Raw genomic sequence first — 110,030 nt, 5'->3', positions numbered from 1 at the left:
GCCAAGCCCATTTATCACTATCAAGACCAATATGTAATTTAGCCTCCTAAACACTTTCAATTTCTCTTTTCACATAATAGTACTTTTTTTTTTTTTTAAAAAAAGAGTCAGCTGTGTCCAAAAGTGCATTCAATACATTTCCCCAGACAACAAACATTTCAGAGTTTTAACTTATTTATTTCTGGTATAACTGGGAGGCAAGAAAAAAAATACCCAAATAGTTCTAGTTGCATAACAAAATCTGTATGCCAGGATCTGTTGGAGTCACAATTCCAAATGCAGCCCTCCAAATGTGTGTGTTTCCATTATCCAGACAGTGCTTGTGTGGTTTGGCATGTCCTTGCTAGAAAAGCCTTCTTTACATTGAATAATCTTGATGGCAAAGAATTCTGCCAAAAACATTCTGCAGCATGGTTATAAGGCTTGCCTGATGCACAGAACTCAAGGGACCCTATAGTCACTTGGTTCAGATTGGAATTTACATTTAATCACAACATTAAATTTCCCTTGTGATATCCTCCATCTGTGACAACGGACAGAAATGTAACACTCCTACGGATTTTCCTTAGCTTGGTCAGTAATAAGACAGATACTGAAGAACAGACTAACTGCGACAATCCTAAAACATGACTGAAAATTCTCTGACACTCTTTGCACTAAGAGATGCCTTCAACGCCTCTTGCCCCACCCCCCCGACCTTGCCAAGCTTAGACTACAAGAGATCATAAAAGGTCACACAGATTCTGCCTTGTTTGTTGGAACATTCTTGGCTAAAGCTAATATTGAGAACTGTGTGTGCTTCTCTCATACATCATCTTTTCATGTTGCTCATAAAATTTTCAATCTAGGATCTTTAAGATAATTAAGTCTGCTGACTTTCAAATTGTGTCTTCTGAAGTTCCAACAAAGGTGACTTGAGACTGACTTTGTGAAAGGAAGCAGTGTGGGAAGGATAGCCCAAGCAAAGGGTGGCTTTGGGGGAGTGGTCCTGCTCCAAATAAAATTTGTTTGTCTTTTAGAAGTTTTATAAAGAATGTTGATCTTCAAAAATCTTCCATCTGACACAGTTGTCCCACTTCTGGGAATATATTCAAAGGAAATAAAGTCATCATATGGAAGAGACACTGCACTGTCATGTTTATTGCAGCACTATCTACAAGAGTGAAGATATGAAATCAACCTAGGTGTCTGTCAATGGATGATCAGATAAAGAAAATATGGCTTACAGACATATAGAATATTAAGAATGGATTTCTGACATTTTCAACAAAATGGATGGAATTGGGAGATCATCATGCTAAGAGAAATAAGCCAGATTTAGAAAGACAAATGCCATGTTTTCTCTCATGTGTGGAAGTTAACATGCACACATTAATTTATATGCCTTATTATTTGGTATGCAGATACTTATAATTGTTGTCTTCACTAAATTATATCCCTTGCATAATAATATACCTAACTTTCCTCATTTTATGTTTGTCATTAATTCCATGTTATATGCAATTAATATAACTACTCCTACTTTTCAAATATAATATTTGTGTGTATATATGTATAATTGGGTATAATATACGTATAACAAGAATTATTGAATTTATGTGTGCTCATTGAACTCTTCTTTGTACTTTTCCTGTATCCCTTGAAATATCTGAACTAAAAATAAAAAAATTTTAAAAGCAAATTCATTATTCCTCATTCCAAATGTTTCACTGAAAAACAACTTGCATATTTGAAACAAAAACTACCAAACAAAAATTTCAAAGTACTGAACTAATCCATGTTCCTCATTATAAAATTAAAAAGCCATGTTTTAATAAACAAAGTATCTTGCTCAGTGTTGTATCTATTTATTGGCCAATCTGGTGCCATGATTCCTATTCCAGTGATTTTGCCATGTTTATACAAGCCTGCATCATGCACATCACCAAGACCCAGGACTGAGATAAGTTAGTTTGTCCAACTGATACTGAACACGTCTCGGGAGCCATCCTTACAGCCAGTCCTGAAGATATGGTACTGAACATGGTGGCATGGCCACTGCTCTCATCAGGATAATTAAGTCAACAGGCAATAATTATCTGCCAACAACTCATTGTTTAGCCACTCACAGTTTCCTTTCTATAAGTGGCTTCAGCTTCTTTCCCCATCCTATTCCTAACAAGAACTAGCAACAGAGATAATGTCCAAAGTCATGCAGCTTAGTCTCTTGCTGAGGACAGAAGTCAAATAGTAATAAGGGAAAAATGAATGGAGCAGACAACTATAATAATCCTGAAACATAAGTAGTTTAGTCCCAGTTAAGCAGACCAGAGCCATTCTTACAAGAGTACCCAGCAATACAGTTTTTAATTTGCTATAAAATTGCTAAAATGAATTTTAAAGACAATTACTCACTTCTGTGTGTTTCTTCAATTTTGTTTGAGAATATTGCCTTAGTTATTTCAGAAAAATTTTTCAAGTATCACACTTTTCAGGTAGCATTTTATACGGCATTCTGTATAAAGATCAAACTTAACACAAGTAGGCACCAGAGATTAATTTTGAAAAATAGGCCACTGGGGAGGGCAAGTGGATATGGGTGATTTCTGAGCATGAATGGGTATGGAGATAACAAATCAGAATAGCTCATCAATTCAGTCATAAAAATTCAATCCCTTCAGGCAAGTCAATTGTAGAACTTGTGAACCAAATAACTCTTAATGACTGAGCTAGCACAGTGGAGCCTTTATTTTTAAGGGTGCAAAAGGGATATTTTAAACTTTCTATTTTCATTTTAATTTAAATAGATAAGGCTCTACTTCAACTCTTCAGAAATTCTAGCTTTAGAAATAATATTTGCAAACCATTCCTTTTTTTAAAACACTCCAATTTTGACAAAATCATCTTCAGTTCATCCACAAACTCTCCATTTCATGATCCATAATTTAAAATAAAAGTGTTTTTCTTTTTTAATAGGGAAAGCTCATTTGTCTGACATTGCCATTATGGAATAATATATGATGGTGAACTGAAATTCTAGAGTGATAATTTTATTATATATGAATTACTGGTTTTCTTTAAATTACAAACAAATGTTATCTCACAGGATGTATATTAATGATTATTTAATCTTTGCTGATTCAAGTGAAAAAAAGCATCACTAATACAAACATTTATTCTCATTATCTGAAAAACCAGATATAAAGGATGATAAATATTTGGCTGTGTCTCTACTAATGTAAGAATAAAATGTTATAAAAGCTTTGAAAATCAATCTTTTATGTGAGTTTTTTACTTCCATTTGTCTAAAGTGTATCTTGAAAAAGAAAAAAAAGGTAATATAAACACAGTGTTACATATATTTGTCTGTCTCCTCTAATGAGATATGAATTCTTTGTGGATATAGCCTGTAGCTTTATATCTTGAAGTCTTATATATCAAGCTCCTGGCACAGGCACCCAACCCAAAGACAGTACTTGTTCTTTGAAAGAATAAATAATAAGTAGTACTTTATAGATTTCACTTAAGATTAGTTATTTATTTATTTATTTATTTTTATAGGCAGAGTTAGACAGTGAGAGAGAGAGACAGAGAGAAAGGTCTTCCTTCTGTTCACCACCCAAATGGCTGCTACAGCCAGTGCGCTGCGCCGATCTGAAGCCAGGAGCCAGGTGCCTCCTCCTGGTCTCCCATGCGGGTGCAGGGCCCAAGCACTTGGGCCATCCTCCACTGCTTTCCCAGGCCACAGCAGAGAGCTGGATTGGAAGAGGAGCAACCAGGAGAGAATCTGGCGCCCCAATCGGGACTAGAACTCAGGGTGCCGGTGCCGCAGGTGGAGGATTAGCCAAGTGCGCCACGGTGCTGGCCTAGTTTTTCATTTTTATATCAACCTTATGAATGAAGAAGTCATCTAAAATATTGAAGCTTAGAAAATTTACCACTTATGCAGCCATAATATTGTTATGATATGGTGGAACTAGATTTTGACTATTCTAATATTATTCTGTCTTCTTTCTACTCCTGGATTCTAGCTCCCCTTACAGAAGGAGAAAATGAAAGCTTGAAAGCCTTTTGTTATTATTCTGACAAAATGAATGTGTACTGTAAGTGTGAGTGTGTTCATTCATTTATTTGATCTGTAGCTTTTTCCTTTGCTCTAATACTCATTACTGTTTGTGATTCCATACACATGTGTGCATTGATTTATTGTCTGTCTTTCCCATTAGACTGGAAGTCCACAGAAGCCATTCATTAGTCAGATTTTCATCACTATAATGAAATATCTAAGGTAACTCACTTTGTAAAAAGATTTATTTAGCTCACAGTTTTGCAAGTTCAAGTCTAAGATCAGGTGGCCCTGTTGGTTTGACTTCTGAGGAGGACAGTGAATAAGCAGGAGCAGAGCGTGTGCAGAAGAAGGAACACACAGCAAGCCAGGAAGTGGAGAGGTTGGGCCCTGCTCAGTCTTTTGTAAGAACCTTTTCTTGAGAGAACTACTTTCCAAAGGCATGCTGCTAATGATCTGAGGACCTCCCATTAGGTTCACCTACTAACAGCACCACTCTGGTTAAAACTCCTTTAACATGGGAGCTTTTGAAGGACATTCAGTGCCCAGACTAATATCCGGCTATAGAAGGCAAGAAGTAGTTGTTTCACTACCCACATGTATTATCCAGGGACCAACCCAGTACCTCCTGCATAGTGGGCATTCAGTTAACATCTGCTGAGTATTTGATGCACATTACAGATTGTTTCCATTCTGTCTTCACTCTCTAAGCTGTAATAATTCCAGGTGGCTTACCTTGGGGAAGAGATGTCACTGAGTAGCATAGCCAGCATAGCTAGTAGTGATACATAGGAGCCTACCCTAGTGTGCTGACCACAGCCTCAGATCCATGTAACTGACATTTAGTCTCAAATATTAGCTTTTTATCCCATTTGGATGTTGTTTCTGTTATAACTTGACATTTTCTTCCACAATTCACTTTCTTCAAAGGAAAAATAAAGTTTGGAATCCTTATTACTTGGTAAATGCTTCCTTCAATTGGTTACTTCTTTTTAAAGTTTTGAAAGTAAAACATATACTTGATACAAAACTCAATCAAATAATAAATAATAGATAACTCTTCCTCAAACCTGGCCCTATTTCCATTTGGAAGTTCTTTTCCGTTCTTGCATATCCTTTCAGAAAGCAAGTATTCATTTACATGTCTATGTGTATGTGTGTGTTTTTGAGGTAATTGCTTTTAAAGTGAAGCATGAGTATGTATTTTTTATCAGTTTTCAGAATACAGCTACAAAATATGAGAGGAAACCTAAGAGGCTATTATTAGAAACCATCTCCAAGCTTTTTCCTCAGTGACTTCAGAAAAAGAACTTCACCACCCCTCGCAAACCAAACAAAAGCTTCCATTGTCTGAAGATCAAAAAATCCTAAATCATTAGCATAATAAAATTTTGTTTTGGTTTATCTTGTAATTACCTTCCCTTCATTTCAATTTGTTCCACTCACTTGAACAAAACATTTTCCAAAACACCTATAAACTTGTAAAAGCCTGTGATGATGGGGAAGAAAGTGGAGGTAGAGACCCAATAGCTTATCTCATATCAGGTTTAATAAATATCTCTATGAAATGAGGATAGGAATTTCTTTTCTGCATAGCTCAGGAGATATTGTGGGAATAAAATCAAATAATATAGCATCTGAGCTAAAAATTATATAATAGGTATTCAAAAAATTTGCAAGATATGGGGGCCAGCACTGTGGCATAGTTGGCTAAGCCTCCGCCTGCAAGGCCGGCATCCCATGTGGGCACTGGTTCATGTCGCAGCTGCTCCTCTTCTCATCCAGCTCTCTGCTGTGGCCTGGAAAGGGAGTGGAAGATGACCCAAATCCTTGGGCCCCTGCACCAGCGTGGGAGATCCAGAAGAAGCTCCTGGCTTCAGGTCTGCCCAGTTCCGGCCATTGCAGCCATCTAGGGAGTGAACCAGTGGATGGAAGACTTTCTCTCTCTCTCTCTCTCTCTCTCTCTCTCTCTCTCCCTTTCCATCTCCCTCTCTCTCTCTCTATCTCTCTCTGCTTCTGCCTCTCTGTAACTCTGCCTTTCAAATAAATAAATCTTTAAAAAGAATGAAAGCAAGAACAAACATCAAACTGATGGTGAAGCTTGAGTAAAACAATGGTGAAATTATCGATGCTTTACAAAACATTTATGGAGAACAACATCCCGGAGAACTTGGCAGTTCATAAATAGATAACTTATTTTAAGAAGGGATGAGATGATGTTAAAATAAAGTCCACAGTGGCAGATCATCCACATTAATTTACAGGGAAAAACTGAATCTTGTGCCTAATTGAAAAGGATTGACAATGAATAGGATAAACAATAGCTAACACCATAGACATCACAACTGGTTCAGCTTAAACAATTCTGAATGAAAAATTAAAGTGGAGCAAACTTTCTGCTTGATGGGTACCAAAACTGTTGGCCCCAATCAGCTTCAGACAACAGAAGAGCCTTCAATGAAAATTTTGATGCAAATCCTCAGAGAATTTTAAAGAAGATGAAACATGGCTTTTCCAGTACAATCCTGAAGCAGAGCACAATCAAAGCAATGACCACCAGGAGGTAGAAGTTGTCCAATCAAAGCAAAAGAAGAGCAGTAGAGAGCAAAGGTCATGGTAATAGTTTTTGGGGGATGCTCAAGGCATTTTGCTGTTGAGTTTTCAGAAGGCCAAGTAACAATAATACCTACTTTATTCTGAAAGCGTTTTGAGAAAGTTAGCCAAAGCTTTAACAGAAAAACATTTAGGAAAACATCCCCAGAGCTTTCTCCACCATGACAATGCTGCTTGCTTATTTCTGTCATTAACCACTGGTAATTGTATGAGTATTTTGTTAATAAATTGTTAGGTATCCACCTTATAGTCCTGATTTGGCTTCTTCGAACCTTCAAAACATCTCTACAAGGCATCCATTCTTCTTCAGCTAATAATGTAAAAAAGACTCCATTGGCATGGCTTATTTCCCAGGGCCCTCAGTTCCTTACATTTGGACTAAATGACTGGAATCATCACTTATAGACGTGTATTGAACTTGAGGGAGCTTATATTGAGAAATATATTTTTATTTTTACATTTTAATTCCATTTTGCACAAACTTTCTGAAGCCTTCTCAAATATTTAGTTATTATTTGTCTCTTCCCACTAGGATAAAGAACTTCTTGAGAACAGGAACATTGTCTGTTTTATTCACTATTGCTATCCCCAATGCTGAGAACTATGCCCGATATACAGCAGATACTCAATGAAAAAGCATTGAATTAATGAATGAATTACAGCACTGGTCTAAACTCTCCTTATTCACCCTTAGGCATAAAGTGGAGGTCTATCCTTTTGGAGATCAAGGATTTCGCCTCTGTAGCTGATCAAGCATGGCCATTATCAGGGAAAAAGGGAAAGAACTGGCTACTGAATAGGCAACAGGTATCTGCAACATTGTTCTTATGTGGGAAAATGAAATATTAGAAACCTTCTCTTGGCTCTACCCAATTTATAAAGAACAAAACCTAAAATTATGGTTATCTAGAAACTTCCCTTGTCACCAACATCATTGCCTGTCTTTTCATCTTTGTCTTAGCCTGTCAACAGAGCTGAACACCCTTCTGCTCTTTCCCTCTGTGTCATATGGCCGTCCCAAGTGTACAATCACTTCTTAGTTGTCAGCCTTCTCTGTGTTTACTGAGAGCCTCTGCTTCCCAGGGCCACACCATGAGCAGCTCCTTATCCACACCACAATCCTCCTACTGTGGAAAACAGGCCCCAAACAAGGAAAACACCCTCCTATAGATCTTAAACATAAGTTCCTAAGAAGCAAACCATTAATAAACCCGAATGAGTATATCAGGCCTTTAAAACAAAATGTACTAGAAGATACACATAAGGAAATACTTGAGTAGCTAAATATAAAAATTTCAAAGTTGAGCAGAATACCTGAAAAACAGTCTCACTCTATTTACTGATTAGAATCAAGATTTTAATCCTTAGTCAGCAATGGCCATCAAAAATGTAAATTCTAAATTTGTCTTTCAATCCTCACAAGTTGTTTTTGGCTTCTTAACTTTATATCTCACCCCCCTTCCTCCTCCTGGGTTATTGCAAACTTGTGTGAGGAGTTCACCTCTTCTATTAATCTGAAATTGTGTTTTGTTTTGGTTTTAGTTTTTTGCAAGATGTTAAATGTTAAATCGAATGGCAGGATGTTGGTAGACTTCTGCCTGTTTCTGTGTTGCACAATTTGGAAAGTAGACGTACCCACAATGTGGAAAACAATCTGTGGGTTGTGGGTGAGAGACAAGAGAAAGGAGGACAGCTTCCCCTGTTGCTAGCATGCCTGGGACATCTGTTCCTTTATATTAAATGGGAAACCAGTCTCACTACAGCATGAAAAATCAACTTCTCAGGTATAATTCGGTAATTAGTGTTCAAAAGAAGTGGTATGCTCTGCAAAAACAAACCATTTTCTCTTGGTAGTGGGATGTTAACTTTGAAGTTTTATGTAAGATTAAATAACCTCTTACCACCATTTCAACATCAAATTTCAAAACAAGTCTAAAGTGGTTTTGTACTCATTAGATATCAAGATAATAAACAAGGAAATGGCAGTCCCCTGCTCTGTTTGCTGGGTACACATATGTATGTAGGGACACGTGGAGTGGACATACAATTATTAAATCAGTAGGAGTTGAGCACCTTTCTGTAGATGAAGATGATGCTGTACAAGACCAACAAGGTACCTGCTTTTTGGAAGCTTGCATTCTAGTTAAAAGCAACAATAAATAACCATCACACAATACATGAATAAGGATAAAAACACCAGACATTGATGAATGCTATGTACCTGGCAGAATATTAACACAGGTTGATCTCTTAGCCACCTTATACTGGATAGTCAAGGAAGCAATCTCTGAAGAGAGGTCATTTAAGAAGAGAACTAAATGACAAGAAGTAGCCACTCACAGAAAGGTAAGGGAATTCTTCATTTTTTTTCAAGATGGCACACCTAGATTGAAGTCGCTAAGACAGAATACAGCATGTATTTGAAGAACAGAAAGGTCAGGTGGCTATAGCAAAATGGAAGAGGGAAATGACAGTGGAGAGGAGAGCAAGGGCAGGATTTAGCACAGGGTAATGCGTCTGGACTTTATTTGTTGCTATATAGGATTCACTCTAGGATTATCCTTTCATTTTATTTTCAATTTCATTGTTGATGAGCACACAGTTGTTTCCAGTGCTATAATGATGGGTTTAAAATGAAGCAATGTGTGTGTATACCTCCCTAACTACCCCCTCCCAACTTCTTTTGAAAGGCAGAGTTACAGGGAGAAAGAGAGAGAGAGAGAGAATGAATGAATGAATGAATGAATTGATTTTCCGTCTGCTGGTTCATTCCCCAAATGGTCGAAATGTCTAGGGCTAGGCTTGGCCAAAGTCAGGAGCCAGGAGTTTCTTCTGAGTCTCCCACATCGGTTCAGAGGCCCAAGCAGGAGCTAGATCAGAAGTGTTACAGCTGGGACACAAACTGGAGCCCTCATGGGATGCCAGCATTACAGGTTGCGGCTCATCCTTCTGTACCACCATGCCAGACCCCGCCGGCCACAATATATGCTATGTTTAGACATTAAGAAAATATGTGTAGCATTTGATAACAATGTTTTTTCATTTTAAAAGTAATGCATGTTGGGGCTAGTGATGTAGTGTAGCAGGTAAAGCCACTGCCTGCTACACTGCCATTTCTTATGGGAGCTGACTCGTGTCCCAGTTGTTCTACATCCGATCCAACTCCCTGCTAATGTTCCTGAGAAAGCAGTGGAAGGTGGACAATATTTGGGCCCCTTCCAAACACATGGGAGACCTGGATGAAGTTCTTGGCCTATGGCTTCATCCTTGCCCAGTTCTGGCCATTGTGGCCATTTGGGGAGTGAATTAGTAGATTGAAGATCTCCCTCTCTCTGTCTCTCCCTCTCTATCTCTGCCTTTCAAATAATTAACATAAAACTTTTTTAAAAAGGAAACTATTATGAAGTACTTTTGAAAAAAAAAAAGGGGGAATGAATGTTCTTTCCTGAAATTTGGAGGAATAAACCTATAAAGAAAAAAATCATCATCACTCATAATAACCCTATTACCCAATTCCTCTACAAATCTGCTCTTCTCCCCTTCTGATCCTGCCCTGTATCCTGGGAGCTTGATCTGTCTGGGCTGCATTAACCAGGTCCCTTGCCTTGTGACTTTGTTAGGTTTGGGCAATAGGGAGCACCAGCAAGATACTGGAGGGGTGAAGGAGGATGCTGGTGTATTTATTCTCCTTGTTTACTCCCTGTTGCATCTCTCTGTTAAAGGTTCCTGTCAGATAGCCCTCTCTATACAGCCGCCTTCTCTGGATTGTGTCAATCACTCTCTTCAAATCCCTCTCACACCTTTGTAAATTGTCCCTTTATAAAATGCTCCTCAAAGTACCTGGTCTGAGAATGCTAATTATACACTGTCAGGAACCTGACTGATAGACCAGAAATCATATTTTGTATATTTTTCCTGTAGATTCCTAGTAACATAAATTTACAGTTTAGATCACAGTTTTTTTTTTTTTCTTTCTTTTTTTTTAAATTTTATTTAATGAATATAAATTTCCAGTGTACAGCTCATGGATTACAATGGCTTCCCCCTCCCACAACTTCCCTCCCACCCACAACCCTCCCCTCTCCCGATCCCTCTCCCCTTCCATTCACATCAAGATTCATTTTCAATTCTCTTTATATACAGAAGATCAATTTAGTATAAAGATTGCAACAGTTTGCACCCACATAGAAACACAAAGTGAAACATACTGTTTGAGTACTAGTTAGAGCATTAAATCAAAATGTACAGCACATTGACAGAGATCCCACATGAGGAGCAAGTGCACAGTGGCTCCTGTTGTTGACCCAACAAATTGACACTCTAGTTTATGGTGCCAGTAACCACCCTAGGCTGTCGTCATGAGTTGCCAAGGCTATGGCAGCCTTCCAAGTTTGCCGACTCTGATCATATTTAGACAAGGTCATAAAAGACAGGGTGAGGATAGTAACCAATGATCCTAAGAGTGGCATTAACCAGGTTTGAACAATTATACAGCATTAAGTGGGGAAGAGGACCATCAGTACACACAGGTTGGGAGTAGAGCCATTGGTGGTAGAGTAGAGGTTATGATTACAAAGGAATGAGGCCCAAGTGCGCTAGACAAGGTCTAGAACAAAGGACAGAGTCATTATTAGAGGAGCTAAGAAAGGTGCTGTCTAAGCTACAATTAAGTTTTCTGATTGAGAGGCAAATAGAACCTGACAGAAGGGGCTTAATAATAATCTGTTGGGCTTTAGGCCTTGTAAATTAAGAGGCCCAGACCTATCTATCTCTTCACATGGGGTATATCCTAAGGGAGGTGTGAACCTCCTAGGGGAAGGCACTCTGTTGACTTTCATTACTTGGCTGGGCTGGGAGGAGAGCTGGCCAGGTAAAGGCAGGTGGCATCTCTAACAAGAAATTTACAGTTCTGCCTGCAATGTTGCTGACCCTACTTGGCCATACCCTCAGCTGCAGTGGTCACTTTGGAAGTTGGGCTGAGTGAAGGGCTTTTCAGCTTAGAGCCAATAAGATCTGTGGCTCTGACCTGGGCATCCTTCGACTCCAGGGCAGGTCCATTTCCAGTGATCCAACTCTTGGCAGAGCTGCCAGGGCTCTTCACAAGCTGACTTCTGCTGAAGCCCAGGCTTACCACATTGAAAGCCACTGCAGTGGACTGGCCTGTTGGGTCTCCTTGAGGGCAGATCACTGTACAGATCAGCCATTAATAGGCCTGCCACCCATTGCTTCGGATGCCTAGCTTTCTTTTCCTCGTGGTTTCTGTTAAAGCAGACCAGAGGATGCAAGTCAAGGGAGTGCCTGTGTCCCATCTCTAATCTTCAGTGGCCTGAACTACAAGTCTATAGTCACAGGCATGTTCTGTAGTAGTTTTTCTAAGGTAGACAATGCCCATGAGGAAAATTATATTCTCACTTTAAAACTTTCTTTCCCTTTGGTCTGAAAGGGAGGTTTTTTCTACTTACTGTATACTTCGCTGATGGCGAAGTGAAAGATCACAGTTTTATCACTTAACATTACATGGTAAATATTTTCCAATATTATTTAAAAGGCAGAGTGACAGAGCAGGAGAGACAGAAACATATCTTCCATCTGCTAGGCCAGGCTAAAGCCAGGTGTGGAACTTTAACCTGGTTTCCCATGGATGGCATGGACCAAGGTGCTTAGGTCATCACCCACTACCCTCCAAGGTATATTGGCAAGAAGCTGGATCAGAAGCAGAGCACCAGTGACTGGAACCTGCATTCCATATGGGACACCAATGTCATAAGCAAGTGACTTAACCTGCTGTACCACAAGGTTGGCCCCAAACCTTCTTGTTATACATTGGATACAAGTCTCTTTTTGTAAGATACATGAATTGAAAATGTTATTCCATTCTGTCATTTCTTTTTTCACTCTTTTAGGTATTCCACTCAGAGCAAAAGTTTAACTTTGATGAAGATAATTTATGAAATTTTTCTTTATGGATCAGGCTTTTGGTATTATATCTATAAATTTTTGCCTAATCCCAGGTCATGAATATCTTTTCTTATGTTTTCTTCTAAAAGTTTTATAACATATGTTTTACATTTAAGTAAAATGTAGTAAGTAATCCACTTTGAATTCATTTTTAAATAAGTGTGAAGTTTACATCAAAACTTTTTTTGTCCATGTTTTTGTTTTCACTTATGAATGCCCAATTGCTCCAGCTCCTTTTGTTGAAAAGTATACTGTTTTACTAGTAAATTTGTTTTACACTTTTGTCAAAAATAGTATCCATCTACATATACATCAACAGGAGACTATTAAATTATAGTGCTACTACAAAATAGAATATTGTGGAGTCACTATAAGGAGAGGAAGATGAGGAAAAGGAGCAAGAGGAGGGGAAGGATGAGTAGGGAAAGGAAGACAAAAGGACAAAGACACAAGATTATTCACGTAAAATACCTGTGAAAGAACAAGTTGATTTTCTCTGGAAGGGAGCTAACTGGGGAATGAGTGGGAGGAAGATTTTCTCTGCATAATTCTTGGTGTCTTTTGAATTTTGAATCATGTGCAAGTTGTCACTATTTGGAAAAGTGAATTAATAATTTAAAAATGTTACAGTGGCCTTCATTTTATAATCATAGGCTATGGAAGCCTGCTCATGATGTTACTCCCTTCTATATCTTGCTTTTTTGATTCTCAGAGCAAGAAGATAGTATGCTGAGTCTTCAAGAAAGATAATATTTTTTGAATTGCTGCTGCCTTTTTCTCAAAAACACAGAAGCATGAGGGAGGTTTTGAGCCACCCCAGAGAGAACCTTGATGCTGTGGTGCTGTTCAAGATGACCACAGCAATGGTCAGGACCAAAGCTCCAGAAGTTCCTTGGGGTCTCAGAGGTCAGTGGTGGCAGAGGTGGTGGCAGGGCCAGCAGAGGGAAGCCTGTGTGATGAGAGGTCCTCCTAAAGGTCTTCCCCCTCAAATGCAGCCCAAGCCCATCAACAGCAAACAGTAGCAGTGAGGCGGTCTATGAAGATCTGATTGGACCAATGTGGTCAGGGTGACAACTCTTAACCAAACTGCCCTTACTAGTGCAAAATTCAGACAAGGAGATGATCCCTTTTGTTCAGAGTGGTGGGTTCTTTTATCCCAACATGTATTAACTTTCAGCATTTTCTCTTCATCCAGTTCTTGGGGTTCCACCTCACTGACTGCAGCAAACTGAATAAAACAGTGCAACCTAAGAACATTCTGCCTTCCTGAAGAAATGCATTGGCTCATCTACAACATGTTGAAACTTTCCAACAAAAGCAAACACAAAGACACATATTAAATAAGCTGTGTGTGCCCTCTCATGGTTTCCTATGTCAGATTCCCAGAGAAAGCCCATTACTCCTCTAAATGAGTTTTTCAATCACTTAAATAAATAGAGCGTTCTGTTCCTCTCATTACTTCTCATAATGAATATTTTCAAATTAATGTCTCACACAGTTAATATGCATGACATTGTTGTTTTCTTATAAATTTGCTGTCAAATTTTGAAATAAACAGGCCCACAGTAGCAGAATAGATCTATGTAGTTTCAAATATTTTTAAAGCTCATTCTGTTCCTTCCATTCTAATTTCTGAAAGAATAACAGAAACATAATAAATGCCTCCTTTCTTGAGTGTAATTTGTTGAATCTAATGAGAAATACAGACCACAAAAAATGCTAAGCCTCAAAACTTAAATCTTTCATTGTTTATCCAACAAATATTAGCTACTCTTTCATGTTTAATCGACTTCAGAGTTTTCCATAGCTGTTGATGTTGTTTCACGGGAATTAAAACAGGAGGGCAAGGAGAATGTCAGAATTTTCTTATTTTGTATAAAAGAAGATGCTTTTCAGGATGAATCAAGAGATTGTCTATTAGGATTCTTTTTTCAAGTTAACCTGGACATTTGGACAAATTTTAAAATAATATAAGTTTAGAGAGGTGATTATTTTGCAAAAGTACCTTGATTTCCTGGCCAAAGTCAAAAGTCATGATGAAGACCAAATCATGATTTACTAAACAAAATATATTAAGGAAAAATGTGGTGCAACCTTTTTAAAAAAAAATTAATAAATAGGTGCCATGTTCAGGATGAACAATAATCTGGTAAATGTTAAGTTAGTTTCTCACCACAGGATCCATCCCAGGGAAAGTGTTCTCTTATCAACTTTAACTTCTCTGGGCAATTTTTGTTTCCTTACTCCCTCCTTTTCACTTTCTGAACTTCATTAGACTGTTTACTGGGGTGCAATGAAGACTGAGTAATTAAGATTTTTACATTAATTACAGAAAAAATATTCCAGCATGTGGGTCAACCAATGAGTCCTCACAGTCTGAAATGTCCAAGCCTGAAGCAAAGATAATTTTAGCTTTACAATGATTTGAGTATTATCAAAATATATCTCAGCAAACAAAACAACTCAGAAAGCACCACTTCGATCTTTTAACAACAGAGCTTCCTGGTGAACTTATTGAGAGGAAAATGGTAAAATGCTATTGCTAAAAAATGGGTTGTTATTTTTAGGGAACATTTTCCAAACATGATGACTTCAATCAGTGGCTGAAGTTTTTTGTTTTTCTGGCAATCATCAGAAAACTAAGTAAATTGTCAATTTCATGATTGATCGAAACTAAAGACTGTTTAAAGGCCTTTGTCACATCAATTGGAGATATTTGTACCAAAAGTTGTAACAGAATAATAATATTCTGAATCTGTAAATATGTTGCAGACATTTGTCCTAGCAGTTATGACATGTTAGAATAAGACATAATAATAGAATAAGACATAATATTAAGGTAAGAAGACATAATAATAACATAAGACAGCCACAAGGAAGTGGAGTAGTTGGGACTCAAATGGGCACTCTGATATGAGGTGCAGTTGTCATAAGCAGCAGCTTAACCCACTGCGCCATGGTGCTCCTTTATCTGTTTTTTAGTCTTTGAGATAAAAATAATTTTAGAGTTGAATATTAATATGTTCTTTTATCTATTACACATTCTCTAAATGCAAGTCATTCCATTGCTCACTGTAATTTTTTTAAAGGTACTTTATAGAGGAAGAACAAAGGCATAAAAACTGCATTTGGTTGACTGGCAGAATGGGGACTCAGAAATTTTCTTCTCTTTAACCAAAGGCAGAAAAAAGAAAGGCAACAAAAGAAAACTGGGCAACTCCTAGTAAAAATTATATATTTTTTAAATGCATTTTTAGTGACTTTTAAAGTCTTGAACCATTTGCAAATTATTCTTTCCATTTTTTCTACATAATGTTGCTTTACTTTTTCAAAAACCAGGACAGATGGTTTTTTATTTTCAAATTTAATTATAGCTGTACATATGAGAAGCACACTTATCATTGCCTTTGGCATGAGTTTACTCAAAATTTTGCAGATAATTTATAAACACTAAATTTTCTCAACTTTCATAATAGACTCAAAAAATAGATATCAACAAGGCAGCTGGACTAGTCTGCAATGAATGTCACTAAAATGAGCCTAGCACCCTGATCAGAATTACATTGCAAATATCAAATTTTCTGAATGTAAATTATAGTTTAGAGAATAAAACCATAACCTGATAAGGGAGGTAAAGTGAATGCTAATCCTAACTGCAGTTTTGAGCTTTCTCTGAAGTTATGGAAATGCTTTTAACCTATACTATATCTCAAATCATATATTTGGAAGAATTAAAATTAATTTCATGCAATGTTTGCCTGAAATGTGAAGAGGATAAAGATATTTGGACAAAATATGAAAAAGTTGGGGAAGAAAAATCAAACTCAATCTGGCCATGCCTCTAGGGTTTTTGAGTTTTGGTACTGTTGATACTTTGAGCCTAATAATTCTTCATTGTGGGGTCTGTCCTGTGCATCACGGGGCCTCTCCTGTGCACTGTGTGATGTTAGGAGCCTCCAGGGCTTCTTCACTAGAAGTTGGTAGCATCTCCCTCCACTGTGACTACCAAAAATATTTCCAAGCATTGACAAATCTCCCTTGGGAGCAAAATGCCCTCACGTGAGAATACCTACTCTAGGTTCAACCACCAATTGTAGAAAAAATTCAGCCAACAAAGGTACTAGAGCTACAATCAACAAAATCAAGACTATGGGAACTTCTATTGATAAAATGCTCTGTTTATTTCTGTAAGTAAATTGCAAGAAAGAGGGGAAAAAAAAACAGCTAAAAGATATTTAAGAGGCATTTTAACCAATCGCACTATCAAACCAATTCTGACCTTGGTACATACAAACAAAGCATAAAAAAATTTATACAATGTAAGAAGACTACGAAAACGTTGGATATCTGGTGACAGCAAAGAACTGAAATTGTGGTACTGTGGTTATGTTCTTAAAAAAATTTTTTTTTATCTTTTGGGATACATAGTGAAAAACTTTCAGAAGCAGCATGATGCTGTTTGGTATTTGCTGCAAACTGATCCAGGATTGGGGCTGAAAGGAAGGTGACAACTTAAATAAATAAGTCTGGTTATGAGTTGATAGTGCTGAAGCCAGATGATCAGTATATAAGAATTCATTGAATTATTCCATTTTCCATTATGTTTAATATTTACCCTAATGAAGAATTTTTAAATCTTTAGCTGTAGCTTTCTTGATAATTTTAGGCTCATACATTGTCCCTATATCAACAGCTTAATTTTTCATTTCATTTAATTGCATATTTGATACAAAAATCTATGGGGTATCAAGTGATGCTTCTATACCTGTATACATTATGTAATGTTCAAATTGGGTAAACATATCTGTCTCCTCAAGCATTTACATTTATCATTTCTTTATGGTAAAAATGTTCAAAATTCCTTCCTCTAGTTTTTTTTTTCATTATTAGAAAAAATATACAGTAAAATATTATCCACACTCACCCTATGTGCATTAGAACACCAGAAATTTGTCCTCCTATCTAACTGTAAACTTACAACCCATTAATCAATCTTTCCCCTTCCCTTTTTCTCCCCTGCTCTCCCCAACCTTTGCCAACCACCATTCTTTTTTCAATTTCTATAAGATCAACTTTTTTAGATTCTACATATGAGTGAGGCTATGCAGTACTCATTTTTCTGTTTCTGGTTTATTTCACTTAACATAATGACCTTCAGTTCCATCTATTTAACAACTTAACTTTTTAGAAAAAAATTAATTACTAAGTTAATTGTCCAGAGAAGAACACAATGAATTTGCTGTAATCTAAATTGGCTGGCTCTATTGATCAACTTATGAAAGTATGCCTAAATCACTATCTGGTATGAAGTAGAGCAAAATCTGGCACGATGCCCAGTGCAATAGTTTTCAAGTAGTGTTACCACCGACACTTCAATTCCACAGAAATGCTTCCAAAACAATTTGATTCTATTTTTTTTTTTTTTTTGACAGGCAGAGTGGACAGTGAGAGAGAGAGACAGAGAGAAAGGTCTTCCTTTTTTCCGTTGGTTCACCCCACAATGGCCGCTGCAGCCGGCGCGCTGTGCCCGGCGCACCGCGCTGATCCGAAGCCAGGAGCCAGGTGCTTCTCCTGGTCTCCCATGCGGGTGCAGGACCCAAGGACTTGGGCCATCCTCCACTGCACTCCCGGGCCACAGCAGAGAGCTGGACAGGAAGAGGAGCAACCAGGACAGAATCTGGCGCCCCGACTGGGACTAGAACCAGATGTGCCGACGCCACAGGCGGAAGATTAGCCTACTGAGCCGCGGCGCCGGCCCAATTTGATTCTATTTTAATCTGTTTAATATTTTCCAAATATTATTTAATACTGTGATTTGAAAAATCCAATTTAGAGACCTATCAACCATTAATAATGTATGCAATTTTTAAAAAAGATTTATTTACTTGAAAGTCAAAGTTATAGAAAGAGAGGGAGAGACAGAGAGACAGAGATCTTCCATCTGCTGGTTCACCTCCCAGATGGTTGCAATAGCCCGGGCTGAGCCAGGCTGAGGCCAGGCAGGTCTCTCGTGAGAGTGGCAAGGCCCGTAGCACTTGGGCCATTTTCCATTACTTTTCCGAGGCCATTAACAATGAGTTGGATCAGACATGGAGCAGCCAGGACTTAAACTGGTGCCCATAAAGGATGCTGGCATTGCAGGTGGTAGCCTTACTTGCTATGCCACAGTGCTGGTCCCAACAATGTGTGTAATTTAACTCAATTTTCCTAAGACTATGGAGTGAAGTTACTTCTGCCATCAATATTTTACTGAATGAAGAATATACTGAGATTGCAAAGTAAGTAGATTGCAAAGTAGAATTTTCTCAATAATTACATTTCTCCAACATGAATGTTTTAGAGTGTTTTATGACTGCAACTTGCAAGAATAATGTCCAAATATTTTTTACTGTTACCTTTGATCAAACTAATTGGTATCATTTGAAAGTTAGTATCCCCCCCAAAATTCATATGTTGGAACCTAACAGTCAGTGTCATAGAATTAAGCGGTGGAGTCCTCTGGGAAACGATTAAATCATGAGGGCTCCACTTTTCTGAATGGAGTCAGTGAACTTATACAAGAATTTAAAGGGAGCTGCCTTGCCCGTTCTGCCATGCAGGACACAAAAGGTGCCATCTCAGAGAAACAGGCTCTGATCAGACAGCACATTGGTCACCTTGATCTTGGACTTCCCAACCTCCAGAATTGTGGGCAATAAATTTCTGTTGTTTATAGGTTACCCACTCTAAGATATTATGTTATAGAAACCTGAACAGACTCAGACAGACACTAGTTCCAAGAAGTGGGGTGTCAAGAAGTGGGGTATTGCTGAAACAAATACCTAAAAATGAAGAAATAGTTTTGGAAATGAGTAAATGGGCAGAGGCTAGAATAGTTTTCAGGTGCATTCTGGAAAATGTCTGTATTGCTATGAACAGATCTTAAAGGGTAATGCTAATGAAGGCCCAGACATAGGAGAAACGTGTGGAGAAAGCCTCACTGGTGTTCTAAGTGGTCATGAACAGAATGTAGATAGACATAGGGCAGTACCGCAGTAAAGGCATCCTGCTGATGTCTCAGATGGAAGGGAGGAACATGTCATTGGAAACTGGAAGAAAGCCTACCCTTGTTACACAGTGGCAACGAACTTTGCAGAATTATATTCGTACTCTAACGTTTTGTGGAATGTAGAACTTGCCACTGATGTAGCTGGATATTTGGCAAAGGAAATCTATTTTATTCTATTTGGAAAGGTAGTACCGTAAATTCTGGAAGTGAACAGATCTAGGTTAAGTGCCAGCCAGATTGTCACTTGTAGCTGTGTGAATTGAGAAAGTATTTTAACTTCTTAGTCTTTGTAGATTCATTGTTTCTATTGTCTGTCTCAGCATTGTGAGTATTAAATGAGATAGAACATGTAAAGCCGGAAACATCATGACACCAAAACAAAATTATTGAGTTAATATTAAATGGCTTTGCCATTGTTACTAATGCAGTGTTAACAGGGCTACTGTACAGACTGTTATTATCTAAGCAGACTCTCATTTCATTTTTAAAGGGTGAGAATATTTAAAACGTGAAGAAAACATTAAGGAAGATGGCATACTTTAAGTTTATTTGTACTAAGGTCCACAGAAATAATTTAAGAGTAAGTGCATATGTTTTGAAATCAAAACATTAGGAAAAAAACACAATATTCACAACTTTTGAGTAATGCCAGTGAAATAGGAATTGACCTCAATTAAGTTAAATGATAAACTTTACATTAAGAATAATTGGTTGGTAGAATTTTCTTTCTTTCTTTTTTTTTTTTTGACAGGCAGAGTGGACAGTGAGAGAGAGACAGAGAGAAAGGTCTTCCTTTTGCCGTTGGTTCACCCTCCAATGGCCACTGCGGCAGGAGCGCTGCGGCCGGCGCACCGCGCTGATCCGATGGCAGGAGCCAGGTGCTTCTCCTGGTCTCCCATGCGGGTGCAGGGCCCAAGCACTTGGGCCATCCTCCACTGCACTCCCTGGCCACAGCAGAGAGCTGGCCTGGAAGAGGGGCAACCGGGACAGGATCGGTGCCCCGACCGGGACTAGAACCCGGTGTGCCGACGCCACAAGGTGGAGGATTAGCCTAGTGAGCCGCGGCGCCGGCTGGTTGGTAGAATTTTTAAAACTGAATCATGTTTTGGGATTATGATTCTGCTTATCTATGTTCTGCAGTTATTTTTACTTTTTTCCATTTTAACATTCATCTATAGCTTAGCAATTGCTAAATGAAATAATAAACTCTATAAATACATAAACAGAATGATCTTTCTTAAATGTTGTAACATGGAAGAAGCTTAACCCTTTTTCAACAACTCAGCATCTTATCGACATGCCTAAGATTCAAAGGTCTAATTCTTACTTGACATTTCAAATCTATATTCTTTAGTTTTCTAGAAGATATAATTCTTGCTAATGTAGTCTCTGCTAAGGAAAAATCAAGGAGTTTTGACTCAATCTCTTGGATTCTAGCTTAATTAAGAGGAGATTTGTGTACTAAATATTGGGTCACAAAAATCCAAATTAGGAAACCAAATAATAAAAAATATAACTGACCTTTTCTTAAACTTTTATATAAACATTTTGAAAATGAGTTTCCTCTAGCCAACAGTGTAATGAGAGGGATTTAGTACAACAAAGTCAAATATGATTAATTTTAAAATAAATCCATTTTTTACAAAATGTATTAGAAGTAGAACTAATAAAATTACAGTAGTACTATCATATTAATATACAATGATTAAAGAGAAAGTGAGCACATCAAATTTGATATGAAATATTATTGATAACATACACAGGATTAATAACTTATAAGAGAACTAATTTCTTTTAAACTGCTTTAGTTTGTTAAAAAAAATAGGAGTGTGAAATGATTAGGACTCATTTCATATTGAGACATTTTAGAAAAAAAAAGCAAGTTGATTATTTTGAAAACAAATGAGAGCCAAGAGGAATATAATCTATCCTAATTGATCATTAATTAATTTTGACTGGTTATTCTTGCTAGATATTTGTATGAGATTATTAATACTGAAAGTACTTCAATAATTTAGCCAAGTATTTGACATAAGTTATTTTAATGATACATGAAAGACATCTCGTTAGCATTCTAGAATGAATGACTTTATTCATACAGGCATAAATATGATCATAATAACAGATTCATATTTGTACTCTCATTTTTTAAATTGATTACAATGACATCAGACATTTTCTTTGATGTTGTTTAACCTTTCCACATTAATCTTGTTAATAGGAATGCTTGCAAAGCAATCATAGACATAAATAATTATGATCCTGAAAATTATTTAATTCAACATATAGATTTAGATGTCACAGATTGAATGTATCTGTTATCACACAGTCCCCCATTGTTATGCACAATTAAAGTGCAAAAATAAAATTTAGGGACTGGAGCTGTGGTACAGCTTAAATTGTCTCCTGTGAAGCCAGCATCCTATATGGATGCCGGTTCTTGTCCCAGATGCTCCACTTCTGATCCAGCTCCCTGCCAATGTGCCTGGAAAAGCAGCAGAGGATGGCCCAAGTGCTTGGGCTTCTGTACCCATGTGGGAGACCTGGATGAAGCTCCTGGCTTCTGGCCTCGGCCTAGCCCAGCCATGGCCATTGCAGTTATTTGGGGAGTGAACCAATGGATGGAATATCTCTTTCCTTTTCTCTCCCTCTCTCTGTAACTCTGCCTTTTAAATAAATAAATCTTTAAAAAATACAAAAATAAAGTTAAAAACAAACAAAAATATATAATTTTACAAAGGATGTGGGAGTATTGAGATAGAGACTGGGGATGGCAAGGTTTTCACTGTACTTTTCACCTGAAAAATTAGAGACTCAAAATTCAGCAGATAAAATCCTATGTGTGGTTATACTTTTAACAGAAACCTTTCTCCAGTCAAAGCTGAAAATGGATTCAGCAATGCTGAGGCTGATTCTTGGCTTTTGAAAAATAGATGTGACTGCTGTTCAACAACTCTATCTTAGTGGCAAAATTTTTGCTTTATTTTTGAAGAGAAAAATTGCTGCTGCTTTGAGGAAGGAAAAAAAAAAAGCAGCTTACTGTGGGGACAAATGAATGTATCTGTTCTGTGGCAGGTGCAATAGTACCATATTGCAGTCATGGTATCACTAAGAAAGCATTTCATTTAAAAGACACTGCAGCTGTGATGACCACTAAACCACTGGGTTATTAATGAAGCTCATGTGAACTATGAAACTGGGGATGGGTGGCAGGAAAACAAGTGGCACAGCAGGAGCTTCAGCACTGGGCATCTTTTCTTGGTCACTGTTTCTTCCCACAACTGTCTACACTTCCAACAGCATTTACAATATTTAGGCAGCTGGGAAGGCAAGTTGCAGCAAGAGCCTTCCATACATTGTCACTGTCGCTGAGAGATGAACATACCCAGATGGCCCTTGGGGAAATAATGTACTTGGGTGAAGCCTCTGCCAGTACTATAAGTAGTCCTCTTCAGGTGATGGAAAAATATTATGATAGCCACTATTAACTACTACTTAATGTCTTTTAGGAAGTGTTGTCATTGAAAAGGCCACATCAGAACACATTTTTGGGAGATACTATCTTACCAGATACAAGGATTGTACCTCAAGATGTCATATATACAAATGTGTACATGAATACAAAAAAAATGAAAGCTACTGATCTATCATGTTACTAAAATTTATGAAGAGACTGCCAATATGCCCCAGTAGCACATTAAAAGTACTCAAGAAGTGGTAAATTCTTTTATTATTTCTATAACATCTTTAGAATGATTACACTGTATTTGCCCTGTTCCAGAAAACTGTGGATGAGAACTAGATAAATAACTCTCTAAGGTTCATTCTGATTTCTAGAATTCTATGCTTGAATTCACTTTGCTTTGAAAGTCCTGTGAAACATTTTACCCAAGTTCTAAATATTCTAACCCAAGTAAGCCATAAAGAAATGGCATCAATCTATTTCTTTTTTGCTAAAACAGTTACATAGGAGATTTTATTTGTATCTTAGGAAAGCACAGCATAACATCATCATGGCACACTTAGTGATAATTACTAAGCCATGTTTATATTCACAATGGAAAAATCTTGTATTTAACAGATCTAACCAGGCATTATATTAAAATTAATTTACTAGAACAACCCAAATTTCTAATTTTTCATAACAATTGTTAAGGGAAATATTTTCGAATAATAAAATGTGAAAAACAAGTTCAGTTTCTGCTTTTGTTTCCCCTAGAGATGAATTATGAAATAGGAAAAAAGTCAGTAAGATACACTAAGTGCTATTAAGAATTTTTTATTCTTTTCTACAGACAGTTTCAACTTATAAACTTCATTTTTGTTAAAACTGCATTATGTTAAAAGCAATTTATGGTAATCATGATTTCCTTAACCATTTTCTCATTATTTTACTTTTTTCAGTATTTCTTTTTTTTTTAACTTTTATTTAGTAAATATAAATTTCCCAAGTAGAGTTTATGGATTACAATGCCTTTTTTCCTCCCATAACTTCCCTCCCACCCACAACTCTTCTATCTCCCACCCCCTCTCCCATTCCATTCACATCAAGATTCATTTTCAATTATCTTTATATACAGAAGATCAATTTAGTATATATTAAGTAAAGATTTCATCAGTTTGCACCCACACAGAACATAAAGTGTGAAATACTGTTTGAGTACTAGTTATAGCATTAATTCACATTGAATAACACATTAAGGACAGAGATCCTACATGAGGAGTAAGTACACAGTGACTCCTGTTGTTGACTTAACAATTTGACACTCCTGTTTATGGCATCAGTAATCTCCCTAGGCTCTTGTCATGAGTTGCCAAGGCTATGGAAGCCTTTTGAGTTCGCCGACTTCGATCTTATTTAGACAAAGTCATAGTTAAAGTGGAAGTTCTCTCCTCCCTTCAGAGAAAGGTACCTCCTTCTTTGATGGCCCGTTCTTTCTACAGGGATCTCAATTGCAGAGGTCTTTCATTTAGGTTTTTTTTTTTTTTTTTTTTTTTTTTGCCAAAGTGTCTTGGCTTTCCATGCCTATAATACTCTCATGGGCTCTTCAGCCAGATCCGAATGCCTTAAGGGCTGATTCTGAGGCCAGAGTGCTGTTTAGGACATCTGCCATTCTATGAGTCTGCTGTGTATCCCGCTTCCCATGTTGGATTGTTCTCTCCCTTTTTGATTCTATCAGTTAGTTTTAGCAGACACTAGTCTTGTTTATGTGATCCCTTTGACTCTTAGACCTATCAGTATGATCAATTGTGAACTGAAATTGAACACTTGGATTAGTGAGATGGCATTAGTACATGCAACCTTGATGGGATTGTACTGGAATCCCCTGGCACATTTTTTTTTTTTTTTTGACAGGCAGAGTGGACAGTGAGAGAGAGAGAGAGACAGAGAAAGGTCTTCCTTTGCCGTTGGTTCACCCTCCAATGGCCAGCGCGGCCGGCGCGCACTGTGCTGATCTGAAAGCAGGAGCCAGGTGCTTATCCTGGTCTCCCATGCGGGTGTAGGGCCCAAGCACTTGGCCCATCCTCCACTGCACTCCCTGGCCACAGCAGAGAGCTGGCCTGGAAGAGGGGCAACTGGGACAGAATCCGGCGCCCCGACCGGGACTAGAACCGGGTGTGCCAGCGCTGCAAGGCGGAGGATTAGCCTGTTGAGCCACGGCGCCAGCCCCCCTGGCACATTTCTAACTCCACCACTTGGAGCAAGTCCGAGTGAGCATGTCCCAAATTGTACATCTCCTCCCTCTCTTATTCCCACTCTTATATTTAACAGGGATGACTTTTCAGTTAAATTTAAACACCTGAGAATAATTGTGTGTTAATTACAGAGTTCAACCAATAGTATTAAGTAGAAGAAAAAAAATACTAAAAGGGATAAAGTATTAAATTGTACATCAACAGTCAGGACAAGGGCAGAAGCATGAAGCAAGACCCCTACCTTTCACCTTACACAAAAATCCACTCAACATGGATTAAAGACCTAAATCTATGACCAAACACCATCAAATTATTAGAGAGCATTGAAGAAACCCTGCAAGATATAGGTACCGGCAAAGACTTCTTGGAAAAGACCCCAGAAGCACAGGCAGTCAAAGCCAAAATCAACATTTGGGATTGCATCAAATTGAGAAGTTTCTGTATTGCAAAAGAAACAGTCAGGAAAGTGAAGAGGCAACCGACAGAATGGGAAAAAATATTTGCAAACTATGCAACAGATAAAGGGTTAATAACCAGAATCTACAAAGAAATCAAGAAACTCCACAACATCAAAACAAACAACCCACTTGAGAGATGGGCCAAAGACCTCAGTAGACATTTTCAAAAGAGGAAATCCAAATGGCCAAAAGACGCATGAAAAAATGTTCAGGATCACTAGCAATCAGGGAAATGCAAATCAAAACCACAATGAGGTTTCACCTCACCCTGTCAGAATGGCTCACATAGAGAAATCTCCCAACAACAGATGCTGGTGAGGATGTGGGGAAAAAGGGACACTAACCCACTGTTGGTGGGAATGCAAACTGGTAAAGCCACTGTGGAAGTCAGTCTGGAGATTCCTCAGAAACCTGAATATAACCCTACCATACAACCCAGCCATCCCACTCCTTGGGATTTACCCAAAAGAAATTAAATTGGCAAACAAAAAAGCTGTCTGCACCTCAGTGTTTATTGCAGCTCAGTTCACAATAGCTAAGACCTGGAACCAACCCAAATGCCCATCAACAGAAGACTGGATAAAGAAATTATGGGACATGTACTCTATAGAATACTATACAGCAGTCAAAAACAATAAAATCCGGTCATTTGCAACAAAATGGAGGAATCTGGAAAACATCATGCTGAGTGAATTAAGCCAGTCCCAAAGGGACAAATATCATATGTTCTCCCTGATGGGTGACAACTAACCGAGCACCAAAAAGAAACCTGTTGAAGTGAAATGGACACTATGAGAAACAGTGACTTGATCAGCCCTTGTCCTGACTGTCATTATTTTATGAATTTGAAACATCAGTAATTGAAGCAAATTTAATTTTAGTAAATAATATCAAAAAAGGGGAAACTAATTTTACCTTATATAATAAAATACACAGCATTTTCATAGTTTCTATAGTTAGCTTAAACACAAGAAATTATTAAGCAAAGAAGTGCCAAGTAGAATTCAGTTAAATAAAAACCATACAGAGGGCCAGCATTGAGGTATAGCAGGTGATGTTGCTGCCTGTGATACTGGCATCCCATATGGGTGCAGGTTTGAGCCCTGGCTGTTCCGCTTCTGATCCGGTTCTCTGCTAATGGGCTTGGGAAAGCAGTAGAGTACAGCCTGAGTATTTGGGTCCCTGCATCCATGTGGTTAACCTGGATGAAATTCCTGGCTCCCGGCTTTTACCTGGCCCTGTCCTGGGCATTGTGGCCATTTGGGTAGTAATCCAGCAGATGGAAGATGGATCTCTCTCTCTATCTCTCCCTTTCTCTCTGTAACTTTGCCTTATAAATAAATAAATAAATCTTTTAAAAAAAACTATATGGAAAAACAAAATACTGAACATTGGGAAGAGAAATTCTTTTAGCAGAGTGATTACCTGGTCTTCCTGTTTACTATTTACACAGTATTGTTTTGACGCCCAGCAACAATGTAAAAGCATGTTTTGGTTCAACACTCTTCTACCATGAATCAAGTGTATTAATATAGAGAATTCTTCCAACCATTTAGAGTTATACATTAAGAAACATACATTAAACCTGCAGGTAAAATCTGACCTTTTATCTAAACTACACTAAGGGAGAAAAAGAATGATATTGTGATACCAATTTACACAAAAAAATGAAATGCCAAAAACTGAAGATATTGTTAGAACACAAGAAATAATATTGTATATCTGATGATCACATTCTTTAAAATGCATTAATGTCCTTTCAAAAAGTCAGAGCTCCATTACTTGAGTTACAAGTGACAAAAAGTTCCCTATTGACATTATATGCTATTTTAACTTATTTCATCTAAAGAATTTGGCACTTGTTTTAGAAATGAATGATTACTTTTCTGTAGCAGAGAAATGATTTGGAGAAATTAAATTGTAGTCAAGGCAAAGATAAGAGAAAAAATCAGGAGAAAGTAGTTTTCAGTTAGTATTAAAAACTACTTAGCACCTACTGATTTGAGCATCACTAACCAGCAAAGCTTGCAGAGCTCAACATGAAACTTCAATCTTTCAGACTTCCCAATGCAAAGTCAGGAAGGACAGAGAACGTAAGTGATCCATTCCAGGTGTCTAACAAGAGCAGGAACTCGGAGTTTCATGTATAATTACTCATTACACATCATCATCATTACTGTGATAGCACAAGTCAACATAGCACTTTATAGAATTACCACAGGCTCTGTCCGTACCTGCCTGGACATCCATAACACAGCAAATGACAAGCCAAAAGCAACAATCCTGTAAGGTCCAGAGTTCTTTCTCACTGACAGCTTAAGTGGTCAGTTTATACTCTTTGTTAACCAACACAGAAAACTAGTAGAAAAGCTCATACTCTGGTCGATGGTACAGGATGCTGTCCTACCATAACAAGGGTAAATTATAAAACTCCTGGATTTGTTAATGATCTAACTGGAAGACAAGAATGAGTCCCAGAGTCTCGGAATTTAGGGGTGAGGGAAAGGCAGATGGAATTTGAAAATAAAATAGCTTAATAAGTTTCACTCTAATTTGGGGTAAGCAAGCCAACTGAATGTCCAATTTGATATCATAAGAAATAAAATATATTATTTTCTAACACCAAAATAAAGTTATTTTTTTCTTCTGAAATTATCTTGGGTTTTATTTTTGTTGGTCACAGCTCTTAACCTGTGGTGGAATTGCAAAAGCATCAAAGACTCCTTAAAGAAGTTTATGATTATAAAAGAGGGTGTGCGTGGTCATTGAGATGTTTTAGATGGCAGTATCTCTACTTCACACTAAATTATCAAGGCTTTCATTCCATTGTTATGATTTAAATCTTGGTCTCAAGATTGGAATTACTTACATGAGAATAAACCTATTTGATGTTGTGAATGGTACTACTGGTGCATATTTCCACATGTTTTACATTTTTCAAACACTTTCCCTTACCCTGGGTACCCAAAACAAGCCCAAAACAGATGAGGGAAGAATTACTAGTTCTATATTACAGAATAGGAAACTCAGGTATACAGATATCAGGAGACTGCCTAATGGATATTAGTTGGGGAACTAAGATTGTTCATTGAAATCTTCTGTGTCCCAGTTTGGTGCTTGCATCAATCAGGAGGGCTAGGTAATACAGTAGCAGCAAACAACCCCAGATGGAAAGGCTCAAAATAACAGTTGGGTTACTTTATCAATCACAACATGGTGGGGGCTTTCTTTAGTTCCCTGGCTCTGAAACCCACGATATGGTACCAAGCGGAATCTGGAAAAGTTGCCTGCCACTGGGACAGAGGGAAAGAAAATTATAGTAAATCACACACAGCGCTTCAAACTGCTGTACCCTTCTACTGGTGCTTCATCAGCCAAAGCATGTCTCATAACACAGGCTAACTTCAAATGGGTAAATCAAATTCAAGTGAGGAGGTGAACCAAACTGGAAATATTTTGTAAATGTCATTGATTATGACAGCCTAGCTAGGCACAAGATACTCAGTTCATTCCCTTCCTGTAGACCACAAGCACTCAACTTCTCACTGAAAGTCAAAACCGAAAAGTTCCATGCAGTGGACACAAAGAGCTCAAAGCACAGATCTTAGTGAAACATTGTAGTTCTGATATCAAGGAGATATGTGCCTTCTGTCTGGTAGTGGCTCCTCTCGAACCAAAAACCTATGAACTAAAAAGGCAAGTCCTATATGCAATATATGCTACCCATACATGCAATATACACTGGAGATGCATGTTTGGGATAATCTCAAGAAGTACTTCCATTTAAGAAAGAATGGTAGATATATAGCAGGCATTGGTATATACTAGCTGCTACATCTCAGGGGTCATAATATGAAATGCATTTCGTACATCTTTTGGTTTTAAAATGTCATTTCTTGTAGACATCTATGTTATCTGTATGGCAGACTTCACAAAAAAGGATTCTCTTATTAGTAAGTAATAAACTGAACAAAAACAATCTGAGTCAAAATTATAGCTAAGATCTACAAATGTACACAATGATGTGTAAACACATGAATGGCTTTGCTTTGTCAGTGGCAAGGGAAAGATTTGCACCTGGACTTATAACTGGCCTCAGGCACCTAGAGAGCCATAAGGCTCCCAGTAGAAACATGTGAATCCTCTCTGTAAGAAAATGCAGGTTAGTGAAATATGAAGATCCAGGCATTGACCACAAACCACAGGAAACAAATCGCTGTGAGTAAATGTCAAAGGAAGAAACATTCAATTAATATTCTCCAGAACTATACATATTAGATTAGATGCAGAATATAGAATAATTATAAAAGAGAATCATAGAAGTAAGCTGGCCATAAGAGATTATTCAAAATGACAAGGGAGATTTCTTTTTTTTTTTCATTTTTAATATATTTATTTTCATTTTATTTGAGAGACAGAGAGACAAAGAGAGATCATCCATCCCCAAATGTTGACACCAGAAGGTACTGGTCCAGGTAATGGCCAAAAGCCTGGAAGTCAATTGAGTCTCCCATGTGGGTGGCAGGGGCCCAAGCATTTGAGGCTTCATTTGCTGCCTCCCAGGGTGTGCATTAGCAGAAAGCTGGGTCAGAAACAGCCAGAACATGAAACCAGGTACTCCAAATCACTGCAATAAATGGCTCAGGAGATTTCAAAAATTAAAATAGACCTGTTTTAACTGAAAAACTTAACTATACAAATAAAAAAACAACCAGTGGGTAATGTAATTGTAGAAATTAAAAACATTCAGTGGGTAGAACTTAGAGGAAATAAGATACAAATAAAGAAAAGATAAGGAAATGGGAAGATGGAGAAAATATCCAGAATTAAGCACAAAGAGGCTTGAAAGTGAAGAATATAAAGGAGAGGTTAGGAGAAAAAGACAGTAGAAGATGTAACCTATGTTTAATTGGAGTCCCACAATAAGAGAAGAGAGAGAATAGAGGAGGGGCAATGTCCAAGGAGTTAAGAATGAAGGGCATAAATCCAAGCTACAAGATAAGCAATGCGTACTTAATAATAAGAAGAAATGGTTAAATAATTCTATAAAAATCAGGATGAGGGGGCCAGTGTTGTGGTGAAGTAAGTAAAGCCACTGCCTGCATCCCATATGGGTGCTGGCTGCTCCACTTCCTATCTAGCTCTCTGCTAATGTGCATGGGAACGCAGTTTAGGTCTGCCCCAGTGCTTGGGCCCCTGCACCTATGTGGGAAACCTGGATGAAACTCCTGCTTCCTGGTACTGGCCGGCCCAGCTCAGCTGTTGCGGCTATTTGGAAAGTGATCTAGAAGATGAAAGAAGTCTCTGTCTCTTCCTCTCTCAGACAGTAATTCTGCCTTTCAAATAAATAAAACAAAGCTTTAAAAAATAAAATAAAATCAGGAAGAAAACAAGAATTCCACACCCATTTCACATTGTATTGACTGAGCCAATGCAGCAAGTCCTTGGGTCCCTGCACCCACGTGGAAGACCGGAAGAACTCTTGGCTCCTGGCTTCAGATCAGCTCACCTCTGGCTGTTGGGGATATTTGGGGAGTGAACCAGCGCATGGAAGACCTCTCTCTCTCTCTCTCTCTCTCTCTCTCTCTCTCTCTCTCTGGCTTTTCCTCTCTCTGTGGGTTAAGTTGTCTCTTGGGACACTTACATCCCACATTTGAGTGCCAATTCAGGTCCTGGCTACTTCACTTTTGATCCACCTTCCTGCTGATGTGCCTGAGAAGGCAGCAGATGACAGCCCAACTATTTGGGTCCCTGCCACCCACATGGAAGACCCAGATGTCTTTCTTCGCTCCTGGCTTTGACCTAGCCCAAGTCTGCCTACTGTGGCCATTTACTCAGCAAAGGGAATATATCTCTTTACCTCTTACCTCTTCTCTCTGTCAAATAAATAATCTTTAAAATTTAAAAAACATATTTGTTAAGTGAACTCAATGGAATCTAAATTTTAAAGATTTGATGCTATCATCCATTGAAAAAATAAGTTATCAAGTTTACTTCTAAGCTAGAAATTTCTCACTGTTCTTTTTCCTACATCAATTTGTGTTTTTATTCCACTTCTATCACAGAATTTTATGCTAATATATAATATTTCCATGCGCAAGAGGTCTTTATTACTCACCTTATATTTCTCTGCAACAAACATATGCATGTAAATTGGAATTTTATATATTTTCACATTTCATGGGATTGATGAGTGCTTTTTCTTCCAATTACTTCATGTATCCATGAGTGAATATTATTTACAGTTAGAATGAAATCAAGTTTGACATTCATTCCACATCTGGTTTTCATTTTTATAAATATAAGCATTAAGCCTCTGGTTCATTGCTTATAACAACACCAACACAAGTAATTTTAATTGTCCTTTTGGCCCCCAGATGGTTTCTAAACCTAGAGTCATGTGGTAGGGATGAGTGCAAGTGTTGTTTTTCTTTTGTCAAAGAGAAGCGGTGACTGTGAAAGTGGAAACCAATGTGAGGCCTAAATACTGGGCAAGTTGTTAGGCAGATCAATTCCAGGACAGGGAAAATAAGCTGCAATCCTGACAGTAGGTTGCTTAAAACTGTCCAGGTCAAGGGGGCTTCAAAAAGTTGTGGACAGGGACAGCATTGTGGCATAGAGGGTAAGGCCACCACCTATGATGCTGTCATCCCTTATGGGCATGGGTTCATGTTCCGGTTGTTTCACTTCTGATCCAGCTCCCTGCTAATGGCCTGGGAAAGCAGTGGAAGATGGCCCAAGTGTTTGGGCCTCTCTACCCACACGCGAGACCCAAAAGAAGCTCTATGCTCCTAGCTTTGGTCTGGCCCAGCCCTGGCGGTTGCAGCCATATGGGGAGTGAACCAGTAGATGGAAGATCTCTTTGTCTTTCCCTTCCCTGCCCCCCTCTGTAACTCTTTCAAATAAATAATTTTTTTATATTTTTAAAATATTTTATTTACTTATTTGAGAAGTAGAATTAACAGACCGTGAGAGGGAGAGACACAGAGAAAGGTCTTCTATCTGCTGGTCCATTCCCCAAATGACCACAAAGGTAGGAGCTGGGCTCATCCAAAGCCAGGAGCCTGGAGCTTCTTCTGGGTCTTCCACATGGGTGCAGGGGCCCAAGGACTTGGCCATCTTCTACTGCCTTCCCAGATCATAGCAGAGAACTGGATTGGAAGAGCAGCCAGGACTACAAATGACTCCCATATGGGATGCCGGCATAGGTTAATCCTCCTGCAGGCAGAGGATTAACCTACTGCACCACAGTGCTGGCCCCTAAATAAATATTTTTTAATAAAGTCTATAGGGGGCCAGCACTGCGACAATGCCCAGCTCCAGCCATTGTGGACACTTGGGGCGTGAACCAAAGGATGAAGACCTCTCTCTCTCTGCCTCTCTGGGACACTGACTTTTAAATAAATAAATAAATCTTTAAAAAAAAAGTTTGTGGGAAATGGAATTTTTAAAAAAGATAAGTTCAGTTTAGTGCAAATAAATTTCTAAATCAACACATGTGAGCATACATTATGTCCATGCCTTGGGAAGTTATATGCCCCAGTTAAAGAAGCACTGCTTCAAGGCATACAAATAATTCTCTGACTGATCTGCTTGGTCAGGAAGGAGCATTCTGATTACAATGTTCCTTGAATCTGCTCAAGCCCGTGTGTAATATGAAGATCACATTAGCAATTATAACTTAAATTGCACCTAATTTTGTCTCCACCTACTAATAAGACTTCTCATCACTTGCAAATGTCCCAGACCCTTGCCTTCCTCTTTCCTAAACAGTGGTTCCTCAGTGTTCATAGATAAACCCACAGAGCTAATTCTTCAGCCCTCTTTCGGAGCCCAGCCCCACCGCATTGCAGCTGTTTGCTTCCCAGATTTCACATAGTAAAAATGTACTAGGAATGATCAAATGTCAGGTTGAATTTTGTAAGCTGAAGAACGTATTATGATTTTTCCAAGTAAATATTTTTCTAAAAATATCATACATGATCACTTTTAACTTTTAAAAAGATATTTTATATAATTAAAATTATTTATTATTGTGAAATGTTTGATGAATACAAGATAATACATGTGATATACATGTAAAGCTATCAGGTAAACATTAAAATGAGTATCTGTGAACTCATCACTCAACAATTAAAATACGACCAGTAAGTAGCTTTTTGTCTGCAGGCTCTGTCTCTGTCTCACATTCCTGCCTTCCTCTCATTCTGTTTCTTATTAAATATAAACTTTTATCACCTATCCTTCCCTAAAAAAGGTATTGTTTAGATTCCCTTGCTATTAAGATTTTTAGAAATTACATATTGCATTTATACTCTGCAACTAGCTTTCTTCACTCATTTATCTCAAAAGTTTAGCCATATTACTATGTATAAATATGATTTATTCATTTTTAAAGATATATGATCTTCCACTGGGTATGGTGCCACAGTTTATTTTTTCATGCTCCTGAAATGAACATTTAAATATTTTTGCTATTATATGCAACATTGCTGGTACAAATCTGCAGGAATTTCTCCAAGAGTATATATCACAAGTAGAACACTAGGTATACACATATTCACCTTACAAAATATTTCTAAATGTCTTTTCCAGAGTGAATGGACACATTTATATTCCTCTACCAGTATATAATAACCCTTGGACTAATATCCTTACCAATCCTTAGTATTACAAGACTTAATATTTATCAATCTGGTGACTATAAAATATTATCTCATTGTGATTTTAATGTACAACTCACAGAATAATAAGGTTGAGAAATCTTCAATATTTTTTTTTCACTTGAGTTTATTATCCTATAATACATCTACCATATCTTTTGGATTGGATTTTTATTGACTTATAGGAGCTCTTTATATATTGTCAAGATATTTGCTGCTGGTGATACCTATTATGTCTGGCTCATTATGCTTTTCTGATTCAGTTCTGAGTTCTATAGCTCTAGTACAGCTGTCTTTTGGTACTAATGTTTTCTTCCCTGGCTCATATTTTGGGGATAACCACTTTACAAAGCACTCTCATAAATCTTATCTCATCTGATTTACCCAATGAATTTTTAAAAACAGAATGGATATTATTTTTGTTTTATAGACAGGAAATTGAATGGCTTGCCCAAGATCAGAGGGCTAGTAAGTCCTCGGACTTCTCTTTCCATGTCCTTCTGATTATAAAATGCTTCAGCTCATTATAACCTGTTCATTTAAGAAAGTACTGCACCTCTGCTTAGTACCTTTACCCTTCTCTGTCGTATATAATTTAAAATATAGCTCTAATCTATGAAACTCATTTTAATCCATTATCTACAAGATGAATAGATTGTAAAAGAAGCAGTAGAGAATTTTTATAACTTTTTCTTGAGAGGCTAGGATACTGGAAGTCAGAAGAATTACATATTCTGCAGCAAACCACATTTTACAAAATAATGAGTATTATATAAGACAGACATTATTTCAAGCTAAGTATTTTCTTTTCCTTTAACCTCTGAGAAGAATTAAGAAGAGTAACACAGAATAAGGAGAAGAAAAATATACTTTACCACTTATTAGTATTGCCTAAATTGGCTGTTCTATGTCAAATACTATTTAATACTATCTGTTATATTAGGTATAGCTAATATCTACATAAGTATTATCATTAGCATTAAATAGTGACTTTATAATGGGAAGGAATATTGGTAGGACTGTAATTCCATCACTCACCCTCCAGCTGAAGTTCCTGTACCTTTGGCAGCTGGGTGGATATCTACTTTCTGTAAAAGCCCAAAGATGGTGGATAAAGAGATGCCCAAATGTTCTCCTTCAACTCTCTGGGAGCTGCAAAATAGAGAAGGAGAGGCAGACAGTGAGACAGAGAGGAGAATGAGATTCTCAAGCTAATCAAAGTATTACAAGTGAACTCTTCAACCTTTTGGTTGTTTCCATAGATGATTCTATTTGTGCATACATTACATACACTAGAGAAAATTATGCTTGATGAAATTAGTAGAAAACAAGAAAGGACCTGGGGGTAAATAAGGAAACAGAAGTCCTACTCTGAGTTATTTTAATCTGCAAATAATAGTTAAGCACTTAAGCACTTCCTGGTACACCCTTGATGAATAATAGATAGGATCACATCATATCTTTTCCAGAGAGAAAGGCCTTTAATCACAACTGTGTGTGTTCTGCAGATAATTACTAAATACGGCCTTTCTAGGTTGTATTCTTCAAGTATTATAAATAAATGCACCAGCAGTTCTGCACCTAGTATTCACTCATCAAATATTCCTTCAATGGGACCCCATTTCAGATTGGCTTGCTTGTTTTCCTAGACTGCTGCCTTTGACATGTATTTTGATCTGAGCCTTAGAGCTGTGTTATATGATAAATACTATCTGTCTGATTATGAGGTCTCTGTATTTCCTTTATGAGTAAGGTACTATACTAGACTCACATTGAGTAGGGGATAATTACCCCCCACAAAGTGGGAAGCAAAAGGGGAGGGGTATGCTGAGTGAAGGGGCACCTAATGACTGTGGAATCCAGATCTGTGTTTGGAGAGAAAGAAGTGAGCTCTCTGTTGGTAAATCTGAATTCCACATATTTCACAGATGTGTGCAAAGGCATGGGTCTTTAGGAATGACTCCACTTTCCTAATAAAAGGGGAGAGCCATCCCTAACGGCTCGGGCTTGCAGCATCACCTACTTAAAAGGAGCTCAAAGATGTAAATTACCCATTTGAGAGGAAGGCACCTGTATTAGTCAGCTTTTCAACGCTATAACAAAATATCTCAGAGAAGCTACTTAGGAAAGGAGGTTTATTTTGGCTGGTAGCTTTGGAGGTTCACAGTCCAAGACTGGGCAGGCCCCACTGGTTTGGTCCTGTGGCAACAGAGGATAGTGGTGGCAGAGCCCCGCAGAGCAAGGCTAACAGGGCAAGCCAGGAAGCAGAGGGAAGGGCTGAGCCCTCCTGTGAGAGCTGCCTTCTGACAGCCCATGCTAAGGACCCATGGACCTTCCACTAGGCCCTACCTCTAAGCACCACACGTGGATTGTTTCCACCTTCTTACTACCATTAACTTTGAGGTTTAACACCCACGAGTTCATCGGTCACATCTTGTTCAAATCACAGTAGCAGTCGTTATAGTTTTAGAACACATCTTCAACTGCCTAAGAGTGGGCCTTGTGGGCAAAATGACCACATACTGTAAAATACACTTCGGGAAACTGCAAGATGGAATCAGACATCAGGACAACAGATCCTACCCCCCACCCCCCAAAAAAAAGGACGGGCTGCAAATAAAACACATGGTTACTCTACGGCCAGAAAAGTGCCCAAGGCCTTCCGATGAGGTGAAGGTAGGTTGGATTGGTAGACTTTTCCCTAGAGAGGAAAAACGTCCGAAGCCCAGGCCAGCTTGGCTTTTTAAGGGACAATCAAGATAAGCTAGAGGCAATGAATTTTTAGGACTTCACAAGGGCCGAAAATCTTTGCCATTCCATTTTGACTTTTAAAAATTCTATGCTTCCCCATTATGATACACAACAAAGCCCTTTCATTCAAAGGGGTCTTTGCGCTCATCTTTTGGAGCAGCAATGCATGGTGGCCTGGGAACCACGTCCCTGCAACCCTGGGTGTCGGCGGGGGAACGCCAAAGAACAGTGTTCTCGGGCGGGACGTATCTGGGATTATGAAGACATGCTGGAGGCACCAGACAAGCCCGTGGTGAAACGCCTGGCATGGTGTCTCAGGAGCCTGGTTGACAAGACCACGCTGAGTGCAGGACCCTGGGTGACAAGGCTTTGGGGTGCGGGAGGTGAGAGGCCTGTGTTCGAGAAATGTCACCAATTCTCTGGGAGCCAGACTACGAGCTCCGGAGGATACCGTGAGTCCCGGAGTTTTCGGTACGGGGGTGGGTCCAAGGACTGCAGCCCCAGGTCCATCCGCACCAATCACTTGGGGGCCCTCCGAGGGCTGCGGGGAGAAGGCTCCCCGCGCAAAGCCGTGACACGAACACCACGCGCCTGACCCGCGCGCCTGGGTCGGCGGCGCTCAGTCGCCCACGCTTTGCCCGTGGCCCTGCCCACCCTCGACCCAGGCCCGCCCACATCCCCACCTGTGCCTTAAGGCCTCCCGCGGCCGCCCGCACGGAGAACGCGGGTCTCCACAAACTTCCGGCGCCTGGCGCCTCGGGCGCGGGGTGCACCCACTGCGCGTGCGCGCGCCACCTCGGCGTCCCCTGCGCCCCCTTCCCCCTGCTGCCCGCACTTGGTACGGCCGGGCGGTTGGCTTCCTCGGTGGCTGCAGCCAGGGGCGGGTTTTTCAAATCTCCCGTTTGGAGGAGTGGTGGCGGCCCCGGCTGTTTGCGCTGGAGATGGAGGAGCAGACGCCGAAGGAGCCCGAGCTCGGCCTGACGGGGCCTGGCGCCCAGCAGGTGAGTGAGGAGAGGCCGGGCCGCGGGCAGAGCTGGGGCCTGGCTGCAGTTCACGCCGTGGCTTTGTTTCGTCGTCCGGGAGCACGGTACTCCTCGACCCGATTTCAGCCGTGGCCAGGGACAAAGGGAGGGACTAGGAGGCTGCACCCTGAGCCTCCAGAGGGCTTGGGCATCTGAACCCCCAGATTTCTTAGGGAGCAAATGGAGGCCCAGCACGGGGAAGCGATGCCGAGCGTCTGTCTCCCAGCGTTTCCTGGCGCACCTGTGCGCCGCCCTCCCTGGGGTTTGGACGCTCCTGTGTCTGCACACAGGTGATGCAGGGGCGTGGGTGCCCTGGCATTTCCAAGACAGCCAGGGGGGCCACTGCGGGACACTTGGCTTGTTACGGAATTTAATGGAGAGCCCCAGTTATTGGAGTGATGTCTACACAGAGCAAAAGCTGGTGGGTACTGGGGTGGAGAAGTAAGCTGCAACCGCTGAACCTTAAAAGAAAGTTGGAGGTTGGAGAGTGAATTATCTCACAATGGATAAGGTAGATGTTTGATGTTTAGCTTGTAAAATTATGTTAGAAACCTTCTTACTGAATATAGACCAACATCATTTCTTAGCAACATCCGTTATCAAAGTGTTGCATTATACTTCCCGTTCTTAACCGTGACTTCAGGGTCCTCAAAGAAAACTGGTATCTTTAAGCCGGATCTTTGCTTCTGTTTCACTCTGCGTTTTCTATTGCCTGCTTCTGAATCACCTGCAGTTTTGAAGTTGAAATCACGTGCAGCTTGCCCATTTTACGTGTCAAAATTGGTAGAATATTTGCACTTTCTTTTGGTGCAACCTAATACTTTTGTTTGGGAGTCTGAAAGTTCCACAGCAGATCCAAAATTGTTAGGCAATCCTCAATAAAACTGTGAAAAATGAAGAATTAAGAGCAATTATGCAAATGAACTCTGCTACCTTTACTTATGTAATTTATGCCAGCATTTTTAAAAATTTTTTTAAAAAATTCAAAGGTTTGGATGTAAAGTAGTTTTCTGTCCTATCTTGTCATATGCTGTGGCTGGCTTGATCGTTAACAAAAATCTTGACTTCTAGTAAACTGACAGCCTGTTGGGTTCTTGCACGTATCCTAGGTTTTGGGGTAGCCTTCCCAGTTCATTTACTGAGCTCTGTGCTGCAGGAATGTTCAAGAATGGTAAAATAAAGAGCATAAAGTTGTGAAAGAAGTTTTAACTGCATGGAATGAAAATAAATGTTTTAAAAAGATTGTGCATAAGGACTGGGTTATTTAGATATGGGAAGGTACATTGCTTACTGATTTCTTAGGAAAGAAAAAAACAGCTTAAATGTCGAGTTACTGCTTTTGTTTGGATCTTGGAGAAAGTTGCAAAAATAGTAAGTGGTTTCAACCTAACAGGAATTGTGAAGGTCAGTAAGAGAATTTGGTAGTTGATTAACACTGAATTTTTTTGTTTTATTTTCTTGGACATGAATGAAGCTGCTATCTAACAGAGATAAGATCAAAGATTTGGAGGTGGCCATCCATTAGTTAAATATCTCATTGAAACCTTGGGGTCATCTGTGACTCCTCACAGCACGTAATACTGGTTTTGGAGTCAGTGTTGGGTCAAATTCAACTGTGCTTTTAAGATTGTTGTGCAATCTTAATAAGCAAATCTCGGTTTTCACAGTTGTGAAATGGGCATCATGTCTATCCCAGAAAATGTGGGATTGGAGCACAGCATATAGCACTCAGGACATGCTTGAGAAATGACAATTTTTGTTACTTTGTCTCATTCTTCTGAGCAGTAAAGGCAGTGACCTTTCATATAAATGCTTAGGCTTTTGAAATCTTACTAAAAATTGAGAGCTAGTATTACCTCATTGCAGAAAAATCAATGTATACAGAAATACAAAATTTAAAAGTTGTTTCTCCAATTCCAGTTCCCCAGAATGGCCACTATTACCAATTTCCTGACTTGTTTTTAGAAGTAAACAATTCTTCAAATATGCAAAGTTTCCTTTAGAAAAATGAGATTACAGGAGTACTGCAACTGCTTTTCTGCAGTCTTTCTTCATCTTCACGTTGATCTCTTAGCTAAGGAGGCTTGACTGGTAGGTGATAGTGTATCTTATCAGCAGCCCAACTTGAAGGTATTTTAGTAGTTCTTAGTACCAACAGTAAGGCTGGGTGTTGGTCAGGATTCCCCAAACAGAATTGATAGGCTATGCATACAAGTATATGAAGGAGAATTTCCTAGGGAGAGAGTTGGCTCACCCCGTTGTAGCAGCTGGGAAGTCCCAGGACAGGTCATCTGCAGGCTCGAGAGCAAGGATGCTGAGAGCCTAGGATGCCGGTGGCTCAGTCTGATCCAATGAGCTCAATACAAGAGGAACCTGGGATGGGAGTCCCAGTTTGAGGCAGAAAAGCCTGAGTGCCAGCCAGGTGGCTGGGGGTGAGCATTTCCCAGCTTTCTGCCAGGGAGCCCCAAAGCGCCTTCCCTTCAGTCTCTCCACTTACCTAGCCCATTAATGATGCCCACCCAGGGTCAAGGCCCAGTCTACCCATCTAGTCCACTCAGACGCATGCTAGTCTCATTTGGAAACACCCTCACAGACACTCCCAAAATAGTGCTTTTTAGGTATTCTTTAATCTGTCTTCCCACCCAGTCCATTCAGACTCATGCTAATCTCATTTCGAAACACACCCAAAAATAAAGCTTTTCTAGGTTTCAAGGTCTTCCTTAATCCAGTCAAGTTCACAACATAAAATTAGCCATCATAGCCCTATCTTTTGCACTTCCTTTGTTTTAGCTCTTAAAATCTGATAGGTGTTTGGTTTTTACATAATCTAGGTATCTGCTTTTAGGGAATCTTCCTATTTCATTCTTAACCTTGCCCTATCCATTTATTTTTATCAGCTTGACTTTAAGTACTTATAAGAGTGGGATGTTGACATAGTCTTTTGTTTGATTTAAAGATAAGCAAGTCCTGATTCAAAAAATTGCAGAAGAACTAACAAAAGAATGGCTCCACCCCATTCTCTGCTCTTCCTGGAGCAAGCACGCCCAAGAGGGATGGATACAAGGAAACAAGGAAACGTGTGTTGTCATTGGTCCCAATCCTCCTTGACTCTTGTTGGCCATACCTCAATGGCTGCGACAACAGTAATGATTTTAGCTTCCAACTCATCTTGGAAGTCAGTAAACATCACCACTGAATGCTCAGTGGGTTCCTTCAGTACATGGTTATTAGCCTCATTGTGGGTAGCTGCGAACACCAGTTCCTTCCCCAGCAGCACTTAGTGTCCTTCAAGCATTTGACTCCTTTAAACCCTTCCTTGACTAGAGATAGTGTTGCTTGAGCAAGGAAGTCTTCTGCATGTAAAGTGCGGTTGCTTACTAAAAGAAGTTGCCGAAACAAGAGCCTTTAAAAAAAACAAAACTCTCAGCACATTCAAAACCATACATAACACCAATTCATCCTGCTTGTGTCGGCTCTGTGCTGGTCCCTGCTGTAAATGATAAAATGCCAAAGGTATGATCTGCTAGAAATACCTTATTTCCCTAATGAATAGTAACATCTTACACATAAGTTTTCCAAAAACTATGACTTTAGTTTCTTTCTCTACTGCTTCTCAAGCCTCTAATTTTTTGTGAAGTCTCCATCAATGAGCGATAGGGAGAAGACAGTCTTCAGTTTACAGGGTGGAAACCCTAGAAGCCTAAACGGATGTCCTCAGTGTGGCTGTGGCCACCTGCTGGTTTCTTAAGGTCATTGCAACTTTCAAGATGTTGGAGGATTTCAAACTATCCAGCAGTGGTTCTTTACCCGGGTTATTAAATTACCAGAGGAACTTAAAAAGTAAAATAAAACGTAGGCCCCACCTCCAGTGATCCTGATCTGCTTAGGCTAGGTGATACGTTTAGGTACCTTTACTTCCAAAGGGCCCATCCTCTCAGCCTCAGATGATTCTAATGGCAGCTGGCTTTGAGGAACCCTGTGTTGGTTTAAATGCTGACTCATTGCAGCATTTAGAAAACAAATTTGAATTTAGTGTCACCAGATGGTGTGTGTTTGTACTTGAGTTGTGGGGTAAGGCTATTCATCCCAGAATCAAGTTCTTCCCAATGTGCAATCTCTATTACTAAACCCTCTGCCAGAGTTTATTTCTGTAGACATATGCGTCATGTGAATAATTTTTATAATTAATTGCTAATAACATTAAAGAATAATTTGTGATCGACAAGTCATAGAAAGATGAAATGGAGTTGTTGAAATTCAGTCATGTGTAAAGAAGGAAAACCAGTAAATGTCTGTATTTATGTGGTGTACCAGTTTTGAGTTACAGCACTACATAAGAAGGTTTTTATGTGGTGATTACATGATGTAATTAGAGAAGATAATTAGATCTGTTTCCTGCATTTGAATGGTGCGTTGGATTGTTTTGGATCATCTATGACAGTTTCTTTTTGGGAAATCTTTGTAGAGTATTAACTCACCTACCATTCATCTTATTTTTGCAAAGGTTATCTTTTTAATATCTGGAATTTTTTTTTTTTTTTGACAGGCAGAGTGGACAGTGAGAGAGACAGAAAGGTCTTCCTTTTGCCGTTGGTTCACCCTCCAATGGCTGCCGCGGTAGCGCGCTGCGGCCGGTGCACCGCGCTGATCCGATGGCAGGAGCCAGGTGCTTATCCTGGTCTCCCATGGGGTGCAGGGCCCAAGGACTTGGGCCATCTTCTACTGCTTTCCCAGGCCACAGCAGAGAGCTGGCCTGGAAGAGGGGCAACCGGGACAGGATCGGTGCCCCGACCGGGACTAGAACCCGGTGTGCCGGCGCCGCTAGGTGGAAGATTAGCCTAGTGAGCTGCGGCACCGGCCAATATCTGGAAATTTTTTTATTAGAGCCCCTGCACATTTTTTAAAGTTTTATTTGTTGAAAGGCAGAGTGACAGAGGGAGAGTGAAAAACAAAGAGATCTTCCAACCAGTGGTTCACTCCCCACGCACTTTCAACAGTTGGGGCTGGGCCAGGCCAAAGCCAGGAGGCTAGAACTCCATCTGGTCTCTCAAAAGGAAGGCAAGGACCCGAGCACTTGGACCATCTTTGTTCCATGTAGCTAAGCTACTGCCTTTCCAGACACATTAGCCAGGAGTTGGATCTGAAGCAGAGTAGATAATACTCAAACTGATCTGATATGGGATGTAAGCCATCTTGCACAGCGGCTTTACTCACTGTGTTACAACACTGGCCTCCTGGAAAGTTTTTTTTATTTATTCTTTGATACAATTAGAAGGTAAGTTATGGTGTTTTTTTTGTTTTGTTTTGTTTTTTTTTTACTGCAGAAGCCAAAACTTTTGGCTTACTTTTACAACTTACTTTTAGAAATAAACCTACCAGAAGCACTAGTACATGTTTGTTATAAAGAGTATCTTATGTTTTACAATGTTCATAAAGTCTCTGAATTAAATCAGACTAGACATTCAGTTGTAGAATCTTAATGCCAAGTGCAGCATGTATATAGAATCAGGGTACTGGGCCAGTGTTGTGGCAATGAGGGGTAAACCACTGAGTCTCCAGCATCCCATATGGGCACCACTTCTAATCCAGCTCCCTGCTAATGCACCTGGGAAGGCAGCTGAAAATGGCCCAAGCATATGGTGGGAGACCTTGAAGATGCTCCTGGTGCCAGACTGGCACAGCCCTGGCTGTTGAAGCATTTGGGAAGTAAACCAGTGGATGGAAGACCTCTTGCTCTGTTTCTCCTTTCTCTCTGTAATTCTGCATTTCAAACAGATAAATCTTTAAAAAGAAAAAAAGATCAAGATGATTGTAAGGGATAACAAGGCTTTCAGAACTAAAATCATTTAGTAGTTTCACAGTGACTATTAAAAGTTAAATAAATGTTCTCAGAACTGTATTCTGAATCCTTGTTGCAAGTAGCTAAGCTTCTGCCATTTTCACTCTAGCTTTTGAGATTTCATTTGCACTGCTTATCATGACAGTGTTACCTCCCTGGTGCTGAGCCTTGGTTCCTTCCTTCAGCCTCTGCTCTTTCAGAGAAGTTTTCCTTGGTTAATTCATCAGGCACATCTTGCCATTACATAATAGTTTATGTATTAATATATGTGGTAGAGTCATCACACTAGTTATTGTATGGATCTTTTTAAAATTTTTCTTGGCTTTGTTTTTGTTTCTAAATTTAAGAAGCAGGCAAGGATTCAGAGAGAGAGAGAGAGAGAGAGGCAGGCAGAAAGAGGGAATTCTCATTCACTGATTCAGTCCCCAAATGTCCATGGTGGTAGAGGCTGGGGACTCAATCCAGGTCTCCCACGCGGGTGGCAGGAACTCAGTTGCTTGTGCCATCACTGCCGCCTCCCAGGTAGTGTGTTAACAGGAAGCTGGAGTCGGGAACAGAGCCTTGATTGAACCTACACACTCTTGATAGGGGATGCTGGCATTTTAGCTACCAGGCCAAACACCCATCAGAAACATAGAATAATAAATGGTTGAGACTGGGCAGCTTGAAAGAACAAAAGTTAGGGCAGGCCTTTTGGCACATCAGAGTAAGCTGCTGCTCATGATGCCTGCATCCCATATCAGGTACCAGTTCCAATCCTGGCTTCTGGGCTTCCAATCCAATTTCCTACTAATGTGCCTGGGAGGGCAGTGGAAGATGGCCCAGTTACCATCCATGTGGGAGACCTAGATGGAGTTCCTGGCTCTGGGCTTTGACCTGGCCTGGGCCTGGCTGTTGTAGACATTTTGGAAGTGAACCAGCAGATGAAAGCTCCCCTCACCCCCACTTCCTTGCTCATCCTTTCAAGTAGATGAAAAAAATAAACATTTATTAAAAAGAAGAACAGGTTGGGGCCGGCACCATGGCTCACTTGGTTAATCCTCCGCCTGCGGTGCTGGCATCCCATATGGGCACCGGGTTCTAGTTCCAGTTGCTCCTCTTTCAGTCCAGCTCTCTGCTGTGGCCCAGGAAGGCAGTGGAGGATGGCCCAAGTGGTTGGGCCCTTGCACCCACATGGTAGATCCGGAGGAAACACCTGGTTCCTGGCTTAAGATTGGCACAGTGCCAGCCATAGCAGCCATTTCAGAGGTGAACCAACGGAAGGAAGACCTTGCTCTCTGTCTCTCTCTCACTGTCTATAACTCTGCCTGTCAAATTAAAAAAAAAAAAACAGATTTATTCTCTCATAATTCTGGAAATGAATTCTGAAATCAAGGTATTACAGAGCCTGGGTACTGAACCTACATACTCTGATATGGGTTTGTGAGTGTCTTAACTCTTAGATCAAACATCTGCCCCTATTGTATGTTTCTCAGGACTGTGATAATGAATGACTGATACTGGGTGGCTTGAAAAAAACTGAAGTTTATTCTCTCATGGTTTTGGAGACCAGAAGTCTGAAGTCCAGATGTTCCCTCTGATGGCCATAGGGAAGAAGCTTTCCATGCCTTTTCCACTTCTGGTTGTTGCCATCAATCCTAGGTGTTGGTTTAGAGTCACCACCACTCCATTCTCCTACTTCACATGGCATTGTGTGTGTGTGTGTCTGTCTGTCTGTCTGTCTTCATGTGACCTTCTAATGACACCAGACACTGGATTTGGGGCCCACTGTAATCCAATATGACTTCATGTTAACTAATTCCATCTGTAAAACTGTATCACCAAAGGGTTACATTTTGAGATTCTAGAACAAAAATTGGGGAGGGAACACTGCTTAACATGGTAAAGTTATAGTAAGAACATGGAATGTTTCTCACCTTTGTTTATATTCTCTTTAGTAAATTGTAAAGACTTCTTGGGGCTAGTGCTATGGCATAGTGGGTAAAGCCGCCTCCTGTAGTACTGGCATCCCATATGGGTGCCAGTTCAAGACCTGGCTGCTCCACTTCTGATCCAGCTCTCTTTTATGGCCTGGGAAAACACTAGAAGATGGCGCAAGTGCTTGGGTCCCTGCATTCTTGTGGGAGACCCAGAATAAGCTCCTGGCTTCTGGCTTTGGATCAGCCCAGCTCTAGCTATTCTGGTCATTTAGAGAGTACCAGCTTATGGAAGACTTCTCTATCTGCCTCTGCCTCTCTGTAACTCTTCCAAATAAATAAATCTTTAAAAAAAAAAAAAGATTCCTAATTAAGCAAGAAATTAAGATTTTTCAAAGAGCATTTTAAAGTAGCAATGTGTATATATTATATAGATTTATTTATTTGAAAGGCAGAGTTGCAGAGAGAGGGACAGGCAGAAAGAGACATCTTCATCTGCTCGTTCACTCCCTAGATGGCCTCAACAGCTGGGGCTGGGCCAGGTGGAAACCAGGAACCTGGAACTCCATCCAAGTCTCCTATATGGGTAGCAAGGGTCCTTGTACTTGGGACATCTTCTGTTGCTTTCCCAGGTGCGTTAGCAGGAAACTGGATTGGAAGTAGAGCAACTGGTACTAGAACCAGCACCCACATGAGATGCTGGTGTTGCAAATGGCAGCTTAACTTGCTGTGCCATAACGCTGGTCCAAAATAGCCATATTTTTAATACTATCACATATTAAAAACTTTGCTTCTTCCCAATACGGTCTAAGATTAATATCTAGTATGTTTTAGTATGTTTTCCACCTGTCAGGGGTAAAAAGAAATGTAACCTTGTATTTTCACTAGCTTTTTAAAATGCTTTTCTCTCTCTCTCTCTCTTTCAGGACTGCAGCATTCAAGAAAAAATAGACTTAGAAATTCGAATGCGAGAAGGAATATTGAAACTCCTTTCTCTGAGCACTCAGAAGGACCAGATTTTACATGCAGTTAAGAATCTCATGGTGTGCAATGCTCGGATATTGGCTTATACATCAGAACTACAGAAGTTAGAAGAGCAGATTGCAAATGGAACTGGAAGATGGTTAGTAGATACTTTACTTCTAGTTTCTAGTGTACTTTGAAATTTTGAATTAAAAACATAGTATAATTTATTCTTTCTTTAATATATATTTTTAAGAGATTTATTTATTTATTTGGAAGAGTTACAGAGAGGTAGAAAGAGAGAGAAGTCTTCCACTGCTGGTTTATTCCCCAGGTGGCCACAATGGCTGGAGCTGGATCTTTACGAAGCCAAGAGCTTCTTCCAGTCTCCCACATGGGTGCAGGGGCCCAAGCACTTGGACCATCTTCCACTGCTTTCCCAGGCCATAGCAGAGAGCTGGATTGGAATAGGAGCAGCCGGGATTCCACATAGGGTACCAGAGCTGCAGGAGGCAGCTTTACCTGCTACATCACAGCACCAGCCCCAGTATAATTTATTCTTGAAGTACAAATGTCAAATCACCAAACTTTAAAGAAAACAAACACCCTGAAGTAGCAGCTGACATCATACACACTGTGATGGCAGGGTTCAGAGTGAACCTGTTGTTAGGCAGCAGACTTTACTGGGCTCTTTTGTTGTGTTCAGGATGTGGATGTAAAACAGAAAGAAGTAGTTAAGCAGGGAATGAGGGAAAATTTTAAGAAAGGACAAAGACTGATAGCTGAGTCTATAAAATGTAGATTGAAAAAAAACAATTCAAATAAAATTAATTGCTTAGAGATATGCTAATGAAAAGGAAAGTAATAGAACTTAGATACTATGTAGAAATTGATATGAAAGAGCAGCAAAATTATAAAGATACAAAGCTGTATGGATTAGGGGAAAAAAACCCTTTTGGATAGAAAAGAACTTAAAAACCTGCAAATACCACTTCATGTAAACAGAAGGCCATTGTTGATAAGTCTACAGCTCTGGCACAAGTGAAAAGTTTCTGTTGAGACATTAGTGGCCACTGGACTGGTAACAGTGTACCTACTTTAATTTCTTGGGATAAAAGGTAAAAAAAAGATCTGAAAAGATTATTTTACAGAAATAAAATATTGATGAGGTTATGGTATAATAGAGATCTGAATACAAAATTGTTGAATGTATTAGCTGTAGTGCCATGAGACATTCATTTATCTCTTTGACCTCAATTCCTTGTTACAGTGGCATGATAATCTTTACATTTAAAAACTGTGATTTTATGTATTTTTATATATAAATTTAATAAAATGCCTTTTCCATACTTTATACTCAACAAATGTCAAGTAGTTTTCATCATTAGGTGCTCCAGGCATTATGAAATGAAATTGTTCCAGGAAGACGTTTTTCCTGTAGACAGACATTGGCTTAAGTCGGTGCTCTCAAACAGGGACTCACGCATCCCTGAGAGAGCGTGACTGGGCATCAGGAAGCAGGCACGTCCGTAGAAAAGATGGAGTGCGCCTTCTTGCAGCATGCATTCCTGGCATGAAGCATGAACGCCTAGAATTGTGGGGTAGTTTTAGGTTATATTCTCTTGCTCTTGGGACTATGTTGTGTTCTTTCCCCTCCTCCTTTACTAGGGTACTTTGTTAAGGATGCTTTTTCAGGGAAGGATTTGAGGAGTGCTGGTTTAAGAGCTAATGTTCTTTGAGTATTTTTTAGTGAATTGTGAAGTGAGCCATTTTCTTAATTTGACAGTTTACTAGTTTTGAAGTTACTTATAGAAATGTTAAATAAGATCAATCCCTTTAGATTTATATATCAAAGCTAAGGTAAAATACCTGGGCCTCTTAACTGGTAATGTGTGCGTTCTTCTGTTTTCTTTGTATGTATTCATAGACTTTTATTTAATATCATTTTTCGTCATTAAGCTTTCTGATGATCAGAATTTCCCGATTTTGTTCAGCGGGAGTTCTTTCGAAAGAGCTTTCTTGTTCTTTCGATATGCCTCTACTAGACTTTAAGAACGTCCTTGCTGGTTTGGCATTGTGGCATAGCGGGTAAAGCTGCAGTGCTGGCATCCCAGATGGGTGCTAGTTAATGTCCCAGCTGCTCCATTTCTGATCCAGCTCCCTGCTATTGTGCCTGGGAAAGCAGCAGAAGATGGTCCATGTGTTTGGGCCCCTGCCACCCATATAGGAGATGCAGATTAAGCTCCTGGTTCCAGGCCTGGACTTGGCCCAGCCCTGGCCATTGCAGGCATCTGGGGAGTGAACCAGAAGATGGAATCTCTCTCTGTCTCTATCTCTGTCTCTGTCTCTGTAACTCTTTCAAATAAATAAATAAATCTTAACAAAAAAAAAAAAAGAAGAAGAAAGAAAAAAGAAAAAGAAAAGAAAGAGCATCCTTGCTTTCTGAAATAAAGAAGATCCAGGCTTGCCTTGTATTTTTCCTGCCCCAGTCCTTGAGTCAGCCACAGCTGTGAGTCCTGTGGAGGTGAATGGTATTTTGAAAGCAAGATGTGGGTAACTAAGTGTGTTCATTGTTACTGGGCTGTCACTGTGTCTAGGCTTTTTTCAGCATACTAGATATAAAAGATACTTTTAAAAAAATCATTGGTTTCTAATAATACTTACAGATTTTTGTTTTCTTAAATTATCTTACATGAGACTGAAAATCTTAACTCCCAATAACAGCTATGTATTTTCTTGTTTTTATAATATTATGTGAGATAATTTCATACCTATAGTATCAGTATATTTAGTGCCTATGAAAATCTCTTTAAATAAATTCAAGATTTCTTTGCATTTCTTTACCAACAGATAGAAATTATTATGAAAATGTTGTCAGAGAAAAGTTTAAAAAAATTACACAATGAAGACCCACATGCCTACCAAGTACATGCTGCAATTAATATTTTCCTAATCTTAACGTCTTTCCCTCTATCAGTTCGTCCTATTTTTATGATATAATCCAATGTAAGTTCTTTGTATGTGTGTAGATACAGAGCAGAGAACTGTATTCATATTTTCTAGAAATGAACTTTTTTCAGTATGGTTATGTTATTTCATATACAGAGTTTTTTTATTTCTGTTTACCTTTTTTCCCTTTGAATTAATCATATTTTTTGAGCTCTATCATGCTTCCTCGTACACCTTCTCCATTCCCAGTTTAGCAGTCCTTGTGTTAGGGACCTATGCTTCTTAATCTTTGTTATAGGTTCTTGCCCTCACAAAGATGAGAATTCAAAGCAGAGGCATAGATGCAGAGCACAAGTGAAGGCAGGAGTTATTCAAGAGAGAGAACTTATATTCATGTGTGAGTGTGGGCCACCCCAAATGGAGATGCTTTCCAACAGTGGGCTAGAGAGCTGCCTATGAAGGAAGTTGGGAGGCCTGATCCCCAAGCATGGTCAAGAGTTAAAGAAGGACCCTTCCCATGTTATCAGTCTCTTTGAGATGGGGGTGTTGCCCTCCTTGAATCCATAGATGGGATGGAGTACAGGTGTAGTTTAGTGTGTGTGAGGCTTTCTAGGAGTTTAACCTCCATATGACCATCGTGGCGTCTCCTGCTTCTTGGTCCCAGTTGAGGCACAGGTATATCATGGGAAAGTTGGTGTAGGAGATTGACAGGTAAGGGGATAGAGTTAGAATGTAGGACTTGCAGAAATTCCAGTTCATGTGTTCCTACCGAACTCTCTGCCTAGTCCCCCATATCGTTTGCTTCCATCTCTGTCCCAGGAGGCAGCCTGTGTTCTACCACAGATGAATTTTGCCTGTTGTAGAACTTACTATAAACGGAATTGTACACTAAAGGCTTCTACCTTTCAGCATGGTACTCCTGAGATTGATCATGTGATAAAATGTTTTTCCCTCTTTATTGATAAGTAGCATTCCATTGTATGCAAATATCAGAGTGCCACTTCCTTTTTCCATTGTAGGTTCTTCCAGTTTCTGCCTACTTTTCATTGTCATTTCCTCCAGATAGTTGTGTGGGTTTTTAAAAAAAGCTTTTTAAAGATTTATTTATTTATGTGAAAGGCAGAGTTACAGAGAGAAAGAGAGTCAGAGAGAGATCTTCCATTTACTAGTTTGCTTCCCAAATGACTCCAAGTCAAGATCCTGGAACTCCATCAAGGTCTCCCATGTGAGAGGCAGGGGCCTGAATAGTTGGGCCATCTTCTTCTGCTTTCTCAGGCACGCGAGCAGGGAGCTGGATTGGAAGTAGAGCATCCAGGTTTTGAACCTGTGCTCACACAAGATGAAAGCAGCACAGGCAATGGCTTAACCCACTGTACCACAACACTGGCCCCAGCTAGTTGTTTTTAAAATATATATATTTTTTTAGATTTCATGTTTTCTGTGGGAGAATTTCTTAAGTATGAGCTACTGTGCCATCACAAAAAGAGGAATTCAGCTAGTTGTATCTTGATCAAATTATTTCTGATATATGGAATATCTTGAGGTATTCTTTATGACTCACTATGGTCCATTTTCAGGACTGTTCCATTGGCTTTGAAGTTAAATTTCTTTTTATTGGGATATAAAGTTTGGTGCATGTGTTCAATAGACATTTTTATGGCTTAGAGTTCTTCTATAGCCTACTTATTTTTTGATCATTTGAATTGTGTTGAAAGAAATTGTTAAGATTTTTTGTTACTAAGGCTCTGTTCTCTTTATCCTTAGATCTCCTAAACCTTTTGTTTTATGAGGACACGGTGTAACATTTGGTACATTAGGACCTTCTTATATATCCATTGTCAGCTGCAGCCTTTAGCATTATAAAGTACCCTTTAGTTGTTATTGTTATGGTGTGTAAAGCTTTGGACCTGAATTCTACCTTGCTTGATAGGATCACATGTTCTGCTTTCTTATTGTTTGCATTTGTTTGATATATCTTGGCCCATTTTTATCTTTCTTTGAAATTGTGTTTCTTATATTCATTCTAGAAAACAAGAACCAATCTGAAAATGTGGCACATTGTACTTTCTAAAATCATCAGCTAGTAGATTCTGTACATGAGTTTTCTTCACAACTTTTCATGTTTGGTTTTCTTTAGTGTTGTTTCTTAAAGGATAGCTGGCTAGCTAGAAAATCCTTGGCCAACACTTTTCCTTGAGTTTCTTGAAAACCTTGCCTGTGGTTAACATGTTATTAAAAAAATCTAATGTTCAGTTTTATTTTGTGAATGATTTGGTTTTTCTGCATGGAGACTGAAAGTAGTTTTCTTCATCTTAAAGTCTGATCATGTTACTGGGATATGTATATGATCGACCATTTGGCTCATTTGGGACTCTTTTGGTGTGCAGATTTGTTTCTTTTATGTTCATAAAGTTTTCCTGGATTCTGGAATAAAGTGCTAATTCTATCTTATTATTTGGGTTTTCTTATAACTTCAGTTACACCTAAGTTGGATCTTCCTGGCCTGTCGTAAATCTTTCTGATCCTTTAACACTTTCAGTTTTGGTTTTTGATTCTTTTTATTCCCATCCACTATGTGTATCCCTTAGTATACTTTTGTCTGTTTATCTTTGGGCATCTTATATTTTAATGTTCATTTCAGAATGATGTTTTTCTTTCCTCTCTTTAAATATCTGCCTATTGTTTATTCTTTCCTAGTCTGAGGCTTTAGATTTCAGATTCCTGGTTTCTTTCAGATTTGCAAAATTTGTTTAACTGCACTTAATTCCTTTGAAGTATTGTGTTACAGATTTTGTTACTTTATGTATTTTTTAAGGATTTATTTACTTATTTATTTGAAAGGCAGAGTGACAGAGAGAATGAGAGTGATCTTCCATCCATTGGTTCACTCCCCAAATGGTGCAACAGCTGGAGCAGGGCCAGGCTGAAGCCAGGAGTCTGGAACTCCATCTAGGTCTCCCACGTGGGTGGCAGGGGCCCAAGTACTTGGTCCACCTTCTGCTACTTTCCTAGGTACATTAGAAGGGAGATGGACTGGAAGCAGAGTGGTGAGGACTCAACTGATGCTCTAATATGTGATGTCGGTGTTAAAAGCATTGCCTTAACCTGAAGCACCACAATGCCAGCCCTTTGTTACTTCATATTTTTTGGAGGTGGGGTTGGTAGACTTTTTTTTTTTTTTTTTTTTTAAGATTTTATTTATTTACTTGAGAGGTAGAGTTACAGACAATGAGAAGGAGAGACAGAGAGAAAGGTCTTCCTTCCGTTGGTTCACTCCTCAGATGGCCGCAACGGCCGGAGCTGCGCTGATCCGAAGCCAGTAGCCAGGAGCTTCTTCCAGGTCTCCCATACAGATGCAGGGGTCCAATCACTTGAGCCATCTTCTGTTGCTTTCCCAGGACACAGCAGAGAGCTGAATTGGAAGAGGAGCAGCCGGGACTAGAACAGCACCCATACGGGTTGCTAGTACCACAGGCGGCTTAACCTGGGCCACGGAACCAGCCCCAGTAGACTGTTTTTAATAGCTGAAGGGTTTTGATTGTTTTATTTATAGACGCTTTTTGTGGGTATCAGTTTCTTTGTTTGTCTCTAATGAAATATGTAGAGTTTTCCTAGACCAAGTGACTGGGATTAGGGGTGTGCAATTGCTGTGAAGGGCTTACTGGTTTCAAGCATGTTTTCTGTTATTAAAATCATGAGAGCTGTTTCCTTATTAAATGATACTATTTTGTTTCTTAGGGGTTTTGACTTTAATAACTTCTTTCTGTTTTCTCATGCCAGACCTCCTGTTCTTCCTCCGCCCCACCCTCCTTACACCGTTGTCTTCCTCTTCTTTCCACAAGACCAACAAGTTTTGGACCAAATAACTTTTGGAGTCCTTCTTTTCAATTCCTCGGGAACTGGTGCTGTGGTATCCACCAGTTCTTAGGCCTGTCCTTTCCTCCTGCAGGGGAGATTCTAAGTTGGTTTTACCTGTATTGTACAGTGCTCACCTATTTCAGTAGGAACCCCAGGAGCTGGTTGTGATAGTTTCGGATGTTAGTTTCTCCTTTAATGTGTACATTGATGTTTGTAGTAGTCCCTCCTTTTTGGTTATGCTGTTGGTGTGGGCTACAGGTGATTTTATTTGCTTTCCTTGTTAAACCAAAAGCCTTTGTAGGAAGTGTTGAGAGAATCTGGTTTAGATGATTTCCATTATTTTACCAGAACTGGGAAGTCATCCTCTGATCACTTCAACAAACAGTTTGGTGCTTCTTCTACACAAGCTGCATGCTAAATACTGAGACCAAAAATATAAACATTCCTAAAGTAATTCTTTTTTTTCTTTATATATTTATTATTTACTTGAAAGTCAGAGTTACGCAGAAAGAGAGAGGTCTTCCATCTGCTGGTTTACTCCCCAAGCGGCCGCAATGGCTGGAGCTGAGCCGATCTGAAGCTAGGAGCCAAGAGCTTCTTCAGGGTCTCCCATGAAGGTGCAGGGGCCTAAGCACTTGGGCTATCTTCTACTGCTTTCCTAGGCTATAGCAGAGAGCTGGATCAGAAGTAGAGCAGTCAGGACTCAAGCTGGAGCACATATGGGATGCCAGCACCACAGGCGGCGGCTTTACCTGCTACGCCACAGCGCTAGCCCTCCTAAAGTAATCCTTGTACTTGTGTAACAGTTGAAAGAATGGAGAATACATGTAGTTATTCATTCAGTAGGTTTGTGAGATAAGTAGATGTCCTCCCCATTTTGCAGATAAGAAGGTTGAAGCTAAGGTCAATAGCAACTCAGTAACATCTAGTTACTAACATATAAAACCCAAACCTAAAACTGAAAAGTCCAGATCTATCACACGTTCCATAAAAATGACCCTATCCTTATTTTATTCAGCCATCCTTAAAAGCCTTTGAAGATACTGAGTTATGTACTAGGCACCATCAGTACAGCAGTGAACCAAACAGATATGCCATTAAAACCCTATTCTCTCAGAGCTTATGTTTTGATAGTGATGCCATCTATTTGTCCTCCATCCAAGACTTGCCCCACACCCTCACCCATTCGTCTCTTGACCTAACTTCTGAAAAGCTTTATTTGGCTTTATAAATATAATACTAATCAGTTATTTATAAGACTGAATTATATGTCATTCAACATAATTGTGAATTTTAATAGTACCAAAGTAACTTCATAAATTTTATGTGATTACATAAGTGTTTCTTATGCTCTAGTTTCCTACTTTATTGTTTATGTTCTATAATGTAAAAGAAAAAAACTGTAGGCTGGAAGTGAAAATTATGTACTCAGTAGTTCTATAATAAACCATGTATTTAAAGAGATTACTAATTTTATTTCTGAAACTCTGTAGTGTGATGTCTGTTGAAAAGAGCTCATGTCACATTTGGAGTAGAAAGCTCATCTTCCCAGTTTAATGCATTTATGAAGCTATTTTACACCACATAGTTTTAGGATGGCTTAAAATTTTATGCTAAGCATTTCTGAGTTTTAGTTTTCACTTATTTGTATAAGAGGGGAAAGGTTTTATAATCTTAAATAATAGGATCCCATTTAAAAGTAGTATTTCAATAATAAAAAAATAAAGTATTTCCATGATTGTTCTATTTCTCATTATAACTTGTTAATCTTGGCAAAGAAATGCTATTTTAGATTTCCATATGGAACAATATAAAATAAGATGATCTGTATTTACACAAGTCAATGATCATACAGTTTTGGGCAACAAAATGGCAAATTGGCACCCTCTGTTGGTCATTTTATTTACCTACATGCACAAATATAAGTAATAAAATGAAGGATTTGTCTTTTCTATGTTTGTCTGTTAAATTAGCACTTATAAAACCTCACCAAAATAATGCTGTACACAGGGTTCCTGTGAGTCAGGTGCTCTCTTGTTTAGTTGTGCTTTGTTCTGGTAATTCTGTGGTTATTTGCTCTTTCTGGGACTGGCCCTCTAGTTGTAGCATTCAGAACTGGCATTCACATTGCAGATTTCCAAACAAGGATTTATTTAACTCTAACAAACTATTAGCTACAGTAGCACATTATTAAACAGATAATGTTTAACAATTTTATTCACAATTTGGAAAATGAGAAAAACATCACATTTTAGCACCCTAAATAACAGTTTTGGGAATTATTTGAATTGAAACTAATTCTAGCTTTAGAAAGACATTACTAATTTTCTTTAGAAAATTGAGGCTAAACTACTTTAGTTCTTCTCTTTTTTTAAAGGCGGACAATTCTATGAGATGATATGGTTAATTGTATTTATATTGTAGATAAAATTTATATATCATAAATTTGCAACCAGTCCTGGGAATGTCCATACAAGTGATTTACAATTGCAGGAGAGAAAGCTGTTCTCTGCCAGGTGGTTGAGCAGTTTGGAGGGGGGAAGCCTTGGGGTGGGGGCAGATAAATAGTCAGCAAGTTTACTTTTTGTGTTTCTCATATTTCAGAATTTTCACTTGCCTGCCAAAGCCTCAAATTTAATCCAATTTAATAATATCTAATGCATGTGAACTTTACACAATCCATAATCTATTCTGTAATACTTAAGTTACTCATCATATTAGAACTCTTGTATTTTTTTTCAGTTAAATAAGTGTTTTAAGAATTTATTTTACACATTGCTTACATATAAGGTGTTTTTAAAAATATTTCAAATACCAACTAAATGTATATAGTATTTCTTGTGCTTTTTTTTTTTTAATTAATATTTGTGTTTGATTTCTACTGGTCTTTTCAGTATATTGTTTCACCAAATGTCTGATAGTCAAACTTTTCACTCTAGGATGAGCAAATAAGTAATGTTTTCCAACATGACAAGTAAATTTTAATGTTGAATTTGACTTAAACATTTGTGATTCAATGAAACATTTTGAAATAATCAAGGAGTATTTCTGTTTTTCACTGAGTGAATGTCCTAGTTATATACTAGATGTGAACATAATTAGATAAAATTATACACATTTATGGGGTTGCTGTTACAATGCTTTGACACACGTATACATTGTGTGATGTCCAAATCAGGCTAAAGTATCTGTCTCATTTATGATTTCATATGGTAAAAACATTCATATTCCTTTCTTTAGCTTTTTTTTTTTTTTTAAGAATAATATACAATACATTAGCCATTATCTGTGGTCACCTTACAATGAAGTAGAACACTAGAACATTTTACTTCTTGCTCCTATCCAACTGTAGCCTAGTACTGGTACCTTTCCTCCTTCCCCCTTCTCTCCCCAGCGTCTGGTAACCCTGATCATACTCTCAGCTTCTAGGAGATCACCTTTGTAAGATTCCACATGTGAGTGAGATCATACCATCCTTGTCTAGATGGGATGCTGAGAATGTACAGCTTTAAATCTGCTGCATTTTTGAAGTCATACTAATGTGTGGTTCTATAAATACCATGTAAATGTCTCCATATAAACTTAACAACTTAAGTACATCAGTAAATTATAATACTTAAATTATAATCCAGTAAGGGAGTTTAAATAAACAAGATATATTTTGTTTTCATATTTGGGTGTACAATAGTGAATATCTAGATAGTCTTTTTGACAAGTCTGTTTAAGCATGGAGTTGGTATCATTTTTTTCTGAAAATTGTTAGATGATTTCCCACTTTAAACTCCTACCCAGTCTTTCTCCAAAAGCTCTCTTAGACTCATACAGAATTCAAATGGAAAGTTTCCATCTTACTGCACGTTTGAAGTGCCTAATTAAATTATCTGGCAGTTAATTAGCCAGCCAAATTGAATAGGGACAAAAAAATATACTGAGAATATTCCTAGAACTACTGCCTTGGAAATAGAATGCTGATCTGTAAACATAGGTGATTAGGAGATAGGCGATTGGGGGGATACTTAAGGATGAGATTGTCTTGATCTAATAAGAGATAACCATTTGAAAGGCTTTTTTTTTTTTTTTCCTTATATAGTGGTAGTAGGTTAGAAAGTTGAATTTGGTGGCTGGTGCTGTGAAGTAGATGATAAAGCCACCAACTGCGGTGCCGGCCTCCCATATAAGTTGCTGTTCAAGTTCCAGCTGCCCCTCTTTCGATCCAGCTCTCTGCTATGGCCTGGGAAAGCAGTGGAAGATGGCCCAAGTCCTTGTGCCCCTGCACACACATTGGAGACCTGGAAGAAGCTCCTGGTTCCTGGCATCGGATCATCCCTCAACAGCTGTTGAGGCCATTTGGAGAGTGAACCAGTGGTTGGAAGACCTCTCTCTCTCCCTTTGTCTGCCTTTGCTTCTCTCTAACTCTGCCTTTCAAATAAATCTTTTTTTTTTTTTTAAGTCAGATTTGGAAGTATTTTATATTCCCAGAGTTTCTCTTGAAACCTTTCTTTAAAAAGATTTATTTATTCATTTGAAAGGTAGAGAGAGAGAGAAATCCTCTATCCATTAGGTCACTCTCCAATCAGCCTTAATGTCTAGAGTTGGGCTAATCTGATGCCAGGAGCCAAGAGCCTCCTCCAGGTTTCCCATGGCCCATCTTCCACTGCGTTCCTAGACACACACCAGTAGGGAGCTGAATTGGCAGTGGAGCAGCTGGATCTCGAACCCGGCACTCATAAGGGACGTTGGCACTGAAGGCAGTGGTATTACCCACTAACACCACAATGCCAGTCCTTTGAAACTTTCTGCATATTGTCATTAAGATATTTTCCGTATTTTATTTCCTTACTGTACCATTTCTGTCCTTTTCCACCTTACTTTATTGTTTGCCTTATCATATACTTAGTTCTTTGGAATTTTAGGGCAATGAAATATTAATGATATTAATCTCATGTAAATATATAGTAGAAAGTTATTTTTGGTTATTTGACAGGTTGGATAAAGGTACAGTACCCCTGCATAGTTAAGTGATTGGAAAGTAGATTAACTTTCTTAGGCCACTAAGTGTACTAAGCAAAAAATGTTATTTATGAAGTAGTGATCCAGGGTATTATACTTCTAGATATTGGCCAAATATTGCACATCCTGTTTATGAATGCAAGTGATCACAAAAAGTTTTCATTGTAGAATAACTAGAATGTAATCATCAGGGAATATGAAATTTATACAAAAGTCAAAGAGAATGGCTTTATACATTTCTCTTAAAACTAGCTAGCTGTTGATTAAACATCTTGAAGTTTGTGTCAAATAATTTACAATAACTGGAAATCATTATTATTCATAGGTATGTGTCTGTTTTTAGTATTTGGGCCCTAGTGAAAGACTTAAAATTACTGCTTTTTAGAAAAGGCCTCTTTTATATAAGGTTTTTTTGTTTTGACAGTGATGTGAATTTTGAAAATAAAGAAAGAACAGCATGTAAAGGAAAGATTGCCATATCAGGTATGTTTTATATTGCTGAAAAATTTTTATGATTTAGCCAGAGTTGATTGGTTTTGTTTTATTTCTTCCATTCTCTTCATTTTATTCTTTATATCTCTATCAGAATATTTGTTCTCAAACACTGTTTGCCTCATTATGCTCTATTTCTGTGTAGGACTTTACAGTTTCTGAAATGTTTCACCTGTACTATGTGTCACCTGTATTATATAGTTTTCTCCTCCTGAAGCCTGTACAGTCTTTCTACAGACTCGGAGGTTAGTGACTTGGCTGTCCATGATCCATCTGGGCTGTAACTCAATTCCTTTTGTTGTCCATTCCTTTTCTGCTCAGAAGCTTTAGTAATGTTTTTAATGTTTGGCTAGGCCAGAAGTTCCATGGGGATTGGAGCCGTGTTTATTTTGTTCATCACTTTACACTCAGAAGCTAGCACAGCACTTGGCACATTGTAATTGCTTACTGGATATTTATTGTTTGGATCTCTGTTCTTTGTTGCTGGCAGGGTAAAGACCAAACTCCTCCCTCCCTCTGGGCCCAACCCCCTTTGTCTTCCATTCCAACTCCTTGTTTTTCCAGCCATCTCTTCCACTACCCCAAAAGCCATCTGCTCTAGGCAGACATTTCTTTCCTTGCCTTATCAACTTACTCCATGCTTCCAACACGCGCTTAACTCATAAAATAACTATATTTTCTTTAAGATCTGTTTGCTTATCTATGAAACCTTCTCTGTTAACTGCAGCTTGAAGTAATGTTTCCTTTCTCTGAATTCCTAGTACAGTTAGGAGACCTTTTACCACTAGATGGCACTTATGCTGTGTAGTCTCAGTTTCTCCAAAGTAGGGAAGCTAAGACAATGGCTTGGAGATGCCACAGATTGCTGTGAATACATGGCTGACTCATGTGTTCACCATTTAGATAATGCACTTCTGCAAATATTATCTCATCAGTGCATTTTGGAAACAACAGTATATACCTCCATCAGTCCTTAAGTAAGGACTGCTTTATTTCGTTGGCCAAAAGCCTTGAATTAGGGAGTCTGCTGCTACATTTCAGGCCCTGTCACCAGTGAACTGTTTTCAGTAATGTTTTTATGGGTAACCGAAGATTATCCTACAAGAAGGATAGGCCTGCATTTTACATAGGACATAATTTGACTTAAATAAGCGAAATTGATCTCAGCTAAATCAAAAATTCTTCAGAAAAATAATTGAACTATGTACAATTCTGTTATTTATATTCATGTTTTTATCTTTCCAGTTATGACAGACATAAAACACTTCTTGTCTTTTTGCTGATAGAATATTTTTGCATTGTAATTGTTTACTATGTTCTATACATTTTAATGTAAATAGATAAAATAGTACAGATTTTTAAAGAGGATTTTCTAAAAATAATTAAACATAATACTCTTTCTTGCTTTTAAAATGGTGCTACTCAATAAACAAGCAAGCTCTGTTAAATTGATGTTGAAGACTCAAATGTCAGAGTCAACATTTATTGTCATTTCATAATAGTTTATGTACTGTAGCAATTTACCATATTAGAATTAACTGTACATTTAAAAGGAGGCTTAAGTAAAAGCATTAAAGTAAAAGAAAAAAATTTTTCTGACCACAAATACACGTAAAAATAGAGCGTACTTCTGCATGTGTTTTTTTCTTTACAAAAGTTAATTTTAAATTAAATTAAGAAAATGGAACTCTCAGAAGATGGGATACATATGTAATTTCTTTTCATCTTTGCCTAGACTTAATTATATCTTGTCAGTATATTTGCAAAAACAAAGAAAATAAACTACAAATTCACTTTGATAATTCTGTTTTATTTTGACACTGGGATGAAAATATGAATTTGTTTTGGCCAAAATGAATATTTGCACCAAAGTTGCATAATGTTTCTGAGATTGCACTGATAGTCTGCAGAGGGCTGGATTTTCACTTACAGTTTTACAACTTACTGGCCAGATGTTTATAAGAATAGCAAATTTTTCCTGATTGTTTCTGCTGAACACTAAATAATTACATTGTGATAATTGTCTCAGCTTTTTTACTGAGTACTAATTCCATGATTAAAACAAAGCGATTCACTCAATGCCTAAGTTTTTTATTTTTGAAAATGATAAACAAACTTTCAGGACCTGATAGGTCAACTTAGCCATCTTATTGTGGCTCTCTCAGTTTACCATGAAAGTATCAATGAAGACATTAGAAAAAAGACAAAGATGAGGGCAGTATACACAAACTGAGTCAACCATTTGCAGAAATCTAGAAAGAACTTTTATCATTTGAGGCAGAATTAAGAAATGCAGTTAATGGGTTACGCATGTTTTGCTGTCTGCATAGTACGTGTCCACTTGGGAAACCGGTAATAACCACCATCAGCTCTGGGGGAGCTGACACAGGAAAGGGGAAGACTCTTAGGCCATGTGTATAGCAAAGAAAGTCGGGGTCTGTGTTCCTTCCATGACAGCGTAGATAGTTAAATGCCACCCTCACTGAGCAAGAACAGCTGTGTACAGGAACAGCTGGGAACTGAAGTGAGTCAGCAACTGTGGTCAAGCAAGAAGAAGAGGGCTCTTTGACTGGACATCAACCAAGTCATAATTATACAACGATGAAGGCGTTTCCATTAAAATCAAGAACAAAATAACAATGTCTATTATATCAATATAATTTAACACTTTAGAAATCCTAGCTAATGCAGGAATTAAGAATAAAAGATGAACCTCTTGAAATAGACAAATTGAGTACTATTTGAAGATAATGGGTTGCAGACGTGTAAAACCTGAGGGTATTTACTAAAACACTACTTAACTAATAAAGAATTCAGTAAAAGTGGCTGGATTCAAGATAAATCTACAAAAGGTAGACATTTCTTTCTTTCAAAACCATTAGTGACTAATTGGAAAATATGATGGCAAAAAAGAGACCCTTTACGAAAGAAAACAGAAGAGGTCTCCTTTATTAAAACAAAGCGCTGTTAAATATCTAAGAGTAACTTAGTAAGAATGTAGTGGCAAATATATTAGATATATTTTGCTAGTCTACATAAAGACATAAGTTACTAGTACCCAAGATAAATTTGGGTAACAGAATACTAAATATCCAGGGAGTTGGGGGGAGGGATTTTGATATAATGCTTTAAAATCAATATAAAGAAATTACTGGATTAGAATGAGATGCTTTCAAAAGGAAATATTTCTAACAAATAGTAAAATATGAAGATATAATAGTTATAATAGTAAGATGTTGGCATTAGGGTAGACAGTAATTGATAAATTATTTGACTAAATCTGTAAAATATATTGCCAGAATGGTATATGTAACAAAGATGACATCATAAACCAATGAGGAAGAGATTTGTACCTGGAGCTAGAACAGTTGTTTTTATAAGAATATATTTTTACTTCACGTACCTGAACATTTTGCCTAAATAACTTTTAAAAGTGCAAACCAGGGCCAGCTTTGTGGACCAGTAGGTTCAGCTACCACCTATGATGCTGGCATCGTCTCAGTGCCGGTTCAAGTCCTGGCTGTTCCACCTCTGATCCAGCTTCTTGCTAATGTGACTGGGAAAGCAACAGAAAATGGTCCTGGTGCTTTGGCCCTTTTTACCCATTTGGGAGACGTGGGTGGAGTTCCTGGCTCCTCCTTTCAGCCTGGCCCATGTTGGTCATTTGGGGAGTGGCTGTCTCCCTCTTTCTCTATAACTCCGCCTTTCAAATAAATAAATAAATGCTTCTAAAATTATTTTGAAAGTGCAAACAATAAACCAGCAACTAGAAGATGCATTGTTGAATAAAATTTTACTTTGGCTTTGATAGTCATAATATAATATGGAATTCAGAGGTTCCTGTCACCATGAAAATTAGAAATTACCAAAATTATTACTTCTTATTTCTCCTCCTTTGTAGATATTCGAATACCATTAATGTGGAAAGACTCTGATCACTTCAGCAATAAAGAACGTATGTATAATTTTAGTTTGTAATTGAACTTTTTTCTTTATAGTAAATTTTTGTCTGAGAAAAGAGACTGCTTCCACACTTAAATAAACTAATGTCATTTGACAGAATTGGCAGAATCTTGCTGAGCTGTTTGTTGTTTCTGATTTTTAGTATAAATGTGTTGCTATCTCTTTGATGAATGAAGATATTACCTATCTAGTTATGTATAATTATTGATAGCAACCTGTGCAAAGATAGTAATGGGTTCAGGATGGGGAAAAGGAGGGAGGGAAGTATGGAACAAAAGAAAATATTTAAGGAATGAAGATAAAAGCAAGATTTTTTCATTTGACCAGTATCTGGGAGGTCTTTGCTGCCTTATTTTGTTACTTCAGATTTTTTAACAGGCTCTAATAAGGAAAGATTTTTAACTTGATCTGAATTTTTTTTTTTTGCTTCAGCATTTTTGTGGCCTTATATATTCTTCAGAAATCCATGTATTGCTTAGGTCATGGAAATTAACCTCAAATGATTTCTAGTTGTTAGAGAAAAAGCAGAAAAGATATGATAATCCTGTATCTTTCTTGTCTATTGTGATAGCTTTGTTCCTCATACTTTAAAAACTGAATCATATTGAGCATAATGAGTTTTATATGAAGAATTTAAAATCAGGTTAGTGTTTGTTATTCAATTAGGAAATATAATTTACTTTTCAAAGGAATGCATATGGGAATTAAGTAAATCTTTCTGATTACTATAGAGAATAAGTTTTTCTGAAGAGCTACATTTTCTCAATAATGAGGGTTTAGCCCTTTAATCACCTAATACTTTTTAAAACATCACCAAATTAAAAGGCCCAGCAGCTATGTTTTTTTGTGTTCCCATGTCTACTTTCTATTGTTTTATTGTGGTTTCCTCCCTTGCTTTTAGTTTGGTGGAAAATGTTTTGCTGTTGTTAATGTGCGTACACTTAACCTCTTCTAACACAAAACATCTTTTTCTTAAATAGACTTGGAAACTAAAATGACAGAGGAATGTGTGTGTGTGTAAGGGGGGGTATGGTGTGTGTGTACACTATTAATTAAAGCTTCAGGAGGTTTCTAGGAATAAAATTTATGAGTCTGCTGGTTTCTTTAGGCTGGTGAGAGGCCTGTATATTTAAATTTATTTTTGACATTGCCTAGTTTAATTGTTGTGCTCTCATTGGCTACAGCATCACTATATACTTGCAGAACAGTCACTATAAAACATTAAGGTTTATAATATACAGTGTATAGAACGGGTACTCTGGAATGTTAAGGGTTACAATATACATTATATGAAAATAAAAATCTATCAACAATTCCTTAAGCTAGTATTTTTCATTTTCATGTAGATTTTAACATAGTGCAAGCATGATTTATCACAGGCATTCTTGCTCACACAGTGTTGCTTTCTTCTCTAGGTTCACAACGATATGCCATTTTTTGTTTGCTCAAAATGGGAGCTAAAGTTTTTGATACTGACATGGTGATTGTGGATAAAACAGTTACAGATATATGTTTTGAAAATGTAACCATATTGTAAGTATTTTTTTATGCTTCAGAGAATGAAAATAATCTCAAATTCTACCTTTACTTTTAATAAAGTCTAATTATTGGGCCTTTTGATTCTTTTTGAAGCATTAAGATCTTTAAATGTTTAAAATGGTTTTGAAAATTACTTTGTTCAAAAGAAGCTCATTTCTACATTTGTAATTTTCTGATATAAAATAAAATGGACATACTATAATGAATATTAGCAATAAATATTTAACTCATGGGATACAGTAAGTTTTTACAATTTTCATAAATATTTATAGTTTCATTATTAACTGAGCTTTGAATGCAATAGAGTTTTATTTAACATTATTTGATATAGAGTGAGTTTGGATGTAAAACAGATTGTCCTATCTGGTCTAGGAGACTCAGTTACAGAAGTACTAAAATGGTGTAACAACTTTATTTATAAGATAGTCCTGAGTGGTGCCATAGGAAAAGCAAATTGGTAAGATTTCAGGGTGTGCTTTTTCTTACGGTGTACTTCTTTCATGTACTCCAAAACAATAAAAAAATGGGTGATTCTCAGGGCTGCTTTTATTGCGCCTGCTCTTTTACAAGCTCAATTTATAGTGGTCATAATACAGAACCAGAGAGAACTCCTCAGGTAGCCATAGAAATCATTTTTAACTAACATAAGTTTTTCCTGGCCCCTTTCAAAGGTTCTGTTGGTTTAAATCAGTGTGGGATTTGTAATTTTTTCAGACTTTTGAAGACACTATCTTCATATGCAAATATTAGCAGCTACTGAACTATATTAGGATAATATCAATGTCCATGTTTTTTGCCATTTTCAGCCATTAAGCTATAAGTTGAAATTTCTGAGGAACAGTTTTGCCACTCACAATCATTCAAGGAAAAAAAAAAAAAACAACTGTGGCAAATTATATTGTGGCTCCTAGTCTAGTTTCCCATAGTAATTGTAGAGCACAGAAAAATAAAGTGCATTGTTCAGAGTTATTAGCAATAATGTGGGCCTTCTTGAAGGCTGTATTGAACCAAAGGAATTCATTTAGGGCCCCCAAGATCACCTCAAATGCTTACATTATAGAGGTTAAGATTTTTTTCTTAGTTACCTGAATACATTTGTTTTCATTATCAACTATTGCTATTAAATTTTTTTTTTTGTGCCTAAATGATACCTTTAATGGGCTCTTTGCTTCACATTGGTTTGTTACTGTTTGTTTTTATCACAAAGACAGAAATCAGACTTTTATTTTCAGGGAAGGAACAATACAAGTTACTTGGGAAGACAACACATGATTTATAATTTTCTTTTATTCTGTAAATATTTTAAATTTGTTCTAAAAATAACTGCTGACAAATGTTCCAAATGTTTAAAAATGTGCTTTTTGTTATGGTGATTGTTTTTAATAAGTGTTCAATATTTATGAATCTCTGGTTTTCCTCTAAATATTGACATTTGTTAGTCATTACCAGGAATACTGTATGTTTAAAGGTTGCCAAATAATAAACTATAAAAATTTCTGAAAGTTATTCTTTGGATTTATCCAAACTATAGATTGGCCATTTAAGACTTAACTACTCTATGCTGCATTTTTAAAACCTCTGAGGCTGAAGGATCTTCTGTCTGCAGGCAACATTTGCACTCTTAAGCGTATCTTATTGTTAGAAATACCACCAGAATCTTTTATGCTTAAGGCATTTTATTATATCTGAAAAGGGGTGTAGCTACAACTGCAGAACTTTGTGTATTGGTTTAATAAATGTGTATCTAGTGCCTTCTACATTCTAGGCACAATGCTAGGTTGAGAATAGTTCAAAGATCACCAAGACAGCAACCTTCTTCAAGGATTTCGTGCTTTGAAGTATATCCTTTAATACTGTTTTTATGTTTTTTATGTTGTGTTTCTTCCCCTTAAGTAACCAAACTCTTGTTGATAGCTGTTAGGTACAACCATGGGGAAGGGGGTGCATTGGTGAATCTTTATGACAAGAAATAGGTGAAGGTGCACAGGATCTGTTTTGGAGGCATAATCATGACACCTGTAATGTAAATATCTTAGAACCAGCAGTGTTAAAGGGCTGATGAGGAAAAATAGCATTGATAGCAAAATGCTACTTATGCATTGTGTACTTTTTCCTTAATATGCCTGTACATATTGATTAAATTGAGTTTTGATTTAAGATTGCCCTAGCTCTTTAGATGCTGATACTTTGAAAGTTGTAGTGACTCTCTCAGGCCATTTACATACTAAATGACATGGGGAGATTCTGTCACATTAATATGTATTAACATAAACCTATTTAAAATGCTCATTTTTAAATGATATGAAACCATCAAAGGTGGTGTTGTAATTTGAACTCCTGTGGAGTTACAATTCTAATGTTAGGAATTCTCTCATTTTCAGCAGTGAAGCAGGGCCAGACTTTCAGATAAAGATGGAGGTGTATAGCTGCTGTACAGAAGACTCCTCCATAGCCAGCACACCTAAGAAGCTAGCAAAGAAACTTAAGACATCCCTAAGTAAAGCTACAGGAAAGAAAATTCACTCAGTACTTCAAGAGGATGATCATGAAAAGTGCTTGCTCTTCAGCTCAGCTGTTTTGTAAGTTTTCTAATACCATGTTTATGGTGACATAATTATACATTTGTGATATTTTGAATTATTGCATGTGGAGTATATGTTTATATTGTAAATGGGAAAACATCCTGAAGCAGAAACAACACTTGGTCATCTGACATTAACCCAGCCGAGGTATCCTTCATATCTTCCTTTGAAGATAGGAAGTCTGGTGACAGTGTTTTTAGTGATTTGAAATTCCAGTATCTACCGGAAAGATGAAATGCTTTTCTGAAAATTAAGCTATGTTAATGTCAAAGTACTCGTTGCATGTCGCTCTACTGATTGGATTTCTGTATGTATGTTATGCTTCATTCTCATAGATTTTTTAAAAGTATTTTATCTCTTTTTAATGAAACCATATCGTCAGTATCACACTTAAAATAAAAAGTAAACGCTTAGCGTATCATCTACTGTATTCAAATTGCTTCAATTCTGAAAGAGTCCTCTTGTGATTTGGTAGTTGAACTCAAACTCTAAGCAAGGTCTATATTACCAATATTTATTGAAGAAACAAGATCTTGTACAGTTTCCCATATTCCTAATCTAGCTGATTGCATCTTTGTGGTGTTTTTAACATCCTTTCCTGGCCCTAGTATTTCCTATAACCTGGTACTTAGACCTAGAGAACTGATTTGATTCAGGTTCTTTCTTAGGACAATAATGCCCTGTATTATTGAATTTATTTCTTAGTATCACCTACTTGGAGACCTTGCCCCACTTTTAGTAATGTTAAGATTGATCAGTGGGCTCAGGGGTGGCTATCCCGATTCATCCATTATAAATTTTCCTGTCAGTCTTTTGTCTGTTTCAGTAATTGTTGATCACTCATTATTTCATTATAACTTAGTGACTTTCTAAATTTGTCTTGCATTTTTCTTCTAAACTAGAATTCTTAAAAAGAAGAACTTCCCCTCATAAATCCTCTGGATACAACCACAATAAAATGGGTGGAGGAAGGGGAGGGAAAAAAATACTCATTTCTTATGTTTACCAAATTTTAGAAGAAAATAAGTTCATTGCCTAGCAACTATGGAGGTGATCATTGTTGTTTTATTTGAACTCTTAAATTTTGATACATTCATGTTTTGATCTTTCAGTTACTTCCTTTGATGCCCAAATTGTCTCATCTTTGGTCAGTGGAAAGCTTTAATCTAACTTGTGCCTTTTTCTGGCATGATCTAATCTTTGATAGCTTCTTTGCTGTTTGACACACTAAGTTGTTATCTGTTCGTCTTGTAATTTTTTCTGCCCAGATTTAGAATCACCATTTCTCCCAGGAGCCCTGGTTTCTTCCAGATGTGTTTTCTAAACATTGTTTGTTTCTTCACAAAAAGTTTTATGTTTATGTTTCTTCAGAAGAACATTGATCAGGCTGCATTCCTGGAATTTCTGTGCGTGTCAGTAGTGTTGGCTTTTCAGCATGTCATTACTATAATTATAAAAGGGGAAATATTTCAGATATAAATTCTGTCAGTCATCAAAATGTAATTAAATAACTTTTCATGTCCAATGTATTACATGTGAAATACATGTTGGCGCTCTAGCATAGTGGCTTTCAATCTATTTTGATTGAGACTCATGCTAAGAACTATGTTTTACATTATGACTGAGTGCACACAGCTATACAAGCAGATAGGTTTCATCAAATAACACTGAACCCTTACTATTTACAGTAGAGCTATCAGATATTTCTTACTTTGCATTTTTAAGTCTAATGTTTGGAAATCAATTAATTGATTTCATGACCCATGAATAGATCTCAATCCACAGTCTGAAAAGCAGACATAGAAGATATGTCTTCCCATTATATGAGTAAATGTATTAAAAGGAAGAAAGGAACCCTTAGTTTTTTTCCCCCTTAGATCTGAGACAATCTTAAAAACCATTGCACATTAAGATTTTGGAAAAGATTTACTGGAAGCTACTTTAATTTAACAATATGTTAGTGGAACTATTTATTTTTGATGTTTAAATAAACAATTCTATTTCCAGGTTGAAACATAGTCCTGATACTTCCATAACTCACTACTTTGCCATGATAGGAGTTTGAGAATGGTACTAGTAATCAGCATGCATAAGATATCAATTTCATCTTTAATAGTGATCTAGTTCAATGTGAAGATGTTTTTATTTAGCCTTTAGTCTTCAACCAAAATTTGCACATATAAAGCAATATACATGCTCACTAGTAATATGACTTGTAACCTTCCTGACAAGAGTATATTTTTTCAGACTACCATCATTTAACTAGTCATCTATTTTCATAAATTTTTACCACCAACAACCCTACAGTGTTAAAACAATTAGCCTATTTGATAGAAGAATGAAGCTAATTAAACTTTGGGGAACTCAGTATTAAGGTTGGCTAAAAGGAATGAGTGTAATGTTTTAGAAAGAAAATGTTACCCTGACAAGAATGTTTTAACAGTGAGGTCATTGTTGGTTTTGGAAGCATTGGCATTGTAATTAGTCATGGTTTAAAAATGAAGTAACTTGAAATATCATCATAAAGTATTGTTGGATCTGAAAGAAGACAGTGAACATTTTTGGTAATTTTTAGTATGCTCCCTGATATGATTCATTTATTCATTTTATTTGTGGCATTTAGCCTACTGAAATTCCTCTTGTTGGATTTTTGCTGTGCCTCTTAGTTGATTTTATGTTCCTTGATAACTGTTTAGTATATTATTGTTCAGTGTATAAATATACATCTTCAGCTTGGAAAACTGGCAAAATTGAGGGTGATAATATATATTTCACAGAAAGAAGTATTTAAAAAAAAAAAACACCAAACTATATTTTAAATTAGATTGAAGTTATAAAACATGTTTTGTCTCCTACCACTTGTGTAGAGTAAATAGATTGTTTGTTTTTAAGAGCACTGTTGTTACAGTTAGGAGGTGTGGTGCTATATTTCCAGCCCTGTGTTGCACTGTTTTTCTGCTTGCTCACTGGGCCCTGGCCATAGCGGTTTTCTTCCATCCTTTCTTTTGCCCATATCGCCTCTCTGACTGGAATGTGTGCCTGTGTTCTTGGCTTGACTGGATGCTTGTATGACTGCACAACTTCTACCTCCTCAGACACCTTCCCCAGTTCATCTGTCTAATACAGGTCCTCATTTTTCTTATTCTCTTTGCTTCTTTCATAGAAAAAGTTGCTTGTGTTATGCCTCTGCTTATTCTTTTTTTTTTCCCTCTTGCCTGCATCTGAATCTGCACTTTGTTTACTATTGAGTGTCCGAGTTTACCTGGGACCTGACATTTTAGCTGTTCAATAGATACTTAATGAATGAAAGGAGGTCCTTCAGAGAAACATTTGTGTGAATTAAGTCAATATGAAGAGTTTATTGACAAACATTATAGAGGTAAACATACCAGTTGATTAATAACTTGTATTGACTGTAAATATGTGAGTGGTAGCATCTGTGTTTTTGGGGAGCCACCATACTGCTTTCCAGTAATGCACCATTTTCCATTCCCAACAGCAATACACGAAGTTTCCACTTTCTCTGCATTTTGGCCGGACCAAAGTTAGAGTTCCCATCTATAGTTCACTCCCCAAATGCCCACAGCTGTCAGGGCTGGATGGGCAGAGGCTGGAGCCAGAAACCAGAACACAATCTAGGTCTCCCACATGGGTGACAGGATCTCGATTACTGAGCCAACACTACTAGAAGCTGGAGTCTGGAGCTGGAATGGAACCTAGGCACCCTGGTGGAGGAGGGCATGAGCAACTTTTGCTGCTTCATCACAACACACTTTTATACAGATCTAAAAGCTGCCCACACCCTTTTCCCATTTTTAAATCTGTTTATTTGTTGTTGTTGAACCTCTAAGTATTTTATGTAATAGAAAACATGAAAATACTTACAACTTGTCTTCTTTCTTATTACTAAGTGGTGCAAAATATCATTTGCTGGCTTATACTACTCTAACCTTGGAAAGTGCAGAGGACAGCTTTAAGACCCATAATCTGGCTATTAATGGAAATGGTAAGTGTGCTAACTCTTTTACTTATTATATATGTTGTCTGTATATAATAAAATAAAATTTCTAATTGTATTATATTCCCCTGAGGTGGATATTGACTTAAATAATATAGAAATGAATGATTTTATAGGTTCTTTCAAATGTCTGTCCCCTCTCCCCAAAGGAGAAAAAGTTCATTTGCCTTTCTCTGTGCTGTGATGTTAGCTGAGAATAGGAAGGTTTTCAGTGTGCTGACTCCTTATCTTTGACTTGAAATTGATGACTTCACCACTCCCCTGACTCAAAATCAAAGATCTGTCTTATTTTAAATTTGAAATCAAAGAAGCCAGTTCTTGTGTTGGTAGAGCTAAATTAATCTTAACCCTTTTCTACCTGCATGATAATGGTAGTGACAGTTAATCCAAAGAAACGTGTGGCAAAGTAAAAAAGGTGTTGAGGAAGATTTGTAAAAGTTAGCGTGAGCAGTCTCTGCTCTTCCAAGATTATTTCATCTGTGGCAAAAAATTAAAAGCAATGTTGGTAAAGCAGTTTGGAACTATGATTTGTATTTATTTTTACTCATTTTCTGAAGCAAAATAAATTATATGGTAAATGCATTACATTGATATTTTCTAAGTTACACAATAAAAATTATATTAATGATAGACAAAAGTTCATGGACTATAAATATTCAGTTTAACAAATAATTATGAGATACATAACCACCTTTTTGTCAAGATATAGAATATTACCAATCCTACTTTCTCTCAATTACCCTAGGTGTAAATGTGTCTCAGTTTTATGGTATTGGCTTCATTGCTTTTCTTTATAACTTTACCAGCTGGTGTGTGCTTCCCTAAATAAAATAATTTTGTTTTACTTGGTATGAACTTTGTGTGGATGGAATCATAGTATGTCTTCTTAGGAATGGGCTTTTCATCATTCAGTTTGTGTGCATGCCACTGTTTATAATATTTCACTTACTTCACTATATATATTGACCTTTTATACTAATTCAACTATTGTTTTAACAGTTACAGTTTTTTTTTTTTTTAAGATTTATTTACTTGAGAGAGAGAGAGAGAAAGAAAGATAGATCGATCAATCTTCCATCCACTGGTTCACTCCCCAAATGGCTGCAACGGCCAGAGCTGTACCAGGCTGAAACCAGGAGCCAAGAGCTTCTTCCAGGTCTCCCACATGGGTGCAGGAGCCCAAGCACTTGGGCCAAATCTGCTACTTTTCCTAGGTGTGTTAGCAGGAAGCTGGATCAGAAGTGCAGCAACTGGGACTTGAACCAGTGCCCATTTAAGATGCCAGCACTGCAGGCGAAAGCTTATCCTCCTATGCCATGGCGCCAGCCCCAGTTACAGGATTCTTTAGCTTTTCTGTTCTTGAGTCAATTTTAGTTATGTTTTCATAAACATATCCATTTGATCTAAAAATTGAAATGTGTAAGCATCAAGTTCTTCACAGTAGCTTCTATCTATTGATTTTCTGTAGCATTGCTCCCATTTTTCCATTCCTGGTATTGACTTTTGGTACCTTAGTTTTCTTACTATCATTCTTGCAATAGGTTGATCAATTTCATTATTGACTAGGGTATTCTGTATATCCTAATTATTCATTAGACATATTGATTCTAGCCTACATATTCCATATCAGTATAAGAGGTTTAATAAAATTTCCTGCTATGGTTGTGGGTTTTTGTAGTCTCATAGTTAGGTCTATTTTTGTTGTATATAATTGGACCTTTGTAATTTGATGCACATAATTTTTAAGTTGTGTGTTCTCTTCTACTCTTTTACCTCAGATTGTCACTTTTTTGTGTTATAGGCATGCCTTTTCAGACAACGTTATATTCGATTTTAGTTTGTTTGTTTGTTTGTTTGTTTTTGGCTTCACCTTGTAATCCTTGTGTATGTAGTGTCAAAAAGCTATATATTTTGGTTTAAATTTACAGTGATAACCTGTGTTTTCTGTCTTTCTATCTATTAAATTGTTGTTGGTTACTTTTTTCATTTTACATTTCCCCTGCCCTAATTAAACTTACACATTCTTTTTCTCATCTCTTAGAAATTAGCTGTAAAAACTTCATTAATTATACTTAGCAAAGTCTGAAATTAAAAGGTAGTTTGACCTTTTTCTCAAAGACTTCCAGGACAGTTAGATGCCATTTCCCTGACCTATGTGCTGTTGTTTTATATGTCTTGTTTTTTTTTTTTTCAAATTTCCAAAGATAACTATTTCTTTAGATTTATCTACATGCTTATGTGCATTATATATTTTGTATGTAGAATTATTTTTCTTTTGCTAGAATTATAACCCTTAGAATTTCTTTTAGTATGTTTTGCTGGTATCACATTTTTTGGTTCTTTTTCTTTGAAGATAAATTTACTTTGCTTTATTTTTGAAATATTTTTTCTAGGATACAGAAGTTTGGTGGTTTTAATTTTTTCCTTTTTGAATATGAAATGCCACTTTTTTTTTGGCTTCTACTTGTTGTTGAGAATCCTTTGTCAGTGTGTCATCTGTGAAAATCATCTTTTTAATTTCTGTTTGTCTGTAATATAATTTGTTTGTTTTGCTATAACATAGTAGGCATTGATTGTATTTTTATTTGTAATGCCTGAGGTTCTTTGAGCTTCTTTAAAATGTTATTGGTGTGTTTCATTGGGTTGGACCAGATCTCACCTTTTCAGAAAGCTTTCCCCATTTTCTTGTTTCTTCTAGCATGCCTATTAAATCTGTATTCAATTTTTTGCCTTTGTATTCTCTGTTTATTGCGCTTCTTGATTTATTTTTCATCGTTTGGTCTGTCTGTGGTGCTTCTCTGGATATTTTTTACCACCTGTTTTCCATTTCCCTATTCTCTCTGCAGTTCTGTCCGATTTGCTTTTAAACCTGAATACTAAGTTCTTCATTTCATTTACTGTGTTCTTCAGGTTTTGTGGTTCTATTTGATTTTTTTGCCTTGATATAGCACTTTCTATACCTGGCATACATTGTTAATATCATCTACTATCTTTTAACAAGAGTAAATATAGTTGTATTGTAGTCTGTATCTAATAATTCAGACATGTACAGTCTCTAGTTCATGTTCATGTACACTGTGGCTGACCCCTTTGGGATATCATATTAGTAGGAGGAGACACTCCAATTAAACTGCTCACATTGAGCAGGCCAGCTTTGATTTCTCTTCTGCTTCTCTCTTCTTGTGTGATTATCAGTATAAATATCAAATATATTTATTGAATATAAATTCAAATAAATTATATCAAATATAACATAAATCATCAAATAGAAACTCAAGACAAACACAGCTTTCATGCTTCCTTAGCTTGCTGGTCCTCATTTATCTTTAGTTTGTCCTGGTAATTTCTTATAACCATGTTACTGCTTTATTGCTTTGTAAAAATTTCTTTTGTATTTTATTCAGCATGTTTCATAATTTTCAGCTAGAGGATTAATGTGAACAGTCTGGCCTGCCATCACCCAAAACCTGAAATCTGCAATGGTATTTGCATGATCAGTATTACCAAGAAATCTGGTAAAGTTTTTTGCTCGCCCATTTGTGTGAGTTCTCTGAAATTAGTGATGACCACTACTATGTGCTGAGTGCCTGCAATGTGTCAGAAACTATCCTAAACACTTCTGAAGTAGTTTTTACTCTTAAACTCTGTGAGATGTATTATAAGAAAGGGATTAATAGTGGCGACTCTGGAGTCATCAGTCTTGGGTTTATATTCTAGCCTTAACCACTGGCTTGCTCTGTGACAGTCACAAGTTCCTCATTTCATTACTATTTACATTTTATGGCTGGTAAGTAGCATGCTGGATCCAGTAGCTAGCAGGTGGGCCAGCCAGACATCAGACCGTGCAGCTCAGACCGCAGTCTTTGTGCTTGCTTTGCTGTCAAGCATGCTTACTATTAAAATACCCAAAGCCAAAAACTGTGATGTGTGAAGATAATGGGGTTGATGGAAGACCACACTCTTTTTTGACCAATCAGCTGGAAAATAGTAGAAAGGAATAAGATTCCCAAAAGGAACATCAGTGTTAGCAAGGATCCTTCACTCATCTTCAGTGTTCTTTAAGATATTACTGATTTCTCCTTCGGCACAATATTGTCTGAGAATATTGCATGCTCTCTCTACCCTCCCCCCCCCTTAGAGAGACACAATACATGTGTATCAAAACCATGAAAAGACCTGTGCTTGGAACAGTAAAACCCCAACGCCATTGACATTGGAACATGTAGATTCCCGGAACAAATTTAAGATATAGCAAACTATATGCCTCATTTTATGTAATATTATATTCCTAGAAGTGTTTATACATTCAAATTTTTAAGTAAATTTTATTTTGAAAAAGAAGAAAAAGCAGTTTTATATAGAAAAAAGTTACCCTCTAATCTAGTCATTGACAGATATGTTAATATAGTTTTTCTAAGTAAAGTTATACCAGTGTGTACTATAAAATTAAGAGGAGATACCAGATTTTTCAAAATTATAACTCAATTTTATTGTTTTTGCTAGTTGAAGGAATCAGCCTAAATGGTATCTTAAGGTTTATATTTGCCATCAAGAAATTCTTATACTTCTTATAAGATAAAGAAACGACCTGAAGATTGACTCGAGCGGAACTGAGATGTTATCTGCATTCTTCCTCTAGCCTGTGTTTTGTTTCTGTTGTTGTAATTTTTAAACTCCTTTTTGTTTCCCCATTTCAAACTATGGATGAGGTATATAAAATCTTTAAGTAATGAAAAATCAAACTGCTCTTTCATTTCCTGTTTCATTTTATCTTGTCCTAATACCTCCCTTGGTTAGAAAAGAATTAAGTATTTTTGATTAATGTATTGTACAAGAACTGAGAGGCAGCGGTGAGAAATGGAAATGCTGTGGTTTGGGGAGTAAGACTGCCCTGGGTTAAGAAGTTATGAGAAGCTCTGTTGGCAGACAAAAAGAGAGATGTCCTGTATACATTTTCTTACTTGATTTTTGTAACAACCCTCTGCCTAAGAGAGCTGTTATTTTTTTTAAACACGAGAAATTGACTGTCAGGGTAAGTAGCCATCCTAGATGCAGTATTCCTTATTTGGAGTACAGAGGAACCATGACTATTGTACTGCACAGTGGTCCTGGGCTGTAAAGAAATATGGGATAGAAGTGATGGGTGATGGCAGCGTGTGTGGCAGAGGGTCTGTGGAGAGAGTTCTATATCCAGTATCCCTTTGCAAGGACTATAGTTAGGAATGAATATTCTTTTCCTTTGCATGCCATGCAATCTGAGCTATTTTACCAGAGAAGCACAATTAGATGTGGTATTTAGTTTCCAGATACACTATTGATTGTACAATGTGAACTCATCTGAGAATCTAATCACTATGTGATTCTGTTTCTTTAGGAAGTGTATTCTAACTTAAAAGCAACTAACATAGAGATATTTAAAACATCAGCCATTCATAAATCTGGAATGACCTATATAAAGAAATTTGATTTTCAACTTTACATTCATAATTCACAAAGTGAGATTTGTGAATTATGTACTAGGCAATTGCATGCTTTTATAGAATTTTTATTTCATTTCTTGCCTATTTTAGGAAAGGTAACTCTCCTTTGTTTGTGTCTGCATTTGGAATCATTGGAATCATTGTGTGCATTGAGTTTATGCCTTTATCTCAGCTCAAGCCTTTTATTTCTAAAAGCAGATTTAACAAGGATTAATTGATTTATTTTAAAAGATTTGTTTTATTTATTTCAAAGGCAAAGTTAGAGAGAGGGAGAAACAGAGAGAGAGATCTTCCATCTACTGGTTCATTCTCCAAAGGGCGAAATGGCTAGGACTGGGCCAGGCTGAAGCCAGGGACCTGGAACTCCATCTGGGTATCTGACATGGGTGGAGGGCCTCCAACTGCTCGGGCTTAGACTATCCTCCTCTGCTTTCCCAGGCACATTAGCCGGGAGCTGGATCAGAAATAGAGCAGTCAGGACTCTAACCCACTACACTACAGTAGTGTAGTGGGCTCCAAAAAGGTATTAATTTAAAAGATTGGAATAGTCCCAGAAAATTTATTGTGTGGTATTCTGTAGAATTTGGTAGCTAAATTATTTAAAGAAAAAGAAACGAAACTTGCTTTTGTTTGTACTCTTCATTTGGGTTGTTCTGTTTCCTTTAACTCGGGTACCAAACCTTGGCTACATTGCATGTTTATACTAAAACAAATTTTTATTTTTAACCAAAAACAGTATTTTTTTGAGAGTTACTAAGGCTTTTGGGTAAATAATAATTACAGTCAGTGGCTAGCCCTTTTATAGGCGCTATCAAGAGGGAGTGAAGTGAAAACCTTAACTGTCATTTTTGGGAGAGCCAGTATGAACTAAGGGTCATATATTAGAATTGTATGTACACCCTGCTGCATATGCTTTCTTTCCATGCAAGGATGGCGTTAATACCTACTTATAGAGAGGTTATATATACTACATTAAAGGGGTATCTTGATGATTTTTGAAAGAACTTTTTAAAACCATCTGTATTTGTTGAAGAGTTGCAAGTTGAATGTCAAGAACTGCCTCCTCCCCCCAAAAATATGTGAGAGCAAGTTGCTTACATGATGCTTCCTTACCCCCAAACATGTTAATATGTGTATTCTGCAACTGGCTGCATCACCATACTATCCAAGTTGGGCAGTGAGTATTAATGCATTGCTGCCAGCTGGGCCTCAGACTCCTTTGGGTGTTGCCCACTGTCCCAGTTACGTTCTATGGCAGAAGGACCTGGTGCAGAACCACGCTTTACATTGGATTATGTTCCTTAGTTTCCTTCCGTCTAGATCAGTTTCTCGGCGTTTCTTTGACTACCATGACCCTTGCATGTTTTTGAAGATTGTATTTGGCTTCTTTGTCTAAAAGTCCCTGAATTCAGGTTTCCTGGATGTTTTTCTCTGAGTAAGATTCAGAATACTTGTTTTTGGCAGAAATATCGCAGAAGTGACGCTGCGTTCTCACTGCATCTTATCATGCGGCATGTAACTTAATTATCCCATTCCTTTTGAGATTCATTTTGATCACTTGATTAAGGTGGTGTTGGCCACAGTTCTCTGCTGTAAAGTTACTCCCTTTTTGTAATTTCCCTTTTTGTAATCAATACATATGTCTGATGAGCAGGAAGTGCTTTGAAACGATGCAAGTACACTATTTCTTATAAGATTTTCAGTTTATTCATTGATTTATTTATGTCAGTATGGACTCATGCTTTCTCTTTTATTCGAGGCATCATAATCTATAAATAACATTGTTTATTTTGAGGTTCTAATGATCCCCAGTTGGGCCAGTGGGAACCCATTTGAGATGACTTCTGTGTCTTTACAACATCATTCTTTGAGCACTTGCTCGGTGGCCTCCCAGAATATTCCAGCTCATGGAATCAGTCATTCCTCCAAGGAAGCCTAGGTGCCCTTTTTGCCCCATGCCTGGATAGCTTCCTCACCACCCTCCTGCCCCTGAGTACAGATCTCCCTGGGGATATAATACCCCACTCTTAGGCTGCCCTACCCACACACCCTCTTCAGTTGTGCTTGTCAGAACAGGTTCCCCATGCTAGGCTGTGCCCCGGTGAGATGTCCCCTAGGCCCACTCCAGCTCTGATGCCTGATGCAGGCTGCCTCCCCCCCCTCCCCTCAGCCTGCCTGGTCCCAGCACTTGCCCTAGCACACCACAGCTCACCTTCCAGCCCTGTACAGATGCCCATCTGGGGGGTTACTTCTAGGGCTTAAGGGTGACTTCAGGAAGGGCAAAGTTCTCTGAAACGATGTATTATTTGGAGGATTACTTTGCTAATTATTATAGTGAGGGGGCAAGAAGTAAAATTTGACAGATAGATCATTTTCTTAGAATGTTTTTTAATGTTAAACAAGGCTACTTATATCTCCTGAACTATCTCCATTGAGTAATTACTTTTAAGATCAAATAAGATCAAGATACTAAAAGGTCCATGTTTATTCCAAGTGATAGCATGCTGTTAGCTATCAGCTTAATATCATGCTGTCTTCACTGCTTTCTCATTTGATTTTGTCATTAAATATTGTATTGGTATTCTAGTAGGATGAACCTTTATATAAAAATTTTAAAGTATGTTCATGTATAAGTTAAAAAATTGTAACAAGAAAAATAACCACAATGTGTGATGACCTTAACATAAATTTATATTTGTAACTTAATTTTCTTCTCTCCTTTCCATAGAGGAGTCCTCATTCTGGCTTCCCCTCTATGGCAACATGTGCTGCCGATTGGTCGCCCAGCCAGCTTGTATGGCTGAGGATGCCTTTGCAGGATTTCTTAATCAGCAGGTCAGAGGACCCGTCCATACCCTACAGCAGCTGTAGCACCGCTTTCAATCTTAACGTAGGAGCAGTTGTTTGACCTTCTCATATTGAAAGGTGTTTTTGTTAGGTCTTTTTTTTTTAAGTGTGATTTTTCTGACCATTACCCGACATAAACTGGGGAGGGGTGGAGGTTGCAGGGGTGGCAAGGAGAGGGTTCTAATGCCATGCCCGTGCCCTGGAGCCACCTCTCCGAGCCCCTCTACATGGTTAATAGACGTAGCTGGAAAGTGAGCCGGGGCAGGAGCTCCTCGTGGAACTGGTGAGGAGTGCGCGACACCTTTCACGTACAGGCCGTTCTGGCAGGCTTCTTTGGCACAGGTTAGGCCTCTGGGCTTGCAAAGCTGCCTCTGTGCCACCTACTCCTGACTTATTTATAACCAGAGTTATTTATATTCAGTAAATAATTAATTGTGGCTTCAATGAATCAATAGCTTTTTCTAAAAGATTCCATTAGGAGGAAAGAAAATTTGCATTCTTACGTTAGTCAACATTTTCTAATGTTCTGAGAACAGTAAGGGAAAATTGTATTTTGAACACTGAGAGTTATTTTTATAGTTTTTCTGAGTCATTTGATGAATTGCTGTGGAATTCTAAGCACTAATTTTTAATAGACTAGCTTTTTAAAAACTGCATTGATTTATGATTTTATGTGTGTAAGAGTTATGTGGTAATCATTACCTTCGTTTTGCTTAATGCTTTTTAGAATTCCAAACTTATGGTATTAACTTCCTCTTGGATTTTGGGCACTTAGACTTATTGTGCAACAAATTAATGGGTAATTCTGTTGCATTTTACAAGTTTTAAAAATCTAATTTAACTTTGATAACTTCAATATCTTGTTGAATTTAGAGTTAAGGTGATAATGATTTGAACATGATAGTTTCTTTCTTTTTTCAGCAAATGGTAGAAGGTCTCATTAGTTGGAGAAGGTTGTATTGTGTTTTGAGAGGGGGGAAGCTGTACTGCTTTTACAGTCCAGAAGAAATTGATGCTAAAGTGGAACCAACTTTGGTAGTGCCTGTTAACAAGGTAAATGAGTTGCTATTTTGAAAGTAAATTCATCATTGTTTAAGTTTATTCTTGCTTATACAGTTCATATTGTTGCCATCTCATAAAGAAATGGGAAAGATTGCTAAAAACAGGTTAGTCCATAAAGATAATTTGATCTATCATTTTTCTCTCAGAGCTTATCCATTAATGGAAAGACTGTATATTTCCTAACAAAACATAACAATGGAAATCTATACCAGTAAATAGGTTTTTAAGCAGGAATGTAACTCTACATTAACAGGATATTTAAATTTCTCATGAATAAATTGATTTAAAAGATTTTATAAACATCAATTGTTAGGTCATGTTACAGTGATGCTCTTTCTAGTTACTATTCAAATGAACCCATAAACAGACATTCCTGTCTATATTTTATGGTTTCTTATGGTATTGGTGGGCACTTGTCCAATCTTCTGTCAGGACAGGAAAGCCTGACAATAGTTAGAGTATGTGAGTGCTTTACTGCATGAAAAAAGAAGCACTGCACCACCTAAAGAGTCTGCCAAATGGATCTGTGTTATATATGTTGTTGGTATGATACAAAGAGAGTGCTAACATTTAGTTTGAGTCTTTCACTTAAACTTCTATAGGAAATAAGGCAGACTTGGTTTCTTTTATCCAACTGTCTTAAATTATCCTCATCTGTTAGCCTAATCAAATGTTTATTAGAGGATTTTTATAGAATACTTTTAGTGGCAATTCTAGAGAAAATACCATGTTTTCTGCTTATAGACTGTACCTAATTGTTTCTAGTTGTTTACTTTGGATTGGTTGAATTGAAGTGTATGATACAAAATATGGTCTGTCACATTTGTTAAATATACATGTTCTACTTGTCTTTGAATTTTTTTTTTTTTTTAAAGAAAAATTTCAGGTGCTGGAAAGAGTATAGAAGGAGGTTAGATGAAGGGGGCCAAAACATAGATAGAAAGTAATAGGTTCTAGAGTTTGATGGCACAGTGGGGCCACTATAAGTCACAATAATGTATTATGCCCCATTCAGAATGTCTAGAGGAGAGGAGCTGGTAGACTTCCAACATGGAGGAAGCCTGGGGGGGGTGGAGGTTTTGATAGCCTGATTGATTATTTTACATTGTATCTGTTCAAATACTGCTTGGTGCCCCATAAAGGTAAATAAGATCTACATGTTAATAAAAATTTTTTAAAATAAGTAAATAAAACAACAGTGATAAACAAACAAACAAAAAAACAGAGAGAAAGAAAATGTGAATTTACATGTGTTTTTATATAATAGTTTTGTTCTAGAAATAGTTCTGTCTGGTTACCAGACTGCTCGTCTATAAGGAGTTGTGTTCATTTCCAATCTTTTTTCCAATAATGTTTTGGTCCTGTTTTTATAAGTTATACTGCTTTTTATCTAAAAGAAACCTCTCAGAGAGACCTCTTATTATATAATTTAGGTCCATAATTTATTTTGTTTATTAGAAAGATTACCATTGCTCTTAAATAGTGTACAAACAATACCTCAATATTGTTGCATAGAGAATTTATTTTGTCTTACAAAATTAGGTTTATGAAATTATCTGTTGAAAATTAACATGCTTTTTCATTACCCTTATAATATTTTTTCAAGTCCTAAAAAACTAATTTAACTTTGTTACTTTAAGTATGTTGTTCTGTTTTATTTTGTTTTTACAGTCTTGTCTTTCCTCCCACTTTTCCACATTTCGGTCTCTGAAAATTTTAAATGTACAGAAAAGCTGGAATAGAATAATAAAGTCTTGTATACCCTTCACCTAGCCTTCCTTAGCTACTATTAACATTTTACTACATTTGCTTTCTTTCTAGTTAACAATGTTTTTCTGAACCATTTGAAAATCAGTTTCAAACAGCATAACATTTCTTCTCTGAATACTTCAGAGTGTTTCTCCTAAAACCAAGGACATTTTTCTTCATAACCATATTATCCTTACACTCAGATTTGTTGTTGGTGTGACACTAATATTAAGAGCAAACTGCCCCAGCTGTTCCTGGAATGTTCTAATTTTTATTTCTTGTTTGATCCAAGACTCCATCAAGGACCAGAATTGTACATGGTCACTGTGATTTTTGTTTGCTTTCATCTGAATCGTACCCTTTACCTCCTGCCTTTACTTATTTTGGTCTTTCATTTCATTGACATTATTGAAAATTCAGGCAAATTCCCTTCTTAAATTGTCCCCAAACTACAAGTGAATAATTTTCATTAGATTGAGATGAAATATTTTTGACAAGTGCTCTAAACATGAGATTTTGTCTAATGTGTATATAGCTGGGTGATAAAATGGAATTCTAGCAATTTTTTTCCCTGAAATGTCACACTATAGAATATGGACAGTCATAAACAATTAAAATGTAATCTAAACATGGGATATTTTAAAAATCATTTGTTTTTTTTTAACTTTTATTTAGTAAATATAAATTTCCAAAGTGCAGTTTATGGATTACAATGGCTTTTCCCCCCTGTAACTTCCCTCCCACTTGCAACCCTCCCATCTCCCGCTCCCTCTCCTATCCCATTCACATCAAGATTCATTTTCAATTATCTTTATATATAGAAGATCAATTTAGTATATATTAAGTAAAGATTTCATCTGTCTGTACCCACACAGGCACACAAAGTGTAAAATACTGTTTGAGTACTAGTTATAGCATTAATTCACATAGTACAACACATTAAGGACAGAGATCCTACATGAGGAGTAAGTGCACAGTGACTCCTGTTGTTGACTTAACAAATTGACACTCTTGTTTATGGCGTCAGTAATCTCCCTAGGCTCTAGTCATGAGTTGCCAAGGCTATGGAAGTCTTTTGAGTTCGCCGACTTCGATCTTATTTAGACAAGGTCATAGTCAAAGTGGAAGTTCTCTCCTCCCTTCAGAGAAAGGTACCTCCTTCTTTGATGGCCCGTTCTTTCCACTGGGATCTCACTCGCAGAGATCTTTCATTTAGGTCCTTTTTTTTTTTTTTATTTTCCAGAGTGTCTTGGCTTTCCATGCCTAAAATACTCTCATGGGCTCTTCAGCCAGATCTGAATGCCTTAAGGGCTGAAAAATCATTTGTTTTATTTGAAGACAGTCTTTGAGGTGTTCATCTTACTCTTCTCATACCTTTAAGGTAGGCAGAGCAGATGTCACAGCCCTGTTGTGTAGTATACTATTTCTGTCTTATAGTGAAGAAATAGGCTCAGAGATCAGATAGAACTTGACAAGCAGTAAGGAAAAGCGTATGGCTTTCTTTTTCTAATGAGTGGGGGAAAAATGGATAAAAATTCTTGATCTGCTTTTCTGTTTTCTTATAGACATGTTGCTAGACTAGGTTGGAGGGCAAAATTAGGCTTTTTCCTATTTCCATATCTGCTCTGAATTCGTTTTGAAAGTAAAAAATAACTCTGAATAAATTTCTGAGCTTGAAGCTACAGTAGACCTGGAGTTGACAGTAGATGTTGACTCGGCCATTTAAATTTAAGAGGATGTTTATTATTTCTTTTTAGGACTTATTTATTGACTTGAAAGGCAGAGCATCACTGAGAGGGGGAGAGACAGGGAGAAACAGAGATCTTCCATCTACTGGTTTACCCCCAAAACAGCCATAAGAGTCTGATGCAAGCCTTAGTTAGGAGCCAAGAATTCCCTCCAGGCCTCCTGTGTGGGTGGCAGGGGTCCACGTACTTGGGATGCTCCACTGCCTTTCCTGGAGCATTAGCTGGGAGCTGGATCAGAAGTGAAGCAAGCCAGCCCTCCACTATGAGGTACTGGCATCACAAGCTACGGTTTAACCCACTGAGCCACAGCACTGGATCCAGAGGACGTTCATCATTAATCTCCTCTGTCGATATAGCCAGTGCATCTGTATTTCCTGTCCAATTACAAGGACCTTATTCAAGGAAAGTGGTGACAGCGTCTCCATGATCTAAGCTGACCTATTTTAATTAATTTATTTTCCTTGTGGCGCTAAAGGCTGATGGCAGGCAACTGATGGATTCTGTAGGCAGTCTATGCCATGGTTTAGATGACTGAATCAGCATATGTAGGAAGCCCAGCAGTTGTTCCACAGTTGACATGTACGCATGCTCAGGTCTAGCCATCTGTATACACTTAGACTTGGGAACACTGTCGGCTGTATTTGCCCCTATGACTTAAGTATCTCTTCCATTGTGCATGACTTTTGCTTAAAGCACAAAAGAGAATTTTAAAGTTAAATTAGGAAGTGAATCACTACACTTGAATTGTTAATTTCAAAGATGAAACTAAAAAATTTTCTGGGGCCAGCGCTGTGGCACAACAGGTTAAAGCCCTGGCCTGAAGTGCTGGTATCCCATATAGGCGACGGTTCTAGTCCCAGCTGCTCCTCTTCCAATTCAGCTCTCTGCTATGGCCTGGGATAGCAGTGGAGGATGGCCCAAGTCCTTGGGCTCCTGCACCCATGTGGGAGACCTGGAGGAAGCTCCTGGCTCCTGGCGCTGGATCAACACAGCTCCGGTAATTGTCATCTGGGGAGTGAACCAGTAGATGGAAGACCTCTCTCTGTCTCTACCTCTCTCTCTCTGTGACTCTGTCTTTCAAATAAATAAAATCTTTAAAAAAAAAAAAAAAACCCATTGAATTAAAAAAAAAAAAAAACTCTTTCCATTTTCCAGCACTGATTCCTCTTTTTCTTTGTAGAAATTTTCTCTTTCCATTTCTAACTAATGTTTCTTTTGAACATATCTATTCACCTGAAAACATCCTACTTATTAGTAAATGTCATTAATCTTCTTATTCTTATTCAAATTTAATGCTACCCCAGCTGAGAAATCTGTTACTTATTAAAAAAAAAAAAAGATTTATTTATTTATTTATTTGAAGGGCAGAGTTAGAGAGAGATCAATCTTCCATTCACTTGATCACTCCCCAGATGGCCACAGCAGCCAGGGCTGGGACAGGTGGAAGTCATGAAGGAGCCTGGAACTTCAGCAGGGTCTTCAACATGACTGGGAGGAGCCCAAGCACAGAGGCCATCTTCCTGCTGCTTTCTAGGCCATTAGCAAGAGCTGGGTCAGAAGTGCAGCAGCCAGGACGCAAGCCTGCATTCATATGGGTTGCTGGCATTGCAGGTGACAGTTTAACCTGCTATTCTACAATGCCTGTCTCTATTGGTTACTTCTTAAAGCACTACTATTCTACAATTATTTCTCCAATTACAGTAATTGTTTTTGTTTTTTTTATCTCAAGTTATAAAATGTTGCAGGTGTGTAGGAAAAAAATGCTCATATTTACCATCTAGATTCAGGAGTTAAAATTTTGTCATATTTGCTTTGTCATCTTATGTAGATTTTTCACTTAGTCATTTGAATATAGGACTCTAAATTATGACACTTCACTCTTAAATACTTCAACATATTAACTCTTAAAAATGGGAAAGTGTATATATATACATACATACAAACACACAATGTATATACATAATTACGATATCATTATCACAACTAAGAAAATTTGCAGTAATTCCTTTAATGTATCTAATATCCAATCCATTTTCAAATTTCCTCATTCTTCTCAAATTTTCTTTCTGTGTTGTTTTTTCTTTGTTATACATTTCTTTTTTTTTAAACTTTTATTTTATTTAATAAATATAAATTTCGACAGTAAAACTTTTGGATTATAGCAGTTCCCTCCAAAACCACCCTCCCACCTGCAAACCAACCCATCTCCTATTCCCTCTCCTATCCCCTTCTTCATTAAGATTCATTTTTAATTATCTTTATATACAGAAGATTAACTTAGTATATACTAAGTAAAGATTTCAACAATTTGCACCCACACGGAAACACAAAGTATAAAGTGCTGTTTGAAGACTATTTTCACCATTAATTCTCATAGTACAATGCATCAAGGACAGGGATCCTACATGGGGAGTAAGTGTACAGTGACTCCTGTTGCTGATTTAACAATTGACACTCTTATTTATGATGTCAATAATCACCTGAGGCTCCTGTCATGAGCTGCCAAGGCTATGGAAACCTCTTGAGTTCACAAACTCTGACCTTGTTTAGACAAGGCCATAATCAAAGTGGAAGTTCTCTCCTCCCTTCAGAGAAAGGTACCTCCTTCTTTGATGGCCCGTTCTTTTTGCTGGGATCTCACTCATAGAGATCTTTCATTTAGGGTTTTTTTTTTTGTTTTTTTTTTTTTGTTTTTTCTTTGCCAGAGTGTCTTGGCTTTCCATGGCTGAGAAGCTCTCATGGGCTTTTTAGCCAGATCCGAATGCCTTAAGGGCTGACTCTGAGGCCAGAGTGCTGTTCAGGACATCTGCCATTCTATGAGTCTGCTGTGTATCTTGTGGTGTTTTCAGTCTAAAACTTCTAGGATTATGTATCTTCTATAGTTATTCTGAACTATAAAAGATATCTGGAGGGTTGGCAAAATTTATTTTTTTTAAATATACAATTTTTTTTTTATTTTTTATTTGACAGGTAGAGTTAGAGAGAGAGAGAGACAGACAGACAGAAAGGTCTTCCTTCCCTTGGTTCACTCCCTCAATGGCTGCCACGGCCAGCACTGCACCCATCTGAAGCCAGGAGCCAGGTGCTTCCTCCCAGTCTCCCATGCGGGTGCAGGGACCCAAGCACCTGGGCCATCTTCCACTGCCCTCCCAGGCCACAGCAGAGAGCTGTACTGGAAGAGGAGCAACTGGGACAGAATCCGGCGCCCCAACCGGGACTAGAACCTGGGGTGTGGCGCTGCAGGCAGAGGATTAGTCTAGTGAGCCACAGCACCAGCCCGGCAAAATTTATTTTAAATAAATTGTGCTGGGATATTTCATGGGTGATGACAAACAGATACACTATAGTACATCCTGTGAATCTCTTAATTACCAATTTTCACAGTAAGGAACTGGTGTTAAGAATCTGTATAGTTTTGGTATTGATAATGTATATTGAAGTTGCTATTATCCCTCTCCCTCCCTTCTCCACCCAAACTTTCATTTGTATCATGGTAAATTCAGACTTTTTAAAAAATTTTTTTAAGGTATATAAATTTCACGTATTTCATATATACAGATTTAGGAACATAGTGATACTTCCCACCCCAGTCCCATCCCCTCCGTTTCCTTTCTCTTCTATTCCCACTCCTGACTTTTTACAAAGATCTATTTTCAGTTTACCTTATAAGATTAACCCTACACTAAGTCAAGAGTTGAACAAATAGTATGAAGACAAAAAGACAAAAACACTGTTCCTCAACAGTAGACGAGGAGTGTAAATGATCACAGACTTTTTAAAATCTCTAAGAGCTGGGCACTTGGCATAGTGTTTAAGACGCCACATGGGATACCTGCATCACATATCAGAATGTATGGGTTTGAGTCTTGGCTCTGCTTTCAATTCTAGTTTCCTGCTGTTGCACATCCTAGGAGGCAGCAGTGATGGCTCTAGTATTTGGTTCTCTGCCACCTACATAGGAGACCCAGATTGAGTTCCAGGCTCCTAGCTTAGGTCTGACCTGGCCTAATTTTGGATGTTGTCAGCCTTTGGGGAATAGTAAACCAGCAGATGGAAGATCTCTATCTGCCTTTAAAATAAAATTATAATGAGTAAATAAATTTTAAAAAAGTTAACATCTCTTCAGTGTTTCAAATTGGCTTTTAAAGCTGGTTGTTTTAATTGTTTTGCTTTGGAAATTTCTAAGGGACGCATGCTATTATTATGTTCTTTAAATAAACGAAGAGTTTTTAATGAACACTAGTTTGGAATTTTCTGATACAGCAAGGAAGGACCAAGTAAAACATTTAAGAATAATGCTTTTGTTTTTATATCCAGTGCTAGGGCTCTAAGATCTTTCTAAGCTTAATAATGTTAAACATTAAATAGAAATCAGAGTTCCTCATCTTTTGATTGTCTCTTGTCTTAGAAAATAATAATTTTGTTTAATGTCACTTTAAAAATTATATGAAAACATAAATTTCGTACTTGCTAAGGTCTATAAATAATAGTTGTGTTATGTTGATCACAGGATCTGTTCCCTAACTATAATTCATGTCCTTCTAAATGGCATTTCCTGTAAGGCTAAGTCAGTTCATTAATTTTCATAGGGAGCCATCTGTGGAAATAGTCACATTAAGGGAAGAAAAGCCTAAAAGCTATTGCCCTCCCCTTTCCAATCCAAATTTGAAAGGGTGATTTACTTCAAAGTGATTGCTTCAACTTCAAACACCTTCACTATGATTGTTGTTGAGCAGGACATTCTCAATGAGGGTACTTAGATGAATCTCCTGTATATTGTAGAAGGCATTTTATTAGCCAAAGCTTTATGCATTGACAGTGTAGGGAGAGGGAGATAGAAAAGAAATTGGAATTTTTTAGATCAATAGTCTTTTCTTGATTTAGATACTATCATTTATTTTAATAATCTGTGCTAAACAAGTCAATATACTACTTGATGTGATAGGCCTTTGTTAAATTGTCTGGAAATTACTCTTTTTTAAAGCTTATGTCTACTTCTTTCTTTTTCTTTATTTTTTTAAAGATTTATTTATTTATTTGAAAGTCAGAGTTACACAGAGAGAAAAGCAGAGACAGAGAGAGAGGTCTTCCATACACTGGTTTACTTCCCCAGTTGGCTGTAACAGCTGGAACGGAGCTGATCTGGAGCCAGGAACCAGGAGTTTCTTCCAGGTCTCCTACACGGGTGCAGGGTCCTAAGGACTTGGGCCATCTTCTACTGCTTTCCCAGGCCATAGCAGAAAGCAGATTGGAAGGTGAGCAGCTGGGACTCAAACTGGGGCCCACGTGGGATGCTCTCACTGCAGGTGGCGGCTTTACCCGCTGTGCCACAGTGCCGGCCCCATAACTCTTTTTTAAAGTTTATTTATTTGACAAAGAGGGAGAGTGAGGGAACACACATCCACTGGTCCACTCTGCAAAAGCACACAATTTTTTTTTTTTTTTTTTTGACAGAGTGGATAGTGAGAGAGTGAGAGAGACAGAGAGAAAGGTCTTCCTTTTTGCCGTTGGTTCACCCTCCAATGGCTGCTGCGGCCAGTGCATCGAGCTGATCCGAAGCCAGGAGCCAAGTGCTTCTCCTGGTCTCCCATGAGGTGCAGGGCCCAAGCACTTGAGCCATTCTCCACTGCCTTCCCGGGCCACAGCAGTGCCTGGAAGAGGGGCAACTGGGATAGAATCCGGCACCCCAACCGGGACTAGAACCCGGTGTACCGGCGCCGCAAGGCGGAGGATTAGCCAGCCAGAAGCACACAATTTCTAGAACTGAGCTGGACTAAAACAAGTAGCCTGCAACTCAATCCACATCTGTCACCTGGTGTGGCAAGGATGCAATTATTTGAGCCCTGTCTGCTGCACCCCAGGTTCCATGTTACCAGGAAGCTGGAGTCAGGGGCCAGAGGTGGATTTAAACCCAAGTACTATGATGGAGGTTGCAGTGTTTTAACCAGTCGGCTAAATGCCTGTCCCATAATTCATTTATTTTTACAACATGTTTGTGAGGAATATGTAAAATATATGCATTACAGATTATTTTTAACTTTTATTTAATAAATATAAATTTCCAATGTACAACTTTTGGATTATAGCAGCTTTTTCCCTCCATAACCTCCCTCCCATCCGCAACCATCCCATCTCCCGGTCCCTTTCCCATCCCATTCACATCAAGATTCATTTTCAATTGTCTTTATATACAGAAGATCAATTTAGTATATACTAAGTAAAGATTTCAACAATTTGCACCCACACAGAAACACAAAGTATAAAGTAGTGTTTGAGTACTAGTTATACCGTGAATTCACATAGTACAACACATTAAGGGCAGAGCTCCTACATGGGGAGTAAGCGCACAATGACTCCTGTTGCTGATTTAACAATTGACACTCTTATTTATGATGTCAGTAATCACCCAGGGCTCTTGTCATGAGCTGCCAAGGCTATGGAAACCTCTTGAGTTCGCCAACTCCGATTGTATTTAGACAAGGCTATGGTCAAAGTGGAAGTTCTCTCCTCCCTTCAGAGAAAGGTACCCCCTTTGATGGCCCGTTCTTTCCACTGGGATCTCACTCACAGAGATCTTTCATTTAGGTCTTTTTTTTTTTTGTCACAGTGTCTTAGCTTTTCATTGCATTACAGATTTTAAAAAGAGGCAGTAATAGACTTTGAATTTTTGTTTGTTTTATATATATATATATATATATATAGTTTTGGAGGAAAATTTCAAGGCAGTTTATGCAATAGGTATGAACCTATTTTTATCCTCACATACTGCCTCTACCTGAGAGTTATTTTGAAGCAAGTCATAGAGAACATTTTCATTTTACCTATAAATAGTCCATTTGTTACATAAGAAAATTTATAGTTTATTTATAGTCATATGTAGTTTATAGATCATCAAATCTAGGCACTGTTCAAATTTCTCAGTCTCATCATTTTTTGGTAGTTTTTTAAATCAGGTTCCAAATAAGGGCCATGTATTGCAGTCTATAGATTTTTTCTGACTCTCTTAATCTGTTGACACTTGCAACTCTACTCTCAATCACTCTCTCCCTTCTTCGGCTTTTCTCTTTCTCTCTCTTGCTCTCATACTTGCATGCAAATTACCTGTTAAAGAAATTGGACCACTTATCTTACAGGGCTTTCCATTGTTGGATTTTGCTGATTGCATCTGTGGCTTGTCCTTGCTCTTAGATTTTTGGGGAGGTGGGTAGGGGTTGGGGTTCAGCTGTGTTAGTTGGTTAGTAAGAATACATTTTGAAAAGCACTGTATATTTTTCTCAGGAGGCATAAGATGAGTATTGCTTACAGCCTTTTTTCATTGGATGATTAGGAACTGGTGTTATTTTAACATGCCTTCCAATTGTCCCATGTTTACTTGGGGGTACCTCTTCTATTGCCTCTTGAGTCCTAACACAGTGCTAGTAATATTTCATTTCTGATAGGACAAGATGTTCCTGAATCTAATTTTACAACTTTCTTGACCTAGGCTGGGAGTCAGCCATTTCTCCCAAGAGCTCTGATTCTTTTTTGTAAGAAAGAGTATTTGAAGACCATAATCTGGTTCCTGTGGTAGACTTTTGTGAGATCGTGTAGTCGAAGGGAAAATAAGAAACTATTTCCAAATCTAGTTCTGATCTAGTAATTTTCCATTTGGACAGAAATGGAGAGGCTAAAGTACAGTTTTAATTCAAAATAATGAAAAACCTAAAACATTTCTTTGACTTTAGAGTTTAGTGTGTTTTATTGCCAAAGTGACTTTTCAGATTGTTTTCATTGACTTCACTTGGCCTTTTCTTTATAACCCCAGTGTGTGGTACAGTGGAAGGTTACAAACATACTGATTGACAAAATCCAAGCCAGTGAGCGATTACAGTTTCACAGTAAATAATCTCAAATATATCTACAAATTAATAAAGTCAACTAGAAACTCTCAAATCAACTGTCAGTTTTGGGATTAGCGAAAAGAAAATGGGAAACTCTGGCCTTAGATAGAACACTTCTCAAAGCATGTGCTTCCTCATCTATAATTTAAAGGGTTGTATCAGATATTATTTCTAGAATCGGAGTCTTATCAATGCAAGGCCTGTTTATAATTTTCTGTGTCATTCATTCATTCGTTAAACATTTTTCAGCCACTTACTGGGTGCTAGATAATACATTAGGTAATAGGAATTAGTTGGGGTGGAGGGTAAGGCCTCAGTTCCTTGTTTTTATACTCTGCTAAAAGAAGATCCTTCCCTTATCTATAATGATGATAATCCTGAAATTCAACTTAGTGTTTTCTAATTATTTATTTATTTCTGATCATTTCTAATCATTTATTTCCTGTAAGTTGTGAAGACCTGAGCATTATAAATGATATTTGTCCATTCTGAAAAACAACTTGCATGAATTTTTTTACATTCTCAGAAACTTTAGTTGTTCTAATAACTTTTGCTTTGACTTTTATTTTTTTGACAGGCAGAGTGGACAGTGAGAGAGAGACAGACAGAGAGGAAGGTCTTCCTTTTTGCCGTTGGTTCACCCTCCAATGGCCGCCACGGCCGGCACACTGTGCTGATCCGAAGCCAGGAGCCAGGTGCTTCTCCTGGTCTCCCATGCGGGTGCAGGGCCAAAGGACTTGGGCCATCCTCCACTATACTCCCGGGCCACAGCAGAGAGCTGGCCTCGAAGAGGGGCAACCAGGACAGAATCCGGCGCCCTGACTGGGACTAGAACCAGGTGTGCCGGCACCACAGGTGGAGGAGTAGCCTATTGAGCCGCGGCACCGGCCTGTTTTGACATTTTTTTTTAGTTGAAAAATTTTTCATTAAATTATTTTGTATGATAAACTATATATATTGATTCAAATTCCGCATGTTCTTTGCACCTTTTAAGAACTTCTCCTGTTTTAAAAACGTAATGGTATATATGGTTATCATAGTTAATAGATTGTATAATATTTACATATTATTGCATTATATTCTCTTAGGAGGATGGGAATGATCTGTTTTATCAGATTTTCTACATAGCAGTTTCACTTGAGATGATGCTTTGAGATATATATATATATATATATACACACACATACTCATCTATAAAAGTCACACTTTCCAATTTAAAAGTTGAATCCATTTTAATCCTAAATACAAATATAGTCAACAATTTGCATTAAGATGGAATTAGGTTGTAGGATGCACAATTTTAAATAACAATAGTTCATTTAAAAATTTTTTTTAATATGAACAACAGTAGAGTGTTCTCCCCCACTGTGACTCAGCCGTCAGTTCATCTTCTAGAGTAAAATATCAAAAATTCTTCTGAGAGTTAAGTCATTCTCTGCTGGTGACAGTAAGCTTCATAATTTAAAGAGGGTGATTAGATGCATCTTTCAATTCTAAGGAGGCCATCTAGGGCAGCATATTTCTATATTGTATGAATAATTACTTCAAAACATATTACCATGGCAGAGGAGTATAAAAAGACCCACTTATGATAGATGTAAGATGCTGGCCGTAGTCCCATTAGGATCCTCTAAAGACACTTAACATTCCTAGATTTCTGCAGTGACAGTGTAGACTGTCCAAGAGATGGCCACCAATATTTCTATTTAGTGATGCTCTATTCTTTAGAGTTAAGTTTCTGTTTTTTAAACATACATGGTTTTATCTGCGGTTTTTGAATAAGAATTCTATTACATGAGAACTGGTTTTCCATGAACTTTTTGAAAACCTTGTGTATGTGTGGACTTAAATTTTTTGCATCAAAATAAACTTGCTTTTTAATTCCATGGTTCCACCAAGTTCTTTAAGTACCCTTGTTTGGTGTGCACCTATCTGTATTTACCTGTTTTTCAGGGAATATGTAGCTTTACTTCCTAACTCTTTATATTTCTCTATATAGTATATGTAGGTTTTGATTTGTGACTGTATTTGCTCTCTTTGCTCTGTATGCAGTAAAGAATGCTCTTCCTCCAGTTAACCAGCTGTCTGCCAGCCAGAATATCTGTATAGCAGAGTGGCCATTAGTCTCCAGTGGCTGATAAGCACTTAAAATGTGGCTCATCTAAATTGAGATATGCTTTAAGTGGAAAATATAAATGAGAATTTGAAGACTTAATCTGAAAAGAATTTAAAAATCCCAATTTTTTAAATCAATTATATGCTAAAGTGATAATATTTTGGTTGTGTTGATTTATATAAAACACATTAAAATTAATTTTACCAGTTTTTTTTCACATTTTAAAATGTGGTTTCTGAAAAGTTGACATTTTATATATATGGCTTGAATTGTATTTCTGTTGGGCAGTAGTGCCTTAGAATAATGTAAAAGCCAAATCTCTATCTTTGTATAATAAAAAAATAATTCTATTCCATGCTTTATTCCCACAAATTTCTTGGTCTAAAATACATGTAGTTGCTGGCTTGCCATTTGTCATGGCAGAACCTGTGTGTGACTTGGGAACAGACTTTTTTCTTCTATTCTACATGTAGGCACAATGGGTGTCATCACATATCACACCTACAACCGCTCAGAAATAAGTTTGAGATTGTCAGAATCAGTGGAACCATTGCTTTGGCTGCTGTAGAAGATTGTATTCAGCATTTAAAATGAAATAATTTTAGCATTATGAGGGTTATATTACTTTATGGATCTTTAGCTATGAGCTTTGTAAATGAATGTTACATGTGAAATAAATGTTAATGAGGAAAAGCTAACTGTTTTGCTGCAGTAAACACTGAATTATAGTTTTACTGTTTTAGCTGATAACACTATATAATATGCATGAATATTGGAGTAAGAAACACTTTACTGATTCTGCTGTTATATTACTGTTGGAAATACAGTTAACATATAATCTACATTACGGTTATGACATGCTGTATTTGTTTTATTGAAAATTTTAAGACGTGTATAAAAGACAGCAAACTCTCACTTAAACTGAGATAGATCAAAATAGAGGTTATGTTTTAATCTCATGTAATTTAGTATAAGTACTAAATGTAGCATGCTTTGAAGCATAATTTTTTTTAATATACAGCATTGTTTTATATAAGCCTATACTTGGGTTTGAATGATGAAAATCCTCGAATTTGGATATTTTAAATTTTAGATGATCAGCAATAGTGTCATAGCACATCTGGTATAAATATGGCAGCCAAGCAAAAAAAAAATTTGTTAGGTCATTACAGAAATAGCCTCTTGAAAATTACCAATTTTGTGTTAATTTTTAGGAAACCAGAATTCGAGCAATGGATAAGGATACCAAGAAAAGAATCCATAGTTTCTCTGTCATCAACCCTGTTGCTGGACAAGCTATCACTCAGATTTTTACAGTTGACAGTAGAGAAGATCTTCAGAAGTGGATGGAAGCCTTTTGGCAGCATTTCTTTGATCTTAGTAAGCAAATATCTGGATTTGCTAGTTGTATATTCATGTATCCTGAAAGGATGCACACTGCAATCTAAATATTAAATTTTTAATCTTACAGCTTGTAGCAATAATTTTTGTGCTCTTGAAAGAATGGTAGTATATCATCAATGCACTGATGCTTTGTTCTCTCATTCTCTTTCTAATGCCTGACTATCATGTTGTACACCTTTGAATTCCTGGCTTCCTTTCCTCATACTTATAAGTTTCTTTGGTACCTAAAACAATCACACCATAGTCTTTCACAATAGTAGATTTTTGGCTGCTTCAGACAATGTGTTTGATCTATGGGATAAGAAGGCATTTGAGGAACAAAAAACTTTTCCAGGATAATGATGATCTTTTAATATTACAATGTTCCAATGGAGCCTCATTTTTACATAACCTTTTGTTAACTCCAGATTTGTTATAATATCATCTTGAAATCATCCAGAGAGGTGTTTTGTTTTTTAAACCTTGCATATGATTCTTCTGTTTCAATAATACAGTCCAATGACATGGATTATAAAAACAGTGTGATAGTAATAGGGTTCCAGTGTATAAAATAGAGGATTCTAATATTTAATTCTCAAAGAAGAATTTTATCAGCCAGAAAATACATAAATTGTAACAGTTCTTTGTCTTTACTGACAGTAAATTTACAGCATATTTACTGTCTGAAATGTTTTGTGAATGATGAGGAAGTTTGATGATAGCTATACAAATAGCCATTTGATCACAAGATCAAAGTAGGCCTACTATTACATTTAACTGACACTTCATGTCTATAGAGTGCCAGTCCGTAGAATTACAAAGTAGAGCCATTTCCAGACAATGGAAAGTTTTCTCTGCATCTCCTAGAAATAATCTTAAAGAACATTTTAAGAAAGCTGTTTTCTGGAACACCATGAAGAGTTAGTATCTGCAGTTCTTGGTTAATTTTTATAGTCCTGCTTGGATCCACGGTGTCCAAGTCAGGAAGGAGGTGAAAGTCAGGAAGGAGGCAAAAAGAGAACAACTTTACTGATTACTTCTCACGTGCCAGATGGCTTCACTTACTCCTCATAACATCTCTTGAGTTCGAAATTACTTCCTTCTGCTCTAACAATGAGAAAACAGAGACCTGAAGAAGTTCTGGTTTGTATCATTAAACTAGAAGATTCCTTCTATGAACTTCTCAGATTTTTTAAGACTTTCTTTAAATGCCATCTCCAGGCACCCAGTACATATTTAAATATCTGCCCCACGCTTATCAGCATGTGTTATTTCTTTAATTTAAAATTTGAACGGAGGTGGGTATTGTGGTAGAGCTAAGCCACCATTCTGCCCACATCCCATACTGGAGTGCCTGGTGGAAGGTCCAGCTACTCTGCATCCAGTCCAGCTTCCTACTAACGTGCCTGGGAGGCAACAGTGACGTTCCTCCCACCCATGTTGGAGACCCAGGTGGAGTACCTGGCTATTGCAGGCACTGGGGAATGAAACAATGGATGGAGGTTCCTGTGTCTGTTGGGCTTTCTGGCTGTCTCTGCCTTTCTCTGCCACTGTGCCTTTCAAATAAATGAATGAACAAATCCTTAAAAAATTAAATAAACTTTCAAAAGATCTTAGGTGTGTACCTTAAAAGACAGTAACTTCCCTTCTTTGGTTGATTGTAGTTTAAATTTTAACTGCATTCCTAATGCTCTTAGAGAGTTTTTTTTTTAAAGATTTATTTATTTATTTGAAAGTCAGAATTACACAGAGAAGGAAAGGCAGAAAGAGAGAGAGAAAGGCCTTCCATCTGCTGGTTCACTCCCCAATTGGCCGCAACGGCTGGAGCTACGCCTATCTGAAGCCTTCCGGGTCTCCCACGTGGATGCAGGGGCCCAAGGACTTGGGCCGTCTTCTCCTGCTTTCCCAGGCCTTACAGAGAGCTGGATCAGAAGTGGAGCAGCCAGGACTCGAACAGGCGCTCATATGGGATGCCGGCACTACAGGCGGTTGCTTTACCTGCTATGCCATAGTGCCAGACCCTAGAGAATCTTTCTTATAAAAGACTATTTTTTTTAAGATTTATTTATTTATTTGAAAAGCAGAGTAACAGAGAGAGAGGGAGGGAGGGAGAGACAAAGCAACAGAGAGATCTTTGATCTGCTGGTTCACTCACCAAAGGGCCTCAATGCTCGGGACTGGGCCAGGCTGAAGCCAGGAACCTGGAACTCCATCTGGGTCTTCCATGTGGGTGCAGGGGTACAGGTGCTTGGGCCATCTTCAACTGCTTCCCAGGCATGTTAGCAGGGAACTGGGTTGGAAGTGGAGCAGCCAGGATTCAGACTTACTCATCCAGGATGTTATTTCCACAGGCAGCAGCTTAATCCATCATGCCACAATGGCAGGCCCCAAAAGACTTCATTATTTTTAGAAATAGTTCTGGTATTTTATAAACTCTATGTGCATTAAAACAAGAAGAGGTAAATGAGATAATAATGCCACAATCTTGTAGTCAGGATGTCAACTATTATTAGTGGATGGTGTCATATCTTTATTTTCTAGATTATGGGAAATAATTTTATAGAGCTACAGTAATGAATTGAAGAATGATAATCTCATGACACTTTGATTGTCAAATAGGAAAGGGATAACAACTTGGTTCCCAAGTCTGGCTACTTCTTTGTTATCTAATGCTCTTTTCAATATTGAAACTACACTTGTGGATGGTCAATAGGACTGGAGCTAGAACTGGTGGGTCAAAAGTATAAAATGTTAAAATAAACTGACAACAATACAATTTTTTCTGATATTTAATAAAAATTGAGTTACATTAGCAGCTTAGCATAGTAGATCACATTAGGAACATTGTAATAATAAATAGTATTATGAGAAACATCTTCAGTGTATAGATTGTTGTGGCTATAAAACATACTCATTTAATAGTTCATATTGGGTCTTTGTTTTCATGTTAACATATTGGCTGTCATGTATAACAAATTCACTGGAAAAATAAATGTCTCAATTGTAAAGTCTTGACCAGTGAACATACCACATTTGTGCCTCAGACTTCAGTAACACATGGAATAATGTGACATTATACTCCAATTCTCAATATGATTAGTATTCTGCTAGTAGTTTAACAATGAAATGTTTTCATCTATCAATATAGAGAAAATACTGTAGTGTATAGTAATTCGTCTGAGAAAGTGACAGGGAAATGTTTGCCATTTTTAAGTGTTTCATTATTTTTCCATTAGATAAGGACTGCTTTTTCAGCCCCCAAGAAGAAAATACTCACTGTTATATATTTATCGTAAAAAGGAAGTAGGGGTAGGGATAAGTTGCCCAATCTCAAATCCTGCTAGATTTAAATTCTGAAGTGCAACCTTTGAAGGCTTATACTCAGGAATTTATTCCCTTTATGAGTTGCTATTTGGATTATTTTAAAATGTTTACCATATTCTGTATAGCATTGTAATAAAACATACTAGAAGGCTTTTTTATGTTCCTTAACTATTTAAGGTGATACATTAAAAATTTATATGTGTATTACCATTTTACCAAGAGATTACATTCAATCTGAAACAGCAATAATGAATGGATAACTTGACTAAACATGAAATATAGTTAATGTGTAAGCCATGGAAAATAACCAAGTTGGATATTGAGAATATAGGGAAAGGAAGAGAAATGTGTGTCATAAAGCAGCCTAAAAGGGCATAGAGGTATATTTACTTTTCTGCTGATGTAAGAAGGGGTGTAAGAATGGTGACCCTCAACAACTTACGTTTGTAATGTTAATGTGTAGACTCATCATGTCTAACCCACCCAGCATGCATGCAGGTGAACAATATATTTGGAAGGATTAAGGTTTTTTTTTTTTTTTTTTTTTTTTTTTTGACAGGCAGAGTGGACAGTGAGAGAGACAGAGAGAAAGGTCTTCCTTTTTGCCGTTGGTTCATCCTCCAATGGCCGCTGCGGCTGGCGCGCTGCAGCCGACGCACTGCGCTGATCCAATGGCAGGAGCCAGGTGCTTCTCCTGGTCTCCCATGGGGTGCAGGGCCCAAGGACCTGTGCCATCCTCCTCTGCACTCCCTGGCCACAGCAGAGAGCTGGCCTGGAAGAGGGGCAACCGGGATAGAATCCGGCACCCCAACCAGGACTAGAACCCGGTGTGCTGGCGCCGCAAGGCAGAGGATTAGCCTAGTGAGCCGTGGCGCCGGCCGTGGATTAAGTTTTTTAAAAACTACTCTAGAGAAATAAATCTGAAAATCTTATTTTAATATTAAAGTAGTAAGACATAAATAAAAGAAAAATTAATAGTGTTCATGCTTTTAGATTTTAGCAGTTGAAACAACTTAATCAAGAGTATTTTTTGTCTTACTCCAAATGAATAATGATTTTTATTTATAAAATGTCTTTCCTGAGACAAATTAGACTCCAAATTTTGGGTGATATATCTTTATATTAAGAAATCTTATATGTGTTTTACATAGATTAAAATACAGTGTTTTTCCAGAGTTAGATGACCTTTTTTTTTTTAAGATTTATTTTTTATTTATTTGAGAGACATAATTACAGAGAGAAGGAGAGACAGAGACCGAGACCGAGAGGTCTTCCATCTGCTGGTTCACTCCTCAAGTGGCCACAACGGCTGGTCCTGGGCCAGGCCCAGGCCAGGAGCCTGGAGCTTCTTTCAAGTCTCCCCGTGTGGATGTAAGAACCCAAGCACTTGGGCCATCTTCCACTGCTTTCCCAAGCATGTTAGCAGGGAACTAGATTGGTAGCGAAGCTGCAGGGTCTTGAACTGGTGTCCATATGGGATGCTGGTGTCGCAGGCGGAGGCTTAACACAGTTCCTGCCCTGGAGTTAGGTGATTTTGAAAGACATAATAGCTGTTAAATAAACAATTCTCATTTCTTAAATAAAATTTTCAGAGTTAAAACCATTTTTGAGAAACACCATTCCTTACATGGCTTTTCTGCTGCCTTCTAGGTAATTATATTTTAGTTGATTTTTACTTTTCAACTGTCTTGAATACTGAATATTTTAATGTAATGTTTAAAAGAAGAGAACGTGTATAAACTTTTGCCCTGAATAGAAATTTTGAAGTACTCAGTGACCATTTAATGAAACAGTGTAGTATTTAATAGCCTAGAAATCTTACCTTAATAGCTGTGCATAGAACCTTATGTTTTAAATAGGTGAATTTTATGTCCAGAATTAGACTTTAAAATTTTGGTTTTTGTGCAAACTTCCTTTTAGGCAATGCTTTAATTCACTGTAATTTTTAAAGAAAAAAAAAATGTGTTGATAATCTGTTGAAAATCAAATATATGTCTTTACATTTATGTCTTAAGCTAGACAGCCCTTTTTCTGTCTTACTTAGGCCAGTGGAAGCACTGTTGTGAAGAACTTATGAAAATTGAGATTATGTCACCACGGAAACCACCTTTGTTCTTGACAAAAGAGGCGACCTCAGTCTACCATGATATGAGTAAGTGGGGTTTGTGTTTGCTTAGCTGCAGGGTAACAAAAACAACATTGTCCATACTCAAGCAGCTTATTCTATTGGCATTAAAATGCCGAAATTTTCAGGGCACAATCAAAATGAATGAAAACAGACTATGATTATAGACTAAGGAATTCATGTTTAATAGATGAATTAATACAAAATTAATGAATACACATATTTCATAGTTTGCTCAAGCTCTCACAAAAATTTTAAGGCTTAAAATAAGTGAAACATATACTGAAGATAAATATTAGCTGTGTAGCTGATGAAACTTGAAAATACAGACTTTCAGATTCTAAAGTGTAATTGTGTTTAGTAATTTTTTCTGGACTTTATTAAATTTACTTTTAAGTAATGTTGCTGGATGAATATTAATGAATAGAAGCTTTCATCGTGAGCCCAAAAAAAAATTGGTTAAGTTTTCATACTTTGCAAAATTTAAAGTTTTTAGGCTCATTAATATTCCATTTTCTCACACTCTGAAGGGTGTTTATTTATCCTTGTGGGATTGCCTCAGCAAAGAGTGTTGTGAACAAGCACAAGTCAGTTTGCCACTAATGTACCTCCTCTTACATATACTTTAAAATGTTAGATAGAAAATGACACATTTGGGTTTACACATTTGAAAATACCAGCGATTCATTTAATAGACATTTATCTCTGTTCTCTTACTTTCCTCAAGGAAAATTTCACACAGCAGCCTTATCACCAGAGTGATGTGAGAATTGTACTTTATTTCCCTGGGTCTTTAGTTTTGGTGTTTTGTTTTTTACCTTTTAACACAGACTTTGCTGGCCTACGGAAAAGAATTCTGTTCCAAGTCCAGCCATCCCAGTTTATGTATCACTAGTTAAAAGGGAGTCCACTCTTACCTAAAAGTCAGAATAGGGTTTTTAATCCAAGAAAGTTCTCTAATAAATACTTAACTTGTGGAACTTTTAAAAAGTGCTCATATAGCTTGATTTTACTTATGAATGTCTGTATATGTGTATTATATACAGATAATATGCTTTGTATTTTATACATAAATATACTATGTATGTATAACAAACCATGTATTATATGTATGTACATGTATACAGATACATATACCAGTACATATATGTGTAATGAGTGTGTAGTGCAGTACATGATCTTGTTTTTTGATATGACTGTTTTGACAAGTAGACATTGCTTATTTTTTGATAAGTCTTAAATTTTTGATAACCATTATAGATAGCATATTAGTTTGGAAAATAATAACTTACTTAGATATATGCATATTGCTTTTGAATTTTTCCCCATGTATTTTTCTCCTAAAAACTATTACAGGCATTGACTCACCTATGAAAATTGAAAGTTTAACTGATATAATACAAAAAAAAATTGAAGAGACAGATGGACAGTTCCTTATTGGTCAGCAAGAAGAAGTCTCCCCACCTCCTTGGGCTGTACTCTTTGATGGTAACCATAAAATGGTCATTCAGAAAAAGATACTGTCTCCTGAAAGTGAACACCTGCCCGATGGGAAAGGGAAAAAGAGACGGGCTCCTCTTCCTCCTTCTGATAAACCTCCATTCAGCTTAAAGACACAGAGCAACTCAGAACAACCTGTTAAGGATGACTGGGGAAACACAAGTACTTCCCGAACCTCACCTTTGGAGACCAGACTGTCAACCCTAATGCACCACTTACAGAAGCCAACAGCTGCTCCTCAAAAACTGCTTCCTGCCAGGAGACGGAGTTTAACTGATGGTAACCACATAGACACTAAAACTAGCTTTGAAGCCAAGCCAGTGCCAGCCCCAAGGCAGAAATCCATCAAAGACATTTTGGACCCCAGATCATGGTTGCAAGTATAGAAAACCCTTAATGTGTGATACATTTAACAAAATCTGTAACTGTGAGGTTTAATTCAGAGGCATTATAAATGTAGTATTATTATGTAATTATAGAAGTAAGTATAATAGTGATTTACATAAATAATTAATAAGCTATTAGGTATAGAAAACCATTTTATGTTGAAGAAGCGGCTTTCTCTTTTACTTCTGATTTTCAGAATATGAGTGATTTTCCCTGCAGAGAGTAAGAGGCAGTTTGTAGACAATATCCTAATTGTTAGAAGGGTTAATTTATTCCTAAATTAGTACCAGGCAGTGAATAAGCACTAGGCAGAAGAAAGCATTAAAATTTCTTTGGGGCAGAGACTGTCTAGTAATTTAAAATGTGTTAAATATGAGCCATATTCTCATTGTGAGAATTTTAATACTAATGGAATGTTTCAAAGGTTTTATTCAAACCACAAATTATAGAATCCACCCAAGAAAATTTTCTTCTTAGCATTCTGGAATTCTCATCTAATGGTTCACTGGCTCTCGCCTATTGTTTAACTCACTAGTTTATAGGCCTGACCTTTTAAATTCTTGGGATAAATTTTGGAATATTAAATTCTTCATTTTTAAAGGGAACACATAATGTGCTATTCAAAGTTGTTTCCTTGATGAGCCCTGAAGTCCTATTGACATTAACTCTCATTAAGTGAAGAATAACATCCATTAGTTTAGACAAATGGTCTGAAATGGTCTTGCATCTACTTTTTTCGATGTGTGGTGCTAATTTCCATTGTGATTTTGGAATCTGGGGAAGTGAGTAGCTGATTAACACCTTAAAATTCATTTAATTCTTATTTTAAAAACAGATGGCAGATTCAAAAATATCAGAAAAGTTGGCCATGGTAATTTTCAGAATTAGTCCTTTTTAAATATTTTAATCGGATTTCCTTTTTCTAGTAAGATTTGATATCTGCTATTGATATTATTAATTAAAAGTCATTTTTTTACAATAATGACATTGGAATCATTTCCATTGGAGGTAATTTCCATAGCAACTAATCATAGTGACCTAAACAGAATTATGAAATCAAGTGAGAAATAAATAGAAAAAAGAGTGAATATCTTAAAGGAACAAAAAAAATCAATTTTTATAATAATGCTTACTGTAAACAAGGACAGAAAATCAGAATTTCCAAATGAAACAGTTTCCATAAGGTGTCAGTAATAGCACCAAAAAATCTCAACTCACACTGTACCCTAAATGTCATTGCACAGAAATAAAAATATAAGAATTAAATTACTGCCCTGTGTATAATCTCCAGAGATCTTTTTAAAGCTAGTGAGAATTCTTACTTGGATGAGAACTACATTATTACAAAATAAAGTAAACACTTGACCTACCCAAGGAAAAAAAAAACCCATTCATTTAAATGGAGTCTTTTTTTTATTTTTAGATAGCAGAGTCTTTTTTCATTTATAGAGAGTGATACAACTGCCAGGTTGCTTTTGTGTTTGCCCAGCACTCCTAAGAAGAATTGGAACATAAGGGAGTAATGATACAAAAGGTCTCTTGTGACTGGCAGCACCAGGACAGACATAGTGTTGGTAAACAGAAAATGCTATATGCTTTCTGATGGAATTTAGAAACAATGACATGTATGAAAACCAAAAAAGAAAAAAAAAAGTTATTTTTTTCTAAATAGAAGTGCTTGCCATTTCAGTATATGATACACTAAAAGTAAAGGATATTGTGTGAATATTTTGTTCGTTAAAACCTCACTGCTGTTTTTGACAGCATTTGTGATGTCTTTGCCACCAAATTATTGAGCCAGATGATGCTGCAGGTGAATTTGTTCCTGAAACTGGCATCTGTGTTGTTTTCTTCCCTCCTCTCACTGATGCCTTCCTTTATTACAAACCAGTATTAAAACGTCCAGGTGATATTCTTGTCCTTTCCTCTCATGCAGATTATAGCAGGAAGGATTTAAGTTGTACAGGAAAGACAGTTTATTCAGAAAAGTTACCTAAGCAGTTGTGCCCTCAGAGGGGGACTTTGAACAGGTCTGAAGCATTCTTGCTGTAGTCCTTAGGTGATGCCTTAACCAAGGACCACCCCAGCCTTCCGACACTATTTTTTAAAATATTTATTTATTTATTTGAAAGGCAGAGTTAAAAAGAGGCAGAGGCAGAGAGAGAGAGAGAGAGAGAGAGATCTTCTATCTGCTGGTTCACTTCCCAGATGGCCGCAACTGCTGGAGCTGCGCTGATCCAAAGCCAGGAGCTAGGAGCTTCTTCCGGGTCTCCCATGCAGGTGCAGGGGCCCAAGGACTTGGGTCGACTTCTCCTGCTTTCCCAGGCCTTAGCAGAGAGCTGGATCAGAAGTGGAGCAGCTGAGACTCGAACCAGCGCCCCATATAGGATGGTGGCTTTGCCTGCTGGGCCACACACCGGCCCCTCTGACACTATTAATCCCACTTCTGGAGGCCCATCCTATTCATGGAGCCCTTAAAGACCACCAGAGTCCTCAGTTACACTTTCTGTGGCCCTACCCCCTTGCCAAAAAAGAAAGTTATGGCAGACTTGTTTTTTTCTTTTTCAGTCCCTTCCTACCTTCCTTCCCTCAGTCCCCTACCTACCTTCCTTCCTTCCTTCAGTATTTAAAAAATAATCTAAAAATACTGAGCTAAACATCGTATCAAAGAGTTCATCAAAACAATGTTTGTCTCATTTCCTAAACCGGAAGTTTATGACAGAAAAATATGCCATGTGATATGAAGAATGTTCCAGCTCTTTATGAGCTGGCTTTTCACGTTTCTTTGTCTTTTTAATTTATTTCCTTGTATATTAAGACTAAACCTTGAAACAAAGAATTAGTTGTCAGACCTTAGTAATAATAATTGGAGATACATGTCAGAAAAAAAACAGGTGTTTTATAATTCTGATGATCTGAAGATAATACCTAAAGACAATTGGAGTTACATACTAAGCTCTGGGATATAAATTACTTAACAACAGCATTACCATAGTATTGTTTTTAATGGCTACAAAATGGTAAGTTTTGTGTTTTATCTTATAAGAACAAAGAGGTATTTTTCTTTTATTACAAATGCATACCTCCTAAGGTGAACAGTTTTTCAAAAATATCAGGCACACCAGCTCTAGCTGAGTTTTGTTAAATCCACCTTAACTGTCTACAGTACCCCCTGACTTCTTTTAAATGGATGTGAATGTATGTGGGAAACTAAATCCAGTTATTATAAATGCCTTATCTTTATTCTTTAGGATCCTACTAAATTTATTTTACCCTATTACTATTTATTAAAAATGGAAGCCTCCTTGATTTAGAGACAACTCATGTAAGGTAGGTTAAGCAGTCAAGTATTTCTTTAGGCTTATGTTCAGTACCTCACCCACCTACTGAGAAGTTAATTAATTCAGTCCAAAATGAAATTATAGGGCAGTTTGGTGCAATTCATGTTAAATGCCATTCGAATGTAATCACCTGTGTTACTCAGAATGCAGAAAACCACGCTAAAGACAGAATGTGCTATGCCATGGACAAGGAGAGAAAGGCTTTTGCTGGAAAAATACCTTTCCCTCTTGTCAGAATTGATCAAAACTCATTGTCTTAAAAGAATAAATTATTGAACAGTAATTAAACATTAACTGATGACCATTTATAATCTCGTGGTTATCTTCACTGGCCCTTGAGTCTTAAGCTATAGTGTAGATTGAGGTAACTTTCCACACCTGTATTTCACAGGCATCACTGTTTTTACATGTTTACCTGCTTGCCTGTCACTGGTTCATTGCTAGTGATGGCCATATGAAAGCTATTTATGCTGGATCATGCATATTCTTAGTTAACTCTGAGAAAGATGTTATCTTGGAAAAATTTAGTGGGGTATGTTACTCTCTTGGATGTGCTTGAAAAATTGGAGTTATTTGTCATTTTTATTTTTTGGGTTGAATATGGGTAAAATGTCTAGATTAAAAAGTATTAATCTGTCATAAAAATACTTTAAATATCAAAGGTATTTGCTAAGAAAACCCAAGTCATTTGATTAAAACTCCTATATATTAAAAGATCTGATTTATGAAGACATGATATAACATTTCTCTTAGGTCCTCTCCGCAATAGATTGACAGGAGTAGACAAGGTGGTTGATTCAGTTTAATCAGAGAAAGTTTATTCAGCAGCCAGTACCAGTTACCGTAAGACCAATATTCTGATAGCCTTGATATAATTAGCATTTACTAAAATGTTTGCATTTAATCCTTCTTGAAGTATAGATGCTCTTTGAAAAATCCATTGATGTAATCTTATTTTTGGTTGAGTGATCCAGAATTTCCCTGGAGTTTAAGTCACTCTAATGATAAATTAGGTACCTAGGATATTCAGTCACTGTTAGCCACAAGGAAACTCCTGATTTTAATTCACCTCCCTCAGTACTTAATTTATTCCCATGGAGCACCTTAGGGGAGGGGGAGAGAAATGAGCAAATCTGCTTCAATTACAGCTCTTATTTCAATGCTTTATTTCTAAATCTGTAGTATGGTCAGAAATCTTTAACATTTCTTTTAAGGAAAAAACTTCCCCTCTCTAAGGAGAGAGGCCTACTAATCTATGTTCTTAGATTAAAAAAATGTCTTAAGGCTTAATTTAAAAAAAAAAAAAGATTATTTTATTTGAAAGTCAGAGTTACAGTTAGAGAGAGGGGAGAGGTCTTCTGTCCACTGATTCACTCCCCAAATGGCCATAGTGACTAGAGTTGGGCCAGGCCAGAGCCAGGAACTTCATCGTGCTCTCTCACAATGGGTGCAGGGGCTCAAGCACTTAGGCTAGCCTCTGCTGCCCTCCCAGGTGTATTAGCAGTGAACTGGATCAGAAGTGGAGCAGCCAGGACTCCAACTGGCACCCAAATGGGATGCTGGCACTGCAGATGGCACCTTAACCTGCTGCGCCACAGCGCCGGCCCCCTTAAGGTTTAATTAATGAGAACAAAAACTATTACAGGCCTATTAATAAACATTTTTTCTTGCCAGCGCCGTGGCTCAGTAGGCTAATCCTCCGCCTTGCGGCACCAGCACACCGGGTTCTAGTCCCGATCGGGGCGCTGGATTCTGTTCCGGTTGCCCCTCTTCCAGGCCAGCTCTCTGCTATGGCCCGGAAGTGCAGTGGAGGATGGCCCAAGTGCTTGGGCCCTGCACCCCATGGGAGACCAGGAGAAGCACCTGGCTCCTGCCTTCGGATCAGTGTGGTGTGCCGGCCGCAGCGCTCCTGCCGCAGTGGCCATTGGAGGGTGAACCAACGGCAAAGGAAGATCTTTCTCTCTGTCTCTCTCTCTCTCTCACTGTCCACTCTGCCTGTCAACAACAACAACAAAAAACATTTTTTCTTTATCTCAGTATAGGAAAAATACTAATCCTGACATGTTTGATAATAAGGCAGGATCATTCCAAATTTACTGCAAATTGTGTTTTAAATTGCAACCATTTGCTTTTCAGAGATATGGAAATCTTTTAATGTGAAGGAGAGTAGATTGAAAAGATCCTAACTGCATAATCATGCCATGTCATAAGACTGCATCAAGACATCAAAATTAGTTGTTTTGCTGAAAATGGATGCTTGCTCATCCTTTCCTTATGCTGTCTGAGATCACTATGCCTAGACTGCCTTCTCTCACTTCATGCAAGCTGCCTTCAATCGCAGGCAGCCAACACTGGCAGCTTCCTAGTAGTACCACCTCGAAATTCCCTAAGACTTCAGCCCTCCTCCACTTCCAGGGATAGTGCATCCTTCCTTTGTACTTCATGTATGCCTCTATTAATATCCCAAACCCTTGTTTGTATTTTTACATCAACCTTGTATATTAGTTTTGTGAGTTTGTCCCTTCTTCACTTAGCAACTTCATAAACTTAGCAACTTAAAACAGTACCCATCTGTTAGCTCGCATTTTGATAAATCAGAAATCCGAGTAGGCTGAGTTGGGTTCTCTGCTGAGGATCTCACCAAGCCAAAATCAAGGTGTTGGCCAGGCTTTGCCCTGGAATCTTGGAAAAACACCACTTCCCAGCTTTCTCTGGTTATTGCTGGAATTTAATGCCTGGTGCTTGTAGGGCTAACCACTGGCAAAGGGCCATTCTTAGCTTCTAGAGACTGCTCCAAGGACTTCCATGTTTCCCCTCCAGTATGCAGAGCCAGCAACAGTACATTAAATCTTTGTGCTTCAAATCTCTGATTTTTCTCTATGCTACCATTTGTTTTGCTTTTAAAGGGCTCATGAGATTTGATGAGGGATGCCCACCAGTATAATCTCCCTTTTGATTAATTTGAGGTCCACTGATTACTAGCTTTAGTTGCATCTGGGGAAAAAAAAAAAACAAAAACAAACTTTTGCATTCAGTATAATCACAGGTGTGCTATCCCGTCATTTTCATAGGGCAGGAAATCTTGTTGTGCCAGATTTTTCAAGGTCAGGAAGCATGCCCTACTGACCTTTTAACCCTGCCATAGAATACTGCAATGAGAGTGAGTACAGATTATTGGGTATTTGTTATGTGTAATATACCATGTTAACTATTTCACATGAATTATTTAATCATTACCATACCTTCCTGTTAGCCCCATTTGACAGATGTAGAGGAGTAGAAGACATGCCTGGTGTCATCCTGTACCATGATAGAGTATGGTTTCTGGAATTAGATCTGGATTAAATTATACCGCTGCTATGACCTAGCTGTATGATTTGGGGCTGGTATGTTGGATTTTTTTTTTTTTTTATCATCACCTCATTCTTCTTCTTCTTCTTCTTTTTTTTTTTTTTTTTTTTTGTAACTGTTAAGATAAAAATAGTACTTACCTCATGTGATACTTATGATTATTAAATAATATAAGGCATATAACACCTGTATTCCAGGGCCTGGTACTTAATTTCTTGCCTTATTTCTGCAATGTGGCATATTGTGTGTAACATGGATAAAAAGGGGAGGGAGCACAGCTATTGTTCCACCTAAATATGATGACTTAAGATCACTTATAACTTCTCTTCCATTTTCATTTTTTGCTTAGTGTG

The 110,030-nt window shown here is 37.7% G+C and overlaps 1 protein-coding gene across 3 annotated transcripts; it reads left to right on the top strand.

Moving 5' to 3' along the window:
- Window positions 1–38,053: 38,053 nt before the first annotated feature.
- Window positions 38,054–109,738, top strand: RTKN2 (rhotekin 2). 3 transcript variants are annotated; one of them, XM_062214738.1, is made up of 12 exons: window positions 38,054–38,234; window positions 46,937–47,133; window positions 59,215–59,273; window positions 63,184–63,237; window positions 64,661–64,778; window positions 67,169–67,363; window positions 71,278–71,372; window positions 79,593–79,699; window positions 80,633–80,764; window positions 95,481–95,646; window positions 101,018–101,125; window positions 102,455–109,738. In XM_062214738.1, the coding sequence occupies exons 1-12, from the start codon at window positions 38,175–38,177 to the stop codon at window positions 102,982–102,984; spliced, it is 1,821 nt and encodes a 606-aa protein (XP_062070722.1). In that variant the 5' UTR covers window positions 38,054–38,174; the 3' UTR covers window positions 102,985–109,738. The 3 variants fall into 3 exon arrangements, with proteins under 3 accessions (XP_062070722.1, XP_062070721.1, XP_062070723.1); XM_062214737.1 differs by having other exon boundaries at window positions 67,166–67,363; XM_062214739.1 differs by lacking the exon at window positions 38,054–38,234 and adding an exon at window positions 45,664–45,735 and having other exon boundaries at window positions 67,166–67,363.
- The last annotated feature ends 292 nt before the right edge of the window (window positions 109,739–110,030 follow it).

The sequence above is a fragment of the Lepus europaeus genome, chromosome 17 (genome assembly GCF_033115175.1).
Source record: "Lepus europaeus isolate LE1 chromosome 17, mLepTim1.pri, whole genome shotgun sequence".
NCBI lineage: Eukaryota > Metazoa > Chordata > Mammalia > Lagomorpha > Leporidae > Lepus > Lepus europaeus.
This window is presented reverse-complemented; position numbering and strand designations above follow the sequence as displayed.

What these genes read in the sequence shown, in the direction of transcription:
- RTKN2 (XM_062214737.1), top strand. Translation starts at nt 38,175, where the DNA reads ATGGAGGAGCAGACGCCGAAGGAGCCCGAGCTCGGCCTGACGGGGCCT. An exon ending in GCAAATGGAACTGGAAGATG is followed by an intron (nt 47,134 to 59,214) that starts GTTAGTAGATAC and finishes TTGTTTTGACAG; the next exon opens with TGATGTGAATTTTGAAAATA. An exon ending in GCAGCATTTCTTTGATCTTA is followed by an intron (nt 95,647 to 101,017) that starts GTAAGCAAATAT and finishes TGTCTTACTTAG; the next exon opens with GCCAGTGGAAGCACTGTTGT.